The sequence below is a fragment of the Phocoena sinus genome, chromosome 1 (assembly GCF_008692025.1).
Source record: "Phocoena sinus isolate mPhoSin1 chromosome 1, mPhoSin1.pri, whole genome shotgun sequence".
NCBI lineage: Eukaryota > Metazoa > Chordata > Mammalia > Artiodactyla > Phocoenidae > Phocoena > Phocoena sinus.
In genome coordinates, this window is record NC_045763.1 from 176,215,930 (window position 1) to 176,360,108 (window position 144,179).

Consider the following 144,179-nt stretch of genomic DNA (forward strand, 5'->3'; position numbering starts at 1 on the left):
CTACCAATATCAGCAGTGGAGTGTAAGCAAACACAGTTCCCAGTGACCTTGTTTATGATCTCAGCACCTTTACCACTGAAGAAACTGATGGCCAGAACAAACACCATGAACCCTGCAGATTTTGCCAGCTTTTTGCCCCACAGGTTATTCGTGTTCCCTGACGCCAGCAGCCTGATTCCCTCCCTGCTTCCTTGCCCTCCTGACCCTGCCAGAGCCCAGGAACTATATTAGCAGCTGTCCCAGGCCTCTGCAGCTGCATGAGTGCAGGATGCCAGTCTAGATCCCCACAGTTGACCCCCCACTGCCATGCAGGCATGCAGAACTAGCCCTTCCAGCTGTGCACTTGCACACTGCTGGACTTAGGCCCATCACCAGCCTCCACTCTCATGCACTTGTGGCAAGACCCAGCACTGCCAGTAGTTTATGCTGACAGCCAGGGCCCCTACAGCAGTGAGTGAACCCACAGCTGGCACCAGCCTTTGCTGTTTGTTCTGGCCCCCAACACTACATGTGTATTTGCAATCAGCCTCTACCGCTACACAGGCACTTGCAGCTGGTTTCTGCAGCTGAGTGTATGCACACCACTGGCTCCAGCCACTAACGTGGCCTTCCCTGGTCCCTAGAACTCTAACAGCCTGTATAGTATCTTCAGACGCCCTGCAGCACTCACCAAGGACCAGGCAGTAGTCGATATTGTGGACCCCAATGCTCTAAGCCAATGAACCACAACACCTGGTGCTATCACATGCTCCCACACTTGATGCCCTGCACCACTAGACTCAGGGATCATACTATGCACCGGCATGCCCCCACCCACAGGTGAAAGTATTCCTTTATGGAAATCAGTCTATAGGGTCTGGAGGAGGTGACTGCTTCTTCAAATGTGCAGACACCTACACAAGGCTAGAGGGATCATGAAGAATCAGAGAAATATGACTAACCAAGGAAATACAGTAAACCTCCGGTAACTGGCTCCAAAGAAATGGAGATTCAAAAATTGCCTGACAAAAAATTCCAAATAATTGTTCAAAAGATGCTCAGAAAGCTACAAAAGAACACCAATAAATAATTGAACAATAACAAGGAAACAGTACGAAAACAAAATAAGAAGTTCAACAAAGAGGCATGAAAGAACCAAATAGAAATTTTGGAGCTGAAAAATACAACTGAAGTGAAGAATTCAGTAAAAAGCTTCAATATCAGACTGGACTAAGCTGAAGAAAGTATCAGTGAACTTGAAGATGGATGATTTGAAAGGTCAGAGGAATAAAAATATAAAAGAATAAAAAGTAATGAAGCAAGCCTATAAGTCTTATGCAACACCATTAAAAAGAAAAAAAAAATGTGTCACTGGATTCTGAGGGAGAAAGAGGTAAAAAGCTTATTTAAAGAAATAATGGCTGAGAACTTCCAAAACCTAGGGGAAGATTTGGACATCCAAGTTCATGAAGTTAATACATCACCCCAAGATTACAATCAAAAATTGTTTTCTCCAAGACACATTATAACAAAGCTGTCTGAAATCAAAGACCAAAAGAATTCTAATGCAGCAAAAGAAAAAAAAAAATGTCTCTAATACAAGGGAAGCCCCATAAAGCTATCAGTGGATTTCTCAGTAGAGACCTTGGCAGGCCAGGAGAGAATGGGATGATATATTCAGAGTGCTGAAAGAAAGAAACTGCCAACCAAGAATATTTCACCCAGCAAAGTTGTCATTTAAAAATGAAGGCAAGATAAAGACTTTCCCAAACAAACAGAAGCTGAAGAAATCCATTACCATCAGACCACCTCTATAAGAAATGCTGAAAAAGGGTTCTTCAAGCTGAAATAAAAGGATGCTAACTAGTAACATGAAAACATATGAACATTAACAGCACACTGGTAAAGTCAAGTATATAGTCAGATCACAATACTCTAATACTGTAATACAGTGGTGTGTTAATGATGGTGTGTTAATGGTGGTGTTTGCTAGTATAAAAGTTAAAGGACAAGAATATTAAAAATAAGTATAGCTACAATAATTTTTTAATGAATACACAATTCAAAAAGTTGCAAAGTATGACATCGAATACTTATAAATATATGGGAAGAAAATTAAAAGGTAGAGTTTTTGTATGCAATTTAAGCTAAATTGTTATCTGCTTTAAAAGACTGTTACTTCCATAAGATATTTCAAGTAAGTTTCAGGGTTACCACAAAATTAAAGCCTTCAGTAGATACACACAAACAGAAGGGAATCAAAGTATACCACTAAGAAAAGTCATCATTTACAAAGGATTACAGCAAGAGAGGAAGAAAGGAGCCACAAAACAGCCAGAAAACAATTAACAAGATGGTAGCTGTAAGTCTCTACCTATCAATAATTACTTTAAATGTAAATGAATTAAGTGATCCAACCAAAAGGGATAGAAGGACTGGATGGAAAAAAGAAAAAGCCCAACATAATGCTGCCTACAAGTACTCGCTTCAGCTTCAGCTTCAAAGACACACAGAGGATCAAAGTGAATGGGCAGAAAAAGAAATTTATGCAAATGGAAACCAAAAGAGAGCAGGAGTAGCTATACTTACATCAAACAAAACACACTTTAATTCAAAACCTGTAACAACAAGGTTATTCTATAATTGTAAAGGGGTCAATTCACTAAAAGGATGTAACAACTGTAAATATATATGCACCTAGCATCCTAACATTAGAGCACTAAATATATTAAGCACTAATAACAGACTTGAAGGATGTAACAGACAAAAATACAGTAATATAGGAGACTTCAATACCCACTTTTAACAATGTATAGATATTCAGACAGAAAATCCATAAAGCAACATTGAACTTGCACTATACTTTAGATCAAATTTGACTGAGAGACATATACAGAATATTCCATCCAACAGGAGTAGAATACATGGAACACTCTTCAGATAGAACATATCTTTGGTCACAAAAAAAGTCTCAGCAAATGTTAAAAGACTGAAATTTTACCAAGTATCTTTTCCAACCACAATAGTATGAAATTAGAAATAAATAACAAGAGGAAAACTGGAAAATTCATAAGTATGTGAAGATTAAACACTACACTCTTGAACAGCAAATGGGTCAAAGAAGAAATCAAAAGGGGAATTAAAAAATATATTGAAACAAACAAAAATGGAAACACAACATACCAAAACTTATGAGATTCAGCAAAAGCACTGTGAAGAGGAGAATCTGTAGTGATAAATGGCTACATTAAGAAAAATGAAATATATCAAATAAACAACCTAACTTTCACCTCAAGAAACAAGAAAAACAAGAATAAACTAAGCTCAAAGTTAGAAGAAGGAAAGAAATAATTAAGATCAGAGCAGAAATAAAATAGCAGAAAAAAACAGAAAAGGTCAACAAAACTAAGAGCTGGGGTTTTGAAAAGATAAACAAAATTGACAAACCTGGGGCTTTCCTGGTGGCATAGTGGTTAAGAATCCACCTGCCAGTGCAGGGGACACGGGGTTCAAACCCTGGTCTGGGAAGATCCCACATGCCATGGAGCAACTAAGCCCATGCACCACAACTACTGAGCCTGTGCTCTAGAGCCCGCGAGCCACAACTACTGAGCCCATGTGCCACAACTACTGAAGCCTGTGTGCCTAGAGCTCGTGCCCTGCAACAAGAGAAGCCACCGCAATGACAAGCCTGTGCACTGCAACGAAAAGTAGCCCCTGCTCGCCACAACTAGAGAAAGCCCGCATGCAGCAACGAAGACCCAACGCAGCCAAAAATAAATAAATAAAATAAATAAATTTATAAAAATTGACAAACCTTTATCGAGACTTACCAAGAAAAAAAGAGAGAGGACTCAAATGAAATTACAAATAATAAAGGACACATTACAACTGATAGCACAGAAATACAAAGAATCACACATGACTACTGTGAACAATTAAACACCAAAAAACTGAGCAGACTAGAAGAAATGGATAAACTCCTAGAAACATACAACCTACCAAAACTGAATCATGAAGGAATAGAAAATATGAGCAAACCAATAACAAGAAAGGAAACTGTCTCAGTAATCAAAAACTTCCCAACAAAGAAAAGTTCAGGAACAGATGGCTTCATAGGTGAATTCTACCAAATATTTAAAGAAGAATTAATGCCAATTCTTCACAAACTTTTCCAAAAAAATTAAAGAGGATGGAACCCTTCCAAACTCCTTTTATGAGGCTAGCATTACCCTGATACCAAAGCCAGATAGGGGAACATAAAAAGAAAACTATAAACCAAGAACCCTGATAAATACAGATGTAAAAATTCTCAACAAAATATTAGCAAATTCAACAACACATTAAAAGGATCATTCACCACGACCACACGGGATTTATCACTGGGATGCAAGGATGATTCAACATATATAAATTAATACATATGTTACACCACATTAATAGAATGAAAAACAAAAATCATATAATCGTCTCAGTAGATTCAGAAAAACACCATTTGACAAAAATATAACATCCTTTCATGATAAAAACTCTCAAGAAATTGGGTATAGAAGCAACATATCTCAACATAATAAAGGCCTCGCAGAAATTTAAAAAAGAAACAAAATGAATGACCTTGATGTTTACTGTTTCAACTTTAAATATTAGCCAGAGAGAAATTATTGGCCTTAAGGATAAATGTTAAATGGAGATAGTTTCTTTTCAAGCATTATAGAGGTTGTGAATTGTCCCATATAAAATATAATGAATGTGTAATATTTACATTATTAAAGTGAGGGAGGAAAACAAATCAGCAAAGCATAAATTAAACTTAAAATATAATCATATTAATAAAAAAGTACATTAAACTCCTAGAGTTTGTAATCTAACAACAAAGCATTTTTACATATTTTTATACTTCTATTCCAAGAACAGAGTCAGCACCCTAAAACAATACAAAAGCCCTCAGACAAATCTTTTAGATTCTCATTAAATTTTGGACTCAACGTATTACTACAACACTTTGTTGTTTATCTCTTAATCCATTATTGTTTAATAATCTTTCTTCACAGATGGTAACATGCAAATTATATTTTCCCAATGTAAATAGTGCTGGGAATGCAGATTTAAACCTGAATAAATCAGATTTGGTTTAGATGGCAATGACAACGAAGAGAAGGACACATGGAGATGCCAAACAAACTTCTTGTTTCATTCCACTCCTTATGGCCTTTTGGTTCCTAAGCAGGTGGGAAATCATCCAAACAGACTGTATCTCAGTATTAACTCAATCTTATCAACTGTTTACATTGAATTAAGAGTGGGTACTTGTCAATTCACATAATTACTTTAAGATGTCTATGCCTGCATCACTGTAAGTCAAAGGAAAACTGTCTGAACTTTGGCACAGTTATATGCTGTATTCAACAAAATCCCTCTTAATGAATGACTAACTCCTTTCCACTCTCAGGTGACATAGGTAACTCCCTTCCCATCATAATCTGGAATTCCTCCTCCTGAGTTATAGTACTACCAAAGAAAGTTATTCTCATTTAATTCAGTGATCACATCCAAATTATGCACATAATGGAAGGCTAGGATGCTAAGTACCTATTTAAAAAATTAAGAGGTAAGAGGAGGTTTTGGCAAACTCTTAGAACTAATGCTGCTATAAAAAAATATATGTAGTTCCTAAAACAGTTACTGTGTAAATATCCTAAAGAGTATTAAAAAAAAGAATAGACTTGGCACTTCAACCCACATTTCCACTCAACTGACTCTTTCAAATATGGTCTGGGCTTAATGAACATTGGCAGGTGATTTTAAAGCTTATTTGGAAGCATGTTATGAGTTAGAAGCAGAAAACTATCTCCCCTTAATTTCCCAAACATATTTTCAGCATAATGACTGAGGTACTTTTTCTCCATATTATTTTTGGTGTTCAAGGAACATAAGATAAATATAATCAGAAAGAGACCCAGATAAAATATTTGACGGTGGTTTTCCAGACAGTTTTAAATGCAAAGAACCTATTTTCTACAGAATCAGCAGGTGTCAAATCAGGAAAACACCAGCAATAGATCTTCAATAATTCCAGTTAGATGGACCTAGGCAGGATAAGACAAGCAGGTATGAAGACTCAAAAATTAGAGAAACAGGCAAAAAATTGCTCAGGTCTGCAGGAGCTATAACCTAAGCAAATAATTATTATCAAACATGCAGAATGGTGGAAATCAAAGAGAGAACAACTGCATAAACACAGAACAGAGGAAAAAGAGATTTGATGTTAGATCAACATTCAAAGCCATGATGCTAAAACCTGTCATCAATTTAGTACATTTGGCAGGAAAGGGTGGTCATTTGAAAGGTACCAATTCTCAGACTTTACCACTGTAGATTTTGATTAATTGTTCTACAGTAGTATTGGATTTCGGTATTTTTTTAAGCTCCCTGGGTGATTTTAAATTGCAGCCAGGGTTAAGAAGCACTTGTCTAAAAGAAGATACATAACAAGAAAACGTGAAGCACAGAAAAAGCCAAAACTGTTTACAGATTGGTTATGGCTTTTCATATAAAAGGACATTGATAGATCCTTACTAAAAAATATACGATCTTTTGTGGCAATCCAACTTATTGGAATCTGTGATACTGTGATTTTTTTAGGTCTTCATCCCTATTTCTGGTACAGAGCTCCTAAAACCCTTGGAACTTCCTAAGTGATGAGAGAGATTAAGATATCTTTTTTCTTCATAACAAGCCCCTTTCAACCACAGAAGTTTATTGTTAACATTTGGGAAGCCCTTAAAGATGGAGGCTGAAGGCCAGTTGCCAGGGTAATAAGCCCTGTGACAGAATTTTCAGCCCTGCTCCACTCCCACCAGGTCTCTAGGGAAAGGAGAGGGACTGGGGGGTTCAATGAATCAATGACCAGTAACTTAACTAATCATGCCTATGTAATGACACTTCCATAAAACCCCAAAAGAAGGGGGTTTAGAGAGCTTTGGGGTTGGCCATGTGAGAGTAACCAGATCAGGCCCAAGAAGGAATCGATCATGCTAAGAGTGCATCAGCACACCAAAACTCAGAACTAAGTTTCTATGCTGGGCTCTCCCAGAAAAGGAAGACCTTGTTCAACCAATCAGCACTTGCCTGCTCAGCACAAATTACCTGACTCAGAGCCAAGACTTCCTTTTGCTCCATGTAAGAAAAGTAACCCTGCTTTAACCCAATCAGCAAATGCCAGTATAACATCCTTGTTCCTGCTCACTTTGGTCAATAAAAATCTCTCACTTTGTATAGCTTTTTGGAACTCCTTTCTCTCTGCTAGTTTGGATGCTGCCTGATTCATGAATTGCTGAATAAAGGCCTATTACATCAGCAAATTGTCTGTGGAAAATTTTCTTTTAACAGTGAACATGTGGAAGTGCTGAAGAGGGCATGGAAGCTCGGTGCCCCTTCCCCATACCTTGCCCTATGCATTTCTTCCATCTGGCTGTTTCTGAGTTAAATCCTTTTATAATAAGCCAGTAATCTAATAAATAAACAGTTTTCCTGAGTTCTGTGAGCTGCTCCAGCAAAGTAATTAAACACAAGGAGGGGTTGTGGGAACCTCCAATTTGTAGCCAGTTGGTACCAAGTACAGGTAACAACCTGGTCTTTTGATTGGCATCTGAAGTGGGAGGGATCAGGCTAGTGGGACTGAGCTTTTAACCTGTGGGATCTGACACTACAGTGTCAGAACCAAATTACAGGATACTCAGCTGGTGTCCAGAGAGTTGGATAATTTCTTGGTAGGGGCAAAAACCCACACACTTCTGGTCACAGAGGTGTCAGAAGTTAAGTGCTGAGAGTAAAGTACAAACACAGAAGCGTTTATCCTTTATAGGGGTCTCCAAAACTATATCCTTTCTCTTTTTCCCCTAGTTGCCACACCCCAGGTGTGGCAGGATGCACAGAATCAAACTTGAAGTCCTCTTAAGGAGAGCTGTTGACCAGTAATTGTGACTTTTCAGTTCCTTATGGAACCATTGAGTTTTTCCAGTATTTCAGCTATACCCATACTCTAAGGCTACACAAAATAAATCTAATGTTTACCAATGAGATCAAATTTATATATGGTAAAAGTCACGGATCTTAATTCCACAGTTCAGAGAGATCTGATGGATGTATACACCAGTAATCACCGACACAATCAATATGCAGCACATTTCCATAATCTCAGATTTCACCACCTTCCATTGTACCACCTTCCATTCAGTCAACCTGCTCCATGGACAACTCACTTATTTCTGTCACCATAGATTAACTTTGCTTGTTCTCAAACAAGAAACCTATAATATATACTCTATGATGTCTGGATTCTTTCATTAACTTTCATGTTTTTAAAAATCATCTTTGTTGCTGTGTGTATCAGCAATTCATTCTTTCTGTAACTAAGCAGTATTCTATTGTATACGTACATCACAGTTTATCCATTCTCTTCTTGATGGACCTTTGACAATTTGTGGCTGTTATGAACAAAGCTGGTATAAACCTTCTTCGATAAGTCATTTTGTGGGCTTATGCTCAATGTTCACTTGGGTAAAATGAAAAGGAATTAAACTACTGAGCATAGGTAGGTGAATATTTAACTAAGAAATTTCCAAAAAGCTTTCCAAAGGAATTTACCACTTTATACCCCAGCAATGGCAGAGAAATGTCTCAGTTGCTCCACAACATCACCAACATTTGCTGCTATCAGTCTTTTTAATTTTAGCCATTCTAGTCAGTGAAAATAGTTTTTCACTGGTTTTAATTTGCTGTCCTTTTTGACCAATGATGAAGAGCAGAGCTTCTAAAAATGTGATTCCTGGACTAGCAGTATCAGCATCATTAAGAAACACGTTAGAAATACAAAATTTATACTCCCTCCCAGACTTAATGTATCCAGGGCTTCCCTGGTGGCGCAGTGGTTGAAAGTCTGCCTGCCGACGCAAGGGACACGGGTTCGTGCCCCAGTCCAGGAAGATCCCACATGCCACGGAGCGGCTGGGCCCGTGAGCCATGGCTGCTGAGCCTGTGCGTCCGGAGCCCGTGCTCTGCAACGGGAGAGGCCACAGCAGTGAGAGGCCTGCGTACCGCAAAAAAATAAATAAATAAAAATAAATAAATAAAATAAAAAAATAAAATTATCATACTGTAAATAACAGAACCAGAATTTGATCCCCAAATGTCTTACTCTCTATTATAGCAAACTGTCCATTAGGAGATAGTGCTGGATAGCAAAACCAGAAACTGTCCCTCTACCACCACCAAACACACTCACCTGTAGGACCAGCCACGTAACTTACACAGCTCAGTGCTAAATGAAATGACGGGCCCCTTGTTCAAAAATGAATAATTGCAAGACAGCAATATCAGAGCACAAAACGAAGTTCAAGGACCTTCTAGGCATGGGGCTGTGTAACTGAAGCTGGCCCTGCTCCCACATCATCCACTTGGGAATCCACTCTTTTTCTACTGCGGAATATCAATTTTCCATGCATTTTTCAACTCCGTCTTCAGAGATTTTCCATCTCCTTATGTTAGTTTCTGGTATTTACTAACTTTGTACATGCTCCCTGTATTAGGTTAGGCACACGGTTCTTCTAACTTGATATGTTTCCCATCTTTCTTGCCTCATGAATTCCCATTAATTTCCCCTATTTTTTTCAAATAACCAAATATCTGAAGGACCCCCAGCACGTCAGGAAAATAAATGTATCACCTTTGTTGTATTTCGCATAAAGTGAATTAGACCTGTCCAAATCTGGAGCTATTACACAAACCTTGCCCCATGTACATGGATCCGTATAAAACTGTACTAATGTGCAAATAGTGGTTTATTTCAAACTCCTGCTAATTCTGTGGAATATATCTCTCAATTACTTCACCATAAATTTCATAATAACTTTTTGGGGAAGAAAAACACGTTATTTTTTATCTTTGGTAATCAATAATTGCATACTTTTTAATCACATAATTATCTACAACTTTTCCCTTCTACCATCACAATAAAAGTTTAAACCAAAGACATCTTAACAGTTTAGAACCTAATCATTCAGCTGAATCACTACGGGGCTCAGTGGTTTTGCACTGCATAATTTTGAAAAGCAGCTTTTCATAAAGTGCATGCATGCTATTGGAATAGTTTAGCAGCTTCAGAATCGACTATGTAATTTTGAGGCAGAAAAATAAAAACAGGGTTTTATCTGTACTTCCTGCTTGGCTAAATTTATAGTATAATGCTTTTTTCTTGAATTATTTTACATTGTTGCAATTTATAAATCTATTAATAAATAGCATCCTTTTCTCTGCTTGAGTTCTGACCCAACTGAGATAAAAACAACAAAATTAATGCAACACAAAATAACCCTTTATAATGAAAAAGGCTAGGCTGGAGTATATGACATATAATTCTGATCAAGTCATCCTCCTCTATCCTAGAGTCATGCAGATTGGCTGACATATCTCCAGAGCAAGCCTTGACATGGGGGTTTCCAGTTATCTAATGCTCTGTAAGAATATTACCCCAAAACTTTGTCAAGTGAAACAATAAATTAGTATGGTCACAGAAGACAGGTTTTGGTTCTTTTAACCCAATGGATCTATCCATCTAGAGTTGTAGTCTACACTCCCATCACCTGGGAAATGAGATAAACAGTTTTTTACAAAGTCTTGCACCAATGTTATGACTACTCCTCTAATGCCAATCTTTTTCTCTTTGGGAATTCTCCTGGGACTACTGATGGACAGACCAGATTTACTACCAAATGTCCCTGAAATAAGTCAGAATTAAAAAAAAAAAAAAAAAAAGACAAAACTCCAAGCCACTCTATTTTATTACTTACCCCACATTTTTATATTCCCTGTAGTCTAATACAATTCAGTATATATTCTGTAAGGAGATCAAATGACAAGATTAAGATTCTCCAATAACAAAACCTCACCTTAGGGGCTTCCCTGGTGGCACAGTGGTTGCGAGTCCGCCTGCCGATGCAGCGGACACGGGTTCGTGCCCCGGTCCGGGAAGATCCCACATGCCACGGAGCGGCTGGGCCCGTGAGCCATGGCCGCTGAGCCCGCACGTCTGGAGCCTGTGCTCCGCAACGGGAGAGGCCACAGCAGTGAGAGGCCCACGTACAGCAAAAAAAAAAAAAAACCTCTCCTTGATAGAGATGGTCAAAATTTACATGTAAACCTACTCCCATTATCAAATTCCATTCTCTCTGATACTCATAACCTCTCCCTAGCCCTTACTCTACCCTGGAGGTGGAGAAAGAAAAATCCACAAATCAAACTACTTTATAAGCTGGAGTCTAAAATAATTAGCAAAATCAAAATCTCCTTCCCCCATGAGTTAAATCTCCAAAGAAATTAAAGCCAAAAATACCCTCTTCCATTTCACACTTTACTCAGTTTTAGCCAGAAGACTCTCAATGTTTATGTAGACTTGTTAGGCTATCTCTCACCAGAAAAAGATTTATTATGAAATTTTTATGGCCTCACAAAATGAATTAATTTCATGTCATGTTTCTGATGTACCTCACTTTTAAAGAACACTTAAAGATGACAGCATATGCAAAATTAATATAGAATTAGTCCAATATTCACCAAATTTAAAAGCAAGCCAACCCTTTTCCTTAAAGCAGTTCCTCAAGCAAAATTATGTTCCTATAATTTAGTACCTAGTGTTGCCAAAGAGCACAGTAGAAACTTGGTAGTTTCTGAGGGAAAGAGGCTCAGGAGCATAAAGTATCAGATCAAGCCCCTCCAGGATGTTTTCAGACTATGATACTTGTGAACATAAATTCAACTGGGAGAAATATCCTAGCAGAATTTTAATTCTGCCAATGTGCAAAACCATCTCTAGAAGGAAAAACCTAATTTTGCATAATGTTTTCTCCCTAAGTGATTGAATGTTGATGACTTCTTGCAAAGCTTAAAAATATAGAATCATGGCAGACCTTGTCATCAGGTCTTAGGACAGCTTCCCTATAAGCACAGCCTGAGATGTGGATTCTTGCCCCAGGGATTGAGTTGAGGGTACACTGTCTGGTAAAACCTGTAAGGGGATGGGGAAGTTGGGAAAGGAAGCTTCCTAGTTAGGAAGCTAGGAAAAGTTATGGGTTTAGCTGAAGTTTAGGCTTAGCTTGACCCAGTGGGGTGTCCTGGAGTGTAATGGCACTGAGGTACACCTGGGGGCTACAGCGGCAGATACTCTCAGGAGCAAGGGAATCTGGTAAAAGGGGTCTGGATGGGGCACCGAAAGCATCCATCTCAAATGCAAGTTAGAAGCTTAAAAGAACAGAGTTTCTGCTGATTAAAGCCATGTTCCATAAACAGCAATTATCCATGAAGCAGATCATCATTTTGATTTTGCAAATCTGTCGAAGCTATCACTGAACACCTTAAAAATTTGATAGCATATTTGGAATTTTATTTTCTATCAAATGAAGATACATGAATAGGAAATTAATGAATCCAGAATCCATTTCATCTACCAGGAGATAATTGAAATATAACTGTAACTTTGCAGAATAAATTTTTGGACCTGGCTACTATGGAAGGACTGGAGATAAATTTTAAAAGTATAACATTACTTGCTTCTTCTTGAATAAAATTTAAAATGAATATCAAACCTTGCTGAAATTGCTTTAAAATCTCTTCTTCTGTTCCTATTAATATACTTATGTATATTAAGTATATGTGAAACTGGTTTCTGCACTATGAGAATTGAAAGCAAGGAGAATGAAAAACAAAACATAGAACCGGTTTAGATATCATTGTCTCCATAAGTATCATTCATTCAACCTATATTAGATAAGTTAACAAGCAAAAAGAAAAAGAAGTTCATTTGTAGCTATAAAACTTTTAAATATTGATATACATAGATTGGCTCCAAGAGTGATTTCAGGTGCTTAATACGTGAATCACTATTTCACATGTAAGTTTTGTTGATTCACAACTGAAGAACAAAGTTAGGACTATAGGAGAGATTTTCTATACTAATAACATATACAAATATTTTCAATGAATAATGCATTTAAATTTGTAATTATTTATTTTTCACTGTTTTATGCCTGTTCAGATTAGATTTATTGGGGTGCATATATACTTTTTTCTGTTGTAAAGAATAATAAAAATGTTGAGTCTTGTATTTTATATGAATTTTCATTCAATTTTTTTAAATAGTTTAATTTGTATTATATTTTACAAAACTGTCAGTCCAAGATGACTTTGTACTTAAAAAAAAAAAAAAGAACAAAAGCAAAAAAAACGCTCTTTCACCAAAGCTAGTTTGAGAAGCACTGCTCAATAGGGTATGTGATAATCAGCTGCCTTGAAGTTAAAAAGCAACTCTTTGCTTCAGCTGTGCCTGTAAAGTTCAAGATCCAGCTGCAGCAGCTTGTACTCTGAAACTGTCCAAATCTGACAAAAAAACTATGCTTTTGCTTTAGGCCAGCACCAGGCTAAACTCCTCCCACCCTGGTAGTAAGCAGCCAGCTAAGATCCACCCACCACCACCAACAAGGAATGTACCTTTCCTGACGCCCCACTGACCTTCATGCTTTAGCTGAAGCTTGCAAATCCTGGGGTCAGTACTGAGAACAGCATAACCTTTTCTGAGAAAGCTATTTTTTCTTTTACCTCTCATCTCAAAAGCCCACTCCTCACTCTAAACTGGTTATCCTATTTTTCTTTTTCTCTGAAAAAAATTAAAGGAATCAGAAAAGAACATCTTTATCTTTCCACCACAAATCCACAAACCCATCTTTTTTTCTCTTCTAAAAGGATGAACTTTTTCTGAGGCCAACTCTCTTTGTATATAAAAAAATTCCACCTGTTTTCTCCTCTCAATCACATTTTGTTATAATGATGCCTTTGTCTCTTGGCTCTTCAGTTCTCCTCACTCTACTGGATCATTTACACATGTGCTATCATGCTTCACTCCTTAATATGGCTCCTCTCTTCCTCTTCCTCCAGCTCAGCCCCCATTTCCCTGCTCCATCTTCTCTAAAACCAAATTAGATTCAGCTTTTCTCCCCACCATTCCCAAGTCACTGCCTCTGTTGATGGCCTTTATCTAACTAAAGTCAATGCTTTACTCTTGGCTCTCATTCTATCTGACCTAGAAGACCACTGATTGCTTTTCTTGAAGCATTTTCTTTACTTGGAATTTAAGACTTGCCAATCTTTTAGTTTTCATTCTACCTCACTGACACCTCCTTTTTAAACTTCTTTGCCAGATTCTCCAGACATCTTTCTAAATGTTGGAATGCCCCAGAGTTCTGTCTTTGGCCCTTTTCTGTTCCCTAGCTGTGTACAATGCCTAAGTGAACTTAACTGGTCCTGTAACTTTAAATATCTTCCATTTCTTGATGGCTCCTTAATTTATACCACCAACAGTGGCCTTACCCCTAAAATCCAGACTTGTACAGACAACAACTTAATTAACATCTCCACTTGAATGTCTTTTAACATCTCACACTTGATATGTGCAAACTGAACACCTGGATCCCAGTCTTCCAAATCACTTGATCTCAGCCAGAGTTTCTCATTTAATTAACTGGTGCTGCAATTCGCCCAGTTGTTCTGGCCAACAATTGTGGAGTTACATTTGATTGATCTCTTTCTCTCACAACCTAGTGAAGTGTAGGTAGAAGCCATGAACATCACCTACAGGCCTGGATCATTAAAAACAGAAGCAGGATTTTCTACTCTCTTTCCTTCCCTATTGAGCCAAGCTGGAGGCACTGTACACTGAGGCCTTGGAGTGTCACAGAGACATTTGAAGGCAACTAGATCCATGAAAAACAACTTGGATGAAAACGTTCCATGCGGGTCATCCAATAAAACAAACATTAGGCTCTTGTGTGAAGGAGAAACGCACATGTGTTGAGTTAAACTACTGAAATTTTGGAGTTGTTTGTTACAACAGTGGCCTGTTCTTACTAATACAGAAGTTCCAACCTAGAAGGATGGTATTATCAACAAAACCAAAACTGATCATGTGCTGCTACTGATTTAGTGGTTAGGAAGCAGGAGGCAAAGGAACTTAAAAAAGCAAGCTTGAAGCCTGGTGAGTCATATTATTTTGTGGCAAAACATTTAGTAAACATTCACCTGCAGCAACTTGAAATGAGGACCACATACTTACTGAGCCAATAATTTTAAGGTAGTGCCTAGAAGGAGTCAGAGTGATACCATCCATCGGCTATTATGAGCTGCTTTTTAAAAGACATTACAAGAAAGGGAGCTGCCAATTAAAAAAGCAGCTGATTTTCAGGGAGAGAGCAAAGGGAATGGAGAAAGTCCACCAATCAAGGGCATTATAGGTATGGAAAAGCTAATTGCTCTGGACCATAAATAGTAAGAGACAGAGCCAAAAAAAAAAAAAAAAAAAAAAAACACTTGAGAAACAAAAGTCCAAGAAAGCTTTCAAATTAAACTAAGTGACTCAGTTTTGCAGAAAAAAAATCAGATTAAGAATATTACCGGGCTTCCCTGGTGGCGCAGTGGTTGAGAGTCCGCCTGCCGATGCAGGGGACGCGGGTTCGTGCCCCGGTCCGGGAAGATCCCACATGCCGCGGAGCGGCTAGGCCCGTGAGCCATGGCCGCTGAGCCTGCGCGTCCGGAGCCTGTGCTCCGCAACGGGAGAGGCCACAACAGTGAGAGGCCCGCGTACCACCAAAAAAAAAAAAAAAAAAAAAAAAAAAAAAAAAAAAAAAAAAAGAATATTACCAAAGACTCTTAGCGTCTGTAGCCTCAAGGTAGCTGTAGTTAATCAGAGAGCATGTGGATGGAGATAATAAAGGAGAAAGTCAAGCTTGGGAAATCCTTTTAGGTACATATTTGTGTTTATTGCCACATGGAACTGTCTAGAAGCAAACAGATAAAAAGCTTCCTAAGTTTTTGAGGAAATTGTATTGCCAAAGAAACTGCAAGCCTAGTCTAAAAATAGTCTATGACCACTTGCTGTCTTAAACCCTCTACTGAAATAACCCAAGGGTATTTGATGAGTCTCTGACAAGAAGCAGTGCCACAGCTATATTTCCCCAAAGAGGACATACTCTCTCTTATCCATATTAGCTTTGGCCATGGAGGATAACAGAAAAGCACTTTCTTTTTTTTTTCCGGTACGCGGGCCTCTCACTGTTGTGGCCTCTCCCATTGCGGAGCACAGACTCCGGACGCGCAGGCTCAGCGGCCATGGCTCATGGGCCCAGCCGCTCCGCGGCATGTGGGATCTTCCCGGACCGGGGCATGAACCCGTGTCCCCCGCATCGGCAGGCGGACTCTCAACCACTGCGCCACCAGGGAAGCCCCAGAAAAGTACTTTCTAAAGAGCAGAGGAAGGAACCATGAAAAATTTTAAGGGAGTGTTATTAGAGAACAAAATCAGAGTTAACAGGACCTTTTTCTTACCCCCAGTTAGGAGGTTTTCATAATGTGTGCCCAGTAGACTCTAGTAACTGCTACATTCTAGGGTAGTGACTGCTCTGGATGGTCCATTCTGACCTTTCTGGGCAACTTTTATTGTAATTATCATGTCCTCACTTTATCATGATATACTGGGTATGGAAATGCATATAACTTTTAATAACATGTATTTTCAGTTCATACCACAAGCAACAGCTAGATCAGCCAGAAATAACTGCTCATCACCTGGAGCACATGGGCCAGCAACTGATAGGACTATTGGATAGGATTTTTTAATTACCTGACTTAGGAAGAAGGAGATGTGTCATATGTACACAGGAGGAGTGCAACGGATATATTTGGTGGCCAAACTGGCACATAGTGGCAGAGACTGGCAAGATTTTAAATCTTTTACCTCTTTTTCCTGAGCACTTAGCTTGACTGTATATCACAGTTTTGCTTGCTGCAGTGATGAGATTGAGTTCTGACCAATGGAATAAAGGTGGAAGTAACACGTACCCTTCTAGGTCTGACTCAAAATATATATCCCAGGAGATCCCCTTTCTCTCTTTCTCTGTCAGGGGCTGCAAGCAAAGGGTTCTAAGGTTATTTGACAAAATCAAAAGATGGAAGGAACTTAAAGTACTACTTGACAAACAGAAACTGAAGACAATAAGCTCTTCATGTCCAGAAGACTTGCCTAATCAGAAACTGGGCTACTACTGGAATAAGAAATAAAGTGTTATTATGTTTGCCATTGAAATGCTGTATTTATTTGTTATGGCAGATAACTTTCTCCACTAATAGAGTAGGTATTATTACTTGTTATTATTACTTTATACTTCATTTATTATATTTTCAACCACCACTTGACTAGAAGTTACTTGAGGGCAAGACAGAGGCTTAGTACTTACTCTGATGACTCATTAAACTTTCTTCCAAAACACATTCACTGGGACCTAACCTCTTAAAGCAATGACATATTCTATACCCCATTATGCTGAAGGGGTAAGTTCAGAGGCATTAGAAGATTAAAATCTGATATGAGAGAACATTTATAGCTCTGCTTTATAGATTTTAGAAAGGTGCTAAAATCAGTATTTCCTGTCCAATATTTGGGCAAAATGTATTAGCTTTTGGTGTGATGGTGGCTGGGAAAAAAAAGTCTCAAGATCAAGGTAGTGTCAGGTGAAACAGAGATAAAGTCAACTTCAGTTTATTTAATTGAAGCCTTTAGCATAATTCTCAGTCCAAGAAGAAACAAAAATATTAAATCCTACTGATAAATCCTGAACTTAGCTGTTAAGACTAAAAATTAAATTAAATTCTGCAACGATATATCTACTGTAGCAATCCCTATTCTTATTCGTGCTACCACATGCATGACAAATTCCTCTGTCATATTCATTCATAAACATTTGTTAAATTATCTGATTCCTATTAAAGAAGCCAAATTGTAATTAACCTCTATGTTTAACGAGCTTTCACATATTTTTTCAAACCCATGTACTCATGAAAATTTTGAATAATTTCTAATTTTGAAAATATCCTCTATAAAATCGTTTTTTGAAACAAGCTACATGTTTAGAACACTCAAATACTTTATATGAGAAAATCATGAATTTATTTCTGGTGATTTGCTATTAATGATGTATACTTTCACCTAACTGAGAAATCTGCCGAAAATAATATAAATTTTATTGTAGTGAAAATAGAAGGTTGAAAACAAATGAGAACTCCTGAGTCAATTATGATGAACTATATACTTTCTTTTCAGTAGGTTATAATTCTCCATTCAAATCAGAAGTGTAAGATGAAATAACTTTCAAATTCTTTTGCATCATTAATTCCACAAAGATGAGTTTTCAGGATAAAGAATACAAGTGATTTGTGGTTTTAAGTTTAGTGTGAAAGAGAAGTGTCTGTTAATCTAGTGGACAGATTTTGAAGGCAGCAGAGAGAGATACAGTCATGTGGTCACTGGAACTGGCGACTATTGTGAAGAAGAGACCACATGGGCCACTTGAGATCATGGCATTCAGCCGACAGGTAATGTCTAATTTCTCACCCAATTGGTTGGGAAGTGCTGAACTTCATTCCAAGAACACTTCCTTTTAACTTCTCTGAGACCCTCTGAAAATTAGCTTGGAAGCTGATCGAATCCTTATTCTAAAAAGTAGAAAATGAGTAAAAACTGTCAGTTACAAGGAAGTCAAGTGGAATTATGGGTATAAACTTTCTCTTAAGTATTGCTGAATCAATAAAGTCAGTATCTACTCTGGAAGTACACAGTGATTATGAGGATTTTGTCCTACCCTACTGGTAGATAGTGTCATCCAAACCTGGAATCAAAAACTAAAATAAAAAAATGTCAGATGTTATTTAACCTAGCCAGGCACAGAGGGTGCCTAATCTCCTCATCAGGACTGGATTCAGAGTGTGGACGTGGTCAGTGATAAAGGTGCTAATGCCAAATGATCAGAGGAGAAAGCCAGGCTAGAATTTGTTCAGATGACCAGGCAACCAGACAGTGGTAGGGAAGGGGGTGTCTGACAAGTCCTTTAGATCAAAACAGTACCTGGAGCTGAACATGGCAATCAATCTGGGGTAAAAACGAGATGCTGATAAAACACTAGCTGGGCATGATCAGAAACAACACTAGCCAAAACTCAACTCCTTGAGAGCGGGGCCCAATCCTGTTTCATCTTTACGGCCCCCATGCATTATAAATTGCCAATGTGCCTGTGAATGAGTTTTTAAAAAACTGTTATCTCAGGGGAAAGATGGACATAAGGAGTATTTGGGCTGGGCTTTCATTGGCCATCTCACTCTGATGGTAAGTCCATTTTGATCTTCAAAAGAACTCTCCTGATAGCCGAATTCTGGTTTCAATGAAGTAAAATCTGTATTTTAGATTCTCAGAAACCCAGTATTGGGCTTCCCTGGTGGCGCGGTGGTTGGGAGTCCGCCTGCCGATGCAGGGGACACGGGTTCGTGCCCCGGTCTGGGAGGATCCCGCATGCCGCGGAGCGGCTGGGCCCGTGAGCCATGGCCGCTGAGCCTGCGCGTCCGGAGCCTGTCCTCCGCAACGGGAGAGGCCACAACAGTGAGAGGCCCGCGTAACGCAAAAAAAAAAAAAAAAAGAAACCCAGTATTTCCTTATCATGCAAAAATATATTTATCAAGAGTCAGAAGAAATGTTCATCTTTCAAGGAAAATTAAATTATGCCACGTAATTCTTTAAAGAGGAGACAAGGCCTGGGTAGTAATTACACAACAAATTTACAGAAAGCACACAGAAAGCATGTTTCCACAACCACTGGCTTTCTGTCTCTCTCTCCCCCTCTCAGTTTGTGCCTATGTATGAATGTGTTTGCTTTTTGCTGTTGTTGTACAAAGGGTAGGATGAGAAGATAAAGTAAACTACTAACTCAAGTAAAAAAAAAAAAATGATGTGTTTGTTCAGAAGAACAAGTTTGGATTATTGTCTGGAGGTTAATTTTCTTAAGAGAATCTACAAATAAATTACACTAACAGGGAGTTCGTCAAATGCATTTTTGTTGGTTTTTTTTGGTTAGGATTCCTGAAGGATATATCAGGTAGAGAACAAGTAAGGGAGATGAACTTTTAAAAATCTTCATGATACACACAAATTACCTGATTATATGTTTTCTGATGTAGCAGATTAAAGATAATACTAAATATACTTAGTAAAATTTAAACTCATTTATAGACTAAAAATTACATCTACAAAAGCAAGCAAAATCCTTTCTATAATAAAATGTGTTCTTTGAAGAGTGAATTATGGGCATAAGATAGTAGCATATTACTATAAGATATAAGTTAAAAGGGAAAAGATATTAGTAAGTTGAATAAAGAATTATTAAATTTACATTGGAACCAACCATGCAGAAGACTGATATATAGTAGATGAATATCATCAAATTCATTATGAAGCCTACAGATAAATCAGTCTATCTGACAATTATTACAAGGATTATTCTTCTGTCCCATGTGAACACGTCATAATATTATTTAGTATCATCCTTTAAAATTACAAACCCTTACCAAAAAATCTGCCATGTTAATCTAGTTTTCTAAATGAACACTGTGCAGTAGTCAGAGAATATGTAATATTATGTATCACTTTCCAAAATCTTTTCAACCTAATGTCTAAGCCATATCTTCCTCAATTTTGATTAAAACTGAGAGAGCTTAAAGTTGCCTTTCATTTGTTCCTCACCTAGTTAAAATTGAGGAAAAAAATTAGCAGGTAAATTAAAGTTTATAAAAGTCACAAATAGTTGCTGAGGTATCACCTTTTATTAGGAGCAGTGAAATATGCATAGACATTTCTAAATCAGAGCTAACAAATTAAATTGCAAAGTTTAACTTAATATTGCCCAATTTTTGCACATTTACATGGAGAAACAGAATTCTCATCTTTTATTTGGAAATATACAGTTTGGATAAGTGTAGACAAAACATCTGAATGAAAAGTAAAAAAGAGTATGTCCAATCATCCATTTATTCTAGTTACTCACATAAATCATAATATATCTGGAAGTTCAGATATTAACAAAAAAAGCCAAGATAGATATAAGAACAATCAAGATGTTCTATGCTAGCTGCATCAAACATTTGATTTTTAGATACCTAGATTTGTAAATTTCCAGGTGGAAGTTCTCAGTTTTATCCAAATACGTAGACATTAGTCAAAACTTATTAGTCCTAGGATTTCCCTGGTAGTCTAGTGGTTAAGACTCCACGCTCCCAATGCAGGGGGCCCGGGTTCGATCTCTGGTCAGAGAACTAGATCCCGCATGCCACAACTAACAGATCCCGTGTGTCATAACTAGGACCCAGCACAGACAAATACATAAATAAATATTAAAAACAAAAAAACGTATTAGTCCTGAAAAACAGATAGCAAGGTAATCTATAAAGTCAGAAAATTTTCCTCCTGTTAGTGAAAACTGCCTTACTATATAAAAGACACCTGTAATCCTTTATATCTTTCTTTTAAAAAACATTCTGAATTTTTCATTTGTTTGCTGTTCATTAAACAAATTCCCTTGGCTTCCATATTATCCTCTCGTTTCTCATCTACCATTTTCACTGTTTATTCTCAGGCATCTGCATTTCCTCTTTTTTCTCTGCTTGCGTAATTATTTTTTCAGCATTTTTCCCTTGGCCACAGTGATTTTTTTCTCACTCTATGTCATTCAATCGGTCGCTTTCAATAAATACGTACATTTTGAAAATTGGTTGGGGCATTATTGGTTGTCTCAATAATAGAAAGAAGCATGTTTAATGGGCAGGGACCAGTTACACCAAAGTCCTGCTGTCTATGGAGTATTCCTTGAAACAGGAAATGGCTCACAGCATGGAAGTAAACATGTTTAAATATTCTGCAGTGAGCATTTAACTCCAATTTACATAAAATCCAGCTAATGTTTAACCTAGGCTACAATTGTAATTTCTTTTGTTTGGAACTTTAACAATCACCTGAAATACCTAAAGTCTCTTTCCTTTTCCTTTTTTGCTCCCTGCAATGCAAGTCTGACACTAAATACACAGAGCTGGGTCAAACTTCACAAACTAAGAGCACAGTCCTCCATAAAACTGCCCTCACTTCAGACACAAGCCTGGAGCCTGCCCTTCTGACAAACGGGCATCAAACTTAGGGGTTCCACTACCCTGAGTTTCAATAATTCACTAGAAAGACTCACAGAACTCAGGAATGTGCTATACTTAAAATACAGTTTTTATTACATCAGAAAAGGAAACAAATTAGGACCAGACAAAGAAGAGATGCATAGGGCGAGGTCTGGGTGGGTCCCAAACGCTAATACATCACCATCCAGTTACACTGATGTGTAACAATACACACAGAGTGCTGTTAACTGGAAGCTCACCCAAGCCTCCCAGTCTAGAGTTTTATTGGGATTTCATTACACAGGCACACCTGATTGAATCATTGGCCTGTTAGTTAACTCTGTCTCCTGCCCCCTCCCTCCGTGAAGTCAGTCAGATATCAAGTGGCTCAAAAGCCTCTAATTAGGTTCGGTCTTTCTAATGTGGTCAGACCTTATCCTGAGCCAGTCTCATTAACATAAACTCAGGACTGGTGTGAGGGCACTACCAGGCAAAACAAAGGCACTCCAATCATTCTTGAAATTCCAAGAATTTTGAGACTCCCTCTCAGAAACCAGGGGCAAAGGCCAGACAATTCTTTATTACACAACACTCCCTACTATCTTTCCTTATGTCAGACTCTCATCATCTTTCCAAAGTGTTGTTTTCATTTAAATTATGTTTCTACTTCCAACTTGGTTCTGCTTCAGATCTGTGCTCTGCAATCCTGCCAAAGTAATCTAGCTAAAATGCAATCTGCATGATGTCAGTCCTGTTTAAAGTCCTTTAACAGTGCCCTGAATTTAACAAAGACATCTAGGTTCCTTAGTGCAGCATACAGCACTTTCTGAGAGCTGCCTCGTTCTCTAGTCTTACACATATCTCAAGTTACTTATTTTTCCATTTAAAAACCTCATCTAATCATATATCCTACTAAAGTAACTGATATTATAAAGTAACTGATCTTGGGTGCCGTTGTTCATTCTATTTTCATTTTTAAAAGACCTTTCCCTCCCTTTTGCAAAATGCACTGTAAGACTCACATTAGGTGAAATTAAATCTTTCTTGTTCTATCCATGTTGGGTGAGCTTCCATTTTTTTGCATTCTCCTGGCACTCTGTACATTTTTTTTGAAAATCATTAATTTTCTTGTAAAAATTATTTATGCAAATGTCTACACTGAAAAACTGCCCTTGTGGGTTTGTTAAGAGGAACCCATATATTCAGGTGGCCATTATGGCTTCCAGCTTACATCACAGGTGGTCATGCCATGTGATTAAGCTCTGACTTCCAAGAAGTGTCCTCAGCACTGATCCTGTCCTCTACCTACTTTTCGCTTGCTAAAGTGAGAATATGCAGACTGGAACCAAATGGTACCATAAAGTGGAAGCCATGTGTAGAGAAAGGTGACATGACCAACAGAAGGAATTGTGTTCTGGATAATTACTGTATTTATCATCTTTGGACTACCTTGATATATTTTTTCCCATAAATGGGAGATAAATGTCTATCTTTTTAAACAGCTATTATTTTGGTCACTCTAGCCAAATTCAATATTGATTGCTATTCTTCTCACAAAGTATAAGCTCTTACTATCTTCTCAATTACCAGGAACAAGAACAGCAGCTAGAATAGTATGTACTCAGTAATTGTTCACTGAATTGAAATAAAACATAGATGTAAAAGCAATTGATTTCTATTCATAAGGAGATAATGAAGCATTTGTCCAATAATTTATAATAGACTAAGTCCACTGAAATAGGTGTTTGGATAATGACAATTTTAGGTTTCAAATATGTAAGATACCCTAATGGCAAGATATATTATAAAAATAATAACATACTTATATATTTAAATATAAGTGGCTTATTTACTTTAGTATTGGAAAGCTTAAGGTAAAAACAATATTAATCAATATTCAAATTAATGGAAATATATTTTGGTTTATTTATTTTGTTTGCACTCAATGGGGTATGTCTTTGTCAATGTCAAATCCAATGTTTACCTCTTTTGGCTTCTGTTCTATCACTTCTTCCTGGTTTTCCTCTACTTTGCAGACTCTCTTCTCAGGCTTGTCTGCTGGTCATTCTGTTTTCTGCTCAGACTCCAAATGCTGGCGTCCCCTAGGTCCTCTCTATAACCCCCCACACTCCCGGGAATCTCACATGGGCCCACAGCTTTAGCTACCATCTATCTATAAATCTACATCTATCAAATCAATGTTTCCACCCTGGACCTCTCCCTGAAATTCCAGATTTGTCTATCCAAATTTCTTCTTCAATACCCAGAGTCATCTCAGACTTACCATGTTCAAAACAGAATTATTGAACTCCCACATAAGCTACCTTCCACAAACAAACCTGCTTTTATACTCATCTGTTTCTTTTCAGTATACATCCATTCAGTAGCTCATACCAAAAACTAGATCATGTTCCTGATGTGCTTTATTCATCATATCCATTTATACTTCATGTGAAATTTAACTCTAAAAAATATCTACATCTCTTGAATACACCCAGTTCTTTCCAACTAATCTACAATTATCCTAAATCAAACCAACCTCTCACTCACCTGGCCCATTACTACAGGCTCTTATGCGACCTCATCTTTTATTTTGTTCTAGGGCTCCTGGTCCTCCTTACAAACCATTCTCCATATATCAGCCAACATTATGGTTCTTAAGTGTATAAAAGAACATGCCATTTCTCTACTTAAAATCAGACATTTAATAAATGTTGCAAAAGAATAAATCTGGGTGGGAAAATTCTAAGTGAATATAACTTAAGTGCAGAAGGTTTGGACTGGGTCAGATTTGAGCAAAATGATATTTTGGTATCACACAACTGCTCATTTCATGACATACAACCATAAAAAAAGCATTTATCTCTTTGAAATTGTGATCCTTATTGGGTATACATGATAGATATTCAAGAGATGATGTTGAATAAATGCACCAACATCACACTTACCAGAGCAAGAAGCCATTCATAGATCTCAAAGTGTAAAAGATTAAGTTGGCTATAAAACTCAATTATATTATAATGTCTCTTTCTTAATAATGTGGAACACAGTCTTATAAATAGAGTGATTATTCTATTCTTGATAAAAGGAAGATGAAAATTATAATACAGTTGAATTAAAAAACATTAAAAATTCCTTATATATCGTTAATACATATTTATAAAATATTATTTCAATACCAGCAGTAAAGTCTTATATCTTTTAAATCAGTGGAGTAAAGTTGGTGAATTGTGGTACATTATCACACACAAAAACAATCCATCAAATATAGGTTGTATCAACAGGACAATAATACTTTGATCATATGCTTACAATGCATGAAACTGGTGACTTGGTTTCTCATTTATTGCTTCCTTATTAGTTTAACCTGTTTCTCATTCAAATCTAGTAATAAAAATTATTCTACTTGGATTTTTTCTAATGAAAAACTGTAATAAATAAAAAGAATTTCTTAAATACAGAATAGAAATTTTACTTTCATTTTGTTTCATGTCAGAGATTGACTTCTCTAGAGGCAGTTATGTTTCTTCTTCCCAAATTATCAGGTTATCCCCTGAATAATCAAAGAATCTCAATAAACAAAGTTATCTAGCCCTCTATTTCTAGGTCAACTTCTTATTATTGAAAATTCTTTTTGTTCCCCATTATATTAGTTTCCATTTGCTAATGGAAATTTGTGTTGTTCTAAGCCATTAAGTCTGTGATACAATTGTATCACAGACTTAATGGCTTAGAACAACACAAATTTCTCATCTTGCCATTCTAGAGCTCAGAAGATTAACTCTTATTGAGCTAAAAACAAGGTGTCAGCAGGGCAGCATTCCTTCTGGAAACTAGCAAACAGTCTGTTTCCTTGCCTCTTCCTGCTCCAAGGACACCTGCTTCCCTTGGCTTATGTCCTCTTTCTTCCATCATCACAGCCAGTGCCATCCGGCCAAATGTTTCTCATGCTGCCACCTCCCTGTTCTCTCTTATGTCTCCCTCTTTCACTTTTAAGGTCCTTTGTGATTATACTGAGCCTGCCTAGTCCGTTTGGGCTACTATAACAAAATGCCACAGACTGGGTAGCTTATAAACAACAGTAATTTATTTCTCACAGTTCTGGATGCTGCGAAGTCCAAGATCAAAGCCCTGGCAGTTTGCAATCTTTCACCGTAGCTTCACTTGGCAGAAGAGGCAAGGGAGTTCTCTTGGCCTCTTTGATAAGGGCACCAATCTCAATTATGAGGGCTCTGCCCTCATGCCTTAATCACCTCCCAAAGGTCCCCCTTCAACACCATCACAATGAGCATTAGGATTCAACATATGAATTTGGGGGTGAGAGGCACATACATTCAGTCCATAGCAGGGCCCAACAGGATAATTCAAGATTACCTCCCTAACTTAAGTTCAGCTGAGTAGCAACCCGAATTCCATCTGCTACCTTAATTATCCTTTGCCATATAACCTAACATATTCACAGGTTCCTAGAATAGGAACTTGGACATCTTTGAGGAGCTGTTATTCTACCTACCAAAATCACCAACCGGTATACAACTACCACTGGGTTGTCAGGGGATAGAGAGAGATATTTTAGAACTTAATTAACCTTAAAAAGTATAAATGCCATGTTGAAAATTAATTTTCCCTCTCCCAGATTAAACACATTTTTATTCATCTAACCACTCACTCATCAAAACATCTATTAGGTGCCCACTGTACCCACAACACAGGATTACTTACAAAACAAGACAGACAAACCCCTTACTTTGATGAAGTTTATAATTCTTTAGGGGAAAAGGTATACTGGAATTGGTATGAATGCTACAAAGAGTTATACTCAACATTATGGGATTTACTAGGGGTCCCTACACAGTTAGCAGTGGTTGGTTCATTAAAAGAGGTGGAAAATTATTTCAGCTAAAAGAATCATCTCCCACTGGTGAAATATTAGACACAGGCTAATGGAGATATTATCTGGAGCCTTCTAGGACAGTCCAAATCACATCATGTGAAAACTCAGTCTGGTTTTAGCACTCTTTGAGGTAAAACTCAGTTTCTTGAAAAATAACTGGAATGTTTGCTTTACCATAGCAGGTAAACATTCAGATTGTTAACACTAGTGATCAGGTTGTTATAGGACACATCAAAGACATGAAGAAAAGAGTAATGATGGTTTTTACGACAATAACGAAGCAGTATAGTGTACAGCCAATCTAGAGAGAACATTAAGCTCTGTGGGAGCAGTGCTAGAGTATGAAGCCATTTTCTTGTTACTATGGAAACAGCAAAATGTCAACTATTTTTAGAGCTTTGTTCCAAGATTCAACCAGCCATGCTAGTTACCAGTATGTTTAAAGATGCAGAAACATATGCCAAGTAATACAGCTAGAAATTTAAGTTTGTAAGGTAATTTATTTCTTCTAGAGCATTTTAATAATATGCATGGGCCCTACATTTAATCCTATTTATGCAATTAAATATCCACACTTTATAAGAAATTATATAAACAAGTATTATTTTATATACACATAGTTAATAAAATAAGTAACATCCACATATGGTTTTTCAAGGGTGAGTATAACATTATAGTGTTCATAACTATAAACACTATAATTAACTTGGTACACAGACACTCAATTAGTTGGCCTGTTATCACTTAGCTAATTTCTTTCACCTTCAATAAACAGCTACTGAAAGCGAGGCACCCCACTAGGTTCTGGAAATATAAGGATGACAAAAGTGCCATATTTTTCCCCAAGTACATATTTCCAAACATGAGCTTGACCTTAAGAAGCATGACATTATAAAACCTGACAAAAATTTTAGGACAAACAAATGTTAATTAAGGAGACTGTCTCCAAAAATAAAATGTCTCCAAGAAGCAAAAATGAAGAATGGATTCATGTTTACCTGTGCCATTTCCTTTGTGTTTGATGCTTAATGAAGCTCCTCTGGCAAACAGGAATCTAAAATCCATTTGTGCAGTATACTTTACATATTGGTATATAATGGAAAACTAGTAACTTTTATAATTTTATGGGCAAGATATAAACCATGCAATTAGCAAAAATGATGCAGATAATGAAACTTTGAATTACCAAAAGTACCGTTCACTCATTACTATGTATATATAGGATGTTTATGATTCACGACCTTCATCTCCTCTATGCACATTTTGGGGTTTTACAGACAAACGTAACTACTGACAGCGATCTGAGAAGAAAGTCATCTGGTAAATTATTCTTACACAGATTTACTTTCTTAGGTTATCACTGATGCCTCCTGAGTTCTGTAGCTAGAGACAACTAATTGAGAGTAACACAGTCAGAAGACATTTTGCAGAAAAAATACCCTCTCATTTGGAGTGATTTAGACACCATTGTTACCAATCCTGACTGACAAGTTAAAAGTCAAGTTATTAGGCAAATTTATCTAATTTAAGTAGATTAAATTCAGTACAGTTGACCCTTGAACGACTCGGGAGGGGGTGTTAATCCCCATATAATTTATGGGCATTTATAGGTCTTCCTTATCCAGGGTTCCTCTGCACCCGCAGATTCAACCAATCAAGGACTGTGTAGTACTGTAGTATTTATTACTGAAAAATATCTGTGTATAAGTGGACCTGGGATGTTCAAATCCACGTTGTTCAAGGGTCAACTGTATTTTGAAATCAGGATAACAAATTATTGTGCTGATTAGTTCATTAAAATTGGTGCCCTTTGGTTAAGAGGTGATAGGCAAGCCTTGATAGAGAAAAAGAAGAAAAAAGTGTGTGTGTGTGTGTGTGTGTGTAGCGGGGTGCTGAAATGAGCTAAAGTTGCTATCTCCCTGAAACTTTTAACATGAAAAAACATTTTACAGTATTTCAAAAATACTCATACAGATATCTACATATTTTAAAATGACATTTGCTGGTACTTTAATGAGAGACACATTACCCAACTGAAGTAAAAAGTTAATAGAATCATCCAGGTAATTGTACTTCAAATTATTTAGATACCCCTAGCAGAAAATAATGTCCTCCCTGAGAACTGCCCTCTGTGGAAGGCTATTGCCCCACCCCCAGTTATGCCCACTCATTGGGGCAACTTGCTTATAGTGATGCAGGACATACAAAGGTCTGGTCCTTATTAGTCTCTCAATCAATTTCCTACATATTTCCTATGGTACCTAAGATTAATTTACATGACCATCCAGGTTCAAAGCTCCCTGTGGGATCAACTGATGCCCTTTTAAAATGAATTGCTGTTCAGCTTCTCCCTCTGCTGAATCTTGGACCCTCACACCCCTACAGGGAATTTCTCCTAAAGCTCTCCCCAGTAAACCTTTTACACTCAAATCTCCATCACAAGAGTCTGTTTCCAGGGAACCCTAATAAATTCCTTAAAAGTATTTGGAGAACTAGAGATAGGCTATATAACAAAACAAGCAGAGGGTTGAAAAAAGTAGGTTTTTCGGCCCCTATTTATTTATTTCCTTATTACTGATTAACACTTGTAGATCTCACATACTGCCTGTCTGCTTTATTTAAGGATTTTCCATGAAAACAAATATATTCTTTTGCATACTTGTTGCTACTAAATGGGGAATGTGTAGCCAACTTCACACTCCTTGGAGCATATTTTTCTGCATCGATTATCTATGTTAAGTGACACCATGGTAATGCCTTATTTGGTAATGTTTTATTTATTTATTTACTTATTTATTTATTTATTTTGTAATGTACAAAGTATACATAACCTAATTTGTGCATTACAGAGCCAAGAATGCCCCTCAGGAAGTAACTTACATTTTTCATTTAATAATCAAAAATCTGTTTACAAAATGAGTTAAAGATGTATACACTGGGACTTCCCTGGTGATGCAGTGGTTAAGAATCCGCCGCCAATGCAGGAGACACAAGTTCAAGCCCTGGTCCGGGAATATCCCACATGCCGTGGAGAAACTAAGCCTGTGCGCCACAACTACTGAGCCCACGTGCCTAGAGTCTGTGCTCTGCAACAAAGAGTAGCCCCTGCTCACCGCAACTAGAGGAAGGCTGCGTGCAGCAACAAAGACCCAATGCAGCCAAATAAATAAATAAATTTATTAATGTATATATATCTAAACAGACACCTCACCAAAGAAGATATACAGATGCAAATAAGCATATAAAAAATGTACATACCATCCTTATTGTGTAATTGCTGTTATTTTCACTACAATAGACCATATGTTTCTGTATCCTCCTACACTTCCTCAGTGCCTAGCGCAAAGTACATTTACAATAAATGAATGAATTGATGAATAAAAGACGATTTTTACACTGAGCTACCATATTTATCAATAACCGGCAAACAAGTTAAGGTCAACTAACATTTATGTATTACCTTCTACATGCTAAGTCTTATGGTAGAAAGTGAAGCAGGTTATGTATAAGAAAGAGTCTATTTGGAAGATCAGATTAAGCTGAGTTGAAACCTCAACTTGGCCATTTCTTGATGTGATTTTTGAAAGTTAATGAACCACTTCATTTACTTTCATCTTACTGTTTTTGGTTTTTTTTTTTTTTTTTGGTCTTCTTTATTTCTTTCCTATTCTCCTCCCTTCCTTCACCCCCATTTCTTCTTTCCTTCCTTAACCAATATTAATTAGGGTCTATCCACTATATCAAGCACTATGTGGGTGTTAACAAATATGACTGTGCACAACACAAGTTTTTATTCTCAAATTTATCACCATTTGGAATAACAGACAACAACAAAAAAGGGGGTGTGACAGATTTTTAACTCAGTCTATAGAGTATCTGGGGAAGACTTACCAGGACAGACGTTTTCAAAGGTAAGTTCAAAAATGTGATTAAGGGGTTATTTTGGTAAGAAGTGGAGACAGTGCCTGAAGAGGAGGGAGAGAACTCCAGGCAGACGTTATAAGTAAAGGATTGTGCAGAGGTGTGAAGGCAAGAGAACACGGGAGTGTAATGGGAACTCAGTGTAGTTCAATTTTGTGAGAATTATTTATTATGAGTAAAAGAAATCCACTTAGGTCTAACAAAGAAAGAGGCATATGTGATAAGTATCCAGAGGTATCTAACAGAATCCAAGAGGGGGAAGGTAGCCAGGTCCTATGAGCGAATGGAATCTATCCTAGGCAAGCCATCATGAGCTGATTCTCTATGTCTTTGGACCACAGTGGTGTTTTATCTCTGCTTCATTCAGCATCTCTGTTTCAGTCTTTCCTGTGGTTGCTCTTTTGCTCTTTTTTTCTTTTTTTTCCCACATGTAGTGGAAACATTGCTTTCCCAGCCCCACATCTATACCATTACTCATATTTCAGAGACTCAGCAGAATTTGACAAGAGGCCCTTTTCCCCAAATCCAGGTTACTGCAAGTGGAAATTCCCAAGGGATCAGATGCCTATCCCAAATCCAACCCTACTCTAAGTGAGTTGGAAAGGGGTTATAGTTTGGACAATGTGGCCCGACCTGAGGGCTCGTTTCTATAGAAGTGGTTATTATAGAGCACAGAGAGAACAACAATTGGGTGGAGGAGGGAATGGGATTGAGCAGGGGAGAGAGAAAATATCCATTATCTTGTAAGTTATAGTGAGGACTTTGGACATTATGCTTGGGGTACGGAAAATAGAGATTTGAAAGTGACAGGATGAGATTGTCTTCTTTAGAAAATGTACCTTGTGTGTCCAGCACAGTGTAGGGAGACCTGTGTAGCCCAGGTGAAATACAACTCACTAGTGGCAGAAGTTTAATAGTTTATAGAGACTAGAAATGAAACCAGGTCACAATGAAAACTGCAAGGAGCCTAAAGGATTTACATTGTCCTCAGCATTACTATGAGAGTTTTTACTGCAGTGGATTCAGGATTTGGGGACCCAAAGCACTGACAGTTTGGGGATTCCCTTTAAAAAAAAAAATACATTATAAAAATAAAGAATAATTGCAGATACTTATTTCAATCAGAAAAGAGATAACAGTGAACTTAGATTTATGCCCAAATCAACTTCTCCTTAGCCACATTCCACAAATGCTTAAGACATTCCAGGGTCACCCAACAGGAGGGAAATTGTGGCAGAGGAGAAGCTGAAGTTGAAATATACCGTGGTCCTGACTGAATACAGTAAAAATATCTTACTTTGCAAAAATTTAACATACATAAGACCATATGAACACATTGCTGTCTCTTCTAAAGGCACTAAAGGGCGAAGGGTGTTAAAGCTTAAGCTTCATTAGTTTCACTGTACATCCACCTCCAGTTTCTAAATATGACAGGTCAAAATCTCCCAGGAAAGCTAAAAATTCTAGGGTCCTTACACAGCTAAAAACATGTATGTTTGAATCAATCTAATAAATCAGGAAGAGAGTAATGTTATTCCACAAGAGCCTGGATGTAGACTTAGAATTCATTTAAGGCTATGCTCAATGACTTACCACTGTTCTTCTTCTACATACAGTTAGTTAACAGAACAGCATTTTAAATGCCTATATATCTAGTGGCCAATGCCCTGAAATTGAAAAATACACTGTATCATGGAGCTATCAGTTGTTTGAAAAACTTGAGGGTTCAGGTTTACTTAAAAAAATCTACTTAGTTCTAAGGCACTTCTAATTTTTTTTAATGTTTAATATCCTGAGTACACTTAGAGAAATATTCTCTTTCACTTGCTGTAGATGACTGAAAATGAGTGAGTCACTCTTCACTGCCTCTATTCATGCTCTCTGAAGGGGAAGCATCCACATTTAAGAATAATTATCCTAAGGCATTTGTTGTCCTTTGAAAAAGTGTTTTCTAAACAGACACACCAGGAATCCTCTTTTTTACAAGAGAACTCAAAATAGACAACTTTTGAAAATGAGTTCAAAGTTTCTTTCCACTGAACGGATGAGAAGGTCTTTGGGGTCAAATGAGGAAAAAGAGTCAAATTTCTTGAACTTTAAAATATTAGGCTATAATAAACATTAGAACAAAAAATTTAAACTTAAAAAATAGATAGATTTTATATCATCCTTGACTTTTTATCCATCCGGATACCGGAAAGTTTCTGAGTAACATAACGTCATTACTTGGTATTTATAAAATATCTTCATGTAGAGCATATCTTTTTATTTTTTGTAATTTGGAGTGTTTGTTGCTTATGAAAAGTGTCAGACTGACATCCCTGGATACCAAAGTCCTCAATTTGTACCTCAGATAAGCCTTGGGGAAGCACAGTCTTCTCAATGATCCTAGACAACATAGTTACAACTGAGCAGTTTAAGCAATAACTGCATGGCTCAGGGTCTGGCCTCTTTGCTGAATCTGTCAGCCAATGCACCAATTAACTCAACTACAATTTTTATGATGTGTACCAATTTCACTGAAAAGTGAATACGTGGCTGTAGGTTTTACAGTTGCCTCAAGAAACAAAGAGCCTAAACTAATTGCAAAAGCTGTCACCACCGTCATTGAGCCACTGAGTTGAAAAGTTTACTGAGCAATCTTTTTTAGCTTCCTTTGTACCTAAAGTCATGATTTTACCTAAAGTAGACTATTTGCCTTGGAGCCAAACATAAAACAAGGAGAAATTCATTAAATAATGATACAAATGCAGACCTTAAGTGTTTTACTTAGATGCTCATAAATTCTATTGTAGCTATTGAACAATCTCATTCTTCTCATTTATAATGCTTGATAAATTTATTGCTAAAACTCTTTCTTAAGCAACATTGAGCCTTCATGAAAATGTTATTTCCAAAATGTATACACGTATTTTGTGTAAGATCTGTTTTTGTGACTTGCTAATGATTCCTGAAAAGACTGAATGCATGGGTGTCTGCCCTCTTTTGGTTATGAAAATCAGACAGTCTGGTGGATCTGTGAAACTAATATAAAACTGAGAAACCGCTAAGAAAACAGAAGAGTTAGTCTGAGGTGAATGTTGGGGTAGAAAAGAAGAGGGTCAGTAGATGGTTCTGAGTAGAAGAGTCTGGTTCCTGGTGCAGAGCTGAAGCTGGGAGAAAACCTGCATGTTCTTTTCTCACCTCCACACAGCCCTGGGTGTGCCACTATCCACCACACGGCTACTGGAGTCAGAAGAGCAACAGTCAGCTCACATCTGGCTGGGATCAAAGACCAAGCTGTCTAGAATGAGAACTGACAAAATATACCTAGAAAGACGAAACGACACTTTTCCTACCCCACTCCCTCACAGACTGGGCTAGAATTAGAGACTTCTGGAAAAGAACAACACCCAAGCATGAAGCCTAGAGAATGTTTTAAAGGGCAAGGTCACCTGCAAGGTCATGTTCAATAGGTGGTAGAGGTCTCTTTGCCCTGAAGCATATTCTCCAAACTCTTCCCTTGAACGCCAGGAACAGAAGCTAAACCCAGACTTTAGCCTCTCTCTCCTCCACAGCTATCTAAGATAGCTGAAATGGAGCTTATGGCCAGGAATAACAAGAAATTCAATGAACAGAAATGCATATAAAACTACAAACTGAATAGTTTATACCACATGAAACAGAATTAGTGTAACTGAGACACAAAAAATATAATAAATAGGTCAAAAATACCCTAAAAACATTAAAGGCAAAGAATGGGAACAGTAAGCAGAAACAGCGACATCTGTGGAATAGATGATACTTGAATTTTAAAAATTAGTAGCTTGGAAAAAGAGCAGAATATATATAGCAGAAAATCATCTTAAGAAACTCCTCAAAAGAAAATAAAATGGATAAAAGTAACTGGCAATGCAAAAGAAAAATTAAGACATGGGGAACTTAGTAGTAGGTTTATCAGTACCTTTATACCTGAAGTTCCAGACACAAAAAAGTAGAGAGGGGGGAAAAAAGCATTGAAAAAATAATGACCAAGAAAATGGCCCAACTACAACATAATCTCAAAACCACTTTAAAATTTTAAAAAATTAAACAATTATATATAAAAAAGCTTCCTAAAAAGACTATGCATTCTATAAACAAAAAACAAACCAAAAAACCCACTAGAATTAAATTGACACTGAACATTCGAATACTGGATGAAAGAAGAATCTTTTTAAAGTGTTAATAGCGAAGTTCAAACTTGGTACAATTTTATACTCAGCCCAAATTGTCATTTACATGGAAGAGCGAAACGGCATGTTCTCCAGGGATGCACTGTCTGTAGAACTTTTCGCTTAATAATCATACGTGGATACTGCCGACCACCTTGGAATGTGCAATCCTATAACTTCCATTCCACTGAAAGACCATCTTCAAATTTATTCTCAGAAGAACAACTCAAGCAAGAAAATAAATCAAGGGGGATTCTATGAGATATATTACAATATTAAATATTAAAGTAATACTTATTAATTTTTAAAGTAAAGTAATATTTATCAAATGTTAAAGTAAATTTAATATTTACTTTAATACTTTAGTATTTAGTTTAATGAGGTTTACTGTCATATAGAAAAATAAAACAAAGCCCAACAAACAAAATAAACATCTATTACAATCAGAACTAAACTGCAAATAATATCAACACAACTGGGTGAAAACAGAAGAGAATGATGTATAAGGAGAAAAGAGCATTATATTCAGGGAAAAGATACGGGTATTTATGAGCTTATTAAATTGAAAAAGAAAAAGACAAAATATGTCTGCATATAAGTGTAAAATGTGTAACTTTTAAAAAAGCATAAAATGTTAATACAGCTACTGGAAGAGAAAAGAAAAAATGTGATAAATAGAAAATGTAATTTGCAAAAATAAGTCCTAATATAATAATAGTTTCAATATAGTTGAGTTAAACTCATGAATCAAAAAGACAGACGCTCACATTATAAAAAGCCATCCAGCAATGCTTTATTTTGGAAGAGATAAATTAAGAGAACATATGAGCATTAAAAATAAGAAATAAAGGGCTTCCCTGGTGGCACAGTGGTTGAGAGTCCGCCTGCCGATGCAGGGGACACGGGTTCGTGCCCCGGTCCGGGAAGATCCCACATGCCGTGGAGCAGCTAGGCCCGTGAGCCATGGCCACTGAGCCTGCATGTCTGGAGCCTGTGCTCCGCAATGGGAGAGGCCACAACGGTGAGAGGCGCGAGTACCGCAAAAAAAAAAAAAAAAAAAGAAATAAAAAAGAAATAAAAATACAAAAAATGAAAGCTTCAGAGAGAAGGGAAATTAAACAGTATGTGTAAAACAAAGAAAAAGAGAGATGGGGACTTCCCTGGTAGTACAGCAGTTAAGACTCTGAGCTTCCACTGCAGGTGGCATGGGTTCTAACCCTGGTCCAGGAACTAATATCCCACATGCTGTGCAGTGCGGCCAAAAAGTAAGGAAAAAAAAAAGAGAGATTGCATCAAATAGGTAAAAGAAACAATAAATAAATAGATATAATAAACATATTAAAGAAATATAAAACAGTGGAACTATAAGAAAAATCGATGTCAGTAAATCGTACTCTAACATACTCATATTCATTTGAGAAACGTATCAAACTGGCAGAAAAAATAACTGTGGGTAGAGAAAATTTGAAGAGCACCACCAATTACCTTGAAATATATGTGTGTGCGCACACGCATGCATACACATATACTTTACATCTCAAAGAAACACATACTCATATTGAGCATATTTGGAAAACAAACAAAATTGTGCATGTAATATCCAAAATGAAATTGCAACAAATTAGACAAAATCAACAACTTAGAAATTTTGTTTGCTGATGATAACAATTGAAATCATTAAATATGAGTGTACATTTAAATTATATATAAATTATGTAAAGGTAAAATAGAAATATATACTTATATGTTGATGTATATCCTGCTATTAAACATATTATTTGTCTTATAAATAAAATTATAAAATTAGTCAAAAACACTTAGGACCAAATGAAAATGAAAACACTACATTTCAAAAGTACAGGGTATGGACAATAAAGTAGGACTAAAAAGGAAATAAGTTTACGTATATTTAGGCAAAAACAAGACAAATTATAAGAATTATCAAAATATTTGATTTTAAAAGTTGATGAAAGATCAAGAGAGCAAACCCAAGGGAGACAGAGGGAAGAAAATAATAACTATAAGAGTAGAGGTCAGTAATATAAACAATAATAACCAGAAGAAAAGTCAATAGAAAAGACTAACAAAAATTAAAACAAAAACAATAGTGTTTTAGGGGAAAAAAGTAATTCAGCCAAATCTCTGCAGAGTGATAAAATAAATGAAAGCATGCAAATAAACTTTTGAATATAAAAGAGAAATAACTGCAAACTCAACAAAAGATTAATAGCTTAATAAAAGAACACAGTGAACAAATACACACTAATAAATCTGGAAACTTATGGAACTTAAGAGAAAACAAATAGCCTTTTATAGTCTTATATTTTCTATCTCTTCATTTACTTCAATTGACTTCGTTTACCTCATGGTGCAAAATTTTAAGATCTGCTTTAAAATCTTTATCTGATAATTTCAACATCTGGGATATCTTGCAGCTGACATCTTTTTTATTGTCTTTCTTTTGGAAAATAAATTACATTTCCCTGGTTCTTTCAAAGTTGAGTAATTCTGATTTGACCTTGTACAAACATAATATTATATATACTCTGGGTTCAGCTGTAAACTGCAAAATACCGCGGTTTTTGTTTCAGAGGGCAATCAACCCTGTTAGTCTTACACTGCAAGTTCTATGTTGCCTTTTATGTGGGTTGGAAGCAATCTCAGTTCAGTTCTCCAAGCCTTTGCTACACTGGTTTGATCTGACCCATGCACGTGTAGATCAGAGGTTAGTCCAGAATTTATGAGGGTGTTTCATACACAGAATTAGGGATTCTCCTTATCTGCTTCTCTCCCTCTACCATCATTTTTCAGCCTATAGGGGTTCTCTTTCCTGGTTCCTCTGGCCCAAGGGATGGCACGATTTTTGTCAGCATTTTACCTCTGGCAGGGCGTGGCTTCCTGACGGGGACCTATTTCTGAAACGTGACCTTGAGAAAAACTAAAAAAACATTTTTTTAACTTTCCTACACAATGCACCTGCTTTTGTTCTTGTTCTCAAGCCCTCAAGTAACTGTTTTTGTGTTTTGCAGAGTTGATCATAGTAATCAGTGAGAGGAAGGGCTGAAGCCCATCAGTGTGGTAGAGTGGGTCAGGTTTTGTATTCAGCTTTCTGGACGCTAAATAACTCAATAGTATGCTGTTCTCATTTCCACCTCCTTTAAGATCTTGAGCATATCCACTGAGTTGTCATTTTAAAACAGTGTATTTTTATTGAGAAATTACCATGTGCTAATAAGCACTGGGATGACAGGGATGAAGATGCAATCCCTGATCTCAAGAACTCTGAAAATCAAGAATGAAGACAGTTTAGTAAATAAACAAATGCAGTGTGACAAGGACAACAGTGGAGACACGCATAGGATTCTATGAGGATTCAGAAGAACGTTTAATATAGCCTAACTCTCCCCAGAGAGGCTATTTCTGTGCTGTATCTTGAAGGCTGTGTAGGAATCACGCAAGTGAAGAAGTGAGGGGTGGGGAGGAACTCCTAGGCATAGAACGAACAAACAAAAGCAAAGAATACGTTAACTAGTGTAGGGAGGTTGCTGAAAAATGTATGATTTCACAGGAATCAATATTATGTACCACAGAAAAATTGCAGGCTCTTTATGGAGAGATTGATAAAGACTGTATAAATGCTAGAGGAGAGACTTGCTCTTAGTGACACTATGGAAATGGGCAGGAAGACATGGCACAGGGAAAACTAGATGGACTAGGAAACTCTAGTGGTGAACTTGGTGGGGAAATACTCCCTGAATTGAGGCATAGAAAATGAGAATGGAAAGAAGTGAATGGAGCAGATTTGAGGGAGAGTTTGGAACTGATTAGAGAGGGTTTGGTAATGGACTTGATGCTCCAAGTATGGGAGAAGTCTCAGGATATTTCCAATTCTTGCTTGTTTTATAAGGCAAGTGGTTCTATCAAAGATCAATTTCAAAATCGTAGGTTGGATCTTGAAAGAAAGAAGCTCTGTTTGGTTTAGATCTTGTTGCAACTTGAAATGCTTATGAGTTTCTCAAGTGAAGACACCAAATGGGCACTTGGATAAATGCAACTGGAATATGGAAGATGGGTTGGGGCTGGATGTACATCTTTGGGGGTCGTGGAATTATGGATGTTAGTGGCAGAAAGGACATTGGAAATCATTTATTCGAATCATATTATTTTTCAGGGAAACCTCTTCAAATTGAGAGTTAAGTGACTTCTTCAGTTGATAATCTCAAGCAAACTGGGACTGAAATGTACATATAATGTATTTATATCCAGAGATGTTAATACTGTGCTGCCCTGTACTCTATCTATGTGGAGTGATACTGTTCTAGAAACTAAAAAGCACACATTCAGATGCCAGATATGTGAGTGACAAGGTTGATTTTATTTTGTGACATTTCAAAAGAGTAGCTTCCATTCTTGCTCACGATTTATGTTTAAATTTCTAATGATAAAGGTAATGGACAGAACAGAAAATGGGAAAACTAGTAGAAATGATGAAGGGATAGAATTTGAGTTTGACTAAACCTAATTTGAAAAATAAGTACCTGAACTAGCTAACAATCTTTAAAGGAAGTAATATGTATAAAAAGTGCCTACCAGAGAAACTCGCACAGTAATAAGCTCCCACTCAAGCAATTGTAGTTTTATTAGTTTAAAAAGATAGCCACTGAGGTTATTCCTACAGTGTCCATTAGAATGTGAAAGACTGTTCTGAAACTAATGGCCTAGAAGTGCTAAAGCACTGAGCATTCCAAGGGAGACAAGAGTTACCCAGGTGTGCAGTTATCACCTGAGGATAACTTTCTTGTTCAAAAAGTTTCTTCTTGCAAATGAAACAAAATAATATTACCATTGATGAATTCACTATTTCCTCCAAAAGCATGTACATATGTTATTAAACTTTTCTTTGACTTTCTCCTGTTAATCTGTCTCATGTCAATTTAATTTTTAGGCCAACCAGAAGAACTTAGAAAGTCAGAGGAAAATTTCTTCCTCCCTGACACCCGTAACTGCTAGAAAACCAGTTCACGGATCAAAACCAGACATATTTTCGCTATAACAGCCCAAAGGTAATGTAGAAATTTTGAAGATTAAGAGAAAAAGATACATTCTCACTTGCCGATACAACTGAATCTGTCTTCATCTCTAACCTTTAACTAATATGAATGCTGTGACTAGTCAAGAAAATCTTGATCCAGTTTATTATGTCAACTGTGAGATGAAGAGGAGTGGTTAGTTGAACTTCCTTTTATCATGATTTCTATAAATATACATTACACTTACAGTGATCAAAACCACAGATATGTGAAAACAACAATGAAGCATGAAAGTGCAGTTAAGCTACTGAAGTCGCTCTGTTACACACTCAGATGTCTGTCCAGTGAAGCACTGCCCTGCTGCCAGCTGGGCTAGCCTGGAATATTTCTATAATTGTGATATATGGAGGCAAGTCTGTGCTGATAAAAAAAACAAAGAGTAATAGGCCTTAACCCTGGTAATTATACCAGCCTGCAACAATTTGAGCATGAAAATATTTTCTTAAGTTCCATGAATCAGGAAGAAATTTGGATTAGATGGCCTCTTAAGGATCACTTCTACTCTAAGAATCCATCACTGAAATTTTTTCAGTGATGTGTAGAAACTCCTCTCTGGCCCTTCAGAAAATCCTCATCTGCAAAATCCTGTTAAAATCTCTTGATCTAGTTAAGCAGACATATATTTTCTCTCCAAACCTTATAAATGTGTACTCAACAAATTACAGATTTTCTTTATATTGACTAAGAATAAGGGAACTCTAACAAACGCTCCTTGAGGGAAGTCTTTGGATATTAACTCGCTATGATCATGACTCTGATTTCTTCAGCAGCTAACACATTACACTCATATCATCAGTAGTATCACATATTAATCATAGTGCTAAATTACGAACAACAAAGACAAGCCTGCCTAATTTAAGCCAGAATGAAAAATACTGATTGAATTTTAAGTTGTTTATAGAATTTCTGGGAGAGTTGGGAGGTTAGGGCCCAAGAAAGGGAAGCTGTGCAGCCAGATCAGAGCCAAAATCATGCCCCCCAAAATCAATCCTGGGTTGGCATGGCTGCCTGCTGCCATCACCGTGCACAACTGGCACCTGAACTTGGTGTCACTGACACTGTTGGCACCAACCTCAGGATGCTTCCCCTGTTACTGCTGGCCCTGCCACCCATGGAGATGGACATCGCTGCCTCTCCAGTCATTTCTGGAAGCAACTCTTCACTCTGTTCATTTGAATCCATTTCTTCAGATTCAAAGTCCCAGGAGATACATCTAATCAGCCACCCTTAGATTATGCACATGTGCCTCAGGTTCCAAGGTACAGGAAGGCAAATAGGTGGCTTTCCTCCTAGACACAGAAGTTAGAGACTTTCTCAGGAGTACACAGCCAAGAGAATTACAAATAATAAAAGGGCCCAATGAATAGCTTCAGAAATGAATAGAGGAATGAATAAATGAATGAAATGGTCAACTTGCACCAAAAAAATGTACTTCAAATAGACAAAGATTTATACTATAATGCAGAGATGTGAAAAGTCTATCACGAATAGTAAACTTTTTTTTTTTTTTAGTAAGACGATATCCACAATGAGCACCTTACTATACAATTTAAATAAACCAAGAGCAGCAAGTAGCATGCTGAAGAGAAGGAAAGAGAAGAGAGACAAGGGTTGGAGCATTAAGAAAACTCCACTGGATCCACACCTTGTTCTATTCCATATGCTTTAGAAATTTAGATCAGACATAAATTTAAGTTGAGACATAAAACTGCAATCAACAGCTAGTTTACTGACAGAGCTAGGTTAGGTGAGGCCACTTAGAGCAGGAGTCAAATGGATCTAATGACACCCTACAGTCTCTATGTCCAGACAGAAGAGAAAGAAGAAAGAGAAGCAAATGCCCAAAGTCAAGAACACTCACCTGATTAAAACACAACTCACTTTACTTCTATAGAAAGGAGTAGGGCAAGAAGTTAAGATTACTTAAGGAAATACAGGATCAAGATAAATTCACAAATAGGATCAATATTAATCTTAAACTTTCACTATCAATCCTAAGGATTAACCACGGTGTAACCATTCCACATATGGGTTGAACTGTGTCCCCCCCAAAATTTAAAGTCCTAATCCCCCAATACCTCAGAATGTTGCTAATATTTGAAAACAGGGTCACTGCAGATGTAAACAGGTAAGATGAGGTCATACTGAAATAGGTTAGATCCCTACTTTAATATGACAAGTGTCCTTATAAAAAGGGTAAACTGGGACACAAAAGCACACAGAGACAGAATGCCATATGGAGAAGAAAGCAGAAATCTAGGTGATTCTTCTATACACCAAGGAAAGCAAAGATTGCCAGCAAACCACCAGAAGCTAGATTCTTTCTCACAGCCCTCAAAAGGAACCGACTCTGCCAACACCTCGATCTCAGGCTTGTAGCTTCCAGAAACGTGAGATAAATTTCTCCTGTTTAAGCCACTTAGTTTGTGGTACTCTTGTTATGGCAGACCTAGCAAATTCATACAGAGCTCTAGGGAGATCAGCAAAAGTCAGGAGAGTCTGTTTCCTATTCACCAAACACACTGCCAATTACAACCACTGCTGCCTTGAAGCTTCTCTTTAGTCTAAGATGTCCTTCTTTCTACTTTTCAGGATGAACCTACTTCAACGAAGTATGTATTGTACTTATTGTCTCTACTCTTGTTTCATGCCAACCTCAAAATAGAGCAATCTAACTTGTCACTCACCACTTCACTAATATTGCCTCCTTGAAGGTCATGAGTGACTCCTACTTTTAAATTCATTACATGATGTTCAGAACTCTTTTTGATTGTTTCCTCTTCCAGGTTTATTGATTTTTAAAAATGACTGGCTATTATATTTTATCATAATCAATTTTTTACATTGTTAGCTACTATGATATATTCTCCAGCAATTTCATTTAGCTTTTATGGATTTGAAGACCCACAGTTATTCTTATCTTCTCCTTCTGGGAACCTATGTGGAAATGCTCTTACAGATACTACCTCTATATTGACTACATCAGAATCTACATCTTCAACTTCGACATCTCTCACGAGTTGCAGATACGTATTTCCAAAGTTTTGGTGAACACCTCCACCTGACTGTTCATATGCATCTCCTTTAAGACTAAACTGATCATCTTTACTGCTATTGACACCTGTTCCTCACAGACTTCTCCACAGATAATTTTACCAAAATCCACCCTCAAGCCTAGGAGTCTTCCTTCTCATTCCACATCCAGCAAGCCATCAGGACTGATAGACAACTTTTCTTTACAAATAAAATTTCAAATATAACACACTTAAAACTCTTTCATTATCAAACACACAATACTTTTCAGCATATACAGCAATATTTGACACTTTCCTAAATACTCCAAGCTATAGCAAACATATTTTTCAATAGACTGACTTTGAGCAAGCTTTCTTTGTCTACCTCAAGATCAAGTGTGTGTACTTCCTGTATGTTCTCTTAATATGTATACCACTACTGACAGTACTGGAATTTTAAACTCTCTGTTTGGCTTTCTATATATTTCCTCAGTTGTGAGCTCCTCAGCAGTAAAAAGTCTTAATTCCATGGCTCAACAACCAGGACAGTGATTGTAAGGATGATAGACTACATTTGTTGAATAACTGGAGGCCACTAGAGTGTTTGGAAGCACTTGTTACTTCCAATGATATCAGATCTCTAAAGATAGAGGGGGAGGGAGGAGGGAGGGAGGGAGGGAGGGAGGGAGGGAGGGAGAGAGAGAGAGAGAGAGGGAGAGAGAGAGAGAGAGAGAGAACTTTTACACCAAATGACTGAACTTGAATTACTTCCTCAAAATGTCAGAATTCTCCAAAGAGTAAAATATCACTGACACAGGTAAAAAGTGTACTGCTTTATCCTTGGGGTTTCTTTTTTTTTTTTTTTTTTTGCGGCACGCGGGCCTCTCACTGTTGTGGCCTCTCCCGTTGAGGAGCACAGCTCTGGACGCGCAGGCTCAGCGGCCATGGCTCACGGGCCCAGCCGCTCCGCGGCATGTGGGATCTTCCCGGTCCTGGGCACGAACCCGTGTCCTCTGCATCGGCAGGCGGACTCTCAACCACTGTGCCACCAGGGAAGCCCTGGGGTTTCTTTTAATATATGAAGCAGCAATAATCTGAACTGCAGCATACCTCCTTTTTAGAAGGAAGCATCTTCTAGGTTTCTCTTTCCCTATCTGTGTACGTTACTGGAAACAAGGCAAGTTAAGTCCCCAAAAGGAAATCTAGGTGTTGCTTATGGTAGAGATATTATGTTGGAAAAAAAAGACAAATGGAAATTCACGACATTTCTTTCCCACCACATTCATTTAACAAATGATTCTCTTTCAACAAAGGTTTCTACAGTTTAAAAAAAAAATAATTACCAGTATAGACAAACGTACCTTGTTGTCGAAACCAAGTTCCTGGTCAGATGCACAGTGAGGCCAAACAAACCAAAATGCCAGAGTTTGGAGCAGAGAAAGATTTATTGCAAGGGCCAAGCAAGGAGAATGGGTGGCTCATGCTCAAAAGACCTGAACTCCCTGATGGTTTTCAGGGGAGAGTTTTCATGAGCAAAATTTGGAGTGAAGGCAGTAGGGTGTGTGATTTTCTTCTGATTGGTTGGTGGCGAGGTAACAGGGTGGTGTTCCAGGAATCTTGGGTTCAGCCTGAAGTTACCATCCTCCACCAGCGTGGGGGCCTTAGTTCTTGTAGAACTCAAAAATATTTTGTTATGTGTATCCCTTGAGGGAGAACCAGGACCCTGTCCCATTGCTACACTACTGTTTCTTGACTGCCTTTACTTTGTTTCTGCATTCCCTCACTCCTCTAACTAGTAACTGTTTGAATCTACCCTTTGGAACTCAAGGAAGGTCTAGCAGGTTGAAACCTTTTTCCTACAAACAAGAAATTGGGGACACAGAAGGGCTTTTGTACGCAGGAGGGCCCCATAGGGTCCTGCTCGATTTCAAAATGATGAATGCAATAAATAGATGATGAAATCCAGAATGCTGGTGAGGTGTGTATGACTTTGGAGAGGAAGCTGATATAGCCAGTGTAAAAAATTTAATTCCTCAAAATCCAATATAAAGAAATATTATCTTTTCCTATGAAATAATAAACTGTTATATGAAGTACCAATAAAAGTCACAAAGGGCAAAACATTAGATTATTGATGGTTCTAGTTCTGATTCTGGTTCCTTCTTGAACATATTTAGAAAACACAGCTGTACAAGTGAAATCGAGCAGGACCCTGGGGGCCCCTCCTGGGTACAAATCCTTTCCTGTTCCATTTCTTGCTTGTAGGAAAAAAGTTTCAGCCTCCTAGACCTTCCTGAATACCTTAGGGCAGATTCAAACAATTGCTAATCAGAGAAGTGAATAAATGCAGAAACAAAGGAGGAGCAATCAAGAAACAATAGCGCATCTATGGGTCAGGTTCCTCCTCAAAGGATATACATAACAATATTTTTGAGTTCTTCTGTAGGAACTAAGGCCCCCACCCAGGTGAAGGATGGTAACTTCAGGCTGAGCACAAGATTCCTGGAACACCACCCTGTTACCTCACCAACCAATCAGAAGAAAGTCATACACCCTGCAGCCTTCACCCCAAATTTTGCCCATAAAAACTTGTCCCTGAAAACCATCAGGAAGTTTGGGTCTTTTGAGCATGAGCCACCTGTTCTCCTTGCTTGGCCCTGCAATAAACCATTCTCTGCTGCAAACTCTGATGTTTTGGTTTGTTTGTCCTCACTGTGTGTTAGCACTCGAACTTGCATTCAGTGATATAATGCCCACTCTACTTTTAAAAACCCACCTTCCTAAAAACCTCATTGCTCTAGCTGTTCTAAAATAGTAGACCCTGTCTTTTGTATCAAAAATATCAAATGAAATATTAGAGTCTGGAGACTTATTTTGTATGTACGCACTGCTGTAGAGGAAAGAATTTTCCTCTGCCCTTGTAAGTTCTTCTGGCTGCTCTAAGAAGTAAACTGATGAGACAGATTAACATGAGAAAATCACACTAAAGTTTAATAACATGTATACATGGGAGAGAGCCAGCAAAACTGAGTAACTTACCAAAATGGCCTAAACCCTCACTTTCAAAACCATCTTCAGCTAAAGACAAAAGTGGATGTCAGGGCTAGTGGTTTGGGACTTCAAAGGAGAGAAAGGCAATTCATATGGAGCAAATGTTTGCTGGGCCTTGTAGAGAGAGACAACCACAACCGGTCAAAGTGGACTCTGATCTCTAGGCCCTGCTGAGTTTCCCCCATCATTCTTAGCCCATATTCCTTGCAGATATCTCTGGTGTTAGCTCTATTCCAGGAACAGACCCTTTATCTAGATTCTGTTAGGCAGCTAAGGGGGAGGTTAAAAAAAAGACTTACTAAGTCTTCTGTTTCATAAAAAATAATCAGCCTAAAATAAATCTCAGACCAAAGAGACATATTTTGAGGTGGCAAATTTTGCTCCCCTACAGCACCAGGGCAGTAAAATCAGATGCTGTCAAGGAAAGTTAACAAAAATTAATAAAAATATGAAAGCATCAGTACCTCTAAAAGTGACAGCCACTGGTCATTTCTAAAAAATAATAAAAATAAAAGCTGATCCAAAGATGCCAGATTTTATGAAATTATTTTCCAAGAGAAGCAATAAAAATATTTTTAGTCAAAAATCTTCAATATTTAAATACTGATCCATTCTTTTATAACACAGTGCAGGCAAAAACAAAACAAGTCTGCAGCTCTACCTGCAGGCAGCCAGTTTGCCACCTCTGGTTTACAAAAGTCCTTGCTACTCTCCTTGATAACAAGAGAAACAATTTGTGTTGGGTTTTTTTACATAGGGATTTTAATTCATTAAATGGCTTAGTTTTTCGTACTATACTATTTTGTAATGCTTTGTGTTCCCTCATGCATGGGTCACTTTTCTCCAACTGCTGCTTCCTTGAAGGTAGAGGTAAGGTTATATTTTTTTTTCTTTCTCAGAAATAAATGCACAGTGGGTATTCAGTACCTCCTTGTTGGTGGGATAATATAATAAGTGTCCTGAGAAGCCCAGTTCAGCTTGGCTCTTCTAAGCCCTTTGAACACATAACACAACTAGCAAAGATATTTCAGAAAATATCCTCTGGATACATGACTTAGCCTATCATTTGGCTCTTAAATCAAAAACAAAAATGGTAAACAAATACTTCTGTAGCTCTACTTCTGTGTTTCATATTAAAAAGTCTGAATTGTGTTAAATGCAGGCTTAATTCAATTTCGTTGATTTACTGAATTCCTACTAAGGGTCACAGTCTTCTAGGTGCTGCAGATGAAGCAGTTAACAAAGCAAAGTTCCTGTCTTTACGTCCAGTACATTTTTACAAGGGGTTGTGCAAATAATATGCTTACCACAAAGTCTGTTTTTACTGGTCTTTATTCTAACCTTGGAAAATATTCAATGTTAAAGATAAAATTTTTTGATTTATGGTCTCTTCTTAGGTGAATACAAGAAGTCCTCTTACAAACTTTTAAGTAATTGTACTCAATAATTAAACGATCAAGAAAGATCCATTCTATTTTGTTTAAATGACTCAAAGGGAATTGAAAGTAATGGTCTATCCGGCAGAGTTGTGTGTAATTATTTTCCATTAATATTTGCAATAGACCAGAACTTAAGCTTGGAAATATACAGCGCTATGGGGGATATTACAGAAGAGTCTAGAAACTAAGTAGGCTTGTATAGTGTTGTACTAAGTAGCATTATATTGCTGTTGGATAAAATAACATATTGCTGTTGCCATTAGTGCAGCTAGCCTGCAGATTCAGACCTTGAGGAATAAACCCTGATGGGGTGATCACTGACTGATGTTAACATTTTGCTCTTGGCAACACATACTTGCAAACGAAACAGCATATATTTGCTGTGACCTTGGGGAAACATCAGTTTCCTAAAGATAAACTGACCAACAAATATAAAAGGCACGTAATCCCAAACTAATCAAACATAAAACAACTTAAATAACTGGCATTCAGGAAATGAGCGTAATAAAAAGGAGTGCAGAATCATGCCCTTATCTTGAATTCCTTTTACAAAAGTTGCAAAAGTTAGAAGGATGACCATTGCTTACATAAGTACTTCAGTATTTTATTCTTTTATTATTTTTTTTTTTTTCCCTCAAGCTGTTCCAAGGCTCCAGGCCTCCCAGGAAGCAGAAAGTTCTACTGCCATTCCTTCTGATGCTGCCCTTCCATGTTTATCTCTGGGTGAATGTGGGAGAGAAGGCCTATGCTAGAGCCAGGGCTTCTTGGCAAGCTTGATAAATGAACAGCAATTAGTAGCGTTTCCTGCAAGGCAAGACTCAAGCAGCAGTGGGTGACTTTTTGATCTCTGGTTCAGTGCCTGCTTCTTCCCCCTGCAGCTCAGCCACTGGCACAATCCTCTTGCCCCTTAAAGTGCCTTCCTGCTTTCCAGATCACCAGACAACACCTTTGCAAACATGGCAGCAGTTAGTCAAACTTAATGAAACAACTTATTTTTTCTTAATATTGATAAATTACATAATGAAGTAGATGTTCTTTAGTTCATACACAGCAAGACAGTTCTTGAAAAAGAAAGTGCACAGTACAGGAAATAAATTTGTTTAGGATGACTTTGTGCTCTTTAATCTCCAAAATTACAATGAAGAATAATGCATACGTTGAGAAATTTGGTGATTAGTTCTTGTCTCTGGCATTTTGTGTTTAACAAGGTTTAATGGGGGAGACTGCATAACAGAAACCAATAGAATTAGGTCCTGTTTCTCATTCTGTATTCAGAGCAGTCAAAAGACTCAAAAGAAATATTTGGAAAAGCCCTGGAAGCCATCTATGTCAACTTCCTTAAATCTCTGAGAGAGAGGATCTTTTAGTCTTTCAATGAAAACTAACTGTTAGAGGATCATTACTGTAGTACTGCATATTGCAGTCAGCTTTACTCATCAGAAAGTCCTAGGCAAAACCTGCCCATTGGTTAGAGTTCTGCCTTTCAGAGACACAGGAGAAGCAGGTTATGGCTACAGATAAACCAAATTAACATATATTCCACTAGGGACTATTTAGTGAAATACGGAGTAAAAAGTGAATGGGAAATTAATACCTGGGGACCTTAAGTGTGGAAGTACTGTGGGAGACACTTCAGTCATGCATTAAATATTTATTAAGTTATGCACAACGCTGGGCCCTGGAAAAGTTCGTTAAAATAAACTGTGTGAACAATACAACTTCCAAATGTATATATTTGGCTGAAGTACATACAATTCTTTCAAAATTCACCCAGTTTTATAAACGGTATATGCCAATTTATATTTCTTTGTATTTTATAATTGTATGTTTGAGGTCAGTAACCCTCAACCTTCTCAAAGCCACACTTCCAGACCTACCTCCAGCATGCACCATTTGCTTCATGTGACCTGAGCTACTCATCCTTTTCCTAAATATCATTTTGGTTTTATTCAACTATGACTCTGATTCCTTCCTTCTAATAGTTTCTTTTATCCCTTGGAAAGATCTGTTGCAATCCTGCATATGTTAACTCCTTGTGAAGCTTTTCTCTGACTGTAGTCAGAGAAGAAATTTCATAGCAAATTTATAAACAAGTGATTTTCCATATTGCATCTTAAGTGTATCCCCAACAAATTCCATTTCTAATTAATGCTATCTTCTTATGGGGAAATATACAAACTGGTTGTGTCTGGGCTATGCCTGGAGAAATGGGCGCTTCTCAATCTAAATGTCCTCCTAAAAGAAGCTCTGAGTTCAGTAGACATACCGCTTGATAAAGGAGACTCATGAAGAAAAGGGTCAGAATATATTTCACAAAAGAGGAGGCTGGAGTGAGAACTGTGAAGGAGAAGGTTCAGAATGATAGTATGTATAAGTCTTATCTCTGGTTATGGTAATAACATAGAAATATGTCAAGAAATTTTAGGTCAGGACTCAAGACTGGAAATAGTTATAAAAACACTGGAAACTTTGTAACTTTCACATGTATATCTTTTTTAACTTTTGAAATTTTTTTAGAAGAAGCAACTTTTTAGTTAAGCAAGGTATATTTGTCAACAAGTCTGACGTCCTGACATTCAGTTCTCACTCTCCTGCCATCCTTCCATTTCATTCCTACTAATGCCCATCAGAAATGTTCTATTAATGAAGGACTGATTTAATTTGATCAATGGAAAATTCCACTCTGGTCTTAGCCCTGGTGACTGTCTCAGAACCTCCTTCAACTGGTTACTGAGGACACCTTGCTGAATATGAAAGTCTCAGTCAGACAAGCCCACATGGAGAAGTGCACTGGTGGCCACTGGCCTGGACTGCATCTGAGAAATCCACAACTGGCCATGTATAGAGAGGAGAAGACTAGAGGCCCGGAAACATGGATAGCCTATTTAGTAGAAGGTTGTTGAAGAACATCTAACTTGATGCCAAAGATCACAGCTTCCCAGTATCATAAGCTGCACTTACCCAATACTGCTGTGCAACTACAACAAATGCCTTGTTAGAAAACGTAAAAAAACAAAAGACAAACAAAAAAAAAACTCATCTATTTTGTTTTTAAACACTTAACTAAGATGACAAAAAAAAATTGTGAAAAGGAATAGCTGCAGGAGTTTTGAGGGATTTAGGGGCATATCAAGGAAAGAAAAATAGGAGCATGAGAGGCAGTTACCACACACAATAGTGACTGGGTGGCACTTGGACAGCGCTGAATGAGAGGCAAAGGTTCTCACAGCATGAGATGGTCCAGAGGCTTATGCCACCATCCAGAAGGGTATGAAGGCAAGAGAACTCCCAGGAGAGAGGGGGATCAGAGAGGAGGCTTGCAAGTCTAGGTGATGTCACTCAGCAGCATGGCTGGGAGTCTCTGGGTCAGACAGCTCCAAAAGGGCAGCTGCAGTGGCCTGGGGTCTCTATGGCCTGGGGCTATCTTATCTATTGCCAGCAGGTGGGAAGTAAGATTCTGCAGGGGGGTATACAAAGCACACAGGCCCTAACTGGCTAAAAATCTGCTTGTTTGGGCTATTTTTAAATAATTGGACGTATAAACATTTGAGTTCGGCACTAGCAGGCTTTTGAGCTAACAGGTCTCAGCTTGAAGTAAAGAAGTAAGCAACATAGGGGCCAATACACAGAGGCCATCTTTGGCGTATTTATATAACAATAGGAAAAAGGGAAGATTGCACCTCTTTTCTGGAGACCATTTTAATAGGACACAGACACAGCATGAGACTCAGGACTGTATATTCTAAGACAAGAAGGAAGAACAAACGGAGTTCAGGGGGATCTGAGAAGCTAGCTGAAGGCTTAGTGGTGGAAAGGCCTTAAAAGTTCCAGTAAAGGTCTGCAGTCTGTAGCTCCCACCAGGAGCCAATGGTTCTTTAGTGAAGAGCAAATTCCCTTATGCTTTCAAAAGCCCTTCCCCATTTCTTCTTACTTCAATATCACAGGTACAGTTCTTTTACAACAAATATAAATCAATTTATCAGTTGAAAGCTCTGTAATTTCTTTTGTCTTCTTTAAGCATTTCTGCGGATGTTAACCTTTATAACCAGTGCACACTTGATGTTGTGCAAAATTATGTTTAAGTGCTACATTCTACCTAAAACAAGGACTATAATTTTTGTCCCAAATTTAGATTATAACCTTTAAAAGTATTTATTTAAAGTGTACTGTGTGTCAGTCTGTATCCAGACCTTGGGAGGAAGGCTTGAGATGAAAAGAGCCAGCTCCTGGCTTCACAGAGCTATGTTAATGGGTCAGCTAGGACTCCAGTATGTAACCAGACTGTTTTTCTACACAGCTTGAGTGGAAGGAATCGTGCAGCTCCAATCCATCCTGGGGCTGTGTTAGTTAAGCCTACAATAAGTTAGTTATTGTAGGAAATGCAGTCATCCAGCAGCAATAATTCCTTCCATTATGCATTTTGGGTGTCTTCTAGGGTTTCATGTCTGTGGAGGGAACACAGTCTGGTCCAGGTCACTTCTATATAGGTGAGCTGACTACAAGAAAGAGGAAACTTGAGTGATATTCTGCAAGGAAAGAATCTGGCAAAGTTCCCGGTTCCTAGGAAGTCCATATGTGCTAAAGCAGATTCACTCCTTATGTTAGGAAATCGTAGGGGAAAGTTATTCACTCCCCAGTGTAACCTTTCTGGGCGGATTCACATTTAATTAGGATCTCTGAATTAAAGATCTTTCACGTTTCTGTTGTTTCATGGGTACAAGGTTGAAGAGATTCAGGTTGTACAACAGGTTATCAGGGCCACTGCTGCCGAAGAACTATGTCTTAAGCGTGAGGTGCCTCAGTAAGTGGGAGGGTGCTGTGCCATCTTCCTAGGCAGGCAATTGCGGCCTACACCAATGAAGTCTTAGCAAAGTGTTAGGCCTGTGGTACAGGAGTGTATTGGTTTGCTAGGGCTGCCATAAAAAAGTACCACAAAAAAAAAAAAAAAAAAAGTACCACAGACTGGGTGACATAAACAACAGAAATTTATTATTTCACTGTTCTGGAGGACAGAAGTCTAAGATCAAGATGTTAGTAGGGTTGGTTTCTTCTGAGGCCTCTCTCCTTGGTTTGTGGATGATCTTTCTTCTCTCTTCTGTCTTTACTTGGTCTTCTCTGTGCATGTCTGTGTCCTAAAATCTTTTTATCAAGAGTCCAGTCACGTTGGATTAGGGCTCACCCATATAACCTCATTTAACCTTATTTTCAGGTGCTGGGGATTAGGAGTTTAGCATGACTTTAGTGGGGGACACAATTCAGTCCATAACAAGAGTGGTCACTGAACACGTCAAGCTACTGATGCCACATTTGCTTAATGAGGACACTGTGGATAATTTGCCTGAATCAGGCTCAATAAAGACATCTCTTCATCTTGAACACAATCATCTATTTCAGTTTATTACTTATATACAAGCACTATATGAGAGACAAGAAAGCTTCAATAGCACAAAGTCATGGTTAGTAAGGGTGTCTGCTCCTTTTTTTTTTTTTTTTTTGGTGGTACGCGGGCCTCTCACTGTTGTGGCCTCTCCCGTTGCAGAGCACAGGCTCCGGACGCGCAAGCTCAGCGGCCATGGCTCACGGGCCCAGCCACTATGCGGCATGTGGGATCTTCCCGGACCGGAGCACGAACCCGTGTCCCCTACATCGGCAGGCGGAATCTCAACCACTGCGCCGCCAGGGAAGCCCGGGTGTCTGCTCTTTACAAAACCAATAACCCTATTTTGAGTCAGAATGATCCATTCTTCTAAAATAACTGGCACTCCTTCCCCTGTAGTCGGGGATTCTATCTTCTCTAATGCCAAAGGATACAATTCTCCAAAAAATGATCTCCCATAATCGTAAGGTGATTTTCTGTGGCTGCTTATTCTGTGATAGAGTTACCGACTCTCATTAAAGGAAAGAAAATCACATACTTAATCTCTGTTGGGGCCAACCCCCTGTATGCACACAATTCATATACAGCTGAAGACAGTGGCAGGTACATTCTATGCAAAGAACGGGAGCTACAAGAGTACAAGCATAGAGAGGAGATGGCTGACAAAGAACAACAGTATTTGGTATGAAAGCAGTTTAGGGAAGGTATGTCTGGTGGCAGAAGCAGAAAGAAGGGGAAGTAAGTTACAAAGGACTTGGAACATGAAGCTGAAGAATTTCAAGTTTATTCTGAAAGTTTTTCCTCTGTTGCTGTTTTCTTTTTAAAGGAAAAATTGTTTTACTTCTTTCATAAATGATCCATTATTCAGAGTATCTGCCTCTTGGGAGTTATGGAACAACAGAAGTCACAGGTACTCACTGTCATCATAATATTCTTAAAGCTTTAAGTTTATGAAAATATTTTATGTAGGTGCTCTCAATATAGGATGTATTACAATGCATATAAAATTATTCAGCAATGTAACATGTATATTAGAGGGATCTGAGTTAAATGATTACATTTTCATAAACAAGAAGACACTGAAAACAGATATGTTACTTAAAATATGTCATATAATTCTTAGTTTTAAAGGTCAAGTGAAGACATAATTAACTGAGGGAAATTCTTAAATGCTTTATTAAATTTCTTTTAAATGAAAATGGTCTCAACACACCGCCTGATGAACAATAAACTCAAATTCAGACACTGAATTAAATTATGGAGGTTAATATCTATGCCTTTAAAATATTTATGGCACTACTTTATTCCTCATAAGTGAAATGCTGCTAGTTGAGTCTTTACTTCTGGATTTAACTAGAAGTTTTGTAGAGAAAGCATTCCACAACAGGCCTGAAATATCCTGGTGCTGCTTTTTTATATCCTCATCCATGGGTTCATCCTCACTTCATTTATTTCAACAGAAAGCTGCCATTTGTCGAATATTATTTCTAGGTTATCCCTCCCAGGCTTTTGACCTTTATCCTCCAACCAGAAATGTCCTTTTCATAGGTCGTCCTGCATAATACAGAAAATCTCTGTTTAGTAAAACACTCCATTCCTCATAGTTTCTTCATATGGGCAGTGAAACTTGAAAGTTTCCTATTCTGTCAACTTATCAACTTACTTCATCATCTGTCTTCTTTAATTTAATGAAAAAGTATTATACAATAAAAGAGTTGTATATAATATTAAAGAAAATTTTTTTCTGATGCTTGTTAAAATAGTAAGGAAGATTTTATTCACAACTATTGCAATGGGTGTCAGTACTATTAAAATAGAGGAGAGAGATGGGGCTCAATTCCAAATACAAGGATAAGTGGGGATTTATAACCAGTGAACAGGATAAAGAGGATAATGAAAATGGAAAACTATTAAGAGAAGATGTCAAGTGTAGGGGAATTCTTGCTAAACCAACTTAACAGGATTCTTGCTGAAGGCCAGCCAGAGTGATCAAGGGTGGGAGATGAAAAATCTGATCAGGTATCAAGGGTGATCAGGTATCAAAGGTGAAGATGATTCTCACTAAACTGACATAGGATTTTTGCTAAAACTGGGGTAGGCAGGCTGAAGAGAAAGCCCAAAGACAAGGCCTAGTTGAAAAGAGGGCTCAGAGGAGGCTGACTAAAGTTTGGTTAAGGAGAGAGTCTTTGTCAGTAACCTATAGTCAGTCTTCTTTTTTATAGGAAATATAAGTTATCTCACATTAAGCTTTTTTTTTCTCCCTAGTCCATAGGCTAATCAAAGGGATTTGTCAGTTAAATAGTCAATGCTTTCTCTGGAAACTACTCTTCAACTGTTGCAAAATAAAGTTAGGAATAATAAATGTATGATATCTTATCCAGGATTCTGGTGAAAACTTCCCAACTCAATCTCTGCATATCATCTTGTAGTGTTTGTTTCCCACTTTAAAAAATGCATTATTCTTTGCCAAAATGTGTGTAAAAGTTTTTATGACTCAAAATACTATGCTCACTCCATGTTCTTGAAGTTTAATTTTTCTCCCATTTAAACGTTCTTTAACTCTTTCCAGATTCTCTGACACGTAAATATATATCTGAACTACTCAGATGTGTCTGAAATTCACTGCTGAACCATTTTTATCTTCAACTAATACTGTACACACAGTGTTAGATCTTTGTGAGGAGAGGCTTTTGGCACTAGGCACCGTAAAGAATTATGTTGACATCCCATCTTTATCTATCTCACTATTTTAAGTTCTTTCCTCATTCCCCTTTCTAAACCTGTGAATAGTACTTTAAGCATAATATATTGCCTTTTTCCCAGCAGTTTATTTTTGGAAATGCCTACTTTTGCATAATTTTAAGAAAAACAATCTTGACTTACATGACCAACAATACATTCTTTCTTCAAAGATCAGAAAAATTATTCTAAACTTCCTTCATATTTTTACTTATTTCCCCAAAGTTCAACAAATCATCTGCCATTTTCTGGCTCTTTGTGATATACCACTGTGCTTAGTGCATCTTGACCTCTGACATTCTTGTCAACCTGCGTAGCGGTACTTTTGTAAAAATTTCCTAAATCAATGTTGAATAATGTCAGAGGCTGCCTCCCTCTCATCCTGTAAATGCCACCGTTAACATGCTTTGTATCACTGTGCTGGTCATTTCATCTTCTCATACATCACTAAAATCAGCAGGGAAATTTTTTTCCCAAAAGCCCTAAAAGTCTTTATTCATAAACAAGACCATCAGATGAAGATGCATTTTTACTCATTTAAGAGCTTGAGTTAAGCTTCAGTTCTTCTCTAATAAATGTGTTTCTTTATTCCTTGTTGCCTGACATTCACCTACATAATTCCCCCTTCAGCTATTATGACATGACCCTCCTTCACAAACATCATGAAAAGGTTGTCTTCTCTTTCATTTCCATTACTATAGTGACTATGTACTGGACCGATCATCCCAATGAAAACAACAAAAAATATTAAATAAAATTTTAAATTCTTCATATCATATGTGAGATCTAGAAGACCTAAACAGTTATAGCCAAAAACTATATGAAGACAGGAACACATTAAGCAAAGTGCTAATGTCAGCTTTTCACCTTAGGGAAATTCAGTATGTAGGAATCTACCTGCTTGCTAAGTAAGCTCTACAGAGTATCTGCTTAGTTGCTCTTGGTCAGGGCTGTCTATTTTGTTGTAATCCTGACACTGTCTGAGGATAATCACAAGCCTTTCCACTGTCCCTGCTGCTGAAACCTCATATCTGCAGCTTTCTTGTCCCAACACCAGGTTTTTCCATTCCATTAATTGCCTTGGTATTTATGAAGAATTCCCAGCTGGCTTCTCCATACCATCTAACAGAGGTACAGGAATCTGTGAAGTTGGGCCCAGTCACCTTTCTCAACAACTGCTACTCTACTAATCCCATGTCATTTGAACTTGGTACCATGCCAAACATGATAATTTTCTGAGAAGCTTGCAGGTAGAAAGAAGGAACAGAGGGAGGGAGGGAGGGAGGAAGGAAAGAAGGAAGGAAAAGCGTTAAAAATTGCTCACAATTTTTACATTTTCCCAAATCTATCTGGATCCTTCCAGCCACCCTGTACCTCAGGTTTAGATTTCAAGATGGGAATGAGAGAAACTGTGTCTCAAAATTTCTTTCTGGTTCTCTCTCTTCTGATGTTGCCCAACTTGTTCTTATCTTCATGCTCTCTCTTAAACATCCCTCAGCCCAACCCTGAGTTTCTTTCTGTCATGAGCTTCTGTGAAACGTTCCTTGCTCTCTGATTGGATGTAGCCAACCCTACAAGTCATCATTCCACTCATTTATCAAAAATATATTAAGATCTACCATCAGCCAGGACTATTTTAGACCCTAAGGACTGAAGGACTGTGTGATAAATGAGATAGACAAAATCCGTGCTCTGATATAGCTTACTTGCTAGAGGGTGAAGACAGATAATATACAATTTTAATATAATATAAATTTAAAAATATCACAGATTACTAAGTGCTCTGCACATATTTAAACCAGGGTAAAAACATATAGAGTAACAGAGTGTTAAACACATATACAGTAATTATACTGAGGAATCAGGGAAGATTTCTTATAATGGTGACATTAACCTGAGATTTTAATCATAAGGAGCTAACCAGGTAAAGATAATGAAGAGGAACAATCCAGGCAGTAAAAAAGACCAAGATGGCTGAAGTGTAATCAGTAAAGAGCAAAGTTTATTGAAATTTTGCAGCAGTCAGAACATATAAGACTGCTAAGGAAAAGTGCCTGACCTCATTCTAAGTGCAATGGGAAATCACTGGTGGGACTGACATCTTAAAATACCCATCTGGCTAGTGCCTAGAGGAGTGATTCTTTAACATTTTAGTCTCCGTATTCTTTTAAATTGCTAAAAGCTTTAAGGACCTCAAAGAGCTTTTGTTTATGTAGTGTGTACCCATTGATATTTATGGTATTAGAAATTAAAGCTAAGAAATATGATAATGTTTTAAATTAATTCACTTAAAAACAATAAACTCATTACATGTCAACAAAAATAACAGATTTTTGTTGAAAGTAACTATTTTTCAAAACATAAAAAGAATGAGAATATTGGCATTGCTTTATATTCTTGCAAATCACTTCAATGTCTGTCTGAATAAAAGAGAGCTATATCCTTTTATCTGGTTCTGCATTAACTCTATTGCAATATGCTCTTGGGTTGAAGTATCTGAAAAAATTTGGCCTCCCACAGATACATAGTTGGAAAAAGGAGGAGAATTGTTAATAATCTTTTAGATAACTCTGGATATTCTTCTATGATACTACACCAAAACTTTACAAGTGATAGTTTCTTAAAACTTAGTTGCAATGTGTAATTTGAAACTATTGCTGAGTTTCTTACACCTTGTTATTGTAAAATCTCTTGTTGAATCTCACATTTAGGAGGAAGTACTTTACCCCTACGTGATTTGGTAAAACAAACATTATTCATTAGAAAAATATTAGTTGCATGAGTTATGCATCTCTTCCTCATGTTAACAAATTTCATTAAACAATTTTTTTAAAATCACATTTCTTATTATCACCAGTGACCTCACCAGACAAGTGTTTAAGTTTTGGAAACATGTCAATCTCACAGTAGCGAATCCAGTTTTCCAAACTTCTGATTTTTCTCTCGGTAGCCCAAATTTTATCATTGGCAATAAACACTGTCAGTTTTTCTCCTTGACGTGACAATGTTGTTTCACTCATTTTAGACAATGTCCGAATATCTTCCTATGTCTGAATAACTTCAGTTTTTCTGTCTGTAAATCTTTCAAGTAAAAAATGGTGTTCCATGAATAAGAAGCTGCTAATTCACCCCACAACACAAACAACTGAACAGTGTTTTGCCTTACACAAACATCATACCTTTGTATGCAGCGGAAGTGCTTCGTGTGTACTTCCCATTTGGTCACACAAAATACTGAAAAGACATATGCTTATCAGTTGGAGGTCAATAAATTTAATATTTTTTTCAGTTTATCAAGGACATTCATAAATTAAACTTACTTCTTTTCAACTGTGAGTGTGTGGAGGTGACAAATATAATGACTAGTAGTGGTTTTGTGTCACTGCTTCATTTGTACTAAGGCACCAGCTGTTTACCCAGCGTAACTTTTGCATCATCTATGCAAATGTTCACACAGTCAAAAAGGCAACTAACATATTAGTATTACTATAAAAGTACTTTTGACCTAAGGATTCTCTGAGTCTAACAGTCCCGGGGATCCCCTGAAGTCTGTGGACCTGACTTTAAGAACCACTGGTCTAGAGAACAACTGGGGAGGAGGGTGAAAACATAAGCAGCTGGGAAGTTTTTTGTAGTTTTGGAAGAAAAAACACATGGAGTTTACATTAAACATGCAAGTAATGAAACTATAAAGAAGTAAACAAATTCAGGATATGTTTTGGTGACAGAATCAACAGAACTTACTGTTGGATGTGTTATGAGAATGAAGGAAAGAGAAGAATCAATGATAACTCCAAGATTTTGCCCTCAGCAAACAGAGAATCTCCATTATTAAGATGAAGAAGATGGGCAGGGGCAGATTTGGAGAGAGAAGATGAAAAGCTTAACTGTGGGAGTTCCACGGACCCCCTTTCCATATCCTTGAAAACTCAGCTTTTCTTCTCTAGATCTATAAAGTCTAGTGTCTAATTTAAAACCAGAAACAGAACAAAATTTTTGTTCTAGGCATTTTCTCCTACCTCCTTCATCTTTCCTGTTTACTTCGTTTGTCATGGGGAAATAACCAGATAAATAAAACACTTCCTAACTTCATGATCCCCCACCAAAAAACCTTAATGAAGAAGGGTAACATTAGAGAACAGTCCTCATATCACCCTCACTTCTGGTGTCAATTGCAAGTTTGGGGTTTCCCAAGACCACCCTCACTTCCGAGACCAATTGCAAATTCAGTAGGTCCCAAGACCATGTTTACTTTTGACACCAATTACAACCTTGGGGGTCCTTAAGACCCCTTACCCCCTCTGATAACCCATTAGACTCACAGAACTCACTGAAAGCTGTTCTGTATATACTCATAGTTACAGTTTACTACAGTGCAGACATACAGATTAAAATCAACCAAGGGAAGAAACACATAGGACAGAGTCCAGGAAAGTCCAAGCATGGAGTTTCCAGTTGTCCTCTCCCGGTGGAGTCACAGACAGTGCTAACTTTTCCAGCAGTGACGTGTGATGATACACATTGCCAACCAGGGAAGTTCACCCAAGCCATGGTGTTCAGAGTCTTTATTGGGTTTGGTCATATAGAATTGTCAACTGCTCACATTGCTGACCTCACTTCCTAGGCAACTCTGGAGTTTGAGCTGACAACAGATAACGCAAAGTTCCCACCATAAATCACATCTTTGTACTACGTGGCAAGACTCAAGATCCCCCAGTAAACACTTTTATCAGATAAGACATCCCCAGAGCTTTGACATAATCTTCCCCAATCCAAGGGCAAAGGCCAGACCTCTCACTGAGCAAGGGTAAATTCTTTACTGTACTGATCAAGGATTTTGCTCTAGGTAGTTTCTTCTATCTCTTTCATCTTTCTGTTTGGCTTAGCCTTAATGCTTAAATGGCCAAATAACTAAAATACTCCTCACCTCTCTAACCTAACACCCCACACCAAAAAAAAAAAAAAAAAAAACTTAATGAGAAAGGAAAACACAGTGGGTGGTTATTTCAAAAAATTTTTTTAGATCTATGTAAAGATTTTGATATAGTACTTGACTAACATATTTTGAGAATTTTCTATGTGCTAGGTACTGCAATTTTAAGTTTCATGATCTTATTAGTATTCACGTCCTAATTTTATAGGCGTGGAAACTGAGGCTCAAAGACGTCAAACAATTTGACAAGTCAAACAGAGAGAGTATGTGGCACAGTCAAGGCACAAATCCAAGTGTGACTCTGGACAGTCTTCCCCTGACTGCTAAGCTGTACACCTCAATAAAAGGGAGGTATGTATCTGTCTTACAAGTATTACATTATAATCATTTTCAGTCCCTTCTCCTATATACCTGAATTTATTGGGAATGAAATTCATTCATCTAGGTAAAATTTACTTTTTAAAGATTTTTATTTTATCTAATTCTGGGCACTGGACTTTCTTAGCAGTGCCTTCCATATTTTATGGCAAAGTCTTCTACAATTTGCATGGCTATGAGAGCTTCCTTCTCACAAAAATACAGAGTTATACACCATTACTCCTCCTTTAAGTACAGAACCTAAGGTACTCTTAATTTTTATCCTCCTTGCTTAGTATACTCTACCCACTGCACACTATACTCAATACTATATAATATATCCTCCGTAATATACCTTTGGCTATTTCCTACATCACCAACAGTTTCTCTTTCTATGTGTAAAGCATCTTTTAGGTGGTTTTCCCCATTTTCCCTTGTCGCAGTTTATATCACCGTATTTCCTTATCCAAATATATCTTTCACTGAAAGACTTTCACTGAAAGCATAAAAATAATCACAGGAGTCTTTGAAGCAATTCTATTACCTTTCCCCCCCTCCACAGTTATTTTCAATGATAATCAACTTTGAGAGACAAAACACCATGAAATACTTTTAATAGTCATGTTCTCCTCCTTTTTATTTATATAATCTCCAAAACAAATCCATCCTTTCAGTAGATCTTAAGTACTAACAGATCTCCTTATTTCCAGTGATTTCAAACACAATACGTTGTCACTGGCTCTACACTAAAGGAAATAAAAAGTTGAAAGAACTGTCTGGCAGCATGAGTACTCACAATAAATCTCCCCTCAAAAGGGCTCCAAAATTATGTGTAGGCACCTTCCCTACCTCCTGTTCAACTGCATTCTCTTCCTTGCCCTTTCCCTGTTTTATTTTTTCCTTTATCGTTTCCATTCTGTTATGCCCACCCACATTCTTTTAACCCTCTCTGTTATCTCTCCACTTAGAGGTTTCCAAATGTATCTGAGAAGACACGTTCTTGGTGTTTTTATCTGCAGCTGTAGGTATGGTTAGAGTTCAGAATGTGAGTCTCCCCATTTTGGCGGATTTGCTTCTGTTGCTGTCTGTCACTTTACATTTATTTCTTCAACCTGGTTCTGCATCACTTATAAAAGCAGCCATTATTATTCCTTACTGTAAATCCACTTCTTTGAACTAATGTAACATCTAGTTTAACTGGTTCTTCTTCCTTTTTTCTTTAAGGAAATTCTACTTACATACCTAGATAAAAATTTTAATTTTTAACTCAGTAAGTTATTATCCCATTTACAAAGGTTTAAAGAAGAAAAAGAGGTTAACTTCTCAAGGTCACTAAGCCAGAAAATGACAGACAGTTCTTGCAAATAAAGTCCCTTATTTAGGGAACCTCATTATTTGTAAGTTGCAATATAATAAATGTTATATTAACTTAATATTATATCAATATTAGTATAAAACTTATTATAATATTATTATAACAAAGCCAATATATATTAATATATAGTACATTATATTAATATAGTATATACTAACACACTATATTAATATATCATAATAAATGTTATATGTAGTTTTAAAATATACACTTATTTAAAAATCAAATCACCAAAATATGATTTTTATAAGGATTTAACTGAGGAAAATGCTATTTTTTGCAAGATGATTTATTTCAACTCAATTATCATGATCTTTCCTTTATATAAAGATTCTAAAATTTATTTTTGCCTTGGAATTTCTTGATGAGACAAACATAGGTTTTCTCTGGTGACAAATAAAATGATGCTATGTTGGTTCTTCATCACAATTATATCATCATAAAAGTGTTGGCACAATTAAGGTTTTTAGTAGAAGTAAACTTACAATGGATATTCATGTGATTTTGATAAATTACTGAAACATTTCCTATGAGTAGTAGACTTAATTCACAGGTAAATTCATTCAAAACATGTAATTTTAACTTTCAGCACTTCAACTTACATTGCAGGTAAAGTAGAATATTTAAGCTAATCTTTCTTAACATTATAAATAGAATCACTTACATCAACAAGCAGTTTCTATGTTAATTCCAGCACTACCAACTTCCCTTTCATTTAAATGTAATAATATTTAAGAGGTATTTCACTGTAGAACTTTTAACAGGATGATAATAATTTCTTGTGAAAACAAATTTAAAATTAAATATCAAAATTCCATTCTGAATTTTGAAGGATTCTAACTTCCCTATAAGATGTATTTGAATAAGTAATTAGGGCTTCCTTTTTGTGTCATGCAGGATAGGTAAGGTTAAGTTGTGGTAATAAGTTAACTCCCAAATCTCAGTGATTGAAACCTAAAATGATACATTTTTTAGCTTCAATTACATGTTTATCGAGGGGCACAATATGGGACTCAGCTCATCACAGTCACTCTAGGTCCCATACCAATAGAGCCACCCTCATCACAACTGGTCCCAGTATCTGGAAATACTGCCTGACCACTGCTCACTTGTCCTCCCCAACCACCATGTGAATTCAATATTTTTTTCACGATTTCTTGTTTTATTTTCTTTGTTCTTTCTCATTCCCAATCTCTCTCCCTATCTCTAAATTCATAGTCCATCATCTCCAATTAGAATTTGTTGGTTTATTTGTGATCTCTCCTTTTAGAAGTTTCCAATTGCTATTGAGAACAGAAGTACACCATAACTATGTCTAAATCTGGGAGGATACAGAGAGTTCTGAAGTTGCTGAACCATCAATTAAACACTCAGTCCTAGCTCACTGGCCCATAGCTCACTGGCCATAACTAGTCATTTGACTGCATCCAACAACAGTGACTTAGTAAATATAATACTACTATAGGCCTGGAATGCAGAGAGTCAGAAATATTTAGTGAATGTAATTAATATTAGACAGTCCACTCTCTGATCAGCTACTTTCACTTCCAAGTCCATAGACATCTTCCCCACTCGCAAAAGGAAATAACTCCAAAGTCCCATAAAGTCAAGACCCAAACTTCAAAGTCCATGATCTCTAAGTGATGAGCAGTAGGCACTACAGCAGGTCTAGACAGGACCCTTTCTTGATGCATAGATCTATCAGAAAATTGTGTGCTCGACCTCCAAAAAATCTGCAGTGGTTGAACAAAAACAGGACAATCAAAATAAGCACTCCCATTCACAAATGGGAAGAAAGGAAAGTACACAGATGTCATTGGTCCGCAGCAATTCTGAAATCCCGTGGGCATTTCAGCTACAAGAAGACCCCATACTGGCTGTGGTAAATGTATCTCAATTAGGCCCTGGTTCCATGCTCAGGAAGTGTTGGTCTTTGACCTCTTTGATCCTTAGCTCTGCCTCCAAAGATATCTTCTCTCCTGTTATCCTGTAACCTTAACTCATCAAGAGGTTTTAACAATGGTCAAACCTCTGACTGCATTCCTGCTGCATGGCTGAATTTTAATCAACCCTTATTCAAGAAATTTCCCAAAATTATCTCCTACTGGTCAGGACTGAGAAGAAATTGTTTTTTCCAATTGTACAATTTCTCACATTTTTGGAGTCTCTCCAGGCTCTTTCATTTCTGCTTCTAAGCTGGCCAATAATTTCTGGATCCATCTCTTCATCTATTCATCTTTTCATTTTCCAAACTCAGCCAACAGTAACCAACACACATTACTAACATCCTATTTCCCAAACACTTTCCTTAAAGTTACAAGGTCAGAAGATAAATTATCTACATTGCAAATGATGACATTTGACAGTTTTATCATGTGTTTCTCCACTACCCAACAAGGATGACTCTCCTTCTAGTCTCTAATAATAGTTTACTCGTCAGAAAACTTCTTAAAGCAATGTAAAATGCATTGTTTGGTTATTATTGCATTTGACTTCTGGTGCCAAATTTGTATCAGTGAAGACAGGCTAGTTTAGGCTATGGAAGAAAAGGGAAGGGAAGGGAGGGGAAGGGAAGGGAACTTATAAATCTCAATACTTTAAAAAAAAAGTTTTAGTTTTTGCTCTCCTTGTACGTACATAGTAATTTGGCAACAGACCTTTACACATAATCTTCATGCAGGGAACTAATTTGCCAGGGAAACCTCTTAAATATTGATGTTTATGTATCATTCCTTATGTATTGGTTTTCTATTCCTTTGTAAAATAACCACCACAGGGCTTCCCTGGTGGCGCAGTGGTTGAGAGTCCGCCTGCCGATGCAGGGGACACGGGTTCGTGCCCTGATCTGGGAAAATCCCACATGCCGCGGAGCGGCTGGGCCCATGAGCCATGACCGCTGAGCCTGCGCGTCCAGAGCCTGTGCTCCGCAATGGGAGAGGCCACAACAGTGAGAGGCCCGTGTACTGCAAAAAAAAAAAAAACCACCACAAACTCAATGGTGTAAAGCATCACTTAAAACAATGCACATTTATTATCGCATAGTTATTGTAGGTCAGGGCCTGGGTACAATTTAGGTTGGTCTTTTGCTTGGGGTATCACAAGATGGCAATCTTGGTGTTAGCTGGCCTACATTGCTTACAGAACTCACGATACTCTTCCAAAATCACATGGTTGTCTGCAGAATTCAGCTCTTTGTGGATGTATGACAGAGGTCTCCTTTTGCCTGATGACTGCTAGCCAGGGTCTGATCTCAGGTCCTAAACACCACTCATAGTCCTTTGCCACATGCCCCTCTTACAGACAACTTGGCAGCTCACTTCAGTAGGTGAGCAGGAGAATTCCTCTTTTAAGGAATCAAATGATTATCAAACCCATGCAGAATAATTTGAGTAATTCAAAACCAACTGATTAGGGACCTTAATTACAGCTGCAAAATCCTTACAACTTTGACATATAATGTAACCTAATGACAGGAATGATATCTTGTTCACAAATTTTGTCCACTTCAAGGGAAAGAGGGTTATATATGGAAGGTACACTAAGGAGGAATTTTGAGGGCCATCTGAGATTTCTGTCACATACTATAAGAAGAAAAAAAAAATTCTCAGTAGAGAATTTTTGAGGGTCTTACCCTGCCACTCAATACCCAGCCCATAGCTGACTTCTGATAACCCACTGACTACAACTAGCCTCATGGCTCTGCTGAACCACAGAAGGCAATGAACTGCAATCCTGCCATATTTCTGAGAATATTAAGTCATCCAATTGTTGGCCCCCACATAGGCTACAGCTAGAAAAATGTGTAGAAATCACTATCCACTACCTTGAAGGAAACAAATATTTGAGATATCTATAACACAGCTTCAAAACCAGTGATGGGAGGAAGCAACATTTTAGGTTTTTTATTGATCTTACATATTAGTTTGGGTGTAAAGCACAGATCTGGAATATGGAAGGAAAGGAAACTCAACCTCTCTGAGGTTGAAGAACATCCCCTTGGTCATACAGGGGGTTAGTAACAGAGCTAGCATTTAACCTAGTTTGTCTATGCTCTGTCCACTGCACCAAGCTATCTTCTGTGTATGTGGACTGAGTAGAAACACTGTAATATGAATTGCCAGAGTACTGGAAGTTTGAAGTAAAGATTTTTTTATGCTTCACAGCCTAAATGTCCATCAACAGAGGAACGCATAAAGATGTGGTACATATACGCAGTGGAATATTACTCAGCCATAAAAAGGAATGAAACTGTGTTATTTGCAGAGACATGGATGAACCTAGAGACTGTCATACAAAGTAAAGTAAGTCAGAAAGAGAAAAACAAATATCGTACACTAACACATATATGTGGAATCTAGAAAAATGGTATAGATGGTCTTATTTGCAAAGCAGAGATAGAAACACAGACATAGAGAAACAAACATATGGATACCAAGGGGGAAAGGGGCTGGTGCTTGACACAGCAGTGTAAAGCAACTATACTCCAATAAAAAAAAATTTTTTAAAAAGAAAGAAAGAAAAAGAAAGGGAACCCTTGTACACTTTTAGTATGGAATGTAAACTGTTACAACCACTATAGAAAACAGTATGCAGGTTCCTCAAAAAATTTTAAGTAGAACTATCATATAATCCAGCACTCCCACTTCTAGATATTTGGGTTTCCAAAGGAAATAAAACCATTATCTTGAAAAAACAAACAAAAAGATTTTTTATGCTTGATAAGTAATAATCATCTAGTTATTTTTTCATTGATTCATTTATTTATCAAACAGGTATTGTGCCGTTTACTACATTTCAGTCATTAGCTCTTAAGTAGAAAGAAAACTATATTAAGACACAAACCAGTACTTCTTTTTCCTTAGGCCTAAAGATAAATGTGTAGAAGACTCTTCTGAAGTTTCATACTTAATAGTAAAGACAATGAGACAAGGACTTTTCATAACCTCCCAAACACTGTGCTCCCCTTCCTTCTTAGTACAAGAACTCCGTTGTTCTGTACTGCAGCAACACGACTATGTTCTGCCTGTGAGATGTAAGTGGAAGCCTTGGGATCTCTAGTTTAACAGTCAGATATAATTCTGATTCATCTCTCTACCAATGCCCTTGTCACCATTCTTACAGAATACAGTATCCATGAAGATGATGTACCCAATATTCTGGTTTCTCAATTTCTTAGCCTTATCAACCCCAAAGATCTGTGTTTTCTACTTGACCCCACCCTGTCATCCACATCTCTATCTTGATTCATAGCATGAGTTTATTTATTAAGCTTTCTTTCACTTAGTGTTAAAATGTCACATTACTTCCTCCCTGTACCTTACTCTCAGCTAATGACCTGCCATGCTCACTGGGCCTTTACACTTGCTGTCCCCTCTGCCTAGGTGCTTTTCTCTAGACCTGTGCATGGCTGGTTTCTTCTGGGCTTAAATATCACTTTTTACAAAATGCATTCCCTGCCTATCTGAGATCAAGTGCCCCATCTCCCTGATTAAATTCCTTAACAGTTTTCATTATCTAAAATTATTTACGTGTTTACTTCCCATTTCTCTTCTTCTTTAACATAAGGAGGGGTTTTTGGTCTGCCATTTTTTCCACTGATATATACCAAGGACAGAGAATGGTGCCTTATAAGTAGAAACTGAATAAATACTTATCAAACAAATACATTATTGTATGGTTTTATAATGTATCTATAGAAAAGAGCCGTGCTGGAAAATTGTTAAATGAATTAATGAATGAATTAGTAGTGAAATGATTTGGATCAATGAGGTGAGGAAGTGGGAGGCACTTCTTTTTGATATATTATAGCAAAATTTTGTAAAAATTTAAGGACGAAACTTTTACTAATGTTAAAAAAAATTTTAAGCATTACATGTAAGGTATTTATTAAAGAAGAATGTCTTTATCAACATGAGTTTTTTACCTATTACATAACAATTTCTGTTTGTAGTTTTATCAAATCTGAGAGTGTATTTTGCATGGTATACTTTGTTGCATGTACAAAATTCATTTTGCACAGACCTGAGAAATACCACAAAGTGACAGAAAATTGATAGGCAATCATCTGCCATATAAAAATAACAGTGAGTTTGGCTCACTGAGGGTATGTTGGGGTGGAATACCATGAAATATAGACCACATAGCATACATACACATCACGATAGGGCTTACTGAGGGCTTTGCAAAGAGATCATCCAGAGCAGCTGACTTGGAGCCACAAACAGAGACTTTTGTGACTGATGGTTAGATAGATGAACTGGACAAGTTCAGAAGCTGTGGACAAAATAGGAAACAGTGATTTCGAGCAGAAACTCCAAATCTGAAGGCATGGGGCAAATTCTCCTCATAGCAGGCAGCAATGTTAATTGAACTCATCTACACTGACAATCTACATAGAAGTCCACAAATGAGAAGCAGCAGGGATGTATGTAATGACAGCTACTGATGGGCTAGAGCATGAAAGAATAGGTAACACTAAATAAAAAATGATTGTGTATTTAGATTTTCATAAAAATACTAATATTATGTGCAGCAGCAATATGACCCCTTAGGTAACAAGACCCCCTTCACGAAGTCAGCATACACCAGATTGGAACCTGCCCACAGGGCCAGTGACAAGGAACAGGAGTCTGGCAGGACTGAGTCACAGTTGAGCCAAGAGCCAAGAGGGAGAAATGGCATTATATCCAAAAAGAAAGTGAAGTTAAAAAATAATGCGACCACTTTCTAACAAACTAAATGATGGTTAAAAAGGCCATGCTAGAGCTGGATGATAAGATATAATGGCACCCTGATCAGAAAGCCTGAGAAAAAAAGACTTGGAAAAGAAAGGATCATGATCCCTACTCTCCAGCAAAAGAGGTGAGGTGTATGAATTCCACTACAATTACATAATAGACTGCAATATAAATATTAAAAATGATATAAAACTATATTTACTGGCCTAAAAAGATGTCTCTGGTACATTGTTAATAGGAAACATTTACAGAAACATATATCGTATACTCTCCTTTTTTAAATGCTAGAGGAAAAAAATGGAGCATATTCCAATATTAAAACTTGGTAACTAGAAGTGGAAAATATATGGGTAATTTATTCACTTTTCATGTCTGAATTTTCTATTTTGCTTTAGATTAAATTTATTAATTATGTAATAGAAGTAATCACATACCAAGAACCACACTAGTTTGGAATAAATTATTCAAATGATCTAGTCATATGATTTTTGCATATGAAAAATATACACTGAGATACGCCAGATAAGAGGGGCAACTCAAGATAGAGTAATAACCCTCATTGCAGGCGTCAGGTATACTCTGATAGAAAAGAATATCCATGTGGCCAGCCTGAGCTATAAGAAAGTGAGATACTCATTTTGTAGAGAATCCTAGAAAGATTCGTTAGTATAATGACAAAAAAGAAGACATTTTCCTAAAGGCATTCAGCACCTAGTCATTTCTTTCAAGTGTTAAAGCTCAAAATAAGTTTGACAGATCATAACGTTTGTCTTAGTTCTTCATACTACCAATTCTGAGAGAGTTTACTTACTGTGAAGTATGTTTCATAGATGTCCTCAAAATCCAAAAAAAAAGTTTTTAAAATCCTGTTTTTATCTACTTAACAGAAATAGTATATCCACCATTTTTTTTTCAATATGACTATCTATAGGGTACCTGGAATCTAGACTATTACCAGGAAAGAGCATGGTGACAATTAGATGAAATTTCACAGCCAGAACTGGTTCCCTGGGTGTGTGACTTGTGTAGTCACACAGCGTCCAGTGCTGAGAAGGTCCTCACACTTGGTTTAATGGTCTGATGTTGCCGTCTTGAAATTCTTAATAATTTTTTAACACAAAACACTTAATTTTATTTTGCACTGGGCTCCACTAATTTCATAGCTGATCCTGCTTATAGTATAACTTGGAATCTTTATTGTTCTGGGATGAGTTTGAAAAAGTCACACCACCAACCCCAAAAGACTAATTCATTTGATGTCGAATATACACGTTACAAATAGAGCAAAATGCCTATTTGGGTACTGACTAAAGTGAGTATTAGTTTGAAAGAGACTGGGAAGTTTAGTTTGAAAAAGGAAAGTTCGGTTGTCTGGGAAAGTAAATGTTATTGCTTAAGATTTGTATACAGACAAGTATCAAAGCTGTGTGCACACTTATGATTAACTTTGTTTTGAATTAGGTTTGTTTTGATTAACTTTGCTTTAATTAATTCCTGCTATAAAAATACTCTTTTACGTAAGATTTAAATAACAAATCAGGAAATAAAGTAGAATTTCTTGAATTGGATGGGTTATTTGAGCATGACTTTTTCTATGTCAGGATTTGTGACCATCAGAAGATGGCAATTAGAAGCAGCCCTTGGATCTTGTGGGTAAGAAGCAACTGAACAATTTTACACTTATTCATTACATATAGGATTTGCCCAAGTATCATTCTTGCCTACTTCAGCATTTTTCACAAAATCTTTGTAAAGGCAGGATACAACCTGACAATGGTAGTCTTTAAGGAGTGCTGCCTCTTTTTTTTTTTTTTTTTTTTTAATGTGAGCAGAAGGTGAAAGGGAAGAGATTTTTGTTTTCCTAAAACAGCACAGCTTGGTGAATATGATACCTTCTCACAAATCCATAAAGAACTGAAAGTTTATGCAATTTTAAAATACCTCAGGAAGTGTTCATGAATATCTTTTAATTCCAAGTCATTTAACTTGCATTTAAACATGCTAGTCTAGCAAAATCATACTGGTAATTTCATTGGTACAAATAAAACGGATCTGAATGGACTGGGATTTGGGGGAAAGGAAGAAAAAAGTATTGCCTTTAGGAAAATAAACACTTTTATAACATAAGAAAATTTTAATAAGTTTATCTACCAAAAAATTTCTTTCTAAGAGTTTGAATTCAAGCAATTAGTTAAGCTGGAGAGACTGGTGTGGGAATTCTCACTCCTTTAGTGAGGAGCCCACATAGGGTGCGTTACATAACCTCTCTCAGACCACTGCTCAATCTGCAAACTGGAGCTGACTGTAGTGCTTTTCTTTCAAATTTATTTGAAGATTAAATGTGAAAATATATGCAAAAAATGACTGGCATATCGTTGATGCACAACAGATGCAACATCTCCTTGATCTCTATTTTTTTTAAATAATATACACATATGCCACATGTATAAATCTTTGCCTATGAGTTTTTTTTATCTGTCTTTTCAACTGATGTAAAAGAGAACCCAGGGTATGTCTCTCCCTCTCTCAACTTTCCATTTTCAGGATACCCTAAGTCTCTTAATTCCTCTCACCTTCCCCCAGGATCTGACTTGTTCTGTTTCTCAGCCTCAGGCCTAGATCAGTTAGGTCCCATCAGGTACTGGAAGGGTACAAAGAGCTTTAAAAATTCCAGGTGGGAGAGGAAAGAACAAAGATGATCTCTTCCCTGTGCAACCTTGAAATGTAACAACTACAAGGTAAACACATCTCAACACATCCAAGATGGTCTATCATTTAGTGTTAACTTTGGTATGTGAATATGCTAACAAGAGTCCCTGTTTTCCTTTTCCAACCATCCCAGATGCTCCCTTCTGCTCTCCCAGATGGATTGGGCCATGGCTAGAAGGTAACATGGTGGCACCCTGCTCTGAGAAAAAGATAATCCTGGGTGTCAGGAATTATAGAAAAAAAGTATATGGATAAAGGTGTATATATAGAGTATATTTCATATAATCAATTGGAAGATAGGTGAGATACATCTTGAACATTTAATGGATAAAAGGACTTTTCTGAACGGTTTGGATGGTTTTACTGCAGGAAGATGAACAGAACAAAGCAAGCTCTATAAATATTGATTGGCGTGAAAGTAGACACAGAATACACACAAGTGAAATCTTCATAGGCTCCCAACTTCCCACTCAAAGTACAAATTACTTCTACTAGAATATTAGACTAAAACCAGTAAGGCCTCTTGCAAAAATAATTAAGAAAGCCTGAACGAGTCAGAGGAAACCGAGTGGAATAGAATCATTGGTTGTGCAGTAGCTTTCCTCTTTGAATCTAAATGTAAACACTAAGGAATATATTATAGAAAAATTCTGCTCCATAACAAGTTTTAACTTGTTCAACAATGACAAAGTATAGACAAGCAGTTGTATTGTTTAAAAAAACAATACTTGAACAATTACTCGAACAATTTAAGGTAGGTAAGATGCTTTTGTTTGTCATCAGGGTAGCACTGTTCAGATGATAAATTATATGCCTCGGAAACACTACAGCTTAGTGAGATTCCTTTTTTTTAAATGTCACATAACACACTGCCATTGCAATCTGTACTTGTATCTGTGTGCTGTTTGTGTAACAAAGGCCTTTACATTATTTTATATGTGTAAAGAAACTATACTTGAACTTTGCCTATGTGGTTAACTGCCCTGAGATTCCTGAAAAAGGAATCTTTATAAGGAAGCTCCTTTTCCTTCCCGTAAAAACTACATCCAAGACCATGCTAAGCTACCTGGGTCCTGACATTTTGGCAGTTCTCCATTCTACACCTTAACAACATGGAGTGTCTCTACATTGGCAAACTCAGCAGCTTCTTCCTCCACATTATAGGAATTTAGAAAATGTCTTTCATGCACAAAGTCTAATATTTAGCTGGCTCTCAAGAATTAATCAGTGAAAATAATATCTACTTGGAATTTTTTAAAACTATGAGAAGCAGCCAAAAAGTGAAGTATCTTCCAAAGTAATAATAGTATGAATCTCTCTGTAGATATACACCTTACCAAGTACTCCAAAAGCATACGTGTACACACACCGCACATGCACATTTAAGTGTACTAACACATTTTCTAGGAAGTCAACAACAGCTATTTTAGATATTAAACATAATATAATCAAATAGATAACCATTCTGATATAGCTAAACATATTTTAGCAAACATGTTCAGCCTCGGTCTAATTGATTTATGTATGAATTCCCCATGGAAATTATCTCCACCCTACAAAATTATTCAATGTGGTTAATGTGCATGTTAAAAAATGCTGATGGGGAATACAGAGAAAGTGATCTCTGTCAAAGGATTTGCATTTAAGATCACAAAGCATTATCAGAACTTTCATGAAATAGTCACAATATAATGTTGTTAAAGGGATTGTCAACAGAAGTTCAGAATACTGAATTAAAGTAACTTGGTCATACTCTACAAATTATTCCTTCGTTTAAAAATCATTTTCAAAGCAATTATTCATTAATTCTACAAAAATAAATCAATATTAAACTCTGTAACTGATGCTATACTATCTAGAAATAAGGAATTTATATTCTCTCACTCATTTCTCTGGAGTGTGCCCACTAAGTGGAGACAAACAGTAATACACCTAGAATGAATATTATGGAACTGTCTGATCCTAATACTTAAACCTAAAATAGCATATGGTTATGATCCAGTAATTCCACTTCTGGGTATATAGCCAAAGAAAACAAAATCAGTATCTTGAAGAAATAGCTGCACTCCTATGTTCACTGCAGCGTTACTCACAACAGCAAAGATATGGAAACAACAGCAGTGTCTGTCAATGGATGAATGGAGAAAGAAGACGTAGCGTATCTTTGAAATATTATTCCAAAGATAATATGGAAAAATGGAATATTATTCAACCACGAGAAAGAAGGAAATCGTGCTGTTTGCAACAACATGGATGGACCCTGAAGGCATTATGCTAAGTGAGACAAGTTACACAGAGAAAGACAAATACTGTATGATATCACTTATACGTGGAATCTAAAAAAAGCTAACCTCATAGAAACAGAGTAGAATGGTGGTTAGCAAGGGCTAGGGGGTTGGAGAATTGGAGAGGTGTTGGTCAAATGGTACAAACATTCAGTTATAAGATGAATAAGTTGTGGGTATCTAACATACAACAGGGTGATTATAGTTAACAATACTGTATTATACACTTGAAAGTTGCCAAGACAGTAGATCTTAAATGTTCTTACCACAGAAAAGAAATGGTAATTTTATGAGGTGCTGGAAATGTTAGTTAATCCAACAGTGGTATTCATTTCATGATATATAAGTGTGTTACATCAATACGTTGTACATCTTACACTTACACAATGTTATATGTCAATTTTATTTCAATAAAGCTGGAAAAACATAAATAAAATAGCATACGGTCATAATAAAATTTAAAAGGTAAATTGCTTGCATTCATTAGTTATTATGCATAACATTCCTTAATATGGTGATGCACCTCTACATTCTTATCCAGTATGTGACATCATTATAGAGACTGATAAAATTCTGTAAATATGTAAAAATACGTACATTTTACTCTATACTTGTACTATAAAAAATACTGTGATTTACTTAGTCTTTCACCAATTTAAAACATGTTCAAAAGTAAGTTTAGTTTGAATTAAATTATACTACAGAATCTAATTGATTTTTCTCTTGCTAAGTCCCAGATCTCCATGTGTGGGCCAAGACCCACTTTTAAACCATGTTCAACAAACTAGCTAACTTTATGTTATTTTCCAGTTAAGGATAATGTTTACAGTCTAAGACAATGATCCAAAATGCAAACTGAAATATTTCACATTCTATGAAAACCATTTTAAAGGACTTAATAATAAAAGATAAATTGCCAGCATTACCTGGTCTGTGAGGTGCTGAATGATTTTTCCTCTCCCTATTTCTCCAGCCTTATCTCAAGTCTCCAGTCAGCCCCTACCTCATTCTTCTTACCAGGGGCCACGGAATCAGGTCTCCGGAGACCTGACAGTTCACCTGAATCTGTGCCCTCGGTCGCTCCCTCCTCCCTAACTTCTAAGTCTCCCTCTGAACGCACCTGCGGCTGTAGAAGACAGTTTTTGGTATGTTGATAGCATTCTACTCTAAACATTGCATCTCTCTCCTTCACTGCATGAGAGCTAATTCTAGCCCCACAAGAGCCTGCTGACTAAAGGCAGGAGCAACTGTAGATCAGGGGAGTGACTGCTTCAAGGTGAAACCTTCAACCAATGGTACGTGTGCAGGGGTGAAAGTGGGTGAATAAACACCCCAGTCTGTCCATCTTCCCCTGGAACAATTCAGAAATATGTTCTATGTGTTTTCTCAGAGGATCACCAGTAGGACTGAGGCCCAGTTGCCCAAAACAGAAACCCACTTATTAACACACATCTCATTTGCATTTCTTTCTTTCTGTTTCTTTTTCAGCACTTTTTCATTTGTGCTTCCTGGGATCATTTCTCAAGTAAAATACTTGTTCCCAAGTCCTTGTTCCCAGGTCTGCTTAACTTAAAAGGAGTGGTAAGCACTGTGCTGATCTGCAGAATCTATGACCAACGTAAAAACATTTGATTCCTTTTGAATAAACCAAAGCAGGGGGAGAGGGACATCCAGATGCGTATGCCCCTGTGATTTAAGCTTTCTGACACTGAATTAGTAGAAGCTCCCTGCATATTCATTTTATTTCACCATTCTGTGTCTGCTTTCATGCTATTTTCTAAACGAAATGCCCTTCCCCAGCTTCTTCACTTGCACAATTTCTTATTTTCAAGAAGCAGCTCAGATATTCTGTTTGAAAAACTCAGAGTCAAGCTTCTGTCATAGCAACCAACATGTATTTCACATATAAACCTGAACACATTACATGGAGATGACCTGTGTAAGACTCATAAGCTCTTTGAGAACAGGGGCCAAAACGTACTTCCCTTCGAGACTCCAGCACAGGGCCTGGTATGTACAGGCACTTATAATAATAAATGAGTAAATACCTTATTTTTCAAAAAACACTTAGAAGATGTCAGGAAATGTTTTAAGTGCTTTACCTGTATTAACCCATTTAATCCTCAAGACAACCTCTTGAGGTATGTACTATTATTACCATCATTTATAAAATGAGCAAACTGAAGCAGAGTGAGGCGAACTGACTGACCTGCAGTGACACAGCTAGCAATGAGTGAGCCCAGAACAGATTTAGACTATAATCTATGTTCTTTACAGCTACCCATCATTGCTTCTTTTGAATTAAATATCAAACAGTAGGGCTTCCCTGGTGGCGCAGTGGTTGAGAGTCCACCTGCCGATGCAGGGGACACGGGTTCGTGCCCCAGTCCGGGAAGATCCCACGTGCTGCGGAGCGGCTAGGCCCGTGAGCCACGGCGGCTGAGCCTGCGCGTCCGGAGCCTGTGCTCCGCAACGGGAGAGGCACAACAGTTAAGAGGCCCTCGTACCACACACACACACACAAAATCAAACAGTAACATCTAACCAATAGAAAACACGATTTGTTATCATTTTGTTACAGACCTTGGTATCTAATCTATGCTAACCCATGTTCTTATCTATACCTAGTTTTCGAAGGAAGAGCTTAAAAGTCTCTCTCCAACAATATCATTTACAAAAGCAACAGTAAAAAAAAATATTTCCATCACAGCATTCCTAAATATCATATGGTTTCTAACTTACCAATGTAGATTTCCTTATGTACCAGAAATTTACTTTAAAAATTTATTTAACACCCCATGAAAATAATATGCTCAGCCTAGGTAGTACCAGTTTTTAGAAATTAATATTCTTATGAGAAAAGAGTCAAAGATTATTTATAAAAAGTGAATGATAAACGATTAATTCTTAATACATTCTTTAGCTATGTAAATAAAACCAAAATACACTGTCTAGGGTCCTACTTACGCAGGCTGTTAATGGCAGTAGACTTGGTAAATTTCAGAGAACCAGCCTCAAGTGACTCTGCAAGTCACATTTCACACTGTGTTCATCCTGTTTCCTGTCAACAGTGGCTATAACGGGCACATAAACTAAAGTTTATAACCTTTTGAATCTGTAAAAGTTCTGTGTCCTTAGCCTTTAGCAATGGAAATATGCCAGCAATTTGCTCTTATATAATCCCTCTTCTCCATCAGATTTGAGGAAATTTTAACTAGCATGGAATTATAAATTCTTAATGTCATTTCTGCATTGATAGGCTCCTGATAATCTTAAATCCAGATCAAGAATTATTTTAGAGTAAATTCATAGCCCAGTCAACTGAACAGAAAAGACTGCAGTAAACATCCAATATATATTCCATTAAAAACAACTTTAAATGCATCATCTAAGTAAACTTGGGGAACTATTTAAAAATTTAGGAGTCCTTGGCCAAAGCTTAACTGAGAGATAAAACTTCTAAAAACATTATCTAATAAAATGAATGGGACAAGATGAAGAGATTTATTTTGTTAGCCAAACCATATAATTTAACACTGCCCTTTTCATTTTACTAACCTAAATTTTCCACAATCTCATTTAAGCCATTATTTTAGGTATGTGATTTATTCTCCACATTATTCTAATAATTCTCAATAAGCAAACAGGGAATTTTTTTAAATGTAATGATTGTTTAAAATTTTAAACTTCTCTTTTTTTTCTAATAAATGTTCTAGTAAATTGTATTTATGTATCTCATCAAATGTTTTCTTTTTATTTTTCTAAAAGTTATTTTCCAATTATGTTTCCATAAAACACAGTGATCTCTTCAGCACAGACAACTACTCAATGAAACAATGTACTTCAGGTTTTAGGTAGAGAGCTTAATATTACTATAAATTCCTACAAAATATTCTTCACTTGTATGAAACTGGGTTTATCATATACAGGCATCCTATTTCTTAAAGTCTTAAATCAGAAGTAAAATTTGAATATGCATTTGGCTCAAGAGTTCTTAGAATCTGTTCTGAGAGACTGTGGGTTAAATTATCAAGTAGTATTTAATGAGCATATCAATTCTGTAAATTAAGTGACTTTAAATTACATGTTTTATACTAGACAACTACTAGAGACAGGGATAAAAAATCTATTGATTTGCACATTTCTGTTTCAGAATTTTCAACACGTTTCCTTGTAGACTCTTTTTAAGTTGTTTGTTCAAAAGTGAGGTAACTGCATTTTGCAGTGCTCTGAAATATTTGAAAAAAAAATTGTGTTCTTGATGGAGATTAAGAAGATAGATTTGAGACGTTTTTTGACTTTTAGGAAATAGTTTGCAATCTGGGTTTAACATAGATTTCTGAAGTGCAGAGTTACTACAAGGGGCCTGTGAACTGATTATCTATGTGTACAAAGCCGTATATATAAAATAAATACGTAGAATATCATACACTTATATGTGCCATTGTCAGAAACATACCTGTGTGTCATAAAGAATAATGTGCATACTTATTTTAAACATTAGTAGAGTCACAGTAGTTTTTGTTATATTTCTCAATCCACAGATGCTGAAAGTTAACACAACTAGCTTGTGTCAGATTATATTAATATAATAAAAAAATCTTTGTGTTCAAAATACTTGGAAAACACTGTTTGGAAGGCTTGCTACTAAAGGGAAAATTATTTATATTTTCAATTTCAGAGTATTTACCATTCATTTTCACTGTGACTTAGAAAATAATATGTCATTATATTGAAAGAACCACTTTTTTTTTTTTTTTTTTTTTTTACCAGAAGTGAGGAGGTGAAGGACATGAATGGATTGTGGAGGCCAAAAAATCTGCTTCTTTCCACATTTACATTTTTATTAAAGATCTGAACTCTAAAATTTAGGCATCAGAGAGATCTAGAGGAAAACTATTTGAACAATAAATATATGTGAACTCAAATCACATTTACCTTCAAAATTACGTATTGTCATTGAACCAAACTCTCAACCATCAGGGTGATTTAATTTTCCCCTCATCCTGTTTTCTGGACTTTAGTTATTATGAATGTATATGTGGTAGGCAGAAGAATGGCCTTTCAAAGATCCAGGCCCTGTTCTCCAGAACTTGTGGGTATACTATGTTACATAGCAAAGAGGAATTAAGATAAAAGAAGGAATTAAAATTACTAGGCAACTGACCTCAAAATAGGGAGAGTAATATGGATTATTCAGGTGGGACCAATGTAATCACAAGGGTCCTTAAACATGAAAGAGGGAGGCAGAAAAGTCAGTGTCAAAGTGATACCATGGGAGAAAAACTCAACCAGACATTGCAGGCTTTGGAGGGGGACCATGAGCAGCTTCTAGAAGCTGAAAAAAGCAAGAAAATGTATTTATCCCTAGAGCTTCCAGAAGCTCTTGACACTAATTTTAACCAGTGAGACACATCCTGGACTTCTGACCTCCAGAACTGTAAAAGAATAAATTTGTGTTGATTTAAGCCACTAAGTCTGTGGTAATTTGGTACAGCAGCAATAGGAAACAGTTTGCTAAGGTGTATGCACTTGATGACTATGTAAATTTTCATGAACACCGAAAGAATTCAAGTGAAGTAACGATGAATTAGGTTAGCCCTTTCCCAACATAACTGCTGAAGTAAAAGGACTTTTGCTGTGGAGCTAAACATGATATAATGGGAAGAGATTCCTGCTTTTCCTCAGGAGAGAACATTTGCACCAGTAGGAATGAGGCAGAAATCTGGACAGGTGCATCAGACCGATGGTGGTGAGTAAAGCACTGGGCCAAGAGGGTTCAGTCCAGGCCATTTCAGGACCACCTGGTCTCTGACTTGCTCATCGCAGCGCTGATTCTGCAGAGGTGGGCAGAGCAACTAATGAGACCACATGACTCATGAGCAAGTGTGAGTAACCCATAGGAGATTTTGGAGCTCTGTGGGAGAAGAAATCCCTGGGGGATGGTGTAACGTTAGAAAGGAAATGAAGAATTTATTCTGGGAAAGGCAGTAGAAGCTCTAAGCAAATATAATTTTGCTATTAAAAAGACCCAGTCACAGATATAGAAAACAAACTTACGGTTACCGGGGGATAAGGGGAGGAGGGATAAATTGGGAGATTGGGATTGACATGTACACACTACTATATATAAAATAGTTAACTTATAAGAACCTGTTGTATAGCACAGGGAACTCTATTCAATACTCTGTAATGGCCTATATGGGAAAAGAATATAAAAAAAGAGTGGATATATGTATATGTATAACTGATTCACTTTGCTGTACACCAGGAAGTAACACAACATTGTACATCTACTATATTACAATAAAAGTTTTAAAAATAATTTTTAAAAAAATCCACATACTCAAGGTTAGAAAAAAGAATACACACACTCAAGGGCTAGTCATTTCATCCAAATTTGAATTTGTCTCTCTTAATGGATTAATCAAGGAGGACAAAAACACAAAAGAAACCCCTGTTGTGAAATAAAGAGCCAGCTCAGAGGGAGGTTAGCTGGTCACTCTGAAAGAGAGCCTCTCAAGGTGACAGGGAAACTTTAGTCTCAGGTCTGATACCCATTTTGCCAGGAGCCCAAGTCTGACAGTACAGTCCCAGTAGGTTGGACCCTAGAGGATGGACTTCTACAATCAAACTTAAAAGAGACTGATAATAAAACAGGAATATAGCTTTTGTGCTCAAAACCAGGGCACTTCCTCCCTGTGTCTGCCGTCAAGAGCACCTCATTCTCAGTGTCAAGGCAACCGGAGGTGCTTAACAGCCCGAGTTTGCGAGATGGGCAAAGAAAAAGAGCGAAGGCTTTAGAAGGCCTGAAAGAATATTTTATCCGGTCAATGAAAAAGCCTGATGAACCATCCTTGTTCAAAAACCTAACTTTCCAGTGAGCTGAACACTAACGTCACTTGAAATACTATTTCTCTCAGTTTCTTGGACTTGGACAAAGCTGGAGGAAAAATGTCAAATGCTGGTATTTAAATCATGTTTATGAACTTCACGTGAACCATATTTAAACACGTTACGAAAAAGTGACTGAAAATACAAGATACATAATTTATGTATTATACGTATTATTTCTAGTTTTAGTTCTATCCTAAGGTTAAAACCTGGTCACCTAGAATTTAAGGGTCTCCTTCCTTCATTAGGAATCCAATAAGCAGTATCTTAAGTTGGATTTCTGAAGACAGTCTCACTTTCTCTGTCGCCCCCTAGATACAGAGGTATTTTGTTTATTATTAGTTTCCTTCCCAATTTTTCCATCAACACTAGATCCTAGACATACCTCATTTTAGCATCTGTGTTCCAGTATTTAACAAAATAAACCAAACCAACCACCTTTTCTGACCGATGCTCAGGGAATATGGGTATGAATGCTACTAGATTCAAAGAGCAGAGGACAACTATGACCAAAGAAGGTTTTCACTGAGACTGTTTCTCAGAGGTCATTTCTTTTACACAGTTGCGAGCAATGATGAGCTCCTCATCGCAGAAGTAAACGCGGGTCAGAGGTAATCACTGCTAAACGTCAGCTTGGTCGGTCAAGACCACAAAAGAAATGTAAACACATTACCTAAATGGTGGCTGCCATTACCTTTCAAAACAGAGCGGTGTGTGTGTGGTGAGTCTGGCCTCCAGCTCCTTGGCCCGACGCTGACGCCACCGCCGCTCGCACTCCCGCCTCAGAGCGCCTGCTGACCCCACGTCGACCCCGCCGCCGCCTTCGCTGACGTTGACCCCACGTCGACCCCGACGCCGTCTCGCCTCCCGCAGCACCCTCGCCCAGGTGCCGTGTCTCAGAGTAAGCCACCCGCACTGCAGGAGGAGTGGTTGCATGGCTCTTGGGTGGAATTACACTTTGGCAATAATGGGAACGCCAGCGTTGTTCCAGACTCTGTTTCTGTTTATAATGGCGACGTGGAAGAAATACTGCTGGGTATGCAGCATGAGTCTGGACGGAGTAGCCCCAAGACTTCTCTCTGTGACCGCCCACCTCGCTCATAGACCTCGCAAGATACCAATGGAGCTTCCAAAGCAGACACACTAATATTGATGAGAAAAACAGCTCTCAGTCGGAGGAAGATTACATGGAGACAAAGAAAGACGGAGAAAGCCTCTTGAAGAAAAACTCAGACTGGATATGGGACTGGTCAAGTCAGCCAGAAAACATCACTCCTCACCCCCACCCCCAGTTCCTCTTCAAACCCCCGCAGCGCACGATCGCGCTCAGCTTGAGGAACACGAGTGTTAGGGAGAAAGGGGGCATCTTCTCTGCAGAGTTTCTAAAGTTTTTCTTCCGTCTCTTCTCTCTCATCTGCTAGCCATGGGGTTGGGTATCTATATCTGAAGGTTACTGAAAATATCCACCAAAACCTTTTAATGAAGAATTGGAACCCAGCTTTTTCATTTAGTGGGAATTTACATTGGGGTTTGCAACGCAGCTTACTATCATCTTGGTCCTTGGGTGGCTGCACCACTTGTGTCATTTCTTCTGTAAATGCCACATTCTGAATTCAGTAAAATAAAAATAAGACACTTAAAAAAAAAGAGTGGTGTGAGTGAATATGGAGCATGTGGAGTTGAGAGGGAATTTCATTATAAAAACACTAAAACACTCCAGGACTCTGGGTGAAATGTTCATGAAATTAAAAACAAAATTATGTGGAAATTTCCAACAGAAGTGCCTACAACTATAATATATACTTAATCATTACTGGCCTCCCCGATTTAGCCACTTATGTATAGTAAATGGAAACAATGTGAAGTGGGAGAAATATCAACTTTTGTAAGTGGGTATTTTCAATGAAATAATATATTAAAATAAAGATTTTAAGCCTCTGGATTTCTTGTCATTCCCTTATAAATTCTCATAATATGAAAACATGCTTGTTTACCCACGTCTTCACTTGAAAAACCTTGCTGACAACCTGTTCATTACCAAAGCAGACCATGCCAAGATGATACAATGTGGTCTCTACCCACCAAGAGCTTTTATTCTGTAGAGGAGAAAGGCACATGCAACTTCTCACACAGGGGGACAATGGGATATTCGAATTGAAATTTTTCCAGTGTCCTTGTTTTGATGTCCTCACTTGGCTTTGGGCTTCACTAAGTATCCCTGCTCATAGAGTCTGTATTTTAGTTCTTTCAGCTACAATCCACTTCTATTATATCTGAGCTCTGTCGATGTGGTGGTAAGGTCGGGGGCGGGGGGGGGGGGGGAAGAAGAACATTCTATGATCTTCTGATTAAATCTCAATCATTTGATGTGCCTGTGTCTCGGAGGTATGACCTTCACAGGTGTTAATCCAGCCTTTTTACCTTCAGCCTCCTATGCCTTTCTCTGGCTGCAACATTCCTAAATCGATTTATTTGAAGCCCTGATTCTAGATGCCTGTTTTTCTACCCCTTAAGTAAGACAGGAAGGCTGAAGTGAGTTCTCTTCCTTCATCTGGATAAAGTTTAAGAATTGGGCGAAGTCCTTTCTACTGGAAAGTAGACCTCTGATATGGAGAAGGCTCTGAACATGTTTCTAAATGGTTACTCTTCCCTTCCCCCTCCCAGAGCCAAGAGGGGATCTTTCTTGGACTTTCACCATAGACACGTGATGGGGTTCCTGGAAGGAAAGCCCATAAAAATGTGGGTTCTCTCTAAGGTTGTGGTTCCCAGCAGTTTTTCACCCTCACACTAGTCTCCACTCAACCTCCCAGAATTCACCAAAATTACCACTTAAGTATTACTACCAGTTTATGGTTCCAACAGCTTCTACTGCTGTATCTCTCTGGGTGCACTTATCTCTCTAGGTGTTGGGTTGCTGGTTTACCCTGTAACCTAGTTCTCTGATGCATCCAAGATATCATTGTCCAGTTTTTTTCTTATCATAAAAATGGGAGTTCTGACTTCCAAGCTCTTTACATGTTTGGTCTGAAACTAGAAGCCACAATTCATTTTTGATGTATAATATTGAATACATGAATTACCACTGTGATACAATTTCTAACATTCCTATTTAGGGATGATCTGCAAGAAAAATATCCTAGATCCTTATTTCCACCCTTTGAAAATGTAACATAAAGTGACAAAAATATGTAAAACACATCTAGGGCAAAAAAATATATATAGAGATTTTAACTTTTAATTTAAAAATGAGACACAATATTAATAAAATCCCCTAAATATACAATGCCCCATGGCCCCCAACACAGTACCAGACAAATTAATTTAAACAATAACATAGAAAAAAAGAATAAACAAGAGGAACCAAGAAAACCGTGTAAAAAAGGGAAAAAGACTAAGTCTATAAAATATTTAACATACTGTAAAAATATAATAAAATGCACAGTTTAAAAAAATATGATTGCTGCACTTTTCGATAGGCCAACTAGGACAAAATCCAAAGTTTAGAAATAGACTTAAATCTTAGAGAAATTTAATATACTAGAAGATTAGCATCTCAAATCAGTGGGGAAAAGATGGCATTTTTAAAGCAGTTATGTTGGGACAGATGTATAACCATTACAAAAAAGATAAATGTACATTCTCACCTTGCTACTCACAAGATGATAAATTCCAAATGCCCCAAAGATTTAAATATTAAAAATGAAACTATGCCAGTGTTAACAGGAACCATGAGTAAATTTCAGTAAAACCTGAGAGAGGGGCTTCCCTGGTGGCACAGTGGTTGAGAGTCCGCCTGCCAATGCAGGGGACACGGGTTCATGCCCCGGTCCGGGAAGATCCCACATGCCGCAGAGCGGCTAGGCCCATGAGCCATGGCCGCTGAGCCTGCGTGTCCGGAGCCTGTGCTCCGCAACGGGAGAGGCCACAACAGTGAGAGGCCCGCGTACAGAAAAAAAAAAAAAACAACTGAGAGAGGATAGAATTCTTCCTAAATATGACTCAAAAACTAAAAGTGAAAACTAAAACATTTGATAATTTGACTATATTAAAATAAAACAATTTCATTAAAACGTAACCTAGAAAACAATAGGCAGAAGACAAACTGTGGTAAAAATAAAATACAGAACATATAAAAAGAGCTAACATCCTTAACACTTAAAGAGCTCCTAAAAATCAAAATAGAAAGACCAAACCCGAAGTGAAAATGGGAAGAAGTTATGAAAAAGAGAAACAAATGCAATTAGGATTTAAATATACAAAACTATGTTCAGATTCAGACATAAGACAAGGGAAAATTAAACAAGCATTTAGGGGCATTTATGGAAATACTGATAAAATTTGAATTAAGTCTATAATTTATTTAATTATTTTGTACCTCCAAAGGATACAAAGTTTCAGTTATGCAAGATGAATGAGTTCTGGAGACCTAATGTACAGCATGGTGACCACAGTTAACAATACTATATTATCCACTTTAAATTTGCTAAGAGGATAGATCTAAAATCTTCTACACACACACACACACACACACACACACACACACACACACACCACAGTAACTATGTAGAGGGGTGGATAAGTCTTTTATGATTGTGGTGATGATTATTATTATTATCTTACAACGTATACATATATCAAAACATCAAATTGTACCCCTTAAATATATACATTTTTTTGTATGTCAAAGATATCTCAGAGAGGGGCTTCCCTGGTGGCGCAGTGGTTGAGAGTCCGCCTGCTGATGCAGGGGACACAGGTTCGTGCCCCGGTCCAAGAAGATCCCACATGCCGTGGAGCAGCTAGGCCCGTGAGCCACGGCCGCTGAGCCTGCGCGTCCGGAGCCTGTGCTCCACAGCAGGAGAGGCCACAACAGTGAGAGGCCCGTGTACCGCAAAAAAAAAAAAAAAAGATATCTCAGTGAAGTTGTTTAAAATATAATCCTATACCAATGTTAATTTCCTTGTATTGGTAATTTTACCATCATTGTGTGTTACGTATGATATTAACCTTAGGTATAGCAAGGTGAAGGGTAAATATAAACTGACTTTATTATGTTGCAACTTTTCTGTGTGTCTATAATTATTTCAAAATAAAGAGTTAATTAAAAAATTAAGCTACACACACTAAAACAAAACAAAATATTTTTTAAAATAATGAATGACCACTTTATATTTATCTCTCAGTAAAAATCCAAAAGCTTGAAAATGCAACTTGTTGTTAAGGTTGTGAGGTAACAGGCACTCACCTTCATTCTTGGTGAGAATACAAAATAGTATAGCCTTAAGAGAGGGACACTTTCAACACAGTGTTTACCATTAAATTCAGCAAAGCCATGTGCAGTATAGTGATTTATAAGAAATATATATTTGGTTATCCCAATGACCATTTCTCATATATTAGTGGGTCTTCGTCCAGGGTTCCAGACTCACAGCTCCCCAAACCCTTGGAATTTCCTAACTGAGGAGAGATATAAAGGTGTCTTTGGGGCTTCCCTGGTGGCGCAGTGGTTGACAGTCCGCCTGCCGATGCAGGGGACACAGGTTCGTGCCCCGGTCCGGGAAGATCCCACATGCTGTGGAGCTGCTGGGCCCGTGAGCCATGGCCACTGAGCCTGCACGTCCGGAGGCTGTGCTCCGCAACAGGAGAGGCCACAACAGTGAGAGGCCTGCGTACCGCCAAAAAAGCAAACAAACAAAAAAAAAAAAGAGAGAGAGAGAGAACAAATAAGTATACACAAAATATCATAGGTGCTAGAGGAACAACTCATTACTAAAAACAACTTAGAGTAATAATAGAGGAAAAATTAAGTATTGGTCAGGTGACTTCAAATGACTTATATTTCGGAATAACCAAAAAGTCCTGATCAATAAGGAAATGTTATTCTTTACAGAAAAATTCCATGGAAATTGAGTGGAAGGAATTATAGAATTAGAAAACATCATTTTGTACTGCTGCTTAAATGACAGGCTTGGGCAATGATAATGAATATATACTACAGACATTTGGTGAATAATGGATAAAGAACTGAATATTTACATGGTATCAATGTATCCCAAGCTCATCACTGGGGAAAAAGCACAATGATACAATGAAGGAGTCATTTTGTTACCACCTGAACCCACTGAACTATCTTAGGATACAGCCAGTAGACACAAATCCATATGTGACCCATTTATTTCAACTAGTAAATAACATGAAAAATTGGGGGGCGTCAGAACATAATATTGTTTTATACTATAAGTGGTTTAAGAGGCATAACTAACAATTGCAACGTGTGGACATATTTTTGGATGCTGATTAGAACAAACTATACAAAGACATTTTTGAGCAATAAAAGAAATTTGAATATGGACTGGGTTTAGTAAAGATATCAAGGTATTTTTTTAGGTATGATAATGGCATTGTGGTTATCTAGAAACTATTCTTTATAAAGACATGCTGAAATATTTAAAAGGGAAATATTAATGTCTGGGATTTGATTTAAAATGTTTAATCAAATTTCAAAAATCAGGACAAAAAGGATAAAGAAAGTGTGGCAAAACAGTGTTAATTTTAAAACTGAGTGTTAAAGGTATGGGGACTTATGATATTCTATCTACTTTCAAACTACAGTGAAAATTGTATGATATTTTCCAAAGTTTTAAAAAATTTTTTTTTGGGGGGGACAAAATCCATCACAGTAATTCAAAAATTTCTTTTTGTTGATACCTAACAATTTTTTTGCTTCTCATAGTGATATTTGAGAAATTAAGTGCATTTTATCTCTTAAAAAGCCTGCAATGAGGAACTAATTTGAATGACAAAAGAAGGAACAACTGAACAGCAAAATAAATACTATGGTACCAGATTGTAACTCAAAATATAAATATACTCAAGTCCATACTGATAAATTACTGGATAAATAGAAGGAAAGAGATAAATCTTCCTTACAAAAGAATTAAAAATAATTTATATTGATACTTCCTTCTCCTCCTTAATTGTGGGCTGAACTTAGTGAGTTGCTTCCCAAGAATAGCACATGAAAAGGTTAGAAAAAGAACTTTTCAGTGGAGAAAGCTGGCAAACTCTACCTTAGCCAGGAGATCAGGTCAGCACCACCAATGGTAAGTCATGTTGATAGTGCGTTCCCACTGATGTGATGTGATTCACTTCTTTGGTACCTTCTCCCAAATCCATAACCTCAGTCAAGTCATGATAAAAACATCAGACAAACCCAAAATGAGAGATACTTTACAAAATACCTGATCAGTTCTCCTCAAAACTGCCAGGGTCATGAAAAACAGGGAAAGACCAAGACACTGTCATGGACAGAGGCAACAAATGAGATACGATTAGGAAATGCCATGTAGAATTCACGACTGGGTCCTGGGACAGAAAAATGGCATTAGTAGAAAGAATAGAAATCCAAATAAAGTCTAGTTTAGTTCACAGTAATGGACTAATGCTGATTTCTTAGTTTTGACAAATGCACCAGGATTATGTAAGATGTTAGCAATGGCGACAGTAGGGAAAGAGTATGTGACAGATCCTGTATTATCTTTGTAACATTTCTATAAATCTATAATCCTTCCAAAAAAAAAACTTATTAAAAATAAATTTCTGATCAAATTTAAAAACTTAACAATATATTATTTGAGTCCTAGCAAAAATAGCAATTAGGCACTAGAAAAGAGGCCTTTACAGGACTGCAGGTTGGGAAGGACACCATTGAACTGCATAATACTAGAGAAAGTGGGTGAATTGTCCTGGGACTAAAGCCTGGAAGAGAGTCAGGCTAATGGGAGCTTTTATCCACTTGCAGATTAAAGCCTCTGTGGGAGAGGAAAAGGAACCTTGTAGGAGTCAAGTCATAACTAAAGAGAGGGATGCTATACATAGAACATAAGCAGAGCATTTTCCCAGCTCAAAGCTTTTAGCCACTCACAGATGAGCTTGGGGAAGGCCTGGGAATTATAAAAACCAGATTCCAGTTTCAGCTCTGCCAGTAATATGCTGACAGTGAACAAGTCATGTAATTTTTCTCATTCTTGATTGTCTCAACTATGGGTTGAAATTCATCCACAGCTTTAAGTCTATGAATTTATAAAGGCAAGTTTTTTAATCCCTTTGGATATTTGAATGAAGCTTTATATTTGCCAATGACATAAAAATTAAAATATATTGCAATATGAGAGGGATATAAAAATAGTTTTGGTCAGCATATAAAGCTCTAAATTCTCATTTTGGCAAGTCCTTAGTTACGGCAGGAGGTAATTTATCATACAATTACAATGTATGTAGGTTTGACCATAGAGAGTCATGCCTTTAATTCCTGAAGTATTCATCATACTTGCTGTGATATTACCCGCAAGTATCATTCAGAAGCAGAGGAACCTGTTGGACTGAACCATGAATGTTCAGTCAGCAAGGTCCAAATGATGAGAAAAACTACAGCCCAGTTTTTCAGTAGATGAATTGTAAGGAAAGAAGAGAATTGATGAGGGACTTATTAAAAGAGACTTAAAAGTCATATTAAGTTTAAAAAGGGAACGGATAAATATAAAAGCATGCATATCTGGGTTATAAAACTAAAAATGAAGTGATCATTATGAACTCCAGGATAATAGTTACTCATGGGGAGACAGAGAATTTGTAATTGTGGTGGGACACATGGATGGGGCTTCTAGGTGACAAGCAAAGTACTATTTTTTGACCTGAGTAGTAGTTCCAAGGGTGTTAGCATTTTAATAATTCTTTACAGTATACATTTGTTTTGTGTAGTTTTCACCCTTTATTTTATTACAATATGTAATAAAATCTTCATGTGTTGCTGGCAGAATGCTGTGTGCTCCATTTACAAAAATGAATAAGAAACTTTTCCTATAATCAAAGGCTAGAATCAAGTAGAAAAAAAAAAGGTGACAAAATGAGCAACAGAAGCTTGCAATTCTTATTATGAAATTACATATTAGATAGAGTGAAGTCCAATGGATGGGGTGTAGTTTTGCCTAGTTAAGTTATAAGTGTTTTTGAAGGAGAGATAATGCAACGCTTAAGCTTAATATTTAAAGGTTAATCACTGTTTTCAAATGGACAAGAGGATTGAGCCATCCAGAAAGAAGGGGCTGATTATTTTACTAAAACATATTTTTTAACAGGTAAAATCATGACTCATACAAATGTAAAATAAATACGTATCTAAGATTTTATTTAACTCACTAATTAATGAAGGAATTAGTAAGATGTTATAGGTGGTTCACAGAAGAATTCAAGACGCACACACATATTGGTCATCAGGAATGCTAAAATGACTTTACAAATAGATACAAAATTCATCAATATCCATAGGGCAGTAATCAAATGCATCTCCACTGGGCTAATCTGTGTTTATGTGAACCAGAAGCATGGGCATTACTATCAGTGTTCAACAATTTATAGAACTGTCAAATACCTTAAAGACAATGAGAAGGGAAGATAACTCCAAAGGGTGAACTAGACAGAAGGGATGGGGTGAGAAAAGACGCTGAAAAGATGGACAGGGGCCATATCATGAAGCTGAGTGAAGCCTTTTATTTTGTATGGCACTAGGGAATAAGCAGAGACAATTCTGAGTGGCCCTGGGGGTCGTTTTCTCTTCTTCTTCTGTAGCTTAGGAAAAATTTAGTATAACAGTTGTGAGTTAGATCAGTGGAAAAGTAGTAAACTCTGGCATTTCCTTAACTAAGACTCTCCCATTGATACACAGATGCTATCTGTCCTCCTTTCCTTATAAATATTTTGAGTGATTGAGGGGAAGCTTTACCCTTGGCGCCCTTCTGGGAAATGTCCAGTGCAGCTATGCCCATGGCAGGCATGCTTTTACGTGGAATAAGGCAAGTGTGGAAGATTTTGTGTGCTTTGTTGCTTCTCTGCCTGTCAGTTTCCTCAATAAACCAAATGTAATATTTTCACTGTTGGAAATGTTAGGAATGTTAGTATCTTTTCCCCCTTTTGCTTTAGAGGTAGTCAGTGAATCTGTTTTCCGTTTAATTTTGTTTTACTGTCACAAGTAGCAGTAGTGATATTTTGATTTTCAAATTAACATAATCAGAATTTTGGAAGAACTGGTGTGAGCCAGTATTCACACTGTGTTGCTGTGTTGAAAAATAACCAATCAGAAACTAACACACCATTGTAAAGCAATTATACTCCAATAAAGATGAAAAAAAAAGAAAAATAACCAAATTGCTCTGATTGAAAGCAGTTTGGGAAGAATTATAGAAAGGGAGACTTGATGAGTTTTCTGGAATGTAAGTTCTTTAAGAGTTCCCTTACCTCATCCTGGTTATACAGTTTACTCTCCAAATGGCTGGTAAAATAGTACTGATTTTTGACTACTTGATTGGTCATAGAACATGGGTATTTCCTAGATAATATCAAACGCTCAGACTTTCAGGTACAACTAATTAGGCAATTAGCCCTTTATTTGAAAAGACTTATTTGGCGTTATAGAGTTATATTTTTCATTCATTGCACAGTTGAATGAAAGAGACAGCTCTAGCTCCCCTTATTTCAATCTCCTTCGTTCCCCTACAATTTAGCAGCTGCAGAACTGGGCTGTAGTTCCCCCCACAGCCGGGATCTCACTGCTTGCACCTTCATGGTGCAGTTAAACATGTTCCTCTGTCCTCTGTCATTTCTGCAGATTGGCAGCTGGGTCCAGAGACTGGATATCAGATTTGATCTCTTTGGAAAACTGTAAGTAGAATGTGGTACGGCTATAGGAAGCACATAATGTCTGCTTGTCTCTTTTTGTGATCTTAGCCACCGTTGAAGTTTAACACCTATATCTAATCATTTGTTGTTGGTTTAAAAAGCTGAGATTTTAATGATATTATTTCACTTTTATTTGTTTGTCAGAATATATCTTATTAAAGCAATACTTTCTCTCATTCACTCTTTGGTTTCCCATGGTAGAGTTAATAAGAAATACAGGATAACTGCTTAATTGTTCCCTTTATTAACCAGTTTTCATTTTAATGTGTTAATTTCTATAATCCTCTGCAGGTAGGCAATTCTTTTTAAATATTGCTATGCACCCGTAGATGAAAATAAGTTTGATGTATTCAATCCACTCTCGTCATTAAAAGTACTGAAAGTCTGATCGTCCCTTTGTGGTTAGTGGAAGACTAGTAAGTTGGCCCTTGAATAATTTGAATTGACTCCATTAGTCTTTGATAGCTTCCCTTCTAACCGATATGGCAAGATTTGCCAGGCTCAGCTCGTGCATTTCCTGTCTCAGACCTCAGCAATGTCTCCACTAAACCTAGGTCGCTTTTAGTGAGAAGTGACACTTCAAGGCCACAATGTGAGTCTCATCACAAAAGCATTAGTCATTGTATCTAGGTCTTAATAGTGAAAAGAGGTAGGGAATATTTATAAGTAGGAAAAATATACAGCCTAGCTCCATCCAACATAAAAGACTAGAAACAATAACCAACCCAGTAACAACTACCCAAATTTATCCTGATACAGTCAAACTTCAAGACTAAGGAGATTTAAATTAAACGCTTCCTTATTGCATCTATGTCCCTTATTCCACCCTAAAAATTCTGCTTCTCAAGGACACAGGAGCTGATATATAAGAATATCCATTAATTATTCATTTTGAAAATTATTCTCAGAATACTAATACTACCACCAATGTAATTATTGAAATTAAAGCTAGGAAAGTTTTCTTGAATCCTGGCTCATTCTAAAAGTATAAGAAAACTAATTTCATGTGAAAATAAACAACAGAAATGTATCAAATTCAAATTCCATGCAAAGTTATAAGAAAAGAAGAGAACAAGGAACATAATCATATAAATGCACACATTCACAAAAGGTAAGTATGAAACTGAGCCTCATTTTAGTAGGTCTTAATTTCTCCCAATGCCAAGGCAAAGACCACAATGATTCCAACTATCAACTTTCTGTACTGAAGTTATAAAACAATAATATAATATTAGGCTAGAATATAAATGAGAGTGTAATGGTTGGAAATGGGTTGTTGAAACTAATAATATTTATAAAGTATCTGTTTCTTGAGAAACTTAAGAAAACTAATTGAAAAGCTCTGAGTAATTCCGTGAGCAATAATAGCAGTAATGGAATTCATTAAGGTAACAGGATATGTGTGTGTGTGTGTGTGGTACAAGACGGCCATGACCATGATGGTTTAACCGATAGAACACATATAACAAATATATAACACAACTGTTTTCAGACACTGAAAATAGGCAACATAGACATGCGATACTTAACAGAAGAGAGACAGATGAAGTGAGCCATACAACTTCAACTGCCTTCTTTGAAGACTTCAGTGCAGGGAAGAAATGTAAGGCTCATTTAGAGACTGAGAAGTTTACAGGGGTACTCCTTAAATAGAGCAAAAAGTACTATTTTAAGTTGAGGAAATAGTGATCTGCATTCAGGGAGAGCAAGAGGGCTGAAATTTGCAAGACAAAGTACTAGAAAGAGCTCAAGAAGTTTGTACGAGGGTACCTTTGAGTCTGGCTGAACACCAAGCAGCTCTCATGCAGGATAAAACTCCACGAGCATTGACAGAGGATACCTACTGTGAGATATACGTTAACCTTCAGAGCTTACACAGGGCTAAGGGACATTCAAGTACTTAACATCCAGAATAGCAAAGCTTTAATAAACACTCTGAGAATTCATTAGAAATTTAAGAATCTTTGTATCTTAGTAATTAAGGCTATTCTAGGCTCATCATAACAAAGTTCAAATAAAAGTCTTTATGGACAAACCTGATACGCAGATAACTGCCTGACCAAGACCAACTCTATCGTCATTAAATGAAGACTAATAAAGTCCTGATATTTAACGTCACAAAATTCAAAATGTTTAGCATCAATAAATAATTATTAGACATCTGAAAGAGTAGGAAAACGTGCTATTAGCCGGAGAAAAAATTGATATAAAAGCAGACCCAGCACCACAGTGAGGAATTTTCAAAAAAGGACTTCAATACAGGTATTTTAAATATGTTCAAGTACTTCAAAGAAAAAGAACATAATAAAGAAAAATGCAAACTATAAAAAAATGGAATTTCTGGAACTGAAATTTAAAAAATTACAGAATAAACCTAAAACAGATTAGGCACTGAGGAAGAAAAGATCAGTGAAAATTTCTATCAAGACATAGCAATGAAAAATATCTGAGGAACAGAGAGAAAAGAGGCTGAAAAAACTGGATAGTTCCTAAGTGACCAGGGGGACAATATCAAGGGGTCAAACATACCTGTAACATTCCTGAAAATGGAAGAAAGAGAAAAACAAATAGGAGAATCAACGCCTAAAAGTTTCCAATTTGATGAAAACTATAAAACCACACGTCCAAGAAACTAAACAAATCCCAAGTAGAATGAATATCTTTCATATCATAATCAAAGTTTAAAAAATCAGAGACAAAAAAAAAATCTGAAAAGTAGCGACAGAAAAAAAGACACATTAGAGCATAAGAACTATGATACAAATTACCACTGACGTTCTCATCAGGAATAATGGAGGCCAGAAGACAAAAATGCAACATCTTAAAAGCATTGGAAAAAAAGAACAAAAAAACGCGACTGTAAACCTAGAATTCTATCCTATGAGAATACTCTTCAAGCTAAAGGATAATTATGCCCCAAAGAATGATTATCAGCTCAAGTCATCATGTAGCATCCACCCTGGTTTTCTTCTCCTACTTCCACCTGTCTGCACACACACACAGAGTAAGCCCACACATCTTCCAATTCTCTTTCAGACCTTTGGACAGGTCTTTAATGTAATTTACTTGTGTCCATGTTTTCACAGTCTCTCTCTCCACAGTTCTATCAGCCTGTGAAGAGCACATCTTACACGCAATTTCAGCAAATCTTATGAAAAATAGTAAATTCCTGTCTCATACTCCTCTGAATATAGTAATTCAAATATAGTCTTAGAGACTAGAATATGTCCTTGCTCATCTGCCCTTGCCCTCATTCACCTTTACAAAACTAAACCTCATATATATATATATATATATATATGTATATATATATATATATATATATATATATATATATATAGTGAGTGCTAATAAATACTAGAGACTAAAGGAGTTTGTGGTGGAAGTGTAATCTGCATTATCAACATCTGTTTCCAGCTAGACTTGCCATAAAATGCCCTCCTGTACAATATTTTTAACAGTCAATTTTCAGCCAAGGTGAACTTAAAAATATGTTCAAAGTAAAACTTATAGAATCAGGGGCATATATATATATATATATATATATATATATATATATATATATATACTAAATATTCTTTAATTTCATTTCTGCAAATGTTTTGAGCTCCTAGCTGGCATCCTTAAAAGGGATCCCTGTGAATCTTTAAGAATAACTATTTTCTTAAAATCAATAATTCAAAAAGATTGAAAATAAATTTTCTTTTAGATTTGTTAACTTTTTTTTTTAATATATACAATTTTAGAGGAATTAAAGCATTAACTACTGGAGATCAAAGACTTGGAAAGACTAAAGCACATGCTACTGGTGATCAAAGGCTCTGATAATTCCGGATCTTCTTTTCTACTGACCTCTGGGAATTTGTAAGAATAAATCACTTAATATCTATCATCCCTGCCTTTTTTTTTTTTTTTAATGTAAGTTATGGTCTAGATCAGCATTTCTTAGATATTTGGGTTTCATGAAAAAAAAGAAGGTGGAAGCTGAACCAACTTTGAGTTGCCGTTTCTTTTTTTATAAGAACATAAAATAAACAATCCTACAAACTGCCATCTCTAGTTACAATATTTCATTAAAAACATTTTAACATTAAAAAAGGCAAAAGGACAAATTCAGAATAAGTGCTTCATATTAAAAATAGATACTATTAAAAAATAGTTTAAGGAAAAAATTACATATGATCTTTTATTCCCATTTTCATCATGGATTGGTAAAAATTTTACAAATGTCTGAAGTCATTCCATGGACCTGTGCTTAAAAATCATTGAATTAAATGCTTCTTACTATCCCCTTCAACTGTGAAACTCTATGATCTATCTTCTTATTTTGATACAATATGTTAAGCAAATGTGATTAACATTACATAGCATTATGTCAGTTAAATGTAATTTACCTAATTCAATGTATTTAAATAAGTAAAAATACTTAATTTTAAGAACAAGGGAAAATATGATTGGTGTAGCACTTTGCCACACACATTTTAACGCGTACTACACACGTTAAAGACCTTTTTAAAAAGTTCCTGTGGGAAATGACAGTGTCATTTGGGTCTAGCATCATTCTGGTTGCACAAACTAGAAAGAGAAGTTGCGCTGTGGTAATACTAGTCTTTATCTCAGAGACCAAGAGTCATTTTGCAAATTTGTAGTATCATTTCCCTAAACAACTCCGGACTGAATTGTACTTTAGTTCCTCAGTTCTATATTTTTGCAGAGGCAGAAACCCAAGCTCTTGATTTTCTTTTTTAAAGTGTTGCTGACGGGTTGAGATAACTTTTTACTCCATTATGTATAACCATGGAATAGCATTAACAAGTGAAAGATGTAATAAATTAGACATCTCTACATTTTAGAGAGAGAAGATGGCAACATCATTGTTTTTCTTTTCTCAATTAAATATGTGTGAACCAAAAGAAAAAACTTTTTTCAAGTTAATATATGGTTCAGGAAAAGAAGAAACAAGCAAAGAAGCCAAAATCAGGTAAAAATCATGATTTTTTTAAGTTAGCCTTATACTTTTAAAAACATGATTGACATTGAATATTTGTTAGCACTTGTTTTTAAAATATCTGGTTGAAAATATATTGATTGTAATATTACAACTGAAAAAAATCTATTTATTAGGAGTAAATAGCTGTTAAATCTAAAAGTGTTTTTATTTTATTTTTTAAAGTGCAACAATTTTAACCACACAGGAGAACTTGTAATAATATTTATTGAAATATAATCTCAAATACTTTAAAGTCACTGAGGGGAAATAAAACAAGTATATTTCACATATGCTATCCTAATTCCTCCATAAACAGTATTTAAATGAAATTCTTAAGAAAACCACTGAGCGTGTCCAGAGTGAGGGAGGTGGGTGAGAAGGGGTGTCCAGGTGATTACCAATCCCAAATCTGTTTGTCAGTCAGAAGGAGAGATTTCAATTGTCATCCAAGTTGTCCTGAAGCTAATGCCTTTTCATTACAGAGCTAAGGAAAAAAGAAATAGGCTAAGTCTTCTTGTGCAGAAACCTGAGTTTCACGAAGATACTCTTTCCAGCAGATCTGGGCAATTGGCCAAAGAAACAAGGTGAATAACTTGTAATTATCTGGGGGGGACATTTTGCTGATTCTATCGTTAAAGATTTAAGAAAGATGAAATTAGGGATTACCATTTTATTGGATATTACACAGTAATATAAGGAAGGGTTAGCGATCTCATTTCAAAAAAACTAGATATATTCCATAAAATTAAACCATTTTAATAGCTTGAATTAAGTAATCTCATAAAAATTTAAAGATGCTCTTTTAAAATTATATGCCTGCCAATTTTAAATGATATATTTTACTCCTTCATCACTTTGTATTTTAAACTGATGAAATACTCATTAATTTAAGAGTTTGCACAATGTCATTGAGAAATGCTATTCATCTCTTTCTTCAGTAGTTTGGAAAAAATGCCCTAGGTACAGTATCAAGTAAAGCACAAAAAGGGATGTTTTGTAACTTGTAGCCATTTCTTTAGTTCAAACAGAAAATGGAATAACTTTATACACTAGGATAATATAAATTTTTCCAAATATGAACAATAAAAGATCCAAGACAAATATATTCAATTATCAACATTTCTAAAATATTTGTTGTATTAAGAATGTTTCCTATTTCTTACCCTTTTAAAACTTCATTAGTCAAACTTCCTGTATCTGTTAAAAAAAATTGTTGCATATTTTGGTAAGAGTTTCAAGGAAATTGCAGTTTTAAAAAAGTTTGACTGAAAGACACTGTTAGATTAGGTTCTCTTATTTGCCAAATTAAGAAAGATAATTGACCTGATTTCTTTGTTTTTAACCTAACACATGATTATTTTTCCCTAGAAAATAAAATAATTCATGAGAAAATAATGTTATTTTAACACATCGTTTTATAGGCAAAACCCAAAAGAAAGTTGACCAATGTTTTTGAACTTTCCAATATAAATACAATTTCCATTGTATAATAATCAAAGGAGAAATCCTGTGAAATATGACTGAAAAGAGCAGTATGATAGCACATGTTAGAGAAGATTCATAAGTAGAGTTTCTGCACACTCCATTATAAAACATTGTTTCTTGAACAGAATCTCTCCTGAAGAAGCAGTGATATGGGGTGAATCATTTGACAAACTGCTTTCCCATAAAGGTTAGTGCTACTTTTCCCAAATACTTTATTCTTTAATGGAAAAGTATACAAAATATGTGTGTAACTATACAAAGCAGGCTGTCATAAAAATTTAGTCTGATTGATAATTTACAGCAATACGAGTTTTTGATCCACAGAAATAACTAAATAATAGAACAGTCAGCTAATAAGAGTATTTTAAAAATACTCTTATTTTATTAAGAATTACTTATCGTGGGGCTTCCCTGGTGACGCAGTGGTTGGGAGTCCGCCTGCCGATGCAGGGGACGCGGGTTCGTGCCCCGGTCTGGGAGGATCCCACGTGCCGCGGAGCGGCTGGGCCCGTGGGCCATGGCCACTGAGCCTGCGTGTCCGGACCCTGTGCTCCGCGACGGGAGAGGCCACAACAGTGAGAGGCCCGCGTACCCCAAAAAAAAAAAAAAAAAAAAAAAAAAGAATTACTTATGGTGGATGAAATATTTCTTGGTGCTGGATGAATAGTTTCATATTTTCAGTGTTTTTAGTTTGTGAATGAGATCCTTGGTTTTATTAAATCCCAGATTATCTGTGTTATTTTTACTGTTAAGTGATCAAAAATCTAAAGCAGCTCTTTTCATGGATATTTAGGAAAACTTCAGGAAAATATATATTGTTTTAATTTTATAAATGCTTCACTCTTTGCATCAGTCGTCAGAATTTTGCAGAGTAGTTGAGAATCAGGTGGGCATTTAAGGTGGAGCTTTGTAGATGAGATGGAAAGTGAGGACAAACACTGAGTTTGTCCAAGCCCAGGTCAGAGGACAGGCTGCCTGGATTGCTAATCCTTGGAGTCAACTGCATAAGGAAACAGCTGAGTAAGCATTTTTTCCTGGCCTTTATTCAATCCACAGTTTCTTTCAGGGAGCAAAACTGACAGACTGAACTGAGTAGGCAATGAGGCTAAGCAACCACAGGGTTCATTGCTTTCCACGTTAAACCAGGCACAGTCTGCTTAAGAAGCAACACTTTATCACTACCAAATAGCCACACACTTCCTCTAGCCCACAGCTTTTATTTGTATCTCCAAATTCTTCTATTCCTTACTGCATTTCTTTGGGTTAGCCTGAGGCTAACTACTGTTTACAGCGTTGCCAGTGGTTTTCTCATCCTAAGGTGTCTACTGGAAGCAGGAGCTCCTGTTGCTGGGAGTGCAGTACTTGCAGTTCAGCCTCAAGTACTGTGCACTCTTTGATGAAACCAACTTTTCTAATCTGTCTTCATGTCCTGTAATTTTCTCCTAATTGTCCATCCACCTATAAGGTTTTGGTGACCGGTTCATGTTCCCCTGGATTTACTGACAGAGAATCCTATTTCTGCAGACTCTCCCTGAAGACCTTCCCTCTTCTAATGAAAACAGATTCTGCCTCTGAATTGTAATATTGACTCAGAGAAAGAAAAGTATAGGTAGAGAAATCAAGGCTTAAATTTAGGCAAGGATGTAGTGACAATGGAGGGTAGTGGTAAGAAAGGAAGTTCATACTGAAAAAAATTTAATGTGTTACTCCATCCTCATTTCACCTTAATGCTCTATCACTCCCTATTTTGGAGAAAAATAATGTGAACAGCTTTCTCCAACTTTTCTTCATTCCCAATATCCACCCATTTCTTGACTTTTGTTAAAATTCTTGCCAAATATATGTAAAACCTATCTCCCATTCTCATTATCTCCTCTGTCACTGTCTTGGTTCAGGTATTTATCTAATTACAACCTGTGTAAAACTTTCCTCCCTAATTCATGCCCCCCAAACTTATTTCTTCTTTTAATCTCCTATTATTTCCACCATTTGGGCACAACTCAGCCCTTGAGCCTCTTCACTAGTCAGAGCAAGGAAAAAAAGAAGTGGAATTCATTTTTTTTTCCAGTTTGAATGTTTATTATAAGGAAACATGTCTTTTCATCTGTGGATCGCCAAACCCAGCACATCACCTGGTAAATATTAAGTGTTCGAATAATATAACCAAATTTGTTGCTAGGAAAAACTGTCCTGGGTCCCTTTCGAGATTTGAGCTCTGGTTCTCTTCTGCCTCACAATCACTTTCCTAATCACTTTCATATTCAGCCCCCTCAACTGTAAATGGAGATCACAATGTCTTTAGCTCCAATAGAAATAAATTTCTGTCAGGATTAAATGAGATGAGTAAGAAGCCAATCACTGTTTTCTGTTTCTTTTTTTTTTTTTTAACATCTTTACTGGAGTATAATTGCTTTACAATGGTGTGTTAGTTTCTGCTCTGTAACAAAGTGAATCAGCTATACATATACATATATCCTCATATCCCCTTCCTCTCGCATCTCCCTCCCACCCTCCCTATCCCACCCCTCTAGGTGTTCACAAAGCACCGAGCTGATCTCCCTGTGCTATGTGGCTGCTTCCCACTAGCTATCTATTTTACGTTTGGTAGTGTATATATGTCCATGCCACTCTCTCACTTCGTCTCAGCTTACCCTTCCCCCTCCCCATGTCCTCAGGTTCATGCCCTACATCTGAGTCTTTATTCCTGTCCTGCCCCTAGGTTCTTTAGAACCATTATTATTATTATTTTTAGATTCCATATATATATGTTAGCATACGGTACTTATTTTTCTCTTCCTGACTTACTTCACTCTGTATGGCAGTCTCTAGGTCCATCCACCTCACTACAAATAACTCAATTTCATTTCCTTTTATGGCTGAGTAATACTCCATTGTATATATGTGCCACATCTTCTTTATCCATTCACCTGTCGATGGACACTTAGGTTGCAACAAGCCACTAACTGTTTGACACTACACAAATGTAAATGGCTTCTGCTATCATGAAAAATAATTATCAACAATAAATTTAATAATCTTTTTCTGTTTTGCAACCTGCTCCCAGCTGTAGGAACATCACTTACAGGGTTAAATTTCAATGGAAAGAAATATATAAGCTGGACTTTTCTTTAACTTAATACATTGGTATATAATAATTTCATCATACTCTCACGACCCATTAGAGAGAATAAAGGTTCTCTCTAGGCAATTAGTCCTACAGACAATCCTCCCCTGGCATTCTCTAATCATGTTGCTTTACAAGTAGTCAAAACCAAATGGAAAAAAATCTGCTCCTCTCTGTTCTCTACTGGGGGAAATATTAAAGTTCTGTAAAACAGCAGCAGTTGGAACCTAGAGGGCGTAGCATGAATAACAAAAAGCAGCACTGACCCACTTAGACATTATCATCATTGCTCATGATCAAAGTGCTAATTAAATTATACTGGATTCATAAAAAATTATGTTAATGGTATTCTTTTAATCAATCCCCAAAATTCAGTTATTCTAAATTGCAAATCTTATTGTACTATTAAATTATAAAGCTTAAAATAATCACCTAAGAAAGTCTCATGGGTGCAATGGTCCAATTCAGCTCATTTCTACTGACTTGACTGTAGGCCAAAAAGAGAAAAAAAGGAAAGTTCCTATACTCGTGCACACACAAACACACACACACTTCAAGACCTTGCTCTATCAGATTTTATAGAATTTCCGTTTCGTTAAATGTGTAAGTTTCTCAAATTCTGTACGCCATATCTATATAAAGGACATGGAAAATGTATTAAATTTATTCAAATGGGAAGTGAAGTGATAAGTCAAACAAAATACATCAGAAAACTTGAGTATTTATTTGACAAAAAAATGCCTGATACTAAAACCACTGCAGAATAATTATTAGCATCTTTAGGAAAGGAGCAGAGTAGATGGTTCTTATGCTAGATTTTAGGGGATTAATAAAAAATTCACTAGCTGGACAAAGAGAGAAAGAGATCATCCAAGCAGAAAGCCAACATAGGCATGGGGCATTAAACAGTGCAATTTATTTAGCGAACTAGAGAGAAAGTAATTCTTTATTGAGAAACATAATTTGAAAAAGGGTGGCTTAGGGTAACAGGTAATAGATGAAACTTAAGCAGAAAGAACAGTGTTTTTGCTGTGTTCCACAGAAACCAAGGAATCCATGGAGTGTTTTGATAATTCCACTATTATATTCAAATTTCATTCCTAAAATGTAGCTTAACTCTTTTAAAATTAAAAAAAGCACAGAAGGTAAAATCCAAGGAAATATAACCAAAGTAGGGACTTTAGTTAATAATAATGTATCAGTATTTTTTTTATTAATTATAACATATGTAGAGGCTTCCCTGGTGGCGCAGTGGTTAAGAATCTGCCTACCAATGCAGGGGACACGGGTTTGAGCCCTGGCCCGGAAAGATCCCACATGCCGCGGAGCAACTAAGCCCGTGCGCCACAGCTACTGAGCCTGCGCTCTAGAGGCCGCGAGCCACAACTACTGAGCCCACATGCCACAACTACTGAAGCCCACACTCCTAGAGCCTGTGCTCCGCAGCAAGAGAAGCCACTGCAATGAGAAGAAGCCCACGCACCACAATGAAGAGTAGCCCCCGCTCGCTGCAAGAAAGCCCGTGTGAAGAAATGAAGACTCAATGCAGCCAAAAATAAATAAATAAATATATATTTAAAAATTATAACATATGTATCTTACCAATGTAAGATGTTAATAATAGCAGGGATCTGGAGGTGTGGGGTGTGTGGAAGCTCTGTCCTATCTTCATAACTCTTCTGTAAATCTAATCTATTCTAAAAGTAAATGTTATTTTAAAAAATGAACTCAAATATGTTATACGGTAAATTTAATACACTGCAGTCCATCAATAATTTAACCTCCGTTCCTCATTTGTTTCTCTGCAGATAGGTAATTTTTTTCCTGCCTTCCCTGTTTATTGACAAATTTGCCTGAAACTGCAAAATGAATCATAAAAATCTATGATTTAAAACCATATGACAATAATTTCTAAATGTTGTTTAAGAAAAACAAAAAGAATAAACCAAACACCAGTATCAGACTGTCATTCATAATCAATTTCAAACTTAGTTATCGGTCTTCTTACCAATTGACTTTATGAAAATAAATGTTACCAATATGAACTTAGCAAATCAATTAATTCCAATAAAATTACATATATATGTATATTACACTCACATATTTGTGAGTGTTTGTATGCATATATTTATATGGTTCTGTGTAAGACAGCTTTGAAAGTAAAACAATGCTGCTGATAATACATAATTTTGAAAACAATTGGATAGTTTAAAAAATGCCTGTAGAACTTGCAATGTTTCATGTAGGCTTTAGAAAATCATTACATGAAATTATGTCGATGTGTGCAAGATCTCAACAGGCAGAGGAAAAGGTTATTCCTGAGCAGAGAAGAAGGCAGGAAAAGGGCTAGAGAAATAAGCGATTTGCGCTTACTGGGCTTATAACCTAGGAAAGCAAGCAGGTCGCATTCACTGAGGTAAAGAGTAGTGAAAAATCACATTGGAAAATCAAGTTGGGGACAAACTCAAGAAGAGTTTGTTTGTTAGAAAGCTAACTCTGATGGATAGAAAGGTAGAATTCTATGCATATAATAGGACTACCTACAAGGTTGTTACAAATATCAAAGTTAACCTCAACGTAAGGGCCATTTTGGAAAGAAAATGGAAGAACTTGGTGACTGAATGAATGTGTGCTTATGTTGTAAAGTGAGGTGGTGAAGAAATAGGAGATGAAGAAAAAGGAGCCAAAGATCTCTAGATTTTGTTCCATATTAATAGGAAGGTAAGAATGCCTTTTATAGATCAGAAATAGAGGTGGAAAAAATAGATTTGGAGAAGATAACAGGTGAGACTTTGAACTTTTTTAGTTGCTGGCAAACTTTATCAGCAGTTTTGCAGGGTTTTATAGGCACACACCTAGAATATAGAAGCATGATTGATTATGGAAACATTTTCTAACCATCTCACATACTTGATAAGTAAAGATTTGAAAGAGAAGGTTATTTCCTATGAAGGGAGTCTCTGTCAATAAAAAAAAACTTCCAACTACTACCTGTTTATTCTCCTGTACATCCTTTTTTCCAGTCACTGCAAATAATTCCAGTATTTTTAGTCTTTTTATTAACAACTATTTGCTTGGACTTTTTGCACTTTAAATTGTGATCATATATACTAAGCTTAATTTTGAGATTAATTCATGATAAGGTAGGATAAAAGGAATATGTGAGTCATTTCACCCCCTTGATTTAAAAACATGAACTGATGATACTGTGGGAAGTACATATTACTGACTTTGAGGAAAGGCTGCAAGAAAGTGCATACCTCTCTTTTGGGGAAGGAAATTAGCACTTCTCCTTACACTTTTCACCTTGTGGCTTTTTAAGCTGCCCTTTCCAATTTTCAGTTACCAGTTTTCTGCAAGATAAGGGATTCCAGGATTCTACAAATTTAACTTTCTGAATCAAGCTGACCCATAACAAACATGCAATTACTTTATCTATCTAAAAAATAAAAGTAAGTAAAATCCAGTCTAGATTATAAATGGGCCACACAAACAAAGCATTATTGCACAAGTAACCACCACATTCTGTGGCAGGTCCAAAGTCAAATATCAAAGGAGAAGCAAGGCAACCTAGTACCTAAGATACCACACTGTATTTGGGTTTCCAACTTCTGAGTTCCTTGACTTTTTGTTTCATTTGGTTTCTTGGCATCAGAGAAATACTCCAACAGATGTCAGAGTTTCAATTTAGAAACACGCAATTACAAGCATTTCATATTTGTATGACACATTGAGCCAGCTTCTTCCAGTGTGAATTCTAATCCCGGGTTCTATCAAGCGCTTTTGGCAGGTGTCTTCACCACTGCTTCGTTCTAAAGGACTGTTTAGTAAGTTACTGCCTCTGTGTGAGAAACGGTTCCATTGTGACCTGACTTCATGCAGCTGCCCCGAGTAAGAGAAACAGGAAGTAACTAGTGTGCTGGGATAATCCTGCACGATATTATGTATTATTTGTTTTAAAAGTCATTTACTTAAACTTTTAAATAGATGAACTACCTTCTCATTCACCATTAATTTGTTTCTTGAAGCAGTATTTATTCTCCCCTATTATATTCATATTATGGCAACAAGATCCATTCACTTTAACTCACCATGAGCACTTTTAACACACAGCGCTTTTCCTTACGTTAATGCTGTGACTTCATTTTGAATGTCTGTATCAAACTCAAGACTAAGCACGGTGGTACTCCAAAGCCCAACGGCTGCTACAGAGCTGACACTCACTCATGCTTTGTGAATTAGTGAAGGACTATTTAAGTAGCATTCATGTTATTTTCTGGAAGGCTTCTATAGTCATCTTAAGTAAGCTGATTTTTCTCTGCTGCTCCAAACAGAATTAGTCACCCCTGCAATTCTCATTTCTTAGTCCTTGGTCTATACATGCCTGTCTTGCCTATTAATCTCCATATTCCTCAACAGTAAAGACTTTGTTGTTTCATGGCAGTTGAAAGACAAACGTTCTATAATTATAAACAAAATAAACCTGGATTCAAACCCCTGTGCTGTCTTTTCCCAGCGGTAAGATTCAGGGCAACTCAATTTTCTGAACCTCAGCTTCTTCATCTGTATAAATGGGTAGAACAGGACTTAACTCCTTAGGGCTGGTGTGAAAATTAAATGGAACTGCCTCAATAAAAGGCATATAGCAGTGTGCCACGGCCTTAGCAAAGACTCAAAACTTCTAACTATTGTAATTAATATCATTGCATTTTCAGTTTATAATACCGTCCTCAGGTTCATACTGTTTCACAAATAATTAAAAGATAGACAAAGGAAGTTATTTTTAATAAGTAACAATTTCAGTTGTCTGGCATATGGATGATCCCTTCTAGGTGTCAATACAAAAAGTTTCTTATAATTGAGATTAATAGGAAAAGTGATGACCATATCCTCCTAAAATTGTCACAGCAATTTATCAACTTGCTTTAGGAACAATTTGGTATTTAAAAACTGATCAATCATGCTTATATATGACATATGGATAGAATAAAATGAAATCCCAAAAGCATTTCCCTTCACTGGGGTCAAAGCAACTTTATTCATAAGCCCAATAAAGCATATTCTTAATTTCCTCTTTCCCATCTAGGTCTGACCTGGAACAGGCTGTTCTGTTGTAAGACAGCAGGCATTTCATTTGCTAACCTTGCTTTAATTTCCATTTAAATAGTAACAGAGGAGCAAGTAAGAACAAGACAGTTGTCTCTCACTGTGGGAGGGGAAGAGGCAGGACCCACATCATCAACACACAGGGCAATACCACCCAATGACAGGCTTTTCAATATCAAAGTGCACATTTCCATACGACCACTTTTTTTTTAATTAGGATTACCTGAAGATGTTCTCACCATCATTTTGCTGTCTTGCTTCCAATTGTTTCCTAATATCTAGTCAAGGAATCCTCCTCAGAAATCTACTTTACAGCAGCTACGGAGCAAATAAGAAATTTCAGAATTCTATTAAAAAAATACAAAGAATCTATCAGTTGTGAAGATAATTATGAGATAAATTAAGAGAATATACATATAGTTAGGATTCAATCCAGCAAAAAGTGGATGTTAATTGGAGGAAAAAAGGGCAAACATTTTAGAAATTTTAAAGAGGAAGAAAGTATGGGTGCTAAGCAGAGGTTTTTGATTACACTAAAAATTCATCAAGGGGGAATTCTCAATATATTTTTTTAAAGTTCTGGCCAGAGGCTGGGGCATGACTACGTAACTACCTAAAGTTTGGTTTAAGCCAATTGGTCTACAGATGGTTGTTTTTGTTGTGACTTTTCTTTCACACACCTAAACATTGCCCACATTTCAAACTCTACTTCAATTTTGATTTAGGGGTTGAAAGGCATGTTTTGCCTTAGTCTCCTTGTTTCCTTCTGGGATCATTACACAAGAAGAAGAAGGAAAAAAGAAAGACAAAAAGTAAAACCAGAGATTAGGCAACAAAACGATCTTTCTAGTCGCATAAATGGAAAAGGAAGAAGTTTTCAAGCTGTTGCCAATCAGTAGCCAAATGATGCTCATTCAGCCTATTTTCTAAAGTCATCAGCCTGGGGCTCCAGCTTTACTTGAAAGTCTGAAAGGTTGCTGCTGCGATGTAGCTTTCCAAAATTAGAGGAATGTAACCTTCGACAATAGTAATGACTCAAACTGCTTTTTTACAAGTTCAGGTATTGAGCTACAGAGGGTAAAAGAGTTGTGGAAAGGAAAGTCAAACAGACCGCACTGAGGAACAGTAATCCCTAAGAGTGCTGGTGGGTTAACAAGTCAGGGTAAAACCCACTTGTCTGACTCCCTGTTTTTCACTTTGATAGCTATCTTGGCTTAAAAATAATAAAAACAGAGACAGATCATTAACTTTACTCTGAGAATATATACATTTGTAGGTATTGGGGGAAAATCTTCTATCTATCAAAAAGCTTCAAGGAATCATTATCCATTTATATTTTTCTGCTACATTCTGAGCAAAGCACACTACACAGCATGAGAACTAGATCTTGAAAATCAAACACTAACTGTGCTAGAGAAATAAGAACAAGAGTGGTTCAATATCACTCACATTGATCATTCTTCCTTCTCCTCAGAGACTAGAATTTGTTGACTTAAGCAGGAAGCGCTTACAACTAAGGCCTCCTTAAGACAGCTGTGTTTGACTAGGAATTATCTTACCAGCATCTAATCACTGTGGACAAGTTCTGGGTGGCATGTCAGTCCTATGATGCCTTCTCAAATCCTTGTTGAGACTGACCTTTGCTTGTCTTCCTAGTTTCTTCGCTAAGGTTTAACCACTAACATCTGGTGCTCAGGATCAATTTACCAAGGAAAAGGAATGGCAGACTCTCCTCTCACCCCAATGAAAACACCAATGGAAGGAGCAGTGGAGTAGAAGAGGCCGGCCCACAGGGCTCCTCTATCATGGTAGTGTTTGGAGAGATCCCATACCTACCACTTAGGGAATGTCTGTAGGTTATGCCATTTCTGGCTGTTGTTTTCTTACATTAAGTTCCTGGATCTCTAATATAATCAAACAGTTGCTTTCAGCATTAAAAACAAAAATGAGAACACAATGCTTCATGACAAACAGGACAAGTTCTAGATATAGGAGAAGTAAATGGTGACATGTAACACATGATTTGAGGACTATAGTAGTTTCTTGTGGCTGTGTAACAAGCTATGATAACTTGAGGGACTTACAACACAAATATATTATCTTACAGTTCTGTAGGTCAGAGGTGTAGCACGGACCTCACTGGAAAAAAAATCAAGGTGTCATCAGGCTGTTGTCCTCTGTGGAAGGTCTTGGGGAGAATCCCTTTCCTATCCATTTGGGTTCTTGGCAGAAGTCAGCTCTTTGCACTTTTGGACCAAGGTCTCCATTCTCCTGCTGGCTCTAAACTAAGGCCACTCTCACCCTCTGGAAGCCACCACACTCTGGCTCTTGACCATCTTCTGCCATCTTGAAGGGCAGCAAGAGTGCTTCTCACATCGCATTCCCCTGACCCACTTCCCTGCTTTCCTCCTTCACTTTTAAGCACTCATGTGATGAGATTGGGTCCACCTGGATAATCCAGGATAATTTGCCCCTCTCAAGGTTCTTAACCTTAATCACATCAGCAAAGCTTCTGCTCCATGTCAGGTAATGTAGTCACAGGTTCTGAGGGTTAGGGCATGGACATCTTTGAAGGACTGTTACTCTACCTATGACAGAAAGTGCTGCCTTCTTGAGAAAGATCTACTTCTACAACTTGTTTGTTTGAAAAGTGAGATCTGGGACAATTGAATTTATATGAATCTCAGTTTTCTCAGATATGAAAATTAATATAGGACATATTCCAGACATATGTTGTAGTATTAAATGTAGTAATGTGTATGAACAGCACTTAGCCCTCAAAACCTTTAAACATGTTAAAAATGCAAACCCTCTTAGTTATCACCATAGTTCTACCACATTCATTCTTCTTGCTTCATTCTATATGGAACTTATTATATTACAAATAATCATGGACCATGAGGAATAGTTCTAGAGAACAGTGAATAGAAGAAATGAATATAAGTGAAAATGAGTAGACAAAGAAAGTTATCATTTACTTCACAGTTTTTTTGCCTTAATGCTAGAATGTATGCTTCTCCCTCTTTAAATTCCTGAATTTAAGTCTCTAATATTTTGTTCAGAATCTTTACATCTGTGATCATTGGTCTATAATTTTCCTTTCCTTTCTTAATCATTATTTCTGGGGGTGCTGTTGGTGTTACATTTGTCAGGTTATGGTATAAGAGTTATCCTAGCCTCTTAAAATGAGAAGGAAATTATTCATCCCTCCACTGTTTTCTGTAAATTGTATAAGAATAGAATACTTTTTTCTTAAATGTTTGATGAAATTCACCAAATCTGGGCCCAAGATTTTACTTTGGGGGGGTGGTATTTTTATTATAAAAATCTATTAAGTTAATAGTTTCAGATTTTTCACTTCAGTGTCAGTTTGGGTAGGCTTTCTTTACACAATTTTCCCATTTTATTTAAATTATATTTATTGGCATAAAATCATTCATAATATTTACTATCTTTGTAATATGTCTAAGATCTGTGGAAATATCACTGATTTGCTTCCTACTACTATGAAACAGCCTCACTAGGAGTTCTATTTTATTAATGTTTTTGAAGAACCAACTTTTGGCTTTGTAAATTTTCTCTATGGTTTGTTTTCTTTTACATAGACTTCTTTTATAATTTTTTTTCCTTCAACTTACTGTGGCTTTAATTTTCTCTTGTTTTTAAATCTTCTTAAAGTAGAAACTCAGATTTTATTTTTTACTAGTATAGCATTTCATGTGGTAAATTTCCCTCTAAATGGGGTTTAAACTGCATCCTACAAAATTTGATGCGCTGTATTTTTATTATAATTCAATTGTAAATACTTTCTAATTTCTCTTTTGATTCCTTCTTTGATCAATAAATTATTTATATGTGTTGTTTTATTTCCAAATATTTGGGGGCTTTTAAAGCTATGTTACTAGTTGATTTTTTTTAACACCTTTATTGGAGTATAATTGCTTTACAATGGTGTGTTAGTTTCTGCTTTATAACAAAGTGAATCAGCTATGCATATACATATATCCCCATATCTCCTCCCTCTTGCATCTCCCTCCCACCCACCCTATCCCACCACTCTAGATGGTCACAAAGCACGGAACTGATCTCCCTGTGCTATGCGGCTGCTTCCGACTAGCTATTTTACATTTGGTAGTATATATAAGTCCATGCCATTCTCTCACTTTGTCCCAGCTTACCCTTCCCCGTCCCTGTGTCCTCAAGTCCATTCTCTACATCTCTATCTTTATTCATGTCCTTCCCCTAGGTTCTTCAGAACCTTTTTTTTTTTTTTTTTAGATTCCATATATATGTGTTAGCATACGGTATTTGTTTTTCTGACTTACTTCACTCTGTAAGACACACTCTATGTCCATCCACCTCACTACAAATAACTCCATTTCGTTTCCTTATATGGCTGAGTAATATTCCATTGTATATATGTGCCACATCTTCTTTATACATTCATCTGTCAAGGGACTCAGGTTACTTCCATATCCTGGCTCTTGTAAATAGAGCTGCAATGAACATTCTGGTACATGCCTCTATTTGAATTATGTTTTTCTCAGGGTATATCCCCAGTAGTAGGATTGCTGGGTCATATGTTAGCTCTATTTTTAGTTTTGTAAGGAACCTCCATACTGTTCTCCATAGTGGCTGTATCAATTTACATTCCCACCAACAATGCAAGAGGGTTCCCTTTTCCCCACACCCTCTCCAGCATTTATGGTTTGTAGAATTTTTGATGAGGGCCATTCTGACCAGTGTGAGGTGATACCTCATTGTAGTTTTGATTTGCATTACTCTAATGATTAGTGATGTTGAGCATTCTTCCATGTGTTTGTTAGCTACCTGTATATCTTCTTTGGAGAAATGTCTATTTAGGTCTTCTGTCCATTATTGGATTGGGTTGTTTGTTTTTTTGATATTCAGCTGCATGAGCTGCTTGTATATTTTGGAGATTAATCCGTTGTCAGTTGCTTCGTTTGTGAATATTTTCTCCCATTCTGAGGGTTGCCTTTTCATCTTGTTTATGGCTTCCTTTGCTGTGAAAAGCTTTTAAGTTTCATTAGGTCCCATTTGTTTATTTTTGTTTTTATTTCCATTGGGCAAAAAGGATCTTGCTGTGATTTATGTCACAGAGTGTTCTGCCTATGTTTTCCACTAAGAATTTTATAGTGTCTGACCTTACATTTAGGTCTTTAATCCATTTTGAGTTTATTTTTGTGTATGGTGTTAGGAAGTGTTCTAATTTCATTCTTTTACATGTAGGTGTCCAGTTTTCCCAGACCCACTTATTGAAGAGGCTGTCTTTTCTCCATTTTATACTCTTGCCTCCTTTATCAAAGAAAAGGTGACCATATGTGCATGGCTTTCTCTCTGGGCTTTCTATTCTGTTACATTGATCTATATTTCTATTTTTGTGCCAGTACCATACTGTCTTGATGACTGTAGCTTTGTAGTATTGTCTGAAGTCCAGGAGCCTGATTTCTCCAGCTCCATTTTTCTTTCTCAAGATTACTTTGGTTATTCAGGGTCTTTTGTGTTTCCATACAAACTGTGCAATTTTTTGTTCTAGTTCTGTGAAAAATGCCATTGGTAGTTTGATAGGGATTGCACTGAATCTGTAGATTGCTTTGGGTAGTATAGTTCATATCTTGGGGCACAAATCAAGCCTTGGTAAATTTTTTAAAAATGAAAGCATATCAAGTATCTTTTCTGACCACAATGCTATGAGACTAGATATAAATTACAGGAAAAAAATCTGTAAAAAATACAAATACATGGAGGCTAAACAATACACTACTTAATAACCAAGAGATCACTGAAGAAATCAAAGAGGAAATCAAAAAATACCTAGAAACAAATGACAATGAAAACACAATGACCCAAAACCTGTGGGATGCAGCAAAAGCAATTCTAAGAGGGAAGTTTATAACAATACAATCCTACCTCAAGAAACAAGAAACATCTCAAATAACGAATCTAACCTTACACCTAAAGCAATTAGAGAAAGAAGAAAAAAAACCCCCAATGTTAGCAGAAGGAAAGAAATCATAAAGATCAGACCAGAAATACATGAAAAAGAAATAAAGGAAACAATAGCAAATATCAATAAAACTAAAAGCTGGTTCTTTGAGAAGATAAACAAAATTGATAAACCATTAGCCAGACACATCAAGAAAAAAAGGGAGAAGACTCAAATCAATAGAATTGGAAATGAAAAAGGAGAAGTAACAACTGACACTGCAGAAATACAAAGGATCATGAGAGATTACTACAAGCAACTATATGATAATAAAATGGACAACCTGGAAAACATGGACAAATTCTTAGAAAAGCACAACCTTCCAAGACTAACCAGGGAGAAATAGAAAATATAAACTGACCAATCACAAACACTGAAACTGAGACTGTGATTAAAAATCTTCCAACAAACAAAAGCCCAGGATCAGATGGCTTCACAGGCAAATTGTATCAAACACTTAGAGAAGAGCTAACACCTATCCTTCTCAAACTCTTCCAAAATATAGCAGAGGGAGGAACACTCCCAAACTCATTCTGTGAGGCCACCATCACCTTGATACCAAAACCAGACATATATGTCACAAAGAAAGAAAACTACAGGCCAATATCACTGATGGACACAGATATAAAAATTCTCAACAAAATACTAGCAAACAGAATCCAACAGCACATTAAAAGGATCATATACCATGATCAAGTGGGGTTTATACCAGGAATGCAAGGATTCTTCAATATATGCAAATCAATCCGTGTGATGCACCATATTAACAAATTGAAGGATAAAAACCACATGATCAGCTCAATAGATGCAGAGAAAGCTTTTGACAAAATTCAACAGCCATTTATGATAAAAACCCTCCAGAAAATAGGCATAGAGGGAATTTACCTCAACATAATAAAGGCCATATATGACAAACCCACAGCCAACATCGTTCTCAATGGTGAAAAACTGAAACCACTTCCTCTAAGATCAGGAACAAGACAAGGTTGTCCAATCTCACCACTCTTACTCAACATAGTTTTGGAAGTTTTAGCCACAGCAATCAGAGAAGAAAAAGAAATAAAAGGAATCCAAATTGTAAAAGAAGAAGTAAAGCTGTCCCTGTTTGCAGATGACATGATACTATACACAGAGAATCCTAAAGACACTACCAGAAAACTAGTAGAGCTAATCAATGAATTTGGTAAAGTAGCAGGATACAAAATTAATGCACAGAAATCTCTTGCATTCCTATACACTAATGACAAAAAATCTGAAAGCGAAATTAAGGAAACACTCCCATTTACCATTGCAACAAAAAGAAAAAATACCTAGGAATAAACCTACCTAAGGAGACAAAAGACCTGTATGCAGAAAACTGTAAGATACTGATGAAAGAAATTAAAGATCATACAAACAGATGGAGAGATATACCATGTTGTTGGATTGGAAGAATCAACACTGTGAAAATGACTAGTTGATTTTTGATTAAAACCCTTATGGGCAAAGGACATACTGTGTAAGACTTCAGTCTTTTGACATTTATTTATATTCATTTTACATCCTAGCATGTGATCCATCTTAGATAATCTTGCTTGTGCACTTGAAAATATGTATTTGGTAGAATGTCATATAATTGTCAATTAGGTCAATTTAGTTGATAATGTTCAAGTTTTACATATTCTGATTGACATTCTGTCTATTTGTTCTATAAATGTATGAGTGAACAGAATTAAAATCTGGAAGTATAATTGTGAAATTTTCCCCCTCGTTTCCTGCTATCCTTTTTTTAAAATTTTTTAAAATTTTTGGCTGTGTTATGTCTTCATTGCTGTGCGCGGGATTTCTCTAGTTGTGGTGAGCAGGGGCTACTCTTTGTTGCAGTGTGTGGGCTTCTCATTGCGGTGGCTTCTCCTGTTGCCAAGCATAGGCTCTAGGCACGCGGGCTTCAGTAGTTGTGGCACAAGGTGGGCTCAGTATTTGTGGCTTGTGGGCTCTAGAGCTCAGGTTCAGTAGTTGTGGCACATGGGTTTAGTTGCTCTGCGGCATATGGGATCTTCCCAGACCAGGGCTCAAACCCATGTCCCCTGCACTGGCAGGCAGATTCTTAACTACTGTGCCACCAGGGAAGTCCTCTACTATCCTAAATTAAATAATTTCTATTTTCCCATCTTCTAGTCTACTCATCTTTTCTTAGGCAGTTGTTAATCTGCTGTCATGCTGATCCAATGAATTTTTTTTGCTTCAGGTATTTTCCATTTTGGTTCTAGAAGTTCCATTTGATTGTTTTCTATAGTTTCAATTTCTTTTCTGAGTTTTTGCATCTATTCACTACTTATTTCTTTTTTAACCTTTTCATTCTTCAACATTGTGCTATTTCCAACATTTCAGGTATCTTGTGGTCTGTTTCTATTGACCACTTTTGTTATTGATAATGGGTCACATTAGACATTTCTTGCATGCCTAATAAATTTTTATTGTATGTGTGCAAGGAGGAAGATATCGGAGTCTAGATTATGCTGTCTTCCTTTAAACAGCATTAGATTATTTTTCTGGCAGTCAGTTAAATCATGGGTGGATCCTCTTGATTCTTTCTGATCAGTTTGATATTTAAAACCAATCTCTTTCCAATTTATCTTAGTTTGAGGACAAAGACCTTGCCTGTAGTATTTATACCAAAAATATAGCCTTTCTTGGATATCTCCACTATAGCTGGGCCAGAAATCCAAAGTCTCCCAGACCCATGCAAACTCCCTGATCTCCATTTACCTCTCAGCACCACTGTAGCTATACTCTTCTGGGCTTCACAGAGTTTGCCCTGCCCGTGTACAGCCTGACCCTCAGCCAAGGATCTACAGGTAACCTGCATGTAGACTTCCAGGCACCCTCTGCATGTTTCTTTCTTCTCTTTTTTCCTCTGTACCCTGACCCACAAATCCCAAACATATCATGATCCCCAAACTCATCTCTGCCTCCTCAACAAGACTTTTTTGCTAGAACTTTTGTATTTTTAATGAAAATTTGTACTTTTTCTCATGTGTTCAATTATTACTTATTTCTTTCAGTAAGTAAATATTGAGTGATTTCTTCATGCTGGGGATTTTTGTGGCAAATTAGACAAGGGCCTTCATCTCATGAATCTCACAATATAGCATGAGAAACAAAAATAAGGAAGCAACTGCAGCACAATAGTTTAAATGTTACCCACTGTAGGAAGTCATACATGAAGGACACCCAACTTATTCTTGAGAGATCAGTGAAATCTTTCCAGATAAAGTGATCTCTAATTTAAACTTCAATGGGTGATACAGATTAGCCTGATGAAATTAGATTGATAAAATTGGAGTAGGAAGAGAAAATCTTTCCAATAGAAGCTAAAGAGATGTGGGAACATGGCACATGAATGGAACTCTAAGTTATTTCACTGTGCTTGGAGCTTAGAGTGTGAGAAATAGAGTGGAAAGAGATTAAGGGCATTGTTGGAAATTTTTCAACAGTGAAGAAACATAATTAAGTTTGTACTCTAGAAAGATATTACTGACTAGAATGTGAATAATAACTTGGAAAGCGTTGGCGGGGGGTAGCAGGGGAGGGAAGCAAGTGAAGCCTGGAGTCAGAGTCACCATTTAGAAGGTTTTCATAATAATCTACGTAAAATATGATCCTGGTCTGAATAAGGGTAATTCCAGATTGAATAAAAATAAAAAGACAGATGCATGATACATAAAGAAGATAAAGTTGAGAAGATTTGATTATCAATTGAGTTGAGAAGAAAATTGGAGATCCCTAAGGATGCCAGGGTTGCGGGTTAAGCTGTTGAGTGGATGGTGTCATTGCGTGGGAAACATTCTGGGAAGCTTTTGGGTGAAGATATTGAATTCAGCTGTGATGTGATTATTTTGGTGGGAAATTCAGTGAAGATGTTTACCAAATGTTGGGTGATATGAGCTTGGAGCTCAGGAAAAAGACCTGAGCCGGAGATCATTTCTGAAAATCATCAGCATATTCATTGTGTTAAAGTGTTGAAGTGATTGCCCTGGAATTGGAATTAAAGAGAAGAAGGAAGAAGGATAAACTGAGAAGTATTTAGAAAAGCAGTAGTCAGAGATATAAGAAGAAACTCAAGAGTGTATGTGCCATAGAAAAGAATTACAGACATATTTCATCTTTGCCTGCTGTCATAGAGAGATGAAGTAATATATGGATTGGAAAAAATTTTTTTCCATGGAATATTACAGTAAGTCATTTTGGTAAAAATTATTTAAGTCAAGCGTTGAGTAGAAACCACATTTTAATGTATGGGGAGGTAAATGAGTGAAGGGGATTAAGAGACCAACTGCAGAAAGCTTACTCAAAAGACTTTGTAAGGAGAAAGATATAGATCAGTAGCTGGAGGAATATCTGAGGTGAAGAGAAAAATTTTCTTCTAATGATTTCTTGTAATGAGATTAAAATCTTTTAATTAGATCAAAATTTAACTCAGAGAAACTTTTATTGTTTTGCAAGATTGTTTGTAATGCCTTATTTTGCCTGTAGGTACCAGCAGTATGCAAAAAGTACAGAGGGAAGTAAGGGGGAAAGGAGTTTCAGGAAAAATGTTAGAAGACGAGGATACAGGAGGATAGAGAAAGAAAAGGGAGGTAGAAGAGGCAAGAAAAGGAGAAGAATGTAAAGAACAGAATCCCAGCGAACATCACATTTAACCAGGGAACAGAAGACATTAAGCCAGGCTTAAAGTAATCGGATGGTATAAATTAGGAGGTATGGTGTCCTAGAATCCTAGGAAGAAGAATATTTCAAAAAGGAGGGGATCATTATTATCAAATGCTGCTAGGTGAGAAATCTAGACAGGACTCATGAAATTTCCTTGTGTAATAACTCACCTGTGATAGCAGAAAGAGAAATAGGTCATAACTATGAGTAGAGAACAAATCTAAAGAAAGATTGCTAAAAATCGTTTGTATCCAACTCAAATGTGAATTTCTCTGAGAAAATTTATTTATTTATTTATTTATTGGCTGTGCTGTGCAACATGTGAGATCTTAGTTCCCCGACCAGGGGTCAAACATGTGCTCCCCGCGTTAGGAGCACAGAGTCTTAACCACTGGACTGTCAGGGAAGTCCCTGAGAAAATTTATCTGAAAAATCTAGAAGGAACATTTTTACCTTTTCTCAATGCTTCTATAATGCTCTCTTCTCTATTTCAAATACCATATAACTGAACAGCTTCACTTCTCTTATCCCACAGAAATGAAAACTTACGTCTACACACACACATACAAAATCTATACATAAATGTTTATAGCATCCTTATTGATAACAGGAATGGTTAAACAAATCCATACCATGGAATACAACATGGCAATGAAAAGGTACAAATTACTGATATACTGATGAATCTCCAGCGGATCATGGTAGATGAAAAAAGCCACCCCAAACAATATATACTACATGATCCCACTTATACCATATTCTTGAGTTGACCAAATTACAGCAATGGAGAACAGACTATTGGTTCCTAACATTTAAGGAGGGGTTGGGTGTGGGAAAAATGTGAGTATAACAGTAAAAAGGCAACATGAGATATCCTTGTAATCATGGAAATATTCTATATCTTAACTATATCATTATCCTATTTGTGATATTTTTACTACAGTTTTACAAGATGTTATATGGGTGGAAACTGGATAAAGGGTACAGGGGCTCTGTCTCTGTTACTTCCTACAACTACATGTGAATCTATAATTTTCTCAAAGAAGTTTAATTAAAAAAAAAAATACCGGGGCTTCCCTGGTGGCACAGTGGTTAAGAAGCTGCCTGCCAATGCAGAGGACACGGGTTCGAGCCCTGGTCCGGGAAGGTCTCGCATGCCGCGGAGCAACTAAGCCCATGCGCTACAACTACTGAGCCTGCGCTCTAGAGCCCTCGAGCCACAAGTACTGAAGCCCGCGTGCCTAGAGCCGGTGCTGCACAACAATAGAAGCCACCACAATAAGAAGCCTGCGCACCGCAACAAACAGTAGCCCCCGCTCGCGCAACTAGAGAAAACCCAAGCGCGGCAACAAAGACCCAACGCGACCAAAAATAAATGAAAAAAAAAAAACCTATTAGCCCAAAAAAGTAGAATATCATAAATAGTTGAAAGAACCCTAGTATTAAAGTCAGATTGTCTTAGTGTTGAATCTTGAGTCTGCCACAGTTTTATCTATGAAACTTTACCTAACTGAGCCTAAAAAAAAAAGGATAGTCATCAAGATCATCAACATCATCATAACCATCACCGCCCCCCATCAAAACCCAGATAGAGTACTTGCTATATGCCAGTTTCTGTTTTAAGCCTCCTGCACGTTTAATTCTCTAAACAGCTCTATCAGGTCGGTTTTATCATTATCTTAATTTTAAATATTGAGAAACTAAGACACAGAAAGGAAAAGTAATTCCCTCAGGACCACATAGTAACTAGCTGAACAAGAACTTGAGCCCTGGTAGTCTTCCATAAGACTTGATACCTGCCCCTAACATTCATGGGGCTCAGGAAAAAAGTAAAAATGGAGGCCCCATACTATATTTCTAAATGCTTAAGAGTTACAGATCAGGCTAATAAACTGTTAAAAATAGACATTTTGGGCTTCCCTGGTGGCGCAGTGGTTGAGAGTCCGCCTGCCGATGCAGGGCACACGGGTTCATGCCCCGGTCTGGGAAGATCCCACATGCCGCGGAGCGGCTGGGCCCGTGAGCCACGGCCGCTGAGCCTGCACGTCCGGAGCCTGTGCTCCGCAATGGGAGAGGCCACAACAGTGAGAGGCCCGCATATTGCAAAAAAAAAACCACACACACACACACAAAAAACACATTTTATCCTTCTATTGTGACACATGGTAGATTACGTTTGAATATAAAATTCTCAGACTCTTCCCAGTTCTACCCTATAAGCATAGCCCACCTCGCTTCACTTTCCACCCATGGTTTGGTTCCACACTGTGAGAGGCCTCTTTGCACATTTGGGTGGACACTCCAGCGTGCAAATTCAAGTCCTGTCCACACTCAAGCCTTGGGGTGTGCATTCCACTGAGACAGGTGCCTTTGGTGGATGTATCTGGGGAAGAGGACTGTGCCAATCCTGGAAACACAAAGCCTTTATTTTTTCTTTGAAGATGTTGGGGGTAGGAGTTTATTAATTAATTAATTTATTTTTGCTGTGTTGGGTCTTTGTTTCTGTGCGAGGGCTTTCTCTAGTTGTGGCAAGCAGGGGCCACTCTTCATCGCGGTGCACGGGCCTCTCACTATCGCGGTCTCTCTTGTTGCAGAGCACAGGCTCCAGACGCGCAGGCTCATTAGTTGTGGTTCACAGGCCTAGTTGCTCCGTGGCATGTGGGATCCTCCCAGACCAGGGCTCGAACCCGTGTCCCCTGCATTAGCAGGCAGATTCTCAACCACTGTGCCACCAGGGAAGCCCCACAAAGCCTTTTAAAGGGAATTTCAGGGTCCTGAGTCCAAGAAGCATGGTCTAGAAGTTGAGAGATGATCTCCAGCTGGAATGGCTCTTTGGCTCTGTAGAATAACCCTATGACACTCACCCCAAGGAAAGGCACAGCTGAGAGAGACCCAAAGTGAGGTCCAGATTTAAGGTCCCTGTTACTCAGGTCTAAGTATGATACCAGCCTCATTTCAAAAGAAATGGTACTTACCTTTCATAGTTGTGAAGATTTCAGCTAATTGTTAACATGGTTCCTCATGAGCAAGATGTGTGCTACTGCCCTGAATTAGAGGGAAGACGCTTCTTCTGCTAACACTCACAGTTGTACTTCAATATCAAGTAGCATATATTCGCATCAATATATTTTAGTTAAAATATATCACTTCTTTCCTTGGTAGATGGACTGGAGACTTTTACCAGATTTCTTAAAACTGAATTCAGTGAGGAAAACATTGAATTTTGGATAGCCTGTGAAGATTTCAAGAAAAGCAAAGACCCTCAACAAATAATTCATAAAGCAAAAGCAATATATGAGAAATTTATACAGAATGATGCTCCACAAGAGGTAAAGATGATTGTAAAAATTTACATCTGAAAATTTTTTGAGAGAATATGTCTTCGTCAAATCGGTACTGCCATACATTCTAACAGAAAGGTCAGAATTTTGTTGAAACAAAAATGGTGGTTATTTACAAGCATGCCTCATGTTATTCCCTTCACTTTATTGCACTCCACATATATTTTGTTTTTTACAAGTTGAAGGTTTGTGACAGCCCTGCCTTGAAAAAGTCTATCGGTGCCATTTTTCCAACAGCATTGGTTCACTCCATATATCTATGTAACACTTAGGTAGTTCTCACAATAATTCTTACTTTTTCCATTATTATTATACTTGGTATGGTGATCTGTGATCAGTGATCTTTGATGTTTCTACTGGGACTCACTGAAGGCTCAGATGATGGTTAGCCTTTTTTCGCAATGAAGTTATTTTTTAATTAAGGGATGTATGTTGTTTTTTTAGTCATAATGCTATCACACACTTAATGGATTATCATGTAAACATAACATTTTTATGCACTGGGAAACCAAAAAATTTGTGTGACTCACTTTATTTCGATATCCCCTTTACTGAGGTAGTCTGGAAGGGAACCTGCAATATCTCCGAGGTCTGCCTGTATATAGATTTCTATTTACAAACAGAATGCATTATAAGATATTGCTATGGAAGGAAAGGTATAACTGAAGTTACTCCTCAGGGTATTTTATTCTAGACTAAGAGTGAACACAATTAATTGCAACATTTAGATTCATTCATTTATCATGTTAATCACCTTAGCACAAGTAACTGCCGGTAGAAACTAAAGATTTTTGCACGTGATGAAGGTAAGAGAAATCAAGAAGTTTGCATTATGTACTATTTTAATGTTAGCTCATCTGCCTGTACAAAGTTTCATTTGCCCTGTAATTATTATTCCTACACATTAAGATGGACTAAAAGAAAATTTCATAATAGAAAGATGAGGAAAACCTAATGTGGCAATGGTTCAAGTGAAAAAACAATTGTGATTTTTTTTTACTGCAAGCTCAGTATGAGGTAACTGTATGAAACAACTGCTAAAATGGCTATTAAACCAGCAAATATTACTTCACTATCCTTGAATATGAATTAGAGTTTCTGTATTTTTAGTACATGCTCAATAAATAGTGTCTTTTCACTGAAGTGTAGAACTGATAACCTGTCACTGTTAAGAGTTCTGTTTGACTATAAATTGTTGTCCACGAGGTAGCACTGCTTATGTAGATACTGTCGCACATGAAATGACAGTTATTTTCCTTGTTTCAGTATGTCTCAGTCTGTTTTGTGTTTCAATGTATTATCCTGTCTTCCCCTTACACACAAGTAAACAAAGGCGGCTGGTTATGTGGTGTTACCCACAAAGGAAAAGAAACCTGCCTGAAAACTTAGCACCATCAAAGCCGAATATATCATCAATGTTTTGATAAAAAGCATTAAAGGATTTTATATCTTTATACACACACACACACACACACACACACACACACACACATGTATATATGCATATAGGCATTTTCAGCACACGTTTGCCTGTATGAAAACATCATAATATAATGAAAAGAGCACTGGGATATAGCAAAAGCCTCACATTGAAATCCCAAATATGCCCCAAACACACTGCTTGCCCTCACTCAAAATAATTGAATTTCTACAAAGTTTAGTTTCCACTTTGAAAATGAGTTGAATCTAACGATCTCTAGGACACCTAACATTACATTGTTCCATGATCCTACACTGGCAGAGACTGATAAGGACCGGGTGCAAAGGGAGAGAAGAGCCAGGTAACATGCCAACCCAGAGTGAATCACTGGATCCCTGGACCCACAACAGGAAAAGCACCAAGCATCCAAGTGCCGTATGCCCCCTCCAACGTGGAGTCAGTCCTTTACTTCTGTTTCTCAAAGGTGTTTACTTAAGTAGATTGACAATAATTACACTTTTATTATTGTTATTATTATCCAGGTTAACCTTGATTTTCACACCAAAGAAATTATCACCAGGAGCATCACCCAACCCACCCTCCACAGTTTTGATGCTGCACAAAGCAGAGTGTATCAGCTCATGGAGCAAGACAGTTACACACGTTTTCTGAAATCTGACATCTATTTAGACTTGATAGAAGGAAGACCTCAGAGACCAACAAATCTTAGAAGACGATCACGTTCTTTTACCTACAATGAATTCCAGGATGTAAAGTCAGATGTTGCCATTTGGTTATAAGGAAAATTAATTTTGCTCATTTTGCTGGCAAGCTTATATATCTGCTTCTAAGATATAGCGTGTTTACGTTAACAAATTGGTAAGTCTTTTAAAATAAAGTGCGTCATTTGAAATGATTTAAAAAATGCAAACCAAAATTTTTATTCTGACAATATATACTCTATCTACCAAGATATTCTGTAAAAGCTTTCATCTGACTTCATTTCATTCATAGTCAGAAACACTTACTGCTTAATTAAAAGGCAGAAAAGAAGTAATAATGATGTTGTATAAGATTGTAAAGGTTAAACTTTTGCAAAATTTCAACAGTTTGGCCAAATATCTAGTTTGGACTTTTTTTCTAGATGTAAACTATATGATGCTCAGATAGCCATGTATTTGGACAACATTTTCTATAATGATGAAGCTTTTCTCTGGCTCGGTTATACAGAGTATAGAACCCTGGCTCAAGAATAGCAATATATCACTTCTAGTTAAAAGCCAGCAACAGGAACTTTTGGGAGGACACATTCATCTCTACAGAACTTCCAGGTCATACAGAACCTAGGTTGATAATCAAGAATGGGATCCCCATTTGTGCTCATTCCTAAGTGAGCATAGACTTACTCAGTTATACGGAACCACTTCTGCTGGTTAAAGAAACATGACCAGATGCTGCAATAGCTCCAGGTTGGGACTGAGTGGAGCATCTTCTCATCTGTGAGAAAAACTTGCCGCTAAAAGAGTGGGCAGTCAGTCATCTGAATGATGACCAGAGGAGGTATATCCCCAGAGTCATGAACCTTTATTTTTGGAATGAGAGGAAATAAAGAGGCAAGGAGTCCAAGGCCCTGGAAACTCAGGCACATGCCACACTGGCTCATATTCAGATAGTGTTCCTCTATAGATCATGCTCTTATTCCAAATCTCACTGAATCATTTAATGCTATATTATTCAAATATGATGATGCTAATAAGTATGTATATCTCTAACTATAGGGAAATATTTACTTTTAGATGTGTGTTGCATTATATGTAAATGTCTGTATTTAAAATATCATACGTTTGGCTTTGGCAAATGTTATTTTAGTTGAACTGTAAAGTATAAAACTGTAGATCACCTATAGTAATAAATATTTTTAATTTCTTCATTCATACAGTTAATGTTTATCTGACCACTAAATGCTCTCACCGATTACTGATTATCCTTCCTGTCATCAAATGAGACAGACATATTTTCTTATTTTAGAATGATATTGGAGTAGAAAGTATTAATCGAGTTATTTTGTCACTGATCTTAATGCTAAATCAACTCCCAATACTGTTGTGAATATGAAAACAAGGCATTATGCATTTCAAAGATCAACTAAGAAAATTATTTTTCTTTTTTCTTTGGCTGATTTGTATTTTCTTTTTTTGTGGTAGTCTCTTTTCAAAGAGTTTGATAGCTTTATACAGAGTTAAGACTTTATACAAGCTGTCTGATCTCATCAGAAAAAAATCATGGACTGATTTTAACAGCATTTTTCTAGGACCGCAGATAGCTAGTATGTAGCTTTTTCATTTGTTAATACTCTTTAGAAGCACCCAATATCTTGTTTAAATTATGAAATATTCCATGAGACCCTTCAAAAACATAACAGGACTTCTTGATGAAGTTAAACCTTGACTTCAAGGAGTTTGTGTCTGTAGGGGGGATAAGTAGTCAAATACAGAAAACAAAATAAACAATTGTAGAAGTGAAAGAAGTCAAGTAAAAATGTGCAGACAGGGCTTCCCTGGTGGCGCAGTGGTTGGGAGTGTGCCTGCCAGTGCAGGGGACGCGGGTTCGTGCCCCGGTGCCGGAAGATCCCGCATGCCGCAGAGCGGCTGGGCCCGTGGGCCGTGGCCGCTGAGCCTGCGCGTCCAGAGCCTGTGCTCCACGGCGGTGAGAGGCCCGCGTACCGCAAAAAAAAAAAAAAAAAAAAATGTGCAGACAGTACTGAACGCTGGCTGAAGGAATTGTAGAAATATACAATGAAAGCCTGAGAGTCAACATCTGGGCTCCTTATCAGATGCCCGATTCTCAGAAATTCATTTAATTTCTAAGCATCCTTCCTCTTTTCAAGATAAGGACTCATGATTTCTAATTTTCTTTATGGCCCTCACATTTATGGATTCTATTGATTTATTGACCTGATGTTCTCCAAAGCACCTCTTGGTTGATGCCCAAACAAGAAAAAGAGGCAAATAATTATGATTAATGAAGGAAAATTTCAGACTAAACGTTAATATGGGATATTGGTCTAAGAATAGGGAACAATTTTATAAAAAAAAATTAGAAGTACATGAAAGGAAAAAAAATCACAGGAAATATAGCTTACATTTTTTTTGACCAGTCACGTGTATAAATACAGAATGTCTTTAAAGAGAGACCTGGGTTGAATTAAATCATCTGAGGTGTCATAAAGCCCACAGACAAAAGTCAATACCCAGACTGTTATATTTTGTACATAACAGAAGCTCAATAAATGACCTTGGAATTAAATGGAAGCAATAGGAGGCCCTATGAGGAAAGTAGTACATATTTCAGCAAAAGGTAAAGGCTTTCCAATGTGGCATATTTTTATTTAAATCCTGGCTCTGCCACTTATCAAAAGCAATATGTTGGGAAAGCTACTTAAATATTCTGAACTTCACTTTTTCATTTGTAATATTGGAATAAAACATTTACAGTGTTCTTAAGACGATTAAATTTTAAAATATTTGTGAAGTGCCAAGTATAGATTAATTTACTTTAGTGCATGGACAGGATTATGAAAAGTATTCCCTGTATTTAAGTACCACATTTTATTTATTTATTTTTAAAATACTTTTCTGATTTTTTTTTGGTGTTGTTATAAAGTTATTTATTTTTGGCTGTGTTCGGGTCTTTGTTGCTGCACGTGGGCTTTCTCTAATTACGGCAAGCGAGGGCTACTCTTCATTGCGGTGTGCGGGCTTCTCATTGAGGTGGCTTCTCTTGCTGCAGAGCACGGGTTCTAGGCACGTGGGCTTCAGTAGTTGTGGCACATGGGCTCAGTAATTGTGGCTCACAGGCTCTAGAGCACAGGCTCAGTAGTTGTGGCAAACAGGCTTAGTTGCTCCACGGCATGTGGGATCTTCCTGGACCAGGGCTTGAACCCGTGTCCCCTGCATTGGCAGGCAGATTCTTAACCACTGCACCACCGGGGAAGTCCCTTAAGTACCATATTTTAATTATAATATAAAATTTCTAGTAATGTCTAGGTTACAAATCAAACAAATATCCTTTGAGAAAAATGAGATTTCCAGAGTAACATATGCAGGCAGCTATTGCGCTCATGAAATCTTTTATAATTTTGCACTACAAACAAAAGTAAATAATGACTTTTAGCTAAATGAAAAATACTGGAACATTAAAAGCTTAAATTGTTTTTAAAGACAAAGCTGAAAAAGCTTAACTTTTTGGTTATGTGCAGTGTAGCCCTTCTTTAAGAGAAAAAAAGGGGACAAAGAATATTGAAGATACACAAACGCTGAAATGCTCACAGACTTAACTATATAGCATTAACTAAATTTAAACACATTAAATTTACTTTCACTGTGCCATATTAACTGGCCTTATATTTGATTGTCTCGCTCTTTAATTATCACCTGTCTTAAAATGAAAACAAAACTGAAAACCCTTGATAATTTGACAAATTTGTTCATCTACATCACCTAAAGTATTTTCCACAATGAAAATAAAAGGTAAGATAACACATCCAAATCCATTTTCTGTAACATGTTGGTTGAATGAACAAATATTTATTGAACACTGTGTATTTGATTGGTACTGTTAGCTGTTGGACATTCAGATATGAATCAAACAGGAGTGAAAGGCAGGGAGAAAGAAAGAAACTTTCTTCCTGGATGTTCTCTGATAAAGTCTGCATGCTACAATATGCAGCTGAAAGCCACACTTAAACAAGACAATCCTTCAAATTTATCCCAAATCGCAAATCCATCTGTGACTGATGATCCAGGTATCATTTATCTTTTGAATCTAGGAGTTGAGTAGCTAATTTCATTTAAGAGAAAAACAGTAGACCCACTAACTTGCACAAACTTTGCTTATCTTATAAAACGAAGGCAAAACTAACCAAAAGCATACACACATATATAAACACATTATATTTAAGGTTTTTTTGTTGTTAACTTCATTTCATTGTTTTTGCCTTATAAGTCAACAAATTGTAGAAAGGGCCTCCAAAGAGTGAAAAAAGGTCCTTCAAATGGTTAAAGAAAAAAAAAAAAAAACCCACATAACTGTAAGCTACATTTAAAAAAGTAATATCACTTGAGAAACAGTAGAGAGAAATTAACAGCAGAAGTGGTAATATATTGCATTTAATAAAATTAAAAGACAGGGCTTCCCTGGTAGCGCAGTGGTTGAGAGTCCGCCTGCCGATGCAGGGGACACGGGTTCGTGCCCCGGTCCGGGAAGATCCCACATGCCGCCGGGCGGCTGGGCCCGTGAGCCATGGCCGCTGAGCCTGCGCGTCCGGAGCCTGTGCTCCGCAACGGGAGAGGCCACAACAGTGAGAGGCCCGCGTACCACAAAAACAAAAACAAACAAAAAAACAAAACAAACAAAAAAATTAAAAGACAGTATTAACTGTGATTTTAAAGAATATAATCATTCTACAGAAAATCATATTTATGTGGAACTTAGCCTTCTAATTAAGTTTTCTATAGTAGAAATGCAACTTTTAGAATTAATAACCAAGGGAAATTCTTTATCATAGATTTCATAAAAACAACAGCATTATCTTTAGATAGTCTGTTTACAGTCTCATCTCTGATATCTTTACCTACTGGGAGGAAATAAGTAATAATTGTGGGGAAGATGATGATTAAAACTGTTAAATCTGGAGCTACTAAAAATATCAAAATTGTACGTAATAGACCCTATTTACTAGAGCAAAGAACTGAATAAAAACATTTGAAAAGATTGCCATCAGTATGTGAAATCTCCAAATTATTTTCTGAACATTAAACTATTGTGACCTGCAGAGAAAATGGAATATTTAAACATGAACTTGAATGAGGGCATATCTGTATTAATGACACCAGTGACACATGTATTTAATAACCCATACTTTGGAATACCTCATGCCTAATTTATCCTTATTTAATCATACAGAGCCGCTGCAGTTCAATAAACATTTGCTACAGCTTCACCTGGGTTCAAGTTACTGTACTGTATGGTAGGAAGGCAAAGATGAATAACACAGTATAAAGTTTATCACTGAGGATATTACACCCCATGGTGTTCCCGTGTAGGCAAACACATAAATCAGTCATTTCAATATAACATGCAAAACATTCACATATATCTTGCTTCACCTATCTCTAAAAAATGGCAAGACAGTTTCACAATGATGTAGTAAAATACCAGAGTTATACCTTTGTGTCTTCACAATATGTCTGAGTATATTTTATGGTATAAGGTTATGTACTGAATTGCTCTTTCCAATGAAACACTTTAAAATGCTTTACTTTACTTTAAAATGCCAATCTCTGGAAACCTGAACTGATCTCATAGAATAGATAAATGGGCATTATTCACATCATAATGTGATTCATTACAGGCTCCCTTTAAGTAGGAGCTCCCAGAAATGTATTTAGGCATTATTCACAGAAAATTATTTCACATAGAGTCTTTGGAAGTAAATTTTTGGTAGAAAACTGAAAAGCAGAGTGTTAAAAGACACAGATAAATGAATATCACCCCAAAACCAGATATATGACACCTCAAACTATGAAGTAAATTCATTGAAAAATCATGGTTCAATCCATAAAATTTTATTTATCTATATTATTCATAAGCATATCTATTATGAAATGTAATATACACATTCTCTAAAAAATCATAGGATCATGAAGGAAACAGTAACTTTGCAACTTGATCCATTAATTTATTTTTGCTAGCCAATTTCAGGTATATTTTCTTCTATTCTGTTTTTTCTTTGTTTTTTTCCTCTAGGTGGCTATTTTGCCAAGAATTTGTAAAATAAGATTTCAGGGTGATATAGATAGATAAATATATAGATAGATATGTGTATAGATATATACACACATAGTTTGATTTTTAAAAGATAAATTTTTAAAGATATTTTAAAAGATAAATAATAATTATAATTATTCTTCAGTCTACTGGGTTAAGTGTATTTTCTCTGTCACTCAATTTCACTATTTTTCCCTCACTGAAGAAAGTCCTTAGGCAAATGTTTGGGGTAATATAGTATGACAATATTTATACTTTGCAAAGGATTTTGATTAAAAAATTAAGGTTATAAACATCAAATAAAAAGTATTAGAGAAAAATCAATAAAATAGTAATTTGAGGGCTTTAAAAAAGTTTGTGAAAAGATGAATTTTTAATCCCTGAATATTGCAAATACTGATTGTTTATTCCAGCAACCGTATCTGCCTAAAAAAAGAAAAGATATCATTTAACCTGCATTAAGACAAAGACACGATGAATGTAATAATGGCTCCTAAAAGACAGTATTTTATTACAAGTAAAACACTGTGGGATTCTCTTGAATAAGAAAAAATTAGCAAGATTTGAAATTTTCTGTTCAAAGCATGACATTGTTCTGAAAAGGGGAATCCAGTTCACTACTGGGAACCTGCTTTAGACAGCAGATTTCTTAAATTTTATTTCATCACTGAACACTAGTGCTGAAAGGAGATTTAGAGATCATGTTCCATCAACATTTCACATTTTAAAAGTCAGAATAATGAAGTCATCTCTAGAATAATTTAGAGCAATAATAAAGAATTTGAGTGAAAAATGACTCAGATATCAACCATTATTGTTTATTTATTCATCTCATCAATAATAATTCCTTAATGCCTCCTAAGTATCAGGATTCTCTTCTGATAAAACACAAACTGTCAAAAAGTCATCTTGTTTGTTTTACTGGAAATTAAACCTTAATCAGAACTCAACATGAAACTAGATTCTTTCCTTCAAATTTATTTTTGCTGATATTATAAATATGTGTTAGTGAATATACATATACACAGCCATAATTGTGCAAAGAAATGCAAATTATATTAAATTCAATTGTTTTTTATTTAATTTTACTTGTAAAATGCTAAAGATATTACAATTTAATTGAATGGTAATTTTCAAAGCAATAAAAATTCAAAGAATTTTATTTTATGGAAGAAATGAAGTAAATTAATTATGTTTATTGGCATAGTATCTGAATTTGTTAGTGATAATTCTTATCAGTATTTAAATTCTAGTCATTTCTTGACTTCCTGATTTTTGGAAGTATTGAGATACTTAATAATTTTCATATTAAAATTGCATATTTAATCTAATAACTACTCAATTGTAAAATACTAAGTTTACATACTTCTGTCTTTGGCTTTAATACTTAGGATATGTGTCATATAGTAAATGAGTTGATCTCTTAAATTCACTTTTAAATAGAACTAACTTAATTTTTAGATATTTGGTTGAGTAATTTTTATAAAACCTAATTAGAGCTACTGGTTTATTCTTGTGTTTTATTTTAAAATGTCCATTGTTTCTTTTTACTACTTTATATATGCCATGCAGGTTTGCTTCCAAGATTCCAATACATCTATAGAATAAATGCTGGAATGACTACTACTGGTTAAAATTAATAGTATACAAAGTAAAAATTTTAATTATAAACTTTGATCACAGAGATTAATTTTTCTCTTCCATGTCATAAGACTGAGTCTTTAGCAAAGATATAAAATGAGTTGTTTGTTCAACTCTCTTCAAAGGATGCTTCAGACCAGACTTCACGTTAACAAGAAAAAAAAATAAAAGTCTCAAGATACCAAATGTAAAATCACAATCATACATTTGGAAGTTTTTGATGAATATATCCTTTTAAAACCTCTAATCATGTTACATAAAGTAAAGGAATGTTTAACATCATAGAAAAACAATGAATCACACTGAAGGAAAAGTAGGCTTAGACAGAAATGGGAAAGAAGGAGGTTCTGGGAGAACCAGATAATTAATCTCCATGAAAACATTCTCAAACAGGAAAGACTTTTGTGCATGTATTAACATGTTATATGTAACTGAATCATAGACTTTACTAAACAACCATCGAATCTACTTATAGTTTTTGTTTTACAAACACTGAGGTCAACAGCTTGACAATCTTACTACTTTATATGTTATGATTCTTTCTTCTACTTTTTTAAAATTAAAATTTCTAAAAAAAAAAATTGGGACCCACGGGGTTTTATAGATTGGCTATTTTATCTCCTAGACTTCATCTTCTTCAACTAAGTAATTGGTTATTGAGATTATTCTGAAATCTATAAGCTCTCTTTAAAGGTCTGTTGCCTTTAAACCTGGCTTAAAAACAAAACTATTCCTGGGTATGAAAATAAAACACCAATACTTCTATTTTTGATTCCATGCATGACATTACATTCAAAAGCACTTTAAATTGAAAATTGAATCCGGATGTTTAGATAAAGGAAGTAAAGTCCATGTAATATGATTTCAGAGTTTGAAAATAAGATGCAATGTGAATTTAAAATAAATGGTCATGGGAAACCCAAAGTTTTTCTCCTTCTTCTTTAGTACACAAGACATTAGTGCCACTAGGCATCATAAGGTTATATTTGTGAATTTTAGGAGGCAGCTGAGACTCTGTGAACAGAAAATACACAACTTGCAGTTTTATTTTCTCAGAAATCGTCAGAGATTAACAAACTAATCCAAAAGCACTCATAGATAAAACTGAAAATAGTTTATTATTTGTAACTACTACATGCAAAAGCACATTTTTCATTTCTAGGTATTTAAGGTATTTTTGTTTCTTTTTTTTTTTTTTTTTTTTTTTTTTGCGGTACACGGGCCTCTCACTGTTGTGGCCTCTCCCGTCGTGGAGCACAGGCTCCGGACGCGCAGGCCCAGCGGCCATGGCTCACGGGCCCAGCCGCTCTGCGGCATGTGGGATCCTCCCAGACCAGGGCACGAACCCGCGTCCCCTGCATCGGCAGGCGGACTCCCAACCACTGCGCCACCAGGGAAGCCCCAGTATTTTTGTTTCTTAATATGTGAATATATTTTGGAAGTACAAATTGAGGATTTTCAGATATTTACAGAATCAAAATGTCTTTGTCTTTATATGTGTTTCACCAATTTCAAGCAGCCTGAGAAAAATGTCAAATATGCCAATATATGGTATGAAAAGCACCCTCAAATTCTGAGAATATTCAGAGCTAATTGTTGCCAGCACTTTTTTCTTTTCTACTATATTCCAATATTTTAAGAGTTGTTATTTCATTTTCATCCTGAGACAAAATATTTTAATTTTTTGCCAATTGTCTAGATTTTTATTTCATTATATAATAAGATCGATGACTTGGCATGCTAAAAGCATCTCAAACTTCAACGACATAGAGGAAGAAATACTTTCTGAAAATGATTTTCCTAAGCAGATTCATTTTACAATTTAATATCCTTCAGTGAGGTAAAGGTCAGTATGAGGCTATAAGAAAGTTAATTTGCATGAGGTATGCATAAGGAATATGAAAATAATACAACATGAAATATTCCTAAATCAAGCTTTTAAAACCAACCTCAGGGCTAAAAGAGTAATTATCAGAGAAAATAGCTCAACAATTACAACACACTTTTTTTGATGATGTCAACTAACACACTCTCATCCTGAGAGACAGAAAGAGACAATCCTGTAGAGTAACAAATTCTTAGAATTAGCAATACTTTGTATTGCCTCCTTCATATGTTCATTGGCTTTAGAATATGCTTATCAGTGCTAAGTTTGTCAACTCTTAATACAATTCTCTGTGCAGTTCTACTAGTCAAGTAATTCTAAGCCAGTTTTATCTTTATGCTGATTACCTCTTTGCATCTCACCAAACTTACACTAGCATTTTTTTAACCATAGCAACCAACACGTGTTTATTCATTGGCTATGCTCCATGTTTATCAATTTGAACAGGATTCTTATTCAAATTGTACTCTTATTCACAATAGTGTGGCAGACATCTGTTGATCTGTTGTTTATCTAAAAATCAAATTTTTTTAATAAAAGTGTCATAGAATTATGATCTCTCTCAGGGTCAATCAACTGATCCCTACCCTGTTCCCTTTAAATCAAAATAACTAATAACTCTCTACATTTCTTGATAAGGAAGTCTGCTTTTCCTGAACCCTATTGAGCATGTAAGAGAGTTTTTTGAAATTTTATGATGGATCCTGCAAAATATTAATTCAGAGACATGATCTTGTTTCTCTGCTGAGCTGAGTTGCTATAATGCCTTAAAAAAAGCACATTGCATGGCATATCCTGCTCCCAGATTTCTTCCTGGAGCATTTGGGTGTGAAACCTTTTACAATCCCTCTATGTCTCCTGAAGCTTCCTCTCTTTCACAGCCACCCTGACCTAAGAGAGCAATCCCAACATGGAGTCCAGATTCTTGGTAGTTTGTTGTGGAGATTTTACCCAGTGGTAGTTTGCTTCTGTTTTAGTTTGTATGGTCATTTTAAGATTTTGTCTTTTTATCTTTCCTGGGTTTTCTTAGTCAATATACTGAGAAGTCGGACAGCACTACTGCAAGCACTGCTAAACAGAAGTTACTGTGAATTAGAAGTTCTTTCCTAATTTGATTTTATACTTCTCTAGGATGGGTACTCTTCCAAAGAGGTTCTAACAGAAAACTGTAACAATGCTAGTTAAGTAAATATATGTATTCATGTCCTTTTGGTTTTTCTATACTATTTTCTTCTCTAATAATCCTAAATAATAATCAAATTACTAACTACGTTTTTTATTTTGGCTGTGCTATGCGGCTTGTGGGGATCTTAGTTCCCCAACCAGGGCCCCCTGCAGTGGAAGCACGAAGTTCTAACCACTGGACCGCCGGGGAAGTCCCACTAACTACATTTACTGAGGGTATAATATGTGTTAAGCATAGTATTCTATCCTTGCCACTTACCGGTGTTTTGACTCTGACAACCGCTTCGTGACTGTTTTCCAACTATATAGGAGGCGATAATAATGTCCCTCCCTTACAGTTTCTGGAGGAGTAAATGAGCTAATGAATCAAAAGAATTTAGACAAATGTTTGATACACAATAAGCACTCAGTAGGGCTTCCCTGGTGGCGCAGTGGTTGAGAGTCCGCCTGCCAATGCAGGGGACACGGGTTCGTGTCCTTGTCTGGGAAGATCCCATGTGCCGCGGAGCGGCTGGGCCCGTAAGCCATGGCCGCTGAGCCTGCGCGTCCGGAGCCTGTGCTCCACAACGGGAGAGGTCGCAGCTGTTGAGAGGCCCGCGTACCGCAAAAAAAAAACCAAAACAAACAAACAAACAAAAAGCACTCAATACATGTTAGCTCTTGATCCATGAAACAGGCCGATTTCCAAATAGCTGAACTATAGGTAGAAAAGAACCGTCCATCCTCTTTCCTTACTCCCGTTCCTAAAAGCAGATAACAGTGAAGAAAGCGTAATATTTAAATGACGGTTTTCCTTGACTTTTCCTCCGTGTGTGTGGTGTGTGTATGTGTGTGTGTCCTTATATATTGAGGAAGCCAGAATTCTAAGATGGCCCCCAAGACTCTTGCCCCTGGTGTACACGTCTTATAAAACCATGAACCCTTGAATGTGGGTGTAACCTGTGCATATGATGGGTACTCACTGCCTTGGCTGGGTTATGCTATGTAGCAAACTATGATGGAATAGTCACTCCAGTATTACACAACCAGGCCAATACCTTGATTTCAGCCATGAGACCCTCAGCAGAGAACTCAGGTGAACCCTACCCAGAATCCAGACCCACTGATAAGTTTGTGGTAGTTTGTTACACAACAATGAAAACACGAATAAATGTCTTTAAACCTCTAAACCCCTTTATGTGCACACCTTTCATGATATTTATATAGTCATCAGCTGATACTAATCCAGCTATTAAATATTTATTGAACAACTATTATATATCATGAACATATAAGAAGTGTTGGGGATACATAAACTGATAAATTAGACATGATCGACCTCTTATTTTTAAAATGTTATGCCCCAAATTGACCAAATACATCAGATGATTTCACACCAGTGCAAAGTTCAATGGAACATTGATCTGACTGTACACTTTGCTGCAGACAAAGGAAGCAATAGATTTTTGGGGGCTATTTATTCAATGTTAGGTCATTTATTCCCAAAGAGAAAATTCTTTTTTGCAATGACATTTTTAGAGAGGAGATCTGTTTCATTTTTCACGGAGTTACTGTGAAACACTACAAAGATTTTTAAAAAGCATTTTAAGCCTCTTGAAGGAAGCATACTTTGCAAATGCTAAAGAAGTTTACTATTAATAAAAGACAGTTTAATGATCTTATCTATAGAATCACCCTTATCCAAATATATTGCCATAGTGTCCTATTTATTTAAGAACAGACTTAATTTTTAGTTACTTCATCAGATCAAGTATCTTCCACCATGTTTTAAAATCTGTTAGGCAATGATTAGTGCTAGAAATGAATATTAAAGGGCATTTTTATAAGCATCTTTTAAACCATAATTTCAACAGGCATCAGAATCACAGTTGATTATGGTTTCATAATTTTCAAGTAGTATAGTAAATTAAAATACAATCTTATATGTGACCCTCATTTTAATATTTACATTTAGAATTCCCAAGACAGATGTCAGTGTAAAGTGCTGTCTAACCTAATCACTTTACTATTTTTTTACCAACAATTCCTGTAAGCCTCCAGACAAGACAACTGATATATTGAAATTCCAATTGCCAATTGCCTGCTGCCATGCTTAATGACTCCAGGATGCAAAACCTTTAGGTCAGGTTGCAATTAGAGACAGAACAAAACCACCACAAATAAAGAATAGACACACACCTTTTCAGGGTGGAACCCAACTCTGATTTGATTTGAAAAATAATACTGGGAAAACACTTGCTTTTCATATCACACATATACACACCCATCTTTAGCTTGAAGCAGAAAAGTAAAATGTCAATTAGAAGCTACTGTTGGTGCTATGGAATGAACCTAAATCAGAAAGCAGTGGACATTTCTAGAAACATCTACTGTAATTGTCTTTGGAGATTAACACATAGTAAAAACTGTTTTATAAGCAGCTTCATGATACTATCTGAACTTCTGAACTACTTAATGTACACTAAAATTATTAACTTTTAAAATAATTCTATGATCTCTGAAAACAAATATAAAAAACAAACAAACATGAACTTAGTAAGCAAATATCTTTCATGTAAAGGCCTATGTTTTTTCTGACCTTTTTGAACATTTTCTTTCTTTACCCTGTGACCAAAATTTGGTCTCATCCAGTATGAGACACACATTCTAGGAGGATGAGTAAGGGGTTAAGAGATGGTGGAAGAGTAAAGGAATTCTTCTAAGGTAAGTTCTGCAAAATCCAGGAGCCTGTAAAGAAGAATCGTATGTCGGAAAAGAGTGTTTATGAAACTCTGCTTATAGTAATTCTAGTAGCAATATCCTAGCCACCATCACTCTAGCTGTTTACTTGCCTCTCTTTCCATGAAATCTGAGTTCCTGAAGGATGTGAACACAGTTGGGCAAAATGGAAAAACATAACTAGTGTTGGGAGTTGCTCACCCCTATGTTTTGTCCTAGCCTTTCACCTTCTCTCTGTGTAATCTTGTTTGTCAAAAATCAGCAGTGGCTAAGTCAACTTCCTTTTTCTGTCTTAATGAGCAGGCGAGGGCTGGTCTGGAGGCTGAATAGGACATCTGTAGGCTAGGCTCCTTTTATCTTTTTGCTTGATTTTCTTCTCGTATGCCTTTGTCCCCATGGTTGCAACGTACTGCCACCACCACAGGCCTGATGTCTACTTGCCCAACCGAAAGAAAAGGACGAAGGGAAGAGTGCAAAGGGCTCCCTCCCAATGAAATACCACCTCCTTTCTGGACGGACACCCTCCCCAAGGACTAATCACATCAGCTGTGTTCCCTGGCCACAGGTAGTGTGGGGATACTGCAATTTCAATTTTATAATTTTAAAATGAATGACATTTAAATGATATAATATACATGACAAGCCTGTCATACTGCCTGACTCACATTAAGTGAATATCAATTACATGAATGAATACATAGAATATATTTATTTAGAAATTAAAAAAATATTTACTGAAGTATCAAGTTTTTTTTGTTTTTTGCTTTTTTAAAATTTATTTTTGGCTGCGTTGGGTCTTCGTTGCTGTGCGTTTTTTAATTTATTTACAAATAAATGTATTTATTTATTTACAAATAAATCTCATTTGTAAAATGAAAATAGTTATTCCTACTTCCTTTATTTTTTAGATTTTAAAAATTCAAGCATAGTTGATTTACAATACTACATTAGTTTCAGATATACAACATAGTGATTTAGTATTTTTATACATTATACTCCATTTAAAGTTATTATAAAATATTGGCTATACTCCCTGTGCTATACAATATGTCCTTGTATCTTATTTATTTTATACCTAGTAGTTGTACCTCTTAATCCCTTACCCCTATATTTCTCCTCCTCCCATCCCTCCCCCTACTGATAACCCCTATATTTCTCCTCCTCCCATCCCTCCCCCTACTGATAACCACTAGTTTGTTCTCTATATTTGTGAGTCTGTTTCTGTTTTGTTAGATACATTCTTGGTGTCATTTTTTTAGATTGCACATATAGGTGATAACATAGAGTATTTGTCTTTTCCTGTCTGACTTATTTCACTAAGCATAAAACCATCCCACTCCATCCATGTTGTTGCAAATGGCAAAATTTTATTCTTTTCTATGGCTAATACTCCATTGTGTGTATGTGTCTGTGTGTGTGTGCGTACACACACACACACACACACACACACACACACACATACCACATCTTCTTTATCCATTCATCTGTTGATGGGACACTTAGGTTGCTTCCATACCTTGGCAATTGTAAATAATGCTGTTATGAACATTGGGGTACATGTATCTTTTTGTATTACTGTTTTTGTTTTCTTCTAATATACACCCAGGAGTGGAGTCGCTGGGTCATATGATAGTTCTAGTTTTTAGTTTTTTGAGGAATATTCTTTTTTTTTTTTTTTTTTTGCTGTATGCGGGCCTCTCACTGTTGTGGCCCCTCCCGTTGCGGAGCACAGGCTCCGGACATGCAGGCTCAACGGCCATGGCTCATGGGCCTAGCCGCTCGGCGGCATGTGGGATCTTCCCGGACCGGGGCACGAACCCGTGTCCCCTGCATCGGCAGGCAGACTCTCAACCACTGTGCCACCAGGGAAGCCCGAGGAATATTCTTAATTGATTTAATTGCTTGGGAAACTAAATAAGACATTTATCCAATTAATACAATATTTGCTTAAAATTCACTATGCTCAAGGTTCCTAGTACTTACTTAGAACAGGGAGCCTCTTTTATTTTATTGCCAAGAAAATTTTTTTGTCTGGCGTACTCAACACCTCTTGATTTTTGCCTTTCTGTGTACTGGCAGAATTCTTTTCCAGCCATATCTCAACACTATCCTTTGCTAAATACTCCGTGACTCTGAACTGAAAATTGTGCAGTCCTCGTCGAGCCTCCCAATCTCTTTTCTTTTGTAGAAATATTAGACATTTGTCAAGGTAAATACAGTGATCTCCCCACTTCTCACATTTCAAATCTTGAATGTTGGAAATGCTCTAAATTCTAAAAACACATAGATCACATTTTGATGCAATTATCCTCTGTACAAGTTTATGATTAGTTATATTACATTCTGTTATCCTCCCTACGTAAGAGTCTCATTGAAGATTCTAACTATGGTTTATTTACCTTTGTATCCAACATAGGGTCTTATACACAGTAGAAATTGAAAAAAGTTTCAATGAATAAATGAATGTCTGAGCTGAAAAGCAGAAATTGACTTTTTCAAGTCAATTTTACACTAAAAATTATTTTAAACATCCACTCCTGTTTTTTTTTTTTTTGTTTTTTTTTTTTGCAGTATGTGGGCCTCTCACTGTTGTGGCCTCTCCCGTTGCGGAGCACAGGCTCTGGACGTGCAGGCTCAGCGGCCATGGCTCACGGGCCCAGCCGCTCGGCGGCATGTGGGATCTTCCCGGACCGGGGCACGAACCCGTGTCCCCTGCATCAGCAGGTGGACTCTCAACCACTGCGCCTCCAGGGAAGCCCATCCACTCCTGTTTTAACTACTTTAAGGGGATAGTGGTTGAAACGGGATTAAGAGTCAGATTCAAACAAAGAGGTGCCAGTGCTTATGACACTGGCACCTCTTCAAGGGACTTATATGTCTGGGAGACAAAAAGGACAAAAGATGGTCGGGTCAAAAAGGCTCCGTGTGAAAGACACAGTGGCAATTTATTTTAACAACCACACACACACACACAGAGTGTACATAAGTTTGAGATTTTTATAAGAATAAATTGTATAAGAATTTTATTTTTATAAGAATAAATTTTATACTTATATTCACACTTTGGCAGCAGGGGAAGAGCAAGATGGTGCAGCACACAGGGGCTGCCCTGATTCAGCTTCACTACAAACACACCGATACCGTTCTGTCACTGTCCGCATACACAGGGCAACACACTTGCAGTTTAGAAAGCTAATGGAAATCTACTTCCTGTTGCACTGCAGCAGAAAATTGTAGCACTTTCTTATATGAATAAGAAAGATAAGTTATGAGGAAGATTTTTCCTAGAATTTCAATTTTCAGTAATTCATCTATTCTGTCTCTGTAGTTTCCAAAGTTCTACTTGTGCAAACATTGACTCATCCCACCATGGAATTTTTATATGGTTGCCAAAGATATCGGGAAGTGCATTAAATCACTTAAGTCCTGCTGAAGGGAAAAATAATAACCATGAAGAGAGTTAGTTCTGAAAAGTAATTTCTTAGCAAATAATCTAATTACCTTTTACATAAGCTAAGGAAGGAACTCACTGTTTTCTTTCATTTCAGATATGCTAATAGGTACAAACTGCTGAAAAATAAAGATTTAATACTCTTTCACTTGAAGAAGATTTATTTTTAATATAAGAGGAAGTGAGTTTAGCCATAAAATATGGTAAGAATAACTAAACAAAGAATACATAAAACATAGGCCCTGTGCACTTAGGAGGTTATTGTCATAACAAAATTCACGAAACACGCTCAAGGTATTGGGTAGCATATATTACAAAGGTAGGACCGTATCTGCCCTCGGGATTTGAGGTGGCAATCTTTGTTTTGTTTCTGTCTTCTTTCATCTATGGACTATTTTGTATCATTCTCTATTCTTACTGTTTACTATGTGCATTGAGAACAATTATATTCTATTTCTACCATAAAAGTTTCAATATTCCAAACCAAGGTAAAAGTGGAAGACCATTATAAATGAAAACTACCAAGAGGATCGTAGGATGCATAACAGAAGAGAGTCAAGGAAAACTGATGAAGACAGGCTACTACCTTCAGTTTTTAGATAATCATCATGGATATAAGGCTTTGTGACAACAACAAAAAATAAAGGTGCAAGTTATTATTGGGCGGATGCAGATCGTTAAGTCTCCTGCCTTCCTTATTCTAGGTTCACAGTATCTACCCTTGGAATCTCTCTTTATTATGGTAATCACAACTAATCCTTGACACAGTAACGTGAAAATCTTCTGTAAGATGCTTGTACAAAGTGATATTTTAAAATCTATCTTGAACAGCCTCTGGATATTACAGTACACCATCAACAGCAACATTGCTTGAATACTGGAGGTATAAGAAATTTCCTTTCAAGTCTGTTTCAAAAGCAAGGTGGCATTGAGACACACCTTGTATAATGAGCAGAATATGAGAGAGATGGAAAGGGGCATTTCAGACATGTAAGGAAAAGACAGCCAAAGTCTAGATGTATGAAAATGCTTCTCCTCTTCTGAAAATGGCTAGCTAGTACTTTGGATGATAATGGCACATGAAGCAGGAGATGGAGATGTGAATTTGTGAGGAGAGCTTTGAAGACAATGTGGCTGGAAAGGGACTTAGGGACAGATTGTAAATGGATTCAATGGTTTCATCTATGAAGCCAATGTGCTGTGGAAACACCAGAACAACATTCGCCTGGTGAAGGAATGAATCACCAATGACATTTCACGCACAAAGATCCGGTGAGCCCTCAGTAGGGACCAGAGCATTCGCTACTTGGTACCAGATCTTGTCCAAGAATATATCGAAAAGCATACTTTGTATAGCTCCAAGAGTGAAGAGAGGAATGTTGGGGTTATCTTGGCTCCTTTGCAGAAAAATACTGTAGAAGCTAATGCATAAGAAATTCTACAGCATGATATTTTGGACCTCCCTTTAGGGAATTTTAAATAATCTGGGTGTTAGTAACTGGGGGAAGGAATTGTGATCCTCTTTAATAAACTAAAGCTTAAAAGTTTGGTTAAAAAACGTTTTTTTGAAAAGTAGATTTTAGAGTCAGATTTTCATATCGTCAATCATTTAACAAATATTTGGGGCTTCTATTAGGTATTAGGTATTGTTCAAGATGCTCGGATTAATGGCAAAAAAAGTCATAGTGCTTCAAAGAGGCTAGAGTGTGACTGGGATGACAGATGATCAGACTATTAATTATAATAAGTTTTGATAAATATATGGTGCCATGCCAATCAGCAATATAAAAGACACCTAATGTTTGAGGGTGTCAGGGACAAATTCCTGAGGAAGTAACATTAAACTAAGGATTAAAGGATGAATCCCTGCCCTCTGGAAAAGAGAGAAGGAGGCTAGCATAAAAGGAGATGTGTTCCAGGAAAACATAAAAAGAAACTATTGCAAAGATAAAAAATAATCAGTACTGACAAGATATGGAGAAACTGGAACACTTCTACACTCCTGTTGGAAATGTAAAATGGTGCAGTGGCTTTGGAAAAGCGCCTGGCAGTTCTTTAAAAGGTGAAATAGTTACCATATGACTCAGTAGTTCCACTGAAAATTATACATTCAAGAGAACTGAAAACATATGTCCACACAAAAACATATGCACAGATGTTCATAGGAGCACTGCTTGCAATAGTGAAAAAGTAGAAACAATCCAGAAGTCCATCAACTGATAAACAGATAAATAAAAGTGCTGTAATATCCATACAATGGATTATTATTTGGCAACAAAAAGAAATGAAGTACTTATTCATGCTACAACACAGATGAGTATTGAAACCATTATGTTAGGTAAAAGAACACAGACACAAATCATAAGTGTAAGATTCCATTATGACATGTCCACAGGAGGCAAATATAAGTTGACAGAAAGTAGATTAGTGGTTGCCTAGGGTTGCAGGAGGGTAGGGTGGAGAGGAGAGGACCAGACTGAGGTAGGGAATGGCTGCTAATGGCTATGGGGTTTCTTTTAAGAGTGATGAAAATGTTCTTAAATTGATTATGTTGATGATTGCACAATTCGGTGAATACACGAAAAGCCATTGAATTGTACAATTTAAATGGGTGAATTGTATGATATGTGAATTATATCTCAATAAAGTACTGAAACTGTTGCAAAGCCTAGCATGCAGGAAAAAGCGTTAGTTCTCCAAGAAACAGAAAAACCCTGCAGAGTTAAAACTAGACTATATGGAGAAGAATCTAAGTGATTATACTAAAGATGTAAACAAGGGTCAGATATTTCTAGACTTACAAAACATGTTAAGAACTTTGGGTTTTATTTTAACACTCAAAGAAAACAATTAAGTTTTATGAACTAGGAGAATGACACAATCATCTTTTTTTTTTCTAGAGAGGTCATTAAGGCCAGCATTGAAGAAAATAAATTAGAGAAAAATAAGACAAGAGGCAAAGAGATCATCAAAATGCTGTAGCAGTAATCCAGGAAAAATGATGGTGTATTGGCAGTGGAGACAGAAAGAAATGGACGCGTTGGAGAATAATTTAGAATCAGATACAATGAAACTTGGTGATTCCTTAGAAGGCACGGTGAGGAACACAAAACAGATACAGACTGTGCTTTGGGAGTTGGTATGGCTAGTTGGATAGATATTAATATACTAAATTGAGAAGGTTAAGGTTTTGTGAGGCTAGGTAAAAGGAAGCTACAACATTGCACATACTAACTTTCAAACACCCATTAACTAGGCAAGTGTATAGGTGCAGTGAGAAATGTATGCTCTGTATGGACCCAGAGCATACTGATTCAGAGTGCATTAAACTTATAAAATACTTATAAAAAATCATGTCTTTACTATTTCACTTTTCACAAGAACAGATGTATTAAAGTGTTCTTTTACAGTTCTCAATAGCATCTTGTATTATTCTTTACAGTAAAATCATAGAATCAGTAAAACTTTTTCTTCTGGTTTGAAAGCATATTGTAAATGAAAATTTTTAAATTATTTTTCTTGGGTATACAATATGCTGTAAATCACATCACAAGTTAACATCAACATGTACAAATAAGGCAGAAGTAAATATTCAATATTTGATACCCATATGCATTTTTAATGCCATTCGTTTTTCTATAAATCTAACATATGTCTGTCAAGCTTTTTAGTCACCTAAAATAATATGAAAACCTTGTTTATTTCCACTTACTCAAGTAAAATATTGAGTATAAAATTTTAGTGAGGCATAATGATAAAATCCTGTCTCATTAAGATCTTGGCCAATTTTATAAATAACAAAATAATAGTGGAAAATTTTTCCATGTTTAGATTTAAATCAGTAAGTTGTACTTGATCTCTGAGCCAGTGCATTTGATATTGAAGTATTGATTCTACTCTCCTGATAGTTATGGATAATCACTATGGAATATGGTGTTTTAGAAAAGAAAGAGCCTTTGAATAAAAATAAAATTTTAAGAATGAGATTTTTTATTAGATGATTGACATTCAAATAAAACTATACAAAAGATTATATTTTAAAAACATGATTAATTATATTAGATGATAGTGATTTGCTAAAATTAAGACAATACAAATTTAAGTACCAAAAGATGCAAACTATTATATATAGAATGGGTAAACAACAAGGTCCCATTGCATAGCATAGGGAACTATAGTCAATATCCTGTGATAAACCATAATGGAAAAGAATATGAAAAAGAATGTATATGAAAAAGAATGTGTGTATATATATATATACATATATATATATATATATAACTGAATCACTTGGGTGTACAGGAGAAATTAACACAACATTGTAAATTAACTATACTTCAATAAAATAAATAAATTAAAAAAAAATAACTGTCTTTTAATGTTTTCTAAAGCTTTTTTCTTTTAGAATTGTATTAAGCTTATTTACATTTATTTAATCTTATATTTAATTCTGTGGAGATGTTGCTTGCTTATCTGCTGGATTTTAATGTTGTAAAAGAGAAATCCAA

At 36.7% G+C, this 144,179-nt stretch overlaps 1 protein-coding gene and 1 pseudogene across 1 annotated transcript; both read left to right on the plus strand.

Moving 5' to 3' along the window:
• Positions 1 to 18,369: 18,369 nt before the first annotated feature.
• On the plus strand, positions 18,370 to 82,511 carry LOC116743025 (annotated as a pseudogene).
• A 13,917-nt stretch (positions 82,512 to 96,428) lies between these two features.
• Positions 96,429 to 125,686, plus strand: RGS18 (regulator of G protein signaling 18). Its single transcript, XM_032641130.1, has 5 exons — positions 96,429 to 96,779; positions 97,271 to 97,372; positions 98,399 to 98,460; positions 120,365 to 120,531; positions 122,506 to 125,686. Exons 1-5 carry the CDS (start codon positions 96,661 to 96,663, stop codon positions 122,761 to 122,763), a joined length of 708 nt encoding a protein of 235 aa, XP_032497021.1. The 5' UTR covers positions 96,429 to 96,660; the 3' UTR covers positions 122,764 to 125,686.
• Positions 125,687 to 144,179: the final 18,493 nt, after the last annotated feature.

Bases quoted from the DNA above. Each gene is read 5' to 3' on its own strand.
- RGS18 (XM_032641130.1), top strand. From the start codon at position 96,661: ATGGCAACATCATTGTTTTTCTTTTCTCAATTAAATATGTGTGAACCA. The intron at 96,780-97,270 runs GTAAAAATCATG...TTTTCATTACAG, and splicing joins AGCAAAGAAGCCAAAATCAG to AGCTAAGGAAAAAAGAAATA. The intron at 97,373-98,398 runs GTGAATAACTTG...TTTCTTGAACAG, and splicing joins CAATTGGCCAAAGAAACAAG to AATCTCTCCTGAAGAAGCAG.